The sequence below is a fragment of the Rhinoderma darwinii genome, chromosome 4, assembly GCF_050947455.1.
Source record: "Rhinoderma darwinii isolate aRhiDar2 chromosome 4, aRhiDar2.hap1, whole genome shotgun sequence".
Classification (NCBI taxonomy): domain Eukaryota; kingdom Metazoa; phylum Chordata; class Amphibia; order Anura; family Rhinodermatidae; genus Rhinoderma; species Rhinoderma darwinii.
The window spans coordinates 66,449,318-66,586,052 of NC_134690.1; the positions used below are offsets into that span (position 1 = coordinate 66,449,318).

Sequence of the window (136,735 nt, forward strand, 5' to 3'; positions counted from 1 at the left end):
TGCATGTACCCCCAAATGGTATGATTAAAAACTACAGCTTATCTAGCAAAAAATAAGCCCTCACAGAACTTAATCGACGGAAAAATAAAAAAGTTATGGCTCTCGGAATTTGACAATTTTTTTTAAATTTTTTACACTTAGGCTTTTACTTGTAAAAGCAGTAAAATATAGAAAAAACTATATATATTTGGTATCTCCGTAATCGTATTGACCCACAGAATAAAGTTAACATGTTGTTTTAATTTCACAGTGAATTCCGTAAAAATGAAGCGCAAAAAGCAATGGAGGAATGGCTTTTTTTCCATTTTCTACCCCACAAATAATGTTTTTTGCCATGAAAAACTACAATTCGTCCCACAAAAATAAAGCCCTCAGAGGACTATATCGATGGAAAAATAAAACAAAAAGTTATGGCTTTTGGAATGTAGGGAGGAAAAACGAAAATTAAAATCTGAAAAATGGCTGCAACGGGAAGGGGTTAATGTAACATTACTTTATGTTTAAACTTTAATGTACTGACATACATCCATATGCCAGTACATTAGCCTGTGTACGGATAGCACACAGGCAGTTGTTAGGACATACCTCAGTATGCACTAACAACTGGAAATATAGTAAGACAGCCCTGGGGTCTTTTAATGGACCCTGGGCTGTCTGCCAATATATGGTATGTCCCTCAATCACATCACAGGGAGGCGTCACACGGATTCCCTGTGACGCGATCCAAGGGACATCCCCCCCTCTCATTTTCCCCTTGAATGCTGCGGTCAGCTTTGATCGCAGCATTCATGGGAATAGCGGCAGAGATGAGAGGTTTCTCTGATGTCCGTCGTCAGAGCGGGGCTGCGGCTGTATAATACAGCCATTGCCGCAGCCTAACAACAGATGCGCGCGTGGTGAGCATGCGGTGATGTGGCTGCACTAATGAGTAGCGGCGCCGGCCCTAAAAACAGAAAATGGGAGTGTTTTGCAGTGCACCCGCCATGTTCTCTGTCTTCAGTGCCGGCAATCATTAGTGCAACGCAGGTCGCATCACCTCATGCTGACCGCGCACACACTAAGTCAGGACTCAGGAGCGGGGCAGTGGCTGTATCACACACCCGCAGTCCCGCTCTAACAACATTCATGTGTTACAATGCTAAGCTGTGCGGACGCACAGCTTAGTATCGGAATACATGAAATAACGGTATTGAGCCGTTTGAGGGTGCATGGTATCGAAATAGTATCGATATTTCGATGCATGGTGCATCCCTAGTTACCTCTCAGTTGCCTAAGGCCCTGTTCACAAGGCGTTTTTTGCAGGTGGAAAAATCTGCCTCTAAATTCCTTCTGGAATTTTGGAGGCAGATTTTGACCTGCCGGCAGAACATTTACTGCGTTCTTTGCGGAGTCTTCCTCCTGTAGCCATTGAGCGCCGTGGGCAAAAACCGAGATGGAAATGCCTGAAGAAAGGGCATGTTGCTTAATTTCCCTGCAAGCGTTTTTTACCGCTGACGGGAAAAAAATGCCTCCGTCCCCTCTTGAAATCAATTGGAGGCAATTTCGGGAATTTTTTGGTGCGGTTTCAGATGCGGTTTCCGCATCAAAAACAGCGCCAAATTACTCCATGTGAACATACTCTAATAAAGGCTCATTTACATATTTAGAAAAAAGTTCATAACTTAATAAACTAGCTCCGGTCCCTGCCGTTACACGCGAGTGTCAGCTGTAACATACAGCTGACACCCACCTCTGATCACGCAGGCTCAGCTTCTGAGCCAGCCCCATCTTGCCATCTGCTACAGAAGCCTTTTAGGCCCCGCCTCCGGGTGGGTCCTAGGAGGATTCCGTAGCCGACAGACCATGAGGCCAGTATTAGGCCCCCGGTTGCTATTGCAGCCATCGGCAGCCCAGCGATCGCAAAACTGGGATACCGATGGCTAAAAACTCCTCAGATGCTGCGATCTCTATTGATCGCAGCGTCTGAGCGGTTAATTGGTCGGATCGGAGACTAGCTCCGGTCCTGGCCGTTACTGCAGGGTGTCAGCTGCAACATACAGCTGAAACCCGGTGGTGATGGTGGGGGCTCAGCTCCTGAGCCCACAGGTAACTGTAATGGATTTTGCAGGAACCGCTTCCCAACAGCGCCGTATATATACGGCAAATGTTGGGAAGGGGTTCAACCTACTTTTTTTTTTTTTTAACAACTTAAAATTGAAAACCTAAAATTTTATTTTGATTGGTGTCTCCCTATGGGATTCTCGCTATCATTTTCAAGCCCTCTACCTTTATTCATTGGGTAGTTAAAGAACAGATGCCAAATGGAGGATTATTACGTTATTTGGATAATTTTTTATTTATAGGTTACGCCGATTCTGTTATGTGTTTTGAGTTGTTAGATACATTTCTAGAATTAGCTCGCTTGTTTGGTGTCCCCCTTGCTAATGAAAAAATTGCCTTGTCATACTTTTGAGTTTTTAGGTATTGTTATAGATTCGGTTAATGGAATTTAGATTAGCAGTTGATAAGTTAGAAAAAAATTAAAGCTTTATAAATAGCGATGTTAGCTAAAAAGAAAACCATTTTACAGGAAATGCAATCTTTGCTAGGTTTGTTAAATTTCGCAAAAAAAAGGTTATCCCAATGGGTCGTGTCTTCTCTAAAATACTTTATTTCGCTACTTAGGGGCTGAAGTCTCCTACGGCACATATTAGACTGACTAGGTCTATAAAAGGACGACTTAGGTGTTTGATTAGAATTCTTGTGTAAATTCAATGGTCACAGTTGCTGGCAGGAAGAAATTCAAGATTCAGATTCCCTCTGTTTGTTTACGGATGCGACAGGAAGTATTGGCAATGGAGCCTATTGAAATGGAAGCTGGTCTGCTGAGGTTTGGCTGGGCTCATTGGTTTTTGAATCAAGTTAACAAGAATATAGTGCTACTCCTGTAGTTGTGGCAATTGTTATTTGGAGTCATGAATTCAGAAATAATATAATAAAAGTTTCCATACGGACTACAAGGGAGTTGTTTTTGCTATAAATACGTTATAATCTAAATGTGATTTGACCACTAAATTATTAAGACATTTGGTACAGTGTTGTTTAACGTTTAATATCTGGTTGAAGGCTAGTTATGTTGAAGGAAGAAGTAATAATTTTGCCGACTTTCTACCTCGTCGTCAGTGGGAGAGATTTCAGGGTGCTGACTCCGGAGGCAGAGGGGGAAGGGACCTCTGGTCCAGCTCATTTATGAGACTTGATTTGGGACTGATAACATCTAATATTAAAAACTGTTTTGTACCTAGAACATGGACTGATTCTCAGCCACATGGAGGGAATGGATTTTCTTTTGTTCAAATTTGATCATTTGCATAATGTTATCAACATTTGTTTGTCAGTTAATTCAGAAGGAGCTTTCTGTTTCTTACATTACTAATTAATTTTTTTCTGAAATTAATGGGAGAACAGCCGGTAAAGAATTCTCTTTCAGTCAAGCAGTTGTTGAAAGGTTATCACAGAACGTTTTATTGTTTAGACAACAGAAGCAAGCCATGAATAAGAACGCAGGCAGCGTTCGAAACGCGTAGGCTATTCATCTTTATTCAATATTCCCAGCATTGCAGGACATCATTATCAACATGCTATCTAATCTATTTTAATGAAGAAAGATTAAAACTTGGAAATAGTTTCCTTTTAATTACCACAGCGCTGGATCCACCTACCCTTTTTTCCACAAACAGAAGGCATATTTAAGTTGAGGAGTTAAGCAAGTTATGGGTTGTTTTAGTTCAGGTTTGTGTTGATAATTTTGAGTTATGTTTGTTTCGAACAGCGTTTGTGGTTGTCTTTTTTTCAACTTTAAAGAGGCTCTGTCATCACATAATAAATGTATAAGGGAGATTTTGTTTTCATTATAATTCACTTAAAATAAATTAGAAGTAGTTGTTCGGTAGTTGTCTAGCTAGTCTACGCTAATCCGTCGCGTCAGTTTGTCAGCGTCAATCCGTTGTGTCAGTTACGGATTGAGACCTTCGCGCCACTTGTCAGTCCGTCAGTGTCAGTCACTGACAATTAATCACGTCAATCAGTCAAGTTACTTGTCAGTGTCATAAAAAAATGTGTGTTTGTCATTGTTAGTGTTTACTAGGGTTGCAATATTGATACTATTTTGATGCCATGCACCCTCAAACGGTTCAATATCGTTAATTCATGTATTTCAATACTAAGCTGTGCGGCCGCACAACTTCGTATTGTAACACATGAATGTAGTTAGAGAAGGGCTGCGGCTGTGTAATACAGCCACTGCCCCTGACAACAAGTGTGCGCGTGCATTTAGCATGAGGTGATTCGACCAGCGCTGCACTAATGAGCGCCGGCACTGAAGACCGAACATGGTAGGCGCACTGCAAAACACCCCCATGTTCTCTGTCTTCAGTGCCTGCGCCGCCGCTCATTAGTGCATCACCCAATGCGGACCGCACACGCAAACTTGTCAGGAGTGGGGAAATGGCTGTATTACACAGCCGCAGCCCCGCTCTAACAGCGGAGATCAGAGAAACCTCAGATCTCCGCCGCTATTCCCTTAAATGCTGGGATCAAAGCTGACCACAGCGTTCAAGAGGAAAATGAGAAGGGCGGACGCCCTTTGGATCGCGTCGATATATGGGCATACAGCCCCGGGTCTATTGAAGGACCCCAGGGATGTCTGACCATATTTCCTGTTAGGGGATACTTAGGTATGTCCTAACAACTGCCTGTGTACTATCAGTACGCAGGCTAACGTACTGGCATATATACTAGTATAGAAAACCTGTTACACGGGCTTGCTAGCAAAAGGAATGCAGTGGTCTGATAGATATATATATATATAAAAATAAATGCTCCCCATAGCTGCCCCCACACCATATAATGCACCCCATATCAGCTCCTCCCACAGTATAATGCCCCTCACAGCTGCCCCCACACAGCATAATGCTCCCTCTCCCACCCATACACCTTATAATGCCCCCTCCCTCTCATACACCGTACAATTCCCCCTCCCTCTCATACACAGTACAATGCCCCCTCCCTCCTATACACAGTACAATGCCCCCTCCCTCCCATACACAGTATAATGCCACCATATGTACGGACCAAATAGAAAAAAACACACACTTACCTATCCCCGTTCCCACGACGGGTGGAGGATCCTTTGCCTCCTCTGCACTGTGCTCTGTGAGCGGCTCAGAGAAGGCAGGCGTGATGTAGGGTCGTCATTGCGCCTGTCTGCACCGGACACTCACATCGCACAGACCGGTGGAGAAGTATCCCCCACCCGACGGGCGAACGAGGATAAGCAAGTATGTATGTTATTTTTCTATTAGGTCCGTATATATGGGGGCATTATACGGTGTATGGGAGGGAGGGGTCATTATAGCTACGCCACTAATCACTCACATCTCCTTCCGCAGTCCCCCGGCTGTGGGCAGAGCTAACTGGCGGTTGGGCTGTGAGCGGGGCTATTTGTGGCCGGAGCTCTATGTGAGCTTTGGATACTACGTCCTTCTCAATTATATAATAGATGCCAGTACATTAAAAGTTTAAAAATAAAATTTACGATAAACATTAAAATAAGAGTCTCAACACATTAAATATACACATATTCGGTATTGTTGACCATAACAAGTTTATAGCACCATTTATGACCTATATGCTGTTAAAAAAATAAAATCTGCTTTCAGTTATTCATGTGTGGCATATGGTATGAATTTTGAACCTCCATGTGCCTCACATTAATACTAATTAACCCAATGTTGTCCATTATGACTGAGGAACATGATGGGGTTAATTACTATTAATGTTAGGCACATGGAGGTTCAAAATTCATCACACCACGTGCCTCACATCAAGAAGACTTTTTTTTTTTTTAATTATTGTTGAAAAAGTATACATTTTGGTATAGAGTATCGCAATACTACACGAAGTATCGGTATTGAAGACAAAATTATGGTATCATGACAACCCTAGTGTTTAACGTGAACAAATTAAAAAAGCCAAAAAATAAATAAAAACTTAGCGTGTCAGTGTTAGGCCTCATGCACACGACCGTAGTGTTTTTCTGGTCCGCAAATTCCAGGACCGTGTTCCGTGAAATGTCCTCCGCAGTTCATCCGTATGTAATCCTCAAAATGCGGATAAAAAAAAAAAAAAAAGCTTGGGTAAAACAGGATGTCAAAAGCTTGTCCCAATCCCTTTAGAAGGTCACATGATCGCTCAGGAGCCATTTCCTTGTGCATTTTTGCTGATCTTTGCTTTGTGCGAGTTCTGTCAGATTGCGCTGCTGATATAGCTGTGGTTTTTGGCAGTTCCTCACTGCGAAGATGTCTTCTGTTGATGTGGATGATGTACTCCTGTACTGGCTCCTCTCCAGGCGATTTGGACAGCAACCACCAATGCTGGACGAAGAACCGAAGAGGAGGAGATATTGGGTTCACCCCATTGTCTCCCAACGGCTTAGGAAGGGGCATTTCAACATGCTGTACTCAGACCTGCGGCAGAACCCGGACAAGTTCCTCAGCTACTGCCGTATGTCCGTTCAAAGTTTTGATAGTCTGCTGGCGGACCTTCGTCCTGGACTCATCTTCCAGGACACCACCATGAGACGTTGCATTTCTCCAGAGGAACGCCTGATCGTCACTCTGAGGTAAGAAAACCTAAATCCCCTTCTACGCCATGTCTCTACCCTGCAAACAATATTAGTATATTTGTCCCCTGTGCATATTGCCGCCATGTCACTGTGCTGCAGATATTTTTCCTGTATGTGCATATTTTTATATATATTTTTTTTTTCAACAGATTTCTTGCAACCGGCAACTCCTTTGCATCGCTACATTTCCATTTTCTGCTGGGGTGCTCCACTATTTCTCAGATTGTCAAGCTTACCTGCGAAGTCATCTGGCAGCAACTTCGAGCAGCAGTGATGCCTAAGCCCAACGACTGGATTCGGATTGCCGATGGCTTCTTCCAATCAGCACAGTTTCCCAACTGTGTTGGTGCGCTGGATGGTAAGCACATCCGCGTTAAGAAGCCTGCTCACTCAGGGTCACAGTATTTCAATTACAAACAGTTTTTCTCGGTGGGGCTGTTGGCCTTGGCTGACAGTGGCTATCGGTTTGTAATTGTCGATATTGGGGCCTATGGAAGCTCTGCGGATCTTCAGGGCTTCCAGAATGGGTGAACGGCTAGCATCTAACCAGCTCGACCTTCCGGAACCTAGACAGCTTCCAGGATCTACAGGACCACCAGCACCCTTTGTCATTGTGGGTGATGAAGGCTTCGGACTGTCCCCTCACCTGATGCGTCCATTCCCTAGGCGTGGCTTAGATGAACGGAGGCGCATTTTTAACTACCGCCTTACCCGTGCGAGACGGTATGTGGAGAGCGCCTTCGGAATTCTAAGCAGCAAGTGGCATGTGTTCCAGAGCTCCATTCAGATGGATCCTGAAAATGTGACAAAGGTTATCCAAGCCTGTGTTGTCCTCCACAATTTTCTGAGGATTCATGAGTCGGCAGTGGACGCTGAGCTGAACCATTTATCAACAAATTGCATCGCTTTCGACTACACACAGCATGGAAGACCTGGAGTGTCTGGACTGGCAGTCCGTAATTTGTATACAGACTATTTTGTATCACCTGAGGGAGCAGTTCCTTGGCAAATGGATGTGCTTCGTGTGCCAAATTAAATTTCATAGGGACTGTTGTATTTCCTGTTTATGTTACAAATGCTAGTTTAGTTTAAAGTTGCAGTAGTAGAGTAGGGACTCGCAAGAGAATGAGGACCCTTGAAGCGGGTTGCGAGCTAATGTATCTGTCGTTTTTTTTTTAAAATTATTTATTAATTCAAAAAAAAAAAAAAAAAAGTGATTCTTTACATTTGGCAGAAATGCAAATCAATACCTCATTGTTTTTCAAGAAGAAAAAATACAAACAATTAACTATTAAACTTCTTTTAATCTTTACACAAAACAGTGTCATGAAACAAAATCAAAACGATATAATAGTACCAAATTATAAATCATTAAATGATTAAGAAGGTGCAGGGTCGTGATTGGGTCGTGGAACAGCCTCCCCCTGCGGCATGTGCCGATATTGCGGTGACGAAGGTCCTGGCATGCCATAGCCTGGACGATCTTGGTTGAATAATGGCATTGAGGTTTCATATGGTGGCTGCTGGCTGGCTTGAGCAGTTGCTGCAGGTGCTGGAGGGACACAGCGGAAGTTGCTACCATCACACCCCCGCCTATGATACTCTATGGCTTGATGCATGTCACGTGGGTCTGGATGTGTGGCAAAAATTTCCACTACTTCTATTAGCGCTGTTTGGCACCTCATCTGCCTCTCATTTGGCACTCTTTTTAGAAGATTTGCAAGAGAGCGACAGAAGGTGCCCTCTTCCGTTTCTGTCGCTCTTTTTTCTAGGTGTTCTAAAACACGCAAGTCGACCTCCTGCCTTGGGTCTGTACGTGTGGTACCTTGATTGGCTGTCCGTCGGCGTTTAGCTCGGGGTAGAATTTGGGCTTCCGGTTCCGTGGCATAGACAGGATTATCCACTTCTGCGTTTTCCACAGGCACAGGAGTGGAAGTGGACATAGCAATCCCCAAACCTACAGCAGCCTCTTCTATTACAGTGGCTTCTGAGTCTTCATCCGTCTCCAGATTATCCTTGGTTCTGTTGGAAAATGAAAAAATAATGTTAGGGAATTTTAGTTGTAATTTAACATCATGTCTACAGCAGGGCAAATACACTATGTAAACATATGCAGCTTATCCGATGGGCTGCCTAGAGGGAATTATGTGCTTGAATAGACCGTATATTTGGACACACCAATACATACTCTTTTAACATACTCACATGCATCACTACATGCCCTGACTACAATGATCAAAAGTATATAAACAATACTTACGGGCCAACCTGCATGACATCCAGCAGGAACGACAGCTGTTTCGTGTAGAGGTAGGGTCTTTTTTTTCAGCCGGCCGTCTCCGCTCCTCCCCTTGTCATTTAGCTCACGCTTAAATTGGTCACGGCACGTGTTCCAACGTGTTTTCACGTAGTCAACTATGAGATAAAAAAAAAAATCAGAACAACATATTTGAAGTGTAAATGTAAGGGCACGACCATACGTGGCAGAGTTTTTCCTCTGAAAATGTTGGTGCAGATTTGGGGCATTTACGCAACAAATCTGCACCAACATTTGCATATTTGACAGGTAATTCAGACGTTGCAGAAAAGACAGCGGACTTGCCACAGATTTCAGTTTTTGCATTGAATTCAACAGCAATTCCACCACGTCTGCCCGTGCCCTAATTGTGACATGTCACGTTTTGATTGGTGGTGGTCCGAACCATGAGACCCCCACTAATCGCACAAACTAAATCTCACGTGCACTTCTGCAGCTTCGTTTCAGCGATTGGTGGGCGTTTCAGGGATCCAACCCTCACCAATCAAAACTTCAGACATGTCACGATGACATGACAGGAGTACCCTTTAAAAAAATAAGAAACCGCATCAAGGTGTGAAATTTACCCATGCGTTTCTTTTGCGCTTTTGTTGCCTTCTCACACCCTGACAGATATAGTTCATCGCAGACCTCCTGCCAAGCAAGATCTTTTAGATTCCTGTCAGCATAGCCTTCCATGCGCTTATCCCATAGACAGGGCTTGTGCTGGACCAGGATGATTAACTTCTCAACGCTGATCATAGAAGCCATCCTGCTCTCTGCTGCTTTCCTGCACTCTCTCCAGCCTTCATGACGACAGAACTCATTCCCGGTCGTCGCCTAGCAACACTTCCGCAAATCCGCAAACTGCGGTTGACACACGGAGGTGTATCCGCATTTTCCACGGGCCCATTGACTTCTGTGGGCATGTCCGCATCGAATTTGCGGGCCGTAATAAGACATGTCCCGAGTTTGTGCGGCACGGATTTGCGGACATGCGGGGACCCGTGAAAACACGGATAATGTGTATGGGCCCATAGAAATTAATGGGTCCGCAATTCTCCCGTGGATTTTTGGGGGAATTGCGGATGCAAAAAACACATTCGTGTGCATGGGGCCTTAGCAAGTGTTTTATGTGAAAAAAACAACAACTTTGTTATACAACGGTTTGTTACAATTCATTGAGCTACTTGTGTGTGTGTGTGTGTGTGTGTATATCTATCTATCTATCTATCTATAGTAGCAGTGTAGCAACTCAGGTTTTAAGCAACCAGGGAACATGTACAGCAGAGAGGGTTTCCTCTGCTGTTGCTTGGGTGTAAAGCCCGGAATAGGGCCTGGTTTGCTGGAGTGTGAAGGAGAAGGGTGGGCTTCCACTCCATACAGACAATCCGTGTCTTGGGCTGTCTGATGAGCCTAGTTAGGCTTCACCTGAGATGGTTCTTTATTTCAGGTGTGTACAGTTCACACAGGGGCTCTCAGTCTGGGGAAGACAGGCATGCTAGCCTGTGAGAGTCACCAACGTGTGAGGTAAAACTGAAGGTTTTGAGGTGCTGGACACAAGGCTCAGTGTCACATAGTGAGGGACACTGAATGTGTTAGTTAGAGGCTGGATGGCCTAGGGTTTATTTTGTATGTTTATTGTTGCACCACTGATTGCTGTTGTGAAGACAATAAAGCTAGCTGCGGCTGGTTTAAACCTTTTTCTCAAGGAGTTGGAGTGAACTATGTGTGCCAACCATCTCACCTGGGAGATGGCGATCACAGGAGCCAAGTGGTCCCCAGGATGTCACTATATATATATATATACACACACACACACACACACACACACACACACACACACACACACTTATAAAAAGGCAACGAGACGCTACATCGCTGAAGGGGCGTACGCCATGATCGTGTCCGATACAGAGTTAATTCGCTCGTCCTCCTCCAGTGACACGGAGGAACCTCCTCGTAGTTGCAGGAGTGTTCTGCCTGACCCTGGTACTGCCAGCTCTGATTGGTTACCCCCAACCAATTACACCGCCCAAATCCCAGAATTTACTGTTGTGGCAGGAATTCACGTGCAGACGGAAGGGCTGCCTGTAATGTGCTTTCAAATTGTTCTTCACAGACAATTTGATCCAGCTTACGGTGGACCAAATGAACCTTTATGCAAAGCAATTTACTTCTGAACACCCCACCACCGTTCATGCCCAGCCCAATCGGTGGTAACCAACAAATTGTGCAGAAATATTGGGGGGGGGGGGGGTGTTCGTTCTCCACTTGGGGCTCACTAAAAAGCCTGAAGATCCTACTGGTCCGGGGACATTTTATTTCACGGTTCTCTGTATCGAAATTCAATGACCAAACTCCGCTTTGAGGGCCTTCATAAATGTATTCATTTTAGTGATAACTCCCAATGCCTACCCCAGGAGGACCCCAATTTCGACAGACTTTTTAAAATTAGACCTCTCAATAGTTTTTCACAAAATTTTGCAGCAATTTACACCACCGAAAAATAAATCTCCATAGAGGAATCCCTGGTGCACTTCATGGGCAGGCTGAAGTCTTGCCAATATTTGCCCAATAAGCGCGCCAGATACGGCATCAAAATGTACAAGATGTGTGAATCTGAGACTGGATACACATATGCTTGCCGTATTTATGAGGGAAGGACAGGACAATACAGCCTCCAGACTGTCTACCCTGCATTACAACCAGTGGGAAGATAGTGTGGGACCTCCTGCACCCACTGTTTGATCAGGGGTACAGCATGTACTTGGACAACTGGTACACAAGTGCAACCCTATTCAAATGTCTTCTAGACAAAAAAAAGTGGCGTGTGGGACATTGCGAAAAAACAAGAGGCACCTTCCCAAGACACTTATCAGCCAATCCCAGCAAATTGGCAAAAGCAAGGCATTGCTGCAGGACGAGATCCTGTGTCTCAAATTTAGAGACAATAAAAGAAATTGGCAGTGTACCTTGTCCAGTTGGCACTATAGAACGCCTTTTTAATAATCAGAAAAGCTGGCCACCCGGGTACATACTTTGAGTACCAATAAAAAAAATATATTAAAATTCCTTTGCTTGGAGATTAGGTGGGGGAAACTTCTGCTGCTCAAAGTAATGTTTGCCGTATAGTTCCTGGGCAGCACTTTCCAAGTGAGGTGCCTGCCGCAAGAAAAAAATACGCAGGGCACAAAATACGTGTCTACACAAAAAGGGGTATCCGAAAGGATACTATATATCAGTGCGACACTTGTCCATCCAAACCCAGACTCTGCATGAAGGAGTGCTTCCACATCTACCACACCTCCCTAGATTAAAAATTGTATACTTTTAAAACCCCCACCGCTCCCTTTATCATTCTGGTCTTTCACCCATTTTTACATTTGGACACACTTAAAAAAAAAAAATATATAATAAAACAAAAAATACTCATTATACCCCTAGATGAATACCTAATACTAGAACAAGTGCGCAGGATCTGCAGAACATTTTAGACCTATGCTTGTGGCCAAAAATCATCCAAGTAAAAATAAGGCCTCAAAATCCTTGTGGTCTATGTGTCCAGACACAGATTTAGACCACTTTGAGGGTATTTCTAAACTCAGAAGAAATAGCTGAATAAATACGGTGGTGCTTTCCTTCACTTACATACTCGGTCTGAAAAATCTGTCCTATAGATGACAAATTGTGAAAAATTTAACATTTTATTTTCCATGCCAGATTTCTAATTAATTCAGCACAAAAAATAAATAAAAATATGGGGTCATAAAACTAAATCACACCCCTAGATAAATTCTTTGAGGGTTGCAGTTTCCAAAATGGGGGTCACTTCTTGGGGTTTTCCCCTCTACTGGTACCCCAGGAGCTCTGCAAACACAACATGGCACTAGAAACCATTCCAGCAAAATCTGCGCTCTAAATGGCGCTCCTTCCCTTCTGAACCCCACTGTGGGTCCAAACAGCAGTTTATTACCACATATGGTGTATTACAGTAATCAGGAGAAATTTCTTTACAAAGGTTGTTGTGATTTTTCTCCTTTATTCCATTTAAAAAGTAAAAAATTCTAAGTTTTTACAGAAAAAAAAAATAGATTTTCATCTTTACAGACGAATTCCAATAAATTAAAAAAATCTGTGGGGTCAAAATGCTAACACACCTAGAAAAATTCCTTGAGGTGTAGAAATTAGGAATTAAAGCAAAGTAGAGGTGAAATTTACAAATTACATTTTTTTTGCCTAAATTCATTTGTAATAAAAAAATTGTGTGTAACACAGAAGCTTTTACCAAAGAAACAACTCAATATTTATTGCCGTTTTTAGAAATATCCCACGTGGCCCAAGTGTGGTAATAGACTGAAATACAGGCCTCAGAAGCACCTAGTGGATTTTCAGGCCTCCTTTTTTTAGAATATCTTTAAGGGAAGTTCAAGCAGAGTTTTCTGACACGTTTTTTGACGCGGAAACTGCGTCGGAAAACGTCCGAAAACGCCTCCCATTGATTTCAATGGGAGGCATCTTTTTCCCACGAGCAGAAAAACTGGCTCGCGAGGAAAAAGAAGGGACATGCCCTATCTTCAGGCGTTTACGCCTCTGACCACCCATTGCAATCAATGGGAGGCAGAAAAAGGATATTTCGCAGCGCTTTTTGCCCATGGCACTCAATGGCCGCGGGAGAGAAACGCCGGACAATTGGCGTGCAGACAGGGGAAATTCCAAACTGAATTTTGAGTCAGATTTTCCTCCTGCAAAAAACTCAGTGTGAACCCAGCCTTAGGCACCATGTCACGTTTGAAGAGGTCTTGTTGGGCCAAAACAGTGGAAACCCCCCAAAAGTGACCCCATTTTGGAAGCTACACCCCTCAAGATTTTCTAGAGGTATAGTTAGCATTTTGAAATCATAGGTTTTTTGCAGAATTTAGTGAAATTAGGCCGTGAAAATGAATATCAACATTTTTCCCACTAGAATGTTGACATTTTCAGTTTCACAAAGGATAAAGGAGACAAAAGCACCCCAATAGTTTGTATAGCAATGTCTTAAAATTACGGCAATACCCCACGTGGTCATAAATGTTTTTTTCATTAGAAATTAGGCCCCATGCACACAAACGTATTTTTTTCCTCCCGTGAATACGGGTCCTTTGTCACCAGTATTCCCCCCCCCCCCCCTGTATTTACGGACCCGTTTTCTCTGCACTAATCGGCAGCCCCTTGTCTCCATCAGTGCTGGATAGAGAGAAGGGGCAGCCCTTTCGGGCAGTTTCCGCAGCGATTGAAAGTGAAAATGCTCATACGTTCCCCCAGCCGTGGTCTTGGTGACGCGTCCCTCTTTTGACATCCAGTCCGACCTCACTGGATGACGCGGCAGTCCATGTGACCGTTGCAGCCTGTGATTGGCTGCAGCGGTCACATGGGATGAAACGTCATCCCAGGAGGCCGGACTGGAGAAATAAGCAGGGAGTTCTGGGTAAGTTAACTTTTAATACTATTAACTACAGCAGTAGTCGCTGTCCCGGGTGCGGAGTTACTGCCGATCAGTTAACTCTTTCAGCACCCTGGACAGCGACTATACCGACGTCGCCTAGCAACGCTCCCGTAATTACGGGTGCACATACATTGCCACCCGTAATTACGGGAGCCCATAGACTTTTATGGGCCTGCCCGTGCCGTAATTACGGCCTGAAAAATGTTCCATATTTTTCAACGGCACGGGCACCTAAGCAAACGGGAAGGTACCCATGGCCAATAGAAGTCTATGGGCCCGTAATTACTGGTGTTTTTACGTTCATGTGCATGGGGCCTAAGACTGATCCTGTCTTGCTTTTCCATTTTAGTTTTTCACTCCCTGCCTTCTAAGAGCTATACGTTTATTTTTCCCATCAGTAGAGTGGTGTGAGGGCTTATTTTTTGTGGGAAGAGTTGTAGATACTATTTACACCATTAGTATCATAATGTACAGGGAAACTGAAAATAAAATTCTTTGTGGGCTGAAACTGGAAAAACTGATTCCTCCATTGCTTTTTAGGTTTCATGTTTATGCCTTTCACCGTGAGGTAAAAACGACAACAACTTTATTCTGCGGCTAAATACGATTACGGTATCCCAAATTTATATAGGCTTTTTTTTTATATTTTACTACTTTTACAAAGAAAAAACTATTTGTTAAAAAGAACAAACCACCACATTCTGAGGGCCATAACTTTATTTTTGGGTTGATTGAGCGGTGTGAGGGCTTATTTTTGGCAGGACAAGCTGTAGTTTTTAGTGGTACCAATTTTTGGTCCATACAACTTTTTGATCACTTTTATTAATTTTTTTTAGCGCGAAGGTGACTAAAAAAAAAACAGAGATTTTGGCGTTTTAAAGGTTTTTTTTTTTTTTTACATTTTTATTTTGTTTTTAAAGCATAAAGAAAAACAGACAATACACTCAGTACACACCAAGTCGGTATGGACATCGGCCTCAGGCCAGTAACTTGCATAACAAAAGTGCATAGCATTACAATGAAAGGCAGTATACCGCTCAGATTATTGGAAGAAATGCAGATATGCACCCTGAACCCGCAGCGATGCATAATACTCCGTAGTCGAGCAGAGATACAGTAAAGAAAGAAAAAACGGGGACAGAAGGGGAAAGAGAGAGAGGAACGCACCTGACATGATTGGGCCTATAGAAGAAGTCAAGAGGCCATGATGGCCTTGCATTCCGCAGAGGATTGAAAACGGATCCATTCGCGCCAAGTTCTGAGGAAGGATGCATGGGACCCTTTCATTGATGCCGTGAGGCCCTCCATTCTCATAATCTCCTGGATCTTGCCACACCACATGCCCACGGATGGGGGACAGGTTTGTCTCCACAATGCGGGAATACATGCTCTAGCCGCATTCACCAAGTGGAGGACAAACTGAGCGCCAATACATGGAAAACGGCATCTCACACAGATGGAGAAGGAAAAGGTCTGGCGACCTCGGGAGGGGGAAATCCATGAATTTCGAGGAAATGCGCCACACCTCAGACCAGAAATCAGCCAGGTGGGGGCAGTCCCAAAAAATATGCAGGATCGTACCCACATGGTCGCCACATCTCCAGCACAGAGGCGAAACCGCCGGAATCATTGCATGCAATCTGGAAGGCACCCTATACCAACGAGACAGAATCTTGAACCCTGCCTCCTGATCTCTACTGGCCATTGAGGACATGTGTCATGGTAAACAAACACTCCCGGTGTTCGGGAGTAAATGATAGACCCAAATCCCTTTCCCAACTGAGCAGATAAGATGGGGAAGGTAGATTGGAGGGCGAGATCAGAAGAGCGTAGAGTTTAAACAGTGAATGGCGCACCGTGCCCGTGCATAAAAGTTCAAATGGGGAGCCCTCCTGCGAGTACGCCGCCGGATTAGATATGGATGCCAGGTAATGCCGTAGCTGGGTGACCTGCCATGCAGAAAAGGAGACAGGGTCCGACAGAGATTGTAACTGCGCGCCCGACATCCACCTTTCCTCCTGCAAAAAGTGTACCGCACGTCCCTTACCTGCCTTCAACCAAAGCAGGAAAGGGCCTCCCTCCCTGGCGGAAATGCAGGGTTACCCAAAATCGGGTACAGAGGGGAGGGAGACCTCTGTCCTAGGAAAGAGCCGTGTCGCAACTGCCAGGGTGGGCCCGATCGTTGGGTGTGACCGTGCGGCCAAGGGAGTATGTCTACCCAACCACGGTAAATTCTGTAGAGGGACTGCTAGAGAGGCCTGTTCCATGGACACCCACTCCTTAATCTCGCTGTGTCTACACCAGTCTAGAATTCGTGTCAGGTGGGAGGCATGGTGGTAGGAAACAAAGTCCGGAAGGCCAACACCACCCTCACGCTTCGCACGAAAAAGCATGGAACGGGCAATACGCGCAGGTTTCCACGCCCAGATAAATTTGTGTAGAAGAGATAGCAGAGATTGAAAGAACGGGCGTGGGACATGTATCGGCAGGGCCTGGAAGAGATACAGAATCTGCGGCAGAATATTCATTTTAAATATGGCACACCTTCCAAACCAGGTGAAGGTACCCGTCGTCCAAGAATCCAAGTCACTCTTTACACGTTGAAGAAGCGAAGGGAAGTTCACCGCGTAAAGACGAGTGAGATCACCGGGAAGCCGCACCCCAAAGTATTTAAGCGAGTCCCTCGCCCATTTAAAATGAAAGGACTCGGACAGGTCATCGACCAGGGTGTGTGGCAACGAGATGTTAAGTGCCTCAGGCTTCTGGTAGTTGATCTTGAAGTTGGATAATTTCGAGTATCTACTCAACTCCGCCATCAGGTTGGGCAAGGAAATCCTGGGAGCTGTGAGAAAAAAAAAGAGCAAATCATCCGCGTAGGCAGCGACCTTATGTACCCTACCGCCCAGGGCTATGCCCGCAATGTCTGGATTGGCGCGAATATGGCACAGGAAAGGCTCCAAACATAAAATGAAAATTAATGGGGACAAAGGGCAGCCCTGCCTTGTGCCATTGGGGATTGCAAATGAGGGCGAGTAGTACCCGTTGACTTTAACCTGCGCCGATGGAGAGGAGTAGAGACCCGAGATCCAATTCATAATGTGAGCCCCTAAGCCCACATGTCGCAATGTTGCCAGCATGAAATCCCAGTTGACTCTGTCGAAGGCCTGCCCTGCGTCCGTCGACAGAAAACAAGTGGGAGGGGTCGCAATAGCTGCTTGGTACATTAAGTCAATCGCTCATGTGGCATTGTCACGTGCCTCGCGCAAGGGCATAAAGCCCACCTGGACGTTGTGTATCACGTTGTTTAGGAGTGGCATCATCCTCTGTGCCAGGATCTTAGCAAATAGCTTTAAATCCACGTCCAAGTAGAGAAATGGGGCGGTAATTCTGGCACAAGGATGAATCCTTCCCCTCCTTGGGTATGACCGTAATATGGGCCCTCAAGGTGTCTCGGGGGATGGAGCCCCCCTCAGTAATGGAATTGAATGCCTGGAGGAAGTGGGACGAGAGCAAGTCCGGATAGGCCTTGTAGTATTGTAGGGGCAGACATCTGTGCCCGGTGCCTTCCCCGTGGGTGTCCTTCAGTGCCCATGACAGTTCTTACAGGGAAATGGGTGCCGCCAAGGTCGCTATAGCCTCAGGAGTGATACATTTCATACCTGATGACCGTAGATACTGCTCGATATCCAGGTGACCCCCACCTTCCGAAGAAGGGGGTGCCCGTGGAAGATTATAGAGAGCGTGGTAATAATAGGCACGGAAGGCTTCTGAGATGTCTTGTGGAAGTTGGAGGCGTCTGTTGTGTGAGCCCAGGACAAAGGTACGTGAGCGGGTCTTCCTAAGTGCTTGGGCTAAGGTCCTACCAGGTTTATTACTAAATTCATAAAAGTATCGTCTGCATTTAAGGAGGCCCTCGCCTTTGCAAGGCAGAGTGAATGCACCTGCTCTCTCAACTGTCCCAGCTCCGCCCCAAAAGGGGTCTACCCCTGGTGTGGCATTTATTGCAAAGTACTCCACCAGTTCCCTACGAATATCCGAGACCACCGTCGGATCTTGTAAGAGCGATTCATTCAATCGCCACTGCCAAGAACGAGGGTGGGCTGACGGGCGGGAAAGAGTGAGGGCATGATCAGACAGTGTAATGTTGTCAATGGAGGTCAATGTAAGGCTGGGGTGGTGTGAATGACTCAGAAAAAAATAAATAGAGCCTGGAGTAGGAGTTTTGGGGAGCCGAGTAAAACGTGTAGTCTCTGGTCGAAGGATGCAGAACCCGCCATGTGTCCACTAGTTGGTGTTCGTGCAACAGTCGTCGTATACGACGGTGTGCCGCCCTGGGTAGAGAGTAGTGCCCTCTCGAGGAATCTAACATGGGGTCCAATGTGACATTCAAGTCCCCCCTAGTACTAGAGTGCCTTCCAGAAAGCCATCCAACGCCCCAAGAACGCTTTCCAGGAAGGCTACTTGACCAGTGTTAGGGAGATAGTATGAGGCCAGTGTGTTGTCCAGTTTACCCTTCACGAAGAGGTGCCTGTCTGCTCCATCTGTGCAAGTCTCGACATGCTCCCAGTGCAAAGAGCGTGAAATCAGGATAGAGAAACCCTTAGTCTTGGAGTCAGGGGACGTACTATGATACACGTCCGGGTAGTTTGAGTCTGTGAGCCTCTGTATACAGTCAGCCCGAAAGTGGGTTTCCTGCAGGAATGCCACGTGTGCTTTTCTTTTCCACAGCAGACGGAAAATGGAGGACCTCTTCTCGGGGATGTTCAGTCCCTGTGCGTTCAGAGAAATAAGTTATTGGCGGACAGAGAAATGGACAGAGGAGGGAAGGAAGGGATAAGAAGAGAAAGAAAAAGAAGAGGTAGAAGAAAAAGTTCCTACGCAGATGCTGCTGAACAGTGGCGATAGGAAACACAATCACTCTAAGGTCGGAGTACCAAATCCCTCCAATACTCAACGAGAGCTATGTCGTCCCGGAGGAAAACCTCCCACCACGACACAGCGCTCGGAACCCTAATGGGGAACGAGGAAAGACAGCAGGGCGGTAAAACAGTGTCTCCCAAGTACAGTAGCTAACACAAAAATGTCTCCAAAAAATTACATCAAAGCCCCGAACTCACCGGGTCATCTACCAAATGAACCCACCTTCCCCTTTATAGCTAAACAGTGGAAACATCCCCAACCATTGTAAAACCTCCCCCGACCCGCAGCAAGTACAAACGTCTCTGGAGCAACCCCTTCAACGCCATCTGCTACCGCCCACAGAGAACCCTGTGGGAGAGAAAAGAGGGAGTAGAGTGCAATTAACTGTCCACATGTGGAAGCAGAAGATCAATCAGTCCCTTCGAGGAGAACGCCGTCCTGGGGGCCGAGGATCAACGGGCCCGACTCCGTGGTCTCCGTGCAGAGATCGTCACCCTGGAGGTCGTGTCACGGGTCGCTTAGCTCCGGGACAAGGCGGGAAATGAGACACGAACTCCGGAAACAGACCACCTCTGAGCGCAAACGGTGCCGGGGGTTCAGTCCAGTCCGGTAACCGCACCGGTGCGATCTCCAAAAACTGGAACGCCTCCTCCAGTTCATCTGGGGACCGGACTGCAAAGGATTGTCCCAGTCTGCGAAGAATAACGTGAAAGGGATGGCCCAATCTGTAGGTTGCACCTGCGTCGCTTCCAGTAGGGGGCGGACAATTCTGCGCAGAGAGTGTCAGTCTCGAAACATCCGCCAATCTGTGAACTCTGTCCATCTCAATGACCATATCACGCGGTCGATCCAGGAGTTTATTAAAAATGTGTCACAGCATCATAAAGTCCATCTGGGGGTACGGACTCCGGTAAACCTCTCAGCTTCAGGTTGTTACATCTCCCCGTTTTCAACATCATCCAAGTGTAGGGAGAAGTCCTGTAATTGCGTAGCTTGGGTGGCCAGGGACTGAGAGGATCGAGATATCTACTGAGGATATGGAATGCTGGCGCTCCAGGGTTTCCACCCTCATGGCCAGCGCACGCACCTCCTGTGTGACCGCGCCAATGGCTCTGTCGTGTTTCTCCTCTAGCCGGGCAAGACGGAGATCCAAGTCGGTTTTGGTGGGCAATAATTTGACCATCTCCCAGAGTTCTGCTAGGGTCCGCTCCATTGATAGCGGGGGGCCCAGTCTGTTGTTCCCCTGAGTGTATCGACGTGGCCATAGACCCCCTGAAGATGGCCGGTGTATCCTGACTCAGCACACATGACTGCGGCCGCTGAAAATGGCGCTTCTGGTGACCCATGGCCGGGTGCTATCTGGGGCAGTATAGGGGGGGGGGGGGGCTTCAGCCTGGGGCATGGGAGCCGACCCTGGAAAGCCTGCCACACACTGACCTCCCTCCTGAGACGACATCTCCCCTCCAGGGGCACGAGAATGGCAGCCGAGCAGCGCCTGACCAGCGAGAGAGGGAGGCGGCGAGGTCCCACGAGGCGACGGAGGCTGAGTGCGGCCTACGGGAGGAGAGGATGAAGAGCGCGGTGGAATGCCGTCCAAGGAGGACCAGAGATACCGGCCGATGATTGGTGTGCCCGAGGCGTCCGGAAGGTTCCTGCGGCTTCTCCCCTTAGCCATGCTGCGTCGGGGATCGGTAAGTGAGCCCTTAACGGGCGATTTCCGCGGGGTGAGTCCGGAGCTCCGAGCAAACACGTCCCCCCTAAATGTTTTATTTTGACGGCGTTCATCGTGCGCTATAAATTACAATTTTACTCTATTTTGCGGGTTGATACGATTACTGCGATACCATACACATTTTTCTTTTTGCAGCGTTTGCACAATAAAATCACTGTTTTATAAAATAATTTATTTTTGCGTCACCATATTCTGAAAGCCTTAACTTTTGAATTTTTTTTTAAGGGCTTGTTTTTTGCGGGACGGGTTGTAGTTTTTATTGGTACTATTTTAGGGGAAATGTGACTTTTTGATCTTTTTATTCTATATTTTGTGAGGGGGGGGGGTAACAAAAAAAAAAAAAATAGCGATTCTGGCATTGTTTTTTTATTTATTTTTTTGCAGTGTTCACCGTGCGGGAAAAACAACATTATAGTTTGTCTCTTTACGAACGCTGTGATATCAAAGGTGTACTTTTTGGTTTTCTTTCATTTACAACTTTTATAAAACATTTTTTAATTTTTTTTTTTTTGTCCCACTAGGGGACTTGTAGACCTGCAGCTCTGATCTCTGCTATAATACATTACACTACCTATGTAGTGTAACGTATTATAACCGTCATTGTGACGCGGACAGTCACTCTGACAGAAAGCCTCCAGCTGGTCCTCATCGGCTTCCATGCATGGCAGTCCCAGAGGCCATTATATACCATGACAACCAGCGGCAACACCCATGATCGACGGGAAAGTTTGTTGCTCCAATGTGCCACGAGAAAATCTCAGAATCGCTTGGAAAGGTAAAAGCATTTCAAAGTTATTACCACATAAAGTGACAAGTCAGATTTGAAAAAAAAAAACGCCTGTGTCCACAAGGCCAAAACAGGCTACGTCCTAAAGGGGTTAATAAACATTGCGGCCAATATTTTCCAAAGTTACGGTTGTCTTGTGTTATTGGGGTTTTGTTACCACATCAGGGCTCCCCATAGCATTTAATTTGGGGGACACATTGTAACAGCCCCATAATTTGTAATTATAAGGAAATTTATTTTTGTTTTGTTTTTGGGGTTTTGGTTCCCCAATGCAGAGCGTCGTTCCCGCATTCCCCCTCACACCTGCAGAGCGTCGTTCCCGCATTCCCCCTCACACCTGCAGAGCGTCGTTCCCGCATTCCCCCCACACCTGCAGAGCGTCGTTCCCGCATTCCCCCTCACACCTGCAGAGCGTCGTACTCGCATTCCCCCTCACACCTGCAGAGCGTCGTTCCCGCATTCCCCCTCACGCCTGCAGAGCGTCGTTCCCGCATTCCCCCTCACGCCTGCAGAGCGTCGTTCCCGCATTCCCCCTCACGCCTGCAGAGCGTCGTTCCCGCATTCCCCCTCACGCCTGCAGAGCGTCGTTCCCGCATTCCCCCTCACGCCTGCAGAGCGTCGTTCCCGCATTCCCCCTCACGCCTGCAGAGCGTCGTTCCCGCATTCCCCCTCACACCTGCAGAGCGTCGTACTCGCATTCCCCCTCACACCTGCAGAGCGTCGTACCCGCATTCCCCCTCACACCTGCAGAGCGTCGTTCCCGCATTCCCCCTCACACCTGCAGAGCGTCGTTCCCGCATTCCCCCACACCTGCAGAGCGTCGTTCCCGCATTCCCCCTCACACCTGCAGAGCGTCGTTCCCGCATTCCCCCTCACACCTGCAGAGCGTCGTTCCCGCATTCCCCCTCACACCTGCAGAGCGTCGTTCCCGCATTCCCCCTCACACCTGCAGAGCGTCGTTCCCGCATTCCCCCTCACACCTGCAGAGCGTCGTACTCGCATTCCCCCTCACACCTGCAGAGCGTCGTACTCGCATTCCCCCTCACACCTGCAGAGCGTCGTACTCGCATTCCCCCTCACACCTGCAGAGCGTCGTTCCCGCATTCCCCCTCACACCTGCAGAGCGTCGTTCCCGCATTCCCCCTCACACCTGCAGAGCGCCGTTCCCGCATTCCCCCTCACACCTGCAGAGCGCCGTTCCCGCATTCCCCCACACCTGCAGAGCGTCGTACTCGCATTCCCCCTCACACCTGCAGAGCGTCGTACTCTCATTCCCCCTCACACCTGCAGAGCGTCGTACTCTTTCCCCCTCACACCTGCAGAGCGTCGTACTCTTTCCCCCTCACACCTGCAGAGCGTCGTTCCCGCATTCCCCCTCACACCTGCAGAGCGTCGTACTCGCATTACCCCTCACACCTGCAGAGCGTCGTACTCGCATTACCCCTCACACCTGCAGAGCGTCTTTCCCGCATTTCCCCCACACACCTGCAGAGCGTCGTTCCCGCATTCCCCCCTCACACCTGCAGAGCGTCTTTCCCGCATTTCCCCCACACACCTGCAGCGTCGTTCACTCATTTCCCCCGTCACACCTGCAGTGTCGTTCCCGCATGCCGCCTCCTCCTCCTCACCACATACTCAGCGCAATGAAACCAGAAACATGTGGTAAGTATCACATGACCGCCAAACTGCCCTATCAGCTTCCAATAACAGCAGAGGCTGGAGGCGGTCTCAGACAGACGACCAATAAGCGGCAAGTGGGCGGGGCATATGGCGCCATTTCCACATGACGTGAGTTTAGCGGCGACTTCCGTCAACAAGATCTTCATCTCCCATGTAGAACGGCCGGCGACGGGTCAGGTAATGTACAGACATCAGGGACGGCCTCCAGCTGGTGTGTATACTGGGAGTAGTAGTTCTCACCAGCAGAGAGGTGTCTATGTAGGGTGATACAGGTTTAGAAGTGCGTTGTAGCTGCGACTGAGAACTGGAACCAATTTCATTCATGATATATCCTGTAGTCCTCACCTGCTGACGTCACTGCATAAGTCCCACAGTGCCGTCATTAATTAATGGTGGTTCCTTTTTCTATATGTGACTGCACAGTATACATGTCTTTTCAGGATGCATCTGCAGTGAAATTGTAGTCGACTATGCTTTTGAATAGACCTGAAAAAAGGTGTCGGTGCATAGCCCTGAATGTATGGCAGAAGGGCGCTCCTTTGGCATACGTCGGGTAAATGGGACCCTTTGAATGCATTTGGTGTAGGTCCCGGGAGCAGAAGAGGGCACGGTTATGAGTTTAATGGCATTATGTTAGGGGTGTATTGGGGGCAAGACCTATATTTTAACCACTTAATGACTGGGCCTGAAAAGGCCTTAAAGAGGCTCTGTCACCAGATTCTCAAACCCCTATCTCCTATTGCATGTGATCGGCGCTGCAATGTAGAGAACAGTAACGTGTTTTTTTTGTTTTTTTTTATAAAAAAAACTTATTTTTGGCCAAGTTATGAGCTATTTTATATATATGCAAATGAGCTTTGAAATGGACAACTGGGCGTGGTTTCTTTTCGTATGTCCAACTGGGCGTGTATTGTGTTTTTAACTGGGCGTGTTTACTTGTTTTACTAACTGGGCGTTGTGAATACAAGTGTATGATGCTGACAAATCGGTGACCAATCAGCATCATTCACTCCTCTCCATTCATTTACACAGCACATAGTGTTCTTACTAGAACGATGTGCAGCCGCATACACAAGTGTCCTGATAATGAATACACATGACCTCCAGCCTGGACGTCATGTGTATTCACAATCCTGACACTTCTGAATGTTTTCTGTGAGATTTCCAGCAAGGGAAACGAAATCTCGTTTACCTCGTAATCTCGCGAGATTACGCTTGGCTTGCTGGAAGCTCACAGAAAAGATTCAGAAGTGTCAGGATTTTTTTTTATGCAGTTTGGGGGTAGAAAGAAATTATTTTTACGCTGTGAATATAGGAAAAAGCTATTCTCTCCATCGTTTTTCATGTTTTATTTTTTTATGCCATTTTACGTTTCACGCTAAATAACCCGTCAGATGAATTCTTCAGGTTATTACGGTCGTTTAGATACCTAATATGTGTAGGTTTTTTGTTTTTATTTATTGTAGGGGCAATAAAAAAATAATGCAAAATATAACTTTTTTTTTCTTTTTTTTTTTTAATCCCATTAAGAAATAACTTTACTTACACCTACATGTTTTACTTCTAATTCATTAGCATACCCTTGTATACTAATACATTACACTGTGTCACTATGACACCGGCTTCTGTTAGGGAACACTATGTGCTGCCCTAACAGCAGTCAAACTGAACAGACAACCCTGGGGTACTTTGTAGGTCCCCAGTAATGACTGCAGAGGGATTCCCTGGTCTTTGATCACATCACCGGATTCCTGGTGACGCGATCGAAGAGGGGAGTTCCCTTTGATCATGTCACGGACTGCGGTTATCAAAGAGTTAAACAGCTGGGGTCCCAATGTTTTCCGACCCCCAGCTGTATTCAGCAGGCTGCTTGAAGATCAGGAGTTGTAAGTTACAGCTCCTGCTTAGAGGATGAGCGCTCATCAGCCTTTTCTATGGCGATGCCAAAAGACGTTGATTTAGGCGAAGCACCTGCGGTGGGCGGTCGTTAAGGGGCGGGGCAGAAGTCTGAAAATTTTTGTTTATCTCCCATAAGTAATTTCTTAAAAGTAGGCAATCATCCCTCAGGCATCATGCACACATCCTTCACCGTTTTCACGTCTGTTTTAAAACCGATCCGTGTGGTTTCCGTTGTCACTCCCACATCCGTTCCATTTTAAGCAGTCTTGTGCTTCAGTTTGTCTTCCGTTTTAAACGGTCCGTTAACTCAACGCCGAAGGACGGATATATCCGTCCTCTGCAGCTGCTAGTTCGCGCAGGAGGACGGATATATCCGTCCTGTGATGGCGCTGTTACTGCCACTGTACCCACGCGATCAGCGGCAGGAGCACGGCTGTTATACACAGCCTGGCACCTGCCGCAACTGCCAGAATCGAAGCGCGCTCCGATTTCGGCAGTTTAACCCATTAAATGCCGCTGTCAATAGTGACAGCGACATCTAATGTGTTTGACAGAGGGAGGGAGCTCCCTCTGTCACCCCATCGGCTGCCCCCGCAAACAAATCGCGGGTCGCCGTCGGGTTTCCATAGCAGCCGGGGGCCTAACAAAGACCCCCAGGTCTGTCTTCAGCAAATACCTGTTAGGCGATGCAGGAGGCAATAATACTAAGTATACCAAAGCATTATATATTCGATCAGCAGATCGCATAGTGAAGTCTCCTGGTGGGACTTAAAAAAAAAAAAATGTAAACCAGTTAAAGAGGCTCTGTCACCAGATTTTGCAGCCCCTATCTGCTATTGCAGCAGATCGGCGCTGCAATGTAGATTACAGTAACGTTTTTATTTTTAAAAAACGAGCATTTTTGGCCAAGTTATGACCATTTTTGTATTTATGCAAATGAGGCTTGCAAAAGTACAACTGGGCGTGTATTATGTGTGTACATCGGGGCGTTTTTAATACTTTTACTAGCTGGGCGCTCTGACGAGAAGTATCATCCACTTCTCTTCAGAACGCCCAGCTTCTGCCAGATCACGCTGTGACGTCACTCACAGGTCCTGCATCGTGTCAGACGAGCGAGGACACATCGGCACCAGAGGCTACAGTTGATTCTGCAGCAGCATCAGCGTTTGCAGGTAAGTAGCTACATCGATTTACCTGCAAACGCTGATGCTGCTGCAGAATCAACTGTAGCCTCTGGTGCCGATGTGTCCTCGCTCGTCTGACACGATGCAGGACCTGTGAGTGACGTCACAGCGTGATCTGGCAGAAGCTGGGCGTTCTGAAGAGAAGTGGATGATACTTCTCGTCAGAGCGCCCAGCTAGTAAAAGTATTAAAAACGCCCCGATGTACACACATAATACACGCCCAGTTGTACTTTTGCAAGCCTCATTTGCATAAATACAAAAATGGTCATAACTTGGCCAAAAATGCTCGTTTTTTAAAAATAAAAACGTTACTGTAATCTACATAGCAGCGCCGATCTGCTGCAATAGCAGATAGGGGTTGCAAAATCTGGTGACAGAGCCTCTTTAAATAAAGTTTGTGGGAAAAAAAAATGACAGTCAAAATCAAATAAAACTTCTTTTTTTTTTTGCCCAAAAAGTGGTTTTATTTAGTAAAAGTGTCAAAACAAATCACACATACACATATATGGTATGGTATTGGATCGTAACAACTTGACCTCTCTTTTCTCCCATTCCCCCCATAAAAAATAAAATAAAAGTTAATCTATAAGTCCTATGTACCCCAAAATAGTACTAATGAAAATTACACATTGTCCCGCAAAAATCAAGCCCACATACGGCCACATCGACGGAAAAATAAAAAAATTACGTCTCTTGGAACGCGGCGATGCAAAAACAAGTAATTTTTTTCTAAAAGGGTTTTTATTGTGCAAACGTAGAAAAAACATATAAAACCTTTACATATTTGGTATCCCCGTAATCGTGCCGACCCATAGAATAAAGTTAACATGTTATTTATGCTTCATAGTAAACGGCGTAAATTTATAACGTGAAAATCAATGCTGGAATAGCTGCTTATTTTCAATTCTCTCCTAAAATAAAGTTAATAAAAGTTAATCTATATATTATAAGCATCTAAAAATGGTACAATTACAAAATACAACTCGTCCCGCAAAAAAGAAGCCCTTATAGGGCTATGTAGACAGAATAAAAAAAAAACGTTACGACTCTTGGAATGCGACCGTGAAAAAGCAAAAAATAATCCTTGGTGATTAACATGCAAAATGGCCCGGTCATTAAGGGGTTAAAGTCCATCTTGTGTGTTGAGTGCAGGGAACTTTGGCACGCCCTGCTGTTGCTTGGCAATGGATCAGTAAACAACGGACGGCACACTGCTGCCTTCCGTGTGCCCTCCGTTGTGTTGACGGATCCATAGGCTTTAATTGGCGAGACGGCCACTGAACAACGGACAGAACTAGGACATGTTCTACTTTTGACGGAACGTACGCACAGAAGCGTTAAAACAACGGAAGTGTGCATGGCCTCATAGGAATGAATGTCTCAGTGTGTTATCTGTTAAAAAAAAAACGGACAGCACCCTGAAGAAAATAAATGAAGTGGGCATGAGGCCTTACACCTCCTGCACACGACCACGTTCGGGCATGGAAAAACGGTCAGAGTGTCGGCCGGTTTTCCCGTCCCAACCGCAGTACAGGTGAATGGGACTCCTGGCATCGTAGACATTTTATGATGCCAGGAGTTCCTGCCTCTGCAGAAGCTGCTGTTCCGTACTGTTTCACTATGTTCAGCTCGCAACAGCAGTTCCTTGGGGAGGCAGGGACTCCTAGCATCGTAAATGTCTATGATATGATGCCAGAAATCCCAATCATCTGCACCGCGGTCGGGCTGGGAAATTCGGCCGACACACGGACCGTTTTTCATGGTCCGATCTCTGTCGTGTGCAAGAGGTGTTCGGGCCCGTTCAGGATAAGAGTAGTGCACGGGATTTCTCTGTAGAGCGGTGAATGGCTCCACCAGTTAGATCCTGTTCATGCTGGTTAAATGGTTGACACAACCGATACTTTGATCAAATTCTCCCATGTTTTTTAAGAACTCTGCATGCTGCCCATGAATGGGAACATTGTTTACATTCAGAGGAGGAAAATCTGTGTTAATCTAGTACTGCTCGCACAAGTACAGGGCTGGTCAGGCTTCATGTCGCGTTGCGGAATTTGATGTGGAAAATCTGCATCAAAGCCGCAGCTAAAGGCCCTGCACACGCTGCAGATTTTGTTACAGAAGTTTCTGCGACTGAAAATCAGTCCCATTTATCTAAATAGTGTTGTTTCGGAAGCGTGTTCAAGGTGCCAAACGCAGGTAAGATACACATTTAATATTACGTTTTTACTTGCGTATTTAACACTTTGCGGAAACATGTGGAGATTTTATGCTGTGAATTTCGGTGCGTTTATTTTATAAAATTGTCCGATACAATTCTGAGACCGAAACACAAGATAAATTAACGTACTGCCGATTTTTAAAATCCGCACCACAGGTTCTATGTGAAATCGTGGTTACTAGGGGCCTTCAATTGCTCGCTGCGAGTTAAAAAGTTGCAAGCACTCTTGAAACTATTGCAAATCTTCCAATCGTGTCAGAAGGTGATCGCTTCATTGTTTAATTGGTAATGTGAAAGTGTAGCTAAATGTTTGAGAAACACAGTGACATGTCAGAAGTGTGGATTGGTGGGGGTCCGAGCACGGAGACCCCCACCAATCGCTAGAATGAAGTGCTCGTGTTAGCGCTCAGCTGCTTCGTGTCTGTTCGGCTTTATCCGGAAAGCCGATGTATCGGAGTACGGGATCATAGACTTTCTATTGAGTCCGCACACTGATACATTTATTTCCGGAAAAATCCCAACAGACATGAAGCGGCTGAGCGCTCACACGAGGGCTTCAGCTGCTTCATTCTAGAGATTGGTGGGGGTGTTCTAGTTTTCAACGGACCCTTCCCCATATACACCTCTATCTTTTGCTTAGTCTCAAACATCACCTGGAACAACAGCTACGCTTTAAGGCTAGATTCACACGTTTGATGCATCTTTTGGTGCGGTTTTGGCATAAAAACTTGCATCAAAACAATGAGTGGGAATCCATTTAACCCCTTAACGCTCAGTGACTTACTATTCCGTCATGGAAACCATCCTGTTCGCGCTCCATGACGGAATAGTAAGTTACGGGAGGAACGGCCATTTCGGCCGTCTTCCCAACACATACAGGATCTGTGACAGCTGCTGTCTTGTACAGCGGTTGCCGCAGCTCCTATAGCGAGGACCAATTGCTGTGTCCCCGCTGATTAACCCCTTAAAAGCCACGTTGAATAGCGATCGCAGCTTCTTAGGGGTTGAACCACCATAGACGGCCCGCTACATGATAGCTGGCGGCGATGGTGGCTATGGCAACCGGATGCCTAACTGGCGTCTGGCTATGCCATCTACGAAAGCCTAGTGGGTCCTGACAAAGTCAAGACCCACCATGCTTGCTGTCAGTGAGTAGCTGACAGCTCCAATATACTGCACTACACATGTAGTGCAGTGTATTAGAATTGCGATCAGGGCCTCCTGAACAATGAGAAGTGTATGACGCTGATTGGTCAGCGTCATACACTTCTCTTTACAATGCCCAGTTGGTAAAAAGTAAAAACACGCCCAGTTGTCTATGAAGAAACTAATTCGCATAATCTAAAATTGCTCATAACTTGCTCAAAAATGATTGTTTTTCAAAATAAAAACCACTACATTATCTACATTACAGCGCCGATCAGAATATGTAGGAGATAGGGCACTTATAATCAGGTGACAGAGCCTCTTTTAAGGCTCAGTACATTTTTCAAATCTGACATGTTACTTTATGTGGTAATAACTCTGAAATGCTTTTACCTATCCATGTGATGCTGAGATTGTTTTCTCGTGACACATTGGACTTTATGTTAGTGGTAAAATTTGGTCCATATATTCAGTGTTTATTTGTGAAAAATGGCAAAATGTAAAGACATTTTTTTTATTTTTCTGAATTTAAATGTATCTGCTTGTAAGACAGAGGGTTATACCACCCAACATAGTTACTAATTAACATTTCCCTTATCTCTACTATATGTTGGCATAATTTTTTGAACATCCTTTTATTTTTCTAGGACGCTACAAGGCTCAGAACCTAAGCAGAAATTGTTTGGTTTTTTTTCGGGGCCAGTTCAGTTTTGAAGTGGCTTTGTGGGGCTTATATATTAGAAACCCCCACTTTAAAAACTAGACCCCTCAAAGTATTCAAGACCACATTTAGAAAGCTTCTTAACCCTTTAGGCGTTTCACAGGAATTTAAAGCAAAGTAGAGGTGACATTTACAAATTTCATTTTTCTTGCAGAAAATCTTTTTTATTCAAATTATTTTTTTTTTCAGTAAAACCAATGGTTTTACCAAGGAAACACAAATCAATATTTATTGCCCATATTCGGCAGTTTATAGAAATATCCCACATGTGGCCGTAGCGTGCTACTGGACTGAAACACCGGCCTCAGAAGCAAAGGAGCACCTAGTGGATTTTGAACCCTACTTCTTATTAGATTATATTTTAGTCACCATGTCAGGTTTAAAGAGGTCTTGTGGTGCCAAAACCATAGAAACCCCCCACAAGTGACCCCATTTGGCAAACTACACCCCTCAAGGAATTGATAGAGTGGTATAGTGAACATTTAGACCCCACAGGTTTTTTCACTGCATTTTGTGGAATTGGGCTGTGAAATTGAAAATCACATTTTTCAGATCAAAGGTACAAATTCTTATTTTTACAAGAATTCAGGTAGAAAAAGCACCCCAACATTTGTAAGGCAATTTCTCCAGATTACGGCAATACCCCATATGTGGTAATAAACTGCTGGTTGGACAAACGGCAGAGCTCAGATAGGCAGGAGCACTATTTGGCATGTAGATTTTGCTGGATTGGTTTCTGGGTGCCATGTTGCATTTCCAGTACAGTGGAAACCACTTAAAAGTGACCCCATTTTGGAAACTAGTTTTCATGGGGTGCAAGCAGCTTTTTTATTTTTTTTAAGAGTCTTGGTGACTAAATAACAGCAATTCTACTATTGGTTTTTATGCCTTTTTTACAGTGTTCACTGTGCGCTATAAATACAACTTTTTTTACTTTATTTTTTACTAGGCTACCGTAGATGGCATAGCTGGAGGCCATTGCTAGGCCTCCGGTTGCCATAGCAACCACTGGCACTCGCGATCATGTCGCGGGACGTTAATGGTGCTTTAACCCCTAAGAAGCCGCGATCGCTATTGAACGCGGCTTCTAAGGGGCTAACGACGGGGACAACGCGATCGGTCCCTGGGGAAGGAGCTGCAGCAACTGCTGTACGAGACGGCAGTTGTCACAGCTCCTAAAAGTGCCTGGAGGGGGTGGCGGAATGGCGGTTATTCCCATGACCTACTATTGGGTCACGGAGCACGAACGTTATACTTGGCGTGACCGAATAGTAGGTCCTGGAGCAGGAGGGGGTTAAAGAAGCACTCCTATGATCAGTATTAAAAGCATACCTGCTAGTAATAGGCATATTGTACACATGTTCTCTGTATTTTGTCACCCAGCTACTATGTATTCAAATACATTCCCATTCGGGTCCCCTGTGCGGTCACATAATCGCCAGTCTGACTGCTTATCGAACGTTGAATGTGAGACTCGCATATGGAAACTGACTTCCGGCCCACACATAACATGCTGTGTGAACCGGTTAGTCAGACTGGTAGTCACGTGACTGCGCAGGACGAATGAGAGCTGTGCACAAACTAATGTCATCCACATCAATAAACTGAAGCAATGTCATAGCGTGGGCCAAAAAATGTTTTAAGACAATGGAAAAGACTGAAGAACTTCTACAGAAAATGTTTGCTTTTACTTATTTTTGCAAAAGGTGGTTCTACAGCTCACTGAATTATAGGGTGTACTTATTTTTTCCCTACTTACTGGTTGGTTTACTTTTTGTAAAAAAAAATACCTCCATGTTGAATTGTTGTTTTTTTTGTTGCCACCAGAGGTAATTTGTTAATCGAAGGTGAGTACCACACCATTGTTATTTACCCCCTGATACATAAAAACATAGACTAGGGTGTACTTTCTTTTTCCCAAGACTGTACATTCAATATTGTAAAATAACAGGAATACAATTACCAGCAGGGAAGTCATGCCTTTTCTGGGACAAGATTGGCGTTCTCCAGGGTGGAGCTGGATGAAGACGGAGGATGGATGGAAAAGATGCGAGTTTTCCTGTGATGGGATTGAAAGGAACAACAACATTAATCTCCAGCTGTGAGTACAGTAATCGCACTGAATCCCTGGACCGTCCACATATTGAGTCAATATATGCATGTAGACTGCTAAATACCGGGGTCCGGCTTCTCACACCCCCGCTGTCAGTTTTTCATGCTGTTGGCCACTGTAGGGGAAATGTAGTCTTACATATAACCAACCATGTAATACATAGACCGCTCAAGTCCGCCAGAGCTTGACTTTGGCTCATAGAGGGGGGGGCCAAAGCCGCTCCCCCTATATAATCCATATGGACAGAGGTTGTCCTACACTTTTTAAGGGGTTTTATACACTTTTTGATATTTTGAAAAACAATCGCCGTTTTATATAAAATGATCTACATAGCGGGTTAATCAATATTGTAAATACGTTGTGTCACTTCTCTTGTATGGATTCTGCTTTATAGCCTGTATCTTAGTAGGTAACATGGTAAACCATCTAGAAATAACACCTATAAATGTATACCACAAGGCTATGTCTTAAACAACACATAATTAGTACAATATATCTTTATATACATGTATCACAAAAAGTAAATAACAAAGACTGTCTTATAAAACCAATTAAAATTGCATAAAAAGCAAACTGAGGTGGTGGCCAGACATACAATATCCCATATATAGTTATAATGTGCAATCAATACATCACGAGAGATAGATAGGTATATATATATAATCTATTTAAAGAGGCTCTGTCACCACATTATAAGTGGCCTATATTGTACATAATGTGATCGGCGCTGTAATGTAGATAACAGCAGTGGTTTTTTATTTAGAAAAACGATCATTTTTGACGGAGTTATGACCTATATTAGCTTTATGCTAATGACTTTCTCAATGGCCAACTGGGCGTGTTTCACTTTTTGACCAAGTGGGCGTTGTGGAGAGAAGTGTATGACGCTGACCAATCAGTGACCAATCAGCGTCATACACTTCTCTCCATTCATTTACACAGCACATAGTGATCTAGCTACATCATGATGTGCTGTCCCTTACTCACATATTAACGTTACTAAAGTGTCCTGACAGCGAATAGACATCACTACCAGCCAGGACGCGATGTCTATTCAGAATCTTGACACTTCGGGAACATTTGTGTGAGATTTACAGCACATCAAGCGTAATCTCGGTTTAAATGACAGTTTACAGCGTAATCTCACGAGATTACGCTTGCTGTGCTGTAAATCTCACACAAATGTTCCCGAAGTGTCAGGATTCTGAATAGACATCACGTCCTGGCTGGTAGTGATGTCTAGTCACTGTCAGGACACTTCAGTAACGTTAATATGTGAGTAAGGGACAGCACATCATGATCTAGCTAGATCACTATGTGCTGTGTAAATGAATGGAGAGAAGTGTATGACGCTGATTGGTCACTGATTGGTCAGCGTCATACACTTCTCTCCACAACGCCCACTTGGTCAAAAAGTAAAACACGCCCAGTTGGCCATTAAGAAAGTCATTAGCATAAAGCTAATATAGGTCATAACTCCGTCAAAAATGATCGTTTTTCTAAATAAAAAAACACTGCTGTTATCTACATTACAGCGCCGATCACATAATGTACAATATAGGCCACTTATAATGTGGTAACAGAGCCTCTTTAAGAAGATCGATGGTAAAGTGCCAATACTCCCAAATGGGATAGTATATACGTTGAAAGTCATCCCCCAGACAAGGCAAGAAAAAAAAAATATATATTTATATTTTATTATACCCCGTGGCAACAAGTGCTTACTAGAAACTGTGTATTCCGCTTTCTCAAGAGGTTCTCTGTGAGCTTCGCTTCATTCACAAGTCTACTATTGGAAACAGTCAGCAAGCTTGTGGACAGACTATCAGCCTGGCTGAGTTAGTGTAGTAAGGCAGTCAGTGTTTAGTACATCAGATTACTGTATAGGGCCTGGCGTACATGTAGACTAATTCGTAGGCATGTCTGTATTACTTCTACCCTTATCTTATTGCAAATTATTAAAATAAAATAACACTTCTTGTATTATCTTCTTCGATCCTGTTCTGTCATAAGGTTAAAGGGTAAACGTCTACTATATAATTTGGAGACATTCATTGTATTTTAGGGTGAGTTCACACAGCTTTTTGCAAGAGGAAAATCTGCCTCAAAATTCAGTTTGGAATTTTGAGGTCGATTTTCCTCTGCCTGCACGCTGATTTTCGTGGCGTTTTTCGCCAGGGCGGCCATTGAGCACCGCGGGCATAAAACGCAGTGAAATACGCTTTTGCCTGTTTTTTGGTGCATTTTGCGGTCGCGGTTTCCGCGTCAAACTGTGTGAACTCGCCCTTATTCTACCTCCTTCAGTTCTGCAGGGCGTCAAAAAAGTTTTCGGGGAAATCAGTGGGGCTTAAAGAGAATCTGTCACCACATTATAAGTGCCCTGTCTCCTACATAAGCAGATGGGCGCTATAATGTAGGTGACAGTAATGCTTTTTATTTAGAAAAACGATCTATTTTTACCACTTTATGCTTTAGCTTTATGCTAATGACGTTCTTAATGCCCAAGTGGGCGTGTTTTTACTTTAGACCAAATGGGCGTTATACAGAGGCGTGTATGACGCTGACCAATCAGCGTCATACACTTCTCTCCATTCATTTACACAGCACTAGCGATATAGCTATATCGCTATGTGCTGCCACATACACAAACACTAACGTTACTGTTACTGCAGTGTCCTGACCGTGAATATACATTACTTCCAGCCAGGACGTGATGCGTATTCAGAATCCTGACACTTCTGTAGCATCTCTGTGAGATTTCCAGCAAGGCAAACCATCTTGCGAGATTACGCTGTAAACTCATTTAAAACGAGATTACGTTTGCCTTGCTGGAAATCTCACAGAAAAGATTCAGAAGTGTCAGGATTCTGAATACACATCACGTCCTGGCTGGAGGTAATGTATATTCACTGTCAGGACACTGCAGTAACGTTAGTGTTTGTGTATGTGGCAGCACATAGCGATATAGCTATATCGCTAGTGCTGTGTAAATGAATGGAGAGAAGTGTATGACGCTGATTGGTCACTGATTGGTCAGCGTCATACACTCCCCTGTACAACGTCCACTTGGTCTAAAGTAAAAACACGCCCACTTGGGCATTAAGAAACTAATTAGCATAAAGCTTAAAATCTCTCATAAAGTGGTAAAAATCGTTTTTCTACATAAAAAGCATTAGTGTCACCTACATTACAGCGCCGATCTCCTTATGTAGGAGATAGGGCACTTATGTGGTGACAGTCTCTTTAAGTGGGCAATACGCATAAGTTTAAAGGTGGGCGGAACTTGTCGCTTTCGTGGGATCGGTTGGTATCTTTTATTTTTCTGTTTGTATTGGGGTCTCCCAAATCTCTTTCCTGATGGCAAACTTCAGAGGGGGCAGGATGGGAAAGGATCAGTTGTGTTGGTTTTCAACATGTCAGATCCTTCGCCCCCAATGGAGATAAGCAGCTGCCAGAGATATTTGGCAGCTGGTTATTTCCCTCCCCCCCCCTTTGCAATAAGCACGCACGTAATTGTCAAATGATTTAATATCAGACAATGTGTACAGTTTGGGGGTTTTTTTTGGTGGTGGTTTTATTTAAAAATTGTGGGGTGGGGGGGTTCCATGGATTTTCTCACATTTTGACATTGACGTATTTTTTTTTTATTATCCTAGATTAAGTCTTGATGATGGAGAAACCTTTGAGTCTGAAAGCGACACTCTGGTGTCCTCGAAAAGTGAAAAGGAACAATTCAACAACACTACAAAGTGCCAGTGTAAGGACGGTATACATGGATTTGCCGTGTAGTAATCTAATCTTATCAGTAAACTTTGAACTTCACATTCTCCTCTGTGTTGGAGCTTTCACTAGTGCAGGCCTTTACAAATCTCATCCACATTTTCAAGACATCTGTAAAAAGTTAGGACCCCGTCCACAAATAAGACACTCCAATAACCGACAAATCTACAGCTAAGCTTCACCCTGCCATATAGGTTGTCCCATCTGTACTTAACCCTTTAATGACCAGCCTATTTTAAACCTTAATGACCAAGCAATTTTTTAAATTTTTCCATCGTCACATTCAAAGAGCTATACATTTTTTATTTTTGCATTGATTACTGTATTTTTCGCACTATAAGACGCACCTGACTATAGAACGCACCCAGGTTTTAGACAACTTTTTTTTTTTACTACTTTTACAAAGCAAAAACTATTTGTTAAAAAAAAATTTGTTCTGTTTCACCACATTCTGAGAGCCATTTTTTGGTACATACGATTTTTACTTTTTCTTTTTTTACATTGTGCTTGGGGGAAAAAATGGGAAAAAGTGTTTTTTTGTTTTGTTTTTTTTACACATTTTATTAGTTCCCCTAGAGAACTTGTCGCTGGTACAATACACTGCAATACATGGATGAGTTACAGAAACAGCGTAACTCGCTGAGCTACGCTGTTTCCGGAACACCCATAGTAGTGAATGGCAGTTACAGAAGAAACGTAGCATGCGAGATACACTGTTTCCATAACTACTATTCAGTTCTATGGGAGTTACGGAAATTGTGTAGCTCAGGGAGTTACGCTGTTTCCGTAACTCTAACATGTACTCTTCAGGTCTACAGAGTTCTGGAAACCGCGTAGCTTGTGGTGCTACTCTGTTTCCGTAACTCCCATTGACTTCTATGGGAGTTATGGAAACCGCGTAGTTCAGCGAGCACTCGCCTGTTTCCGTAACTCCCGACCACCTAACCAGGAAGTGGCTGGGAGACAGCGGTGCGAGTAAGGGTATGTTAACACGTACAGTCAAAAGCGTCTCAAAATACGGAGCTGTTTTCAAGAGAAACCGGCTCCTGATTTTCAGACGTTTTTTGTGCCACTCGCGATTTTCACAGCCGTTTTTGGAGCTTTTTTCAATAGTCTATGGAAAACGGCTCCAAAAACCTCCTGCACTTTATTGCGGCTGTTTTTTTACGTGTAAAAAAAGCCGTGAATAACGCTCCGTCGGCACGGAACACCATTTTCCCATTAAAATCAATAAGCAGATGTTTGGAGGGGTTCTGCCTCCGATTTTTCGGCAATTTACGGCCCGAAAATAGGCTGTGTGAACATACCCTAAGAGAGAACGGGGCTTAGGGGTCCCCGTTCTAGAGATATGTGCGGTTCCCAGAGGACGGACCCACATCTATCTGACATTTGACATATCCTGTGGATATGTAATAAATGTCCTTCATGGGAAAGCCCTATAAATACCGCGGTCGCTATTGACCGCGACATTTAACTAGTTAAACGGCCAGGAACAGCGCCTTCGCCATCAGAGCAGCGTGTCAGCGGCTGACACCTGCAGTGTATGTATGCGTGATCCCGCTCCAAACATCATCCCCTCCCCCGCTCCATGATGTGCTAGGGTCGGGAAGGGGTTAAGTAAGAAGCGGTCAGGGGGCCCGGCACTGCCGGGTCCCTTGACTGCTGACTATAAGACGCAGGGACCTTTTAGCCAGATTTATTTTTGCTAAAAACTGCGTCTTAGGCCTCGTTTACACGAGCGTGATATACGTCCGTGCGACGCTCGTGCTTTTCACGCGTGTCATACGGACCTATGTAAGTCTATGGGGCCGTGCAGACAGTCCGTGAGTTTTGCTCAGCGTGAGTACGCTGAAAAAAACTCGCGACATGTCCTATATTTGTGCGCTGTTCGTGCATCACGCACCCATTGAAGTCAATGGGTGCGTGAAAATCACGCAGGTCACACGGAACCACTTCCGTGCGAATAGCGTGATTGGCGCAACAGCTGTCAAACTCTGAATGTAAACAGAAAAGCACCACGTGCTTTTCTGTTTACAAACATTCTAACAGAGTATCATAATGATGGCGCCTGCGCTAAAATCTCGCTGCCGCGCATCATACGCTGATGACACACGGAGCTGTTAAGTGCCTTTTGCGCACGCAAAACGCTGCGTTTTTTGCGTGCGCAAAACGCACACGCTCGTGTAAACAAGGCCTTATAGTCCGAAAAATACGGTAACTTTTATTAACTTCTTTTTGGGGGGGTAATAGAAAAAACCCACCAATTTCGCCACACTTTTTTGCATCCTAAATTTACGCCATTTACCGTGTGGTATAAATAACACAATAACTTTATTCAGTGGGTTGTTACGATTGCAACGATACCAAATGTATATAGACTTTCTATGTTTTACTGCTTGTACACCGTAAAAACTGTCTTTTTCGAAATTATTTGTTTTTGGGTCTCCATATTTGAAGAGCCATAATTTTTTTAAATTTTTTTTTTGCGAGACGACTTGTAGTTTTTATTAGTACTATTTTGGAGTACATGGGACTTTTTGATCACTTGTTCCATATTTTTATTTTTAAGTCGGGATTCACAGAAAACAGCAATTTTCGCATGTTTTTTTTTTTTTTTATAGTAAAGCAATTTTTTTTTTGCACTTTTTTATTAACTTTATTAAACTTTTTTTTTTCTGGGCCTAGCAGGCATTAACTGGGGCAGACCTGGGGGCCTTTGTTAGGCCCCCCGGCTGCCATAGAAGACACCGATACCCTGCGATCACACGCAGGGTGCCGGTGGGGTGAGAGAGGGAGCTCCCTCCCTCTCTCCAAAACCACTCAGATGCAGCGCTCGCTATTGAGCGCCGCATCTGAAGGGTTAAACGAGCGAGATGGATACGGATATCGATCTCGCCCGTTTAGTAGGGATGCTCCCAGCCCCCAACTACCTCTGGTAGTTGAGAGCAGGGAGGTTTAATGGCTCCCTGCTCTATTTATTCCGATGCAGCTCCGTAAAAAGGCTACTGCATCAGAATAAAGCCCCTTAGTGGCTGCCGTTAAACCACTGTGGGGTGGTCACTAACAGGTTAAACGAGGACCCACTGGTGATCAACTGATTGCAACGGAAACACTGTTCTTCCTGGGGGAAGCTGTAATGGTCATTCTGGGTCCACCAGAGTGGGAGCCGCTCTTTTTTCAGGAGCTTTCCGCCGTGACTAATAGAGGGGAGGTCTTAAAGCCCCCCTCTAGACCCCCTTCTATAATATCCATTTGCCCTAATAGGGCATATGGACACTATTTGTCCTTCTAGAACAACTACCACTAGGGGGAGCTCAGTGCTTGCATAGTTCTACAGCTCCCATTAAATTTAATGGGGGCAATAATAAAACGACAGTCCGTTCGCGCCTCCTGACTGCAGATGTCGGCATCCTTTGCAGTTCACGTGCCTCTTCTGCTTGCAGAATGTCCTAGTCACCAGCTGGTCTGGGACTTGTGCCCTGCACTAGTATTTATGGGAATTTGCTTATATAGCAATAGCTTAATCTACTCCTCTCCAGTTTAGAAAGAACAGATCTCCAGTGGCCTATTATCTATCTCCAGGCTGATGTACGAGGCAGCCCGCATTACCGCTAATGAAAGGCCATTATAGAAATGCTGTAAAAGTAATCCCTATCCTCTGGTGAAAAGTTCAGCTCCAAATGAATCTCTAACTAAACACGTAGCAACTTAGAGGTTCTGCAGTGCTGACTGAGGGGGTGTAAATTGCGAATATCTTAGTAAAGCTATTAACCCCTTAAGGACGCAGCCTAGTTTGGGCCTTAAAGAGGCTCTGTCACCACATTGTGCAACCCCTATCTGCTATTGCAGCAGATAGGCGCTGCAATGTAGATTACAGTAACGTTTTTATTTTTAAAAAACGAGCATTTTTGGCCAAGTTATGACCATTTTCGTATTTATGCAAATGAGGCTTGCAAAAGTACAACTGGGCGTGTTGAAAAGTAAAAGTACAACTGGGCGTGTATTATGTGCGTACATCGGGGCGTGTTTACTACTATTACTAGCTGGGCGTTCTGATGAGAAGTATCATCCACTTCTCTTCAGAACGCCCAGCTTCTGGCAGTGCAGCACTGTGACGTCACTCACAGGTCCTGCATCGTGTCGGCACCAGAGGCTACAGTTGATTCTGCAGCAGCATCAGCGTTTGCAGGTAAGTAGCTACATCGACTTACCTGCAAACGCCGATGCTGCTGCAGAATCATCTGTAGCCTCTGGTGCCGACACGATGCAGGACCTGTGAGTGACGTCACAGTGCTGCACTGCCAGAAGCTGGGCGTTGTGAAGAGAAGTGGATGACACTTCTATACACAACGCCCAGCTAGTAAAAGTAGTAAACACGCCCCGATGTACGCACATAATACACGCCCAGTTGTACTTTTACTTTTCAACACGCCCAGTTGTACTTTTGCAAGCCTCATTTGCATAAATACGAAAATGGTCATAACTTGGCCAAAAATGCTCGTTTTTTAAAAATAAAAACGTTACTGTAATCTACATTGCAGCGCCTATCTGCTGCAATAGCAGATAGGGGTTGCACAATCTGGTGACAGAGCCTCTTTAAGGCTCAGAGCCCATTTTTCAAATCTGACATATTACACTTTATGTGGTAATAACGTCGGAATGCTTAAACCTATCCAAGCGATTCTGAGATTGTTTTCTCGTGACACTTTGGGCTTCATGTTCGTGGTAAAATTTGGTCGATATATTCAGTCTTTATTTGTGAAAAATTGCAATATTTAGAGAAAATTTACAAAAAATAGCATTTTTTAGAATTTAAATGCATCTGCTTGAAAAACAGACGGTTATACCACCCAAAATAGTTACTAGTTCACATTTCCCATATGTCTACTTTAGATTGGCATCGTTTTTTGAACATTATTTTATTTTTCTTGGACGTTACAAGGTTTAGAACATAAACAGCAATTTCTCATATTCTTAAGAAAATTTCAAAAGCCTTTTTTTGAAGGTACCAGTTCAGTTCTGAAGTGGATTTGAGGGGCCTATGTATTAGAAACCCCCATAAAACACCCCATTTTAAAAACTAGACCCCTCAAAGTATTCAAAACAGCATATAGAAAGTTTTTTAACCCTTCAGGCATTTCACAGGAATTAAAGCAAAGTGGAAATGAAATTTGCAAATTTCATTTTTTCTGCTGAATTTCAATTTTATTCAATTTTTTTTTAGTAACAGAGAAGGTTTTACCAGAGAAACACTACTAAATATGTATTGTCCAGATTCTGCAGTTTTTAGAAATGTCCCACATGTGGCCCTACTGCGCTCGTGGACTAAAACACAAGCCCTAGAAGCAAAGAAGCACCTAGTGCATTTTGACGCCTCTTTTTTATTAGAATATATTTTAGGCAGCATGCCAGGTTTGAAGAGGCGTTGAGGTATCAAAACAATGGAAACCCACCAGAAGTGACCCCATTTTGGAAATTACACCCCTCAAGGAATTCATTTATGGTTTTTGTTATCATTTTGACCGCACAGTTTTTTCACAGCACCTATTTGAATTGGGCTGTGAAATGAAAAAAATGATATTTTTTCCAATAAAATGTCATTTTTGATCAAATTTTCTTATTTTCACAAGGAACAACATACCCCATTTTGTTGCCCAATTTGTCCTTAGTGCGGCAATACCCCATTTGTGGTGATAAACTGCCGTTTGGGCCCATGGGAGGGCTCAGAAGGAAAGGAGCGCTATGTGTTTGTTGGAGTCCAGATTTTGCTGGATTGGTTTTCGGGTGCCATGTCGCATTTGCAGAGCCCCAGAGGTATCAAAGCAATGGAAACCCACCCGAAGTGACCCCATTTTGGAAACTACACCCCTCAAGGAATTCATTTATGGTTTTTGTTATCATTTTGACCGCACAGGTTTTTCACAGCACCTATTTGAATTGGGCTGTGAAATGAAAAAAATTATTTTTTTTCCAATAAGATGTCATTTTTGATCAAAATTTCTTATTTTCACAGGGAACAACATACCCCATTTTGTTGCCCAATTTGTCCTTAGTGCGGCAATACCCCATTTGTGGTGATAAACTGCCCTTTGGGCCCATGGGAGGGCTCAGAAGGAAAGGACCACCATTTGGCCTACTGGAGCTTTTCTGGTGCTAAGTCATGTATGCAGAAGCCCCTGAGGTACCAGTACAGTTGAAACCCCCGAGAAGTGACCCCATTTTAAAAACTACACCCCTTAAGACATTCATCTAGAGGTGTAGTGAGCATTTTGACCCCACAGGTACTGTGTAAAAGATAATGCGCAGCAGATGGTGCAGTGTGAGATTTGCAATTTTATATATGTATATGCCATTTCAGTGTCCAATATAGTGTGCCCAGCATGCGCCACCGGAGATATACACCCCTTAAATTGTAATGTGGGTTCTCCTGGGTACGACAATACCCTACATGTGGCTGTTATCAGCTGCCTGGGCATACGGCAGGGCTCAGAAGGGAAAGATGAGGGGGGTAAGCTGTGCGGAGTGCATCAGGGTAAATTAAAAATCAAGGGATGTATGATACATTTTAAAACAATCTTTTATACAGAGCCCTGGTTTTTCGGGACACGTGTCACATTGGTATATTGTGTTCTTCCTTATCCCCCTCTTATAGCAGACTCTGCACCTCTTTTGACTCTTTCCCTTTCCACCGGTTTGGGGACCTTCTCCTGGAAAGTGTTGCCCTGGTACGATGCGCCCCCCCTTCCTGGTCCCTAAAGATTAGATCTTGAAATTCCAGGAAAGTTCCCCTCTGGCCTGCACATCGACGTAGCACATACGCATTGTACAAAGCCATCTGTATGATGTGCCCGGCCAGCTTCTTATACCACACCGCATGGCGCTGTAGGGCTTCAGGACTTGATTTGACAAGTCCATCCCTCCCATGTACCTATTGTAGTCCAGGATGCAGTCTGGTTTGGGGGTGGCCTTTCCTTCATATATCCTAAACCTGTAGGTATACCCTGATGCACTCTCACAGCTTATACATCTTCACGCCATACCTTGCCCTCTTACCCGGCAGGTACTGGCGGAATTGAACCCTCCCTTTAAAATGTACCAGGGACTCATCAATAGAAAAACACTTCTCGGGGGTGTATGCTTGGGAAAACCGGGCACTGGAACGGTCTAATAGGGGTCTCCGTTTATACAAACGGTCAAAACTGGGGTCATCTCGGAGTGGGCACGGCTCATTATCAGTATAATGTAAGAAGCGAAGTATTGCCTCATTTATTTATTTTTTTAGGTTCCAGTTCATTTCTGAAGTTGCTTTGAGGGGCCCATATATTAGAAACCCCTATCAAACACCCCATTTTAGAAACTAGACCCCTCAAAGTATTCACAACAGCATTTAGAAAGTTTATGAACCCTTTAGGTGTTTCACAGAAATTTAGAGCAAAGTAGAGGTGAAATTTACTCTTTTTATACCATTTTTTTTATAACACAAAAGGATTTATCAGAGAAACGCAACTCAATACTTATTGCCCAGATTCTGCAGTTTAGAGAAATATCCCCCATGTGGCTCTCGGGCGGTAATGGACTGAAGCACCGGCCTCCGAAGCAAAGGAGCACCTAGCGGATTTTGAGCCCTCCTTTTTATTAGGCACCATGTCCGGTTTGAAGAGGTCTTGTGGTGCCAAAACATTGGAAACCCCCCAAAAGTGACCCCAATTTGGAAACTAGACCCCTTGAGGAATCCATTGTAGTTTTCTTGGGGTGCATGCGGCTTTTTGATTAGTTTTTATTCCATTTTTAGGTGGCGTGGTGACTAATAAACAGCAATTCTACTATTGTTTTTGTATACTTTTTTTTTTACAGCGTTCACCGTGCGCTATAAATGACATATTCACTTTATTCTGCGGGGCGATACGATCACGGCGATACCAGATGTTTATAGTTTTTTTTTATGTCTTATGGCGTTTGCACAATAAAATACGTTTTGTAAACAATCATTCACTTTTTGTGTTGCCTTATTCTAAGAGCCATAACGTTTTTATTTTTCAATCAATAAAGCCGTGCGAGGACTTATTTTTTGCGTAACGAACTGTATTTTCCATCAGTACCATTTTTAGGTACATGCGACTTTTTGATCTCTTTTTATTCCATTTTTTGGGAGGTGAAGTGACCAAACAATTGTGATTGTGGTACGGTTTATTAATATTTTTTTTTACGGCGTTCACCGTGCGGGATAAATAACAAAATAATTTTGTAGCTCAGGCCGTTACGGACGCGGCGATACCAATTATGTATAGTTTATTTGTTTGTTTATATATTTTTATTAATAATAAAGGACTGATAAGGGAAAAAGTGGGACTTTTACTTTTATTACTTTTAAAACTTTTATTTTCTTATTTTTACACATCTTTTTTTAACTTTTTTTTTACTTTATTACTTTGTCGCACTAGGGGACATGAGGGCAGGAGGCCCTGATCGCTATTCTAATACACTGCACTACATGCGTAGTGCAGTGTATTAGAACTGTCAGCTACTCACTGACAGCAAGCATAGTGGGTCCTGACGTTGTCAGGACCCACTAGGCTTCCGTCTATGGCATAGCCGGACGCCATTGTTTGGTGTCCGGTTGCCATAGTCACCATCGCCGGCCGCTATCGCGTAGCAGGCCGGCGATGGCAGCTTAACCCCTAAAAAGCCGCGATCTCTATAGAACGCGGCTTTTAAGGGGTTAATCAGCGGGGACACAGCGATCGGTCCCCGCTGTAGGAGCTGTGACAGCTGCTGAACAAGACAGCAGTGTCACAGCTCCTGTATGTGTCGGGAGGACGGCCGAAACGGCCGTTACTCCCGAGACGTACTATTACGGCATGGAGCGCGAACGATACAGCTGCCATGACGTAATAGTACGTCAAGGAGCGGGAAGGGGTTAATGCTAAATGTATTATAAATTTTTTTTTTTTTTTTTTTGCCCCCACCCCCTATAGACTTTTACCAAGAGAAATGGATTTACGTGCACAAAGAAAGTACAAGAGAAGTAAGTATGCGTTACCCCAGACAGAAGTAGCCTCAGAGATACTACCCCCCCCCCACTTATTCATGAAGTATCAATTCATCTGGTAACCTATTGACAGAGATTGACTCTAAGAGGTCGTCCTAACTAGGCGACCCCCCCCCCCCCCCCCCCTGATCGTGCAGCCCCTCGTGTGGTCACCATACAAGTATTGTAGTATTCAAGGTGCCCAGTTCGGGATACGACTATCTGCTATACTTTATAAAAAGTGGTTCTGAGTGAGTTAACCCTTTTATTTCAGCCCTGACAACCCCCTCTATACACAAATGTTTTGTCTTAGCGCATACTATACGATCATAGGAAAATCTTTCATATTATACCATAGTATCTGTTTCCTGTATAGCACATTCCTGTAATGGATCCATAATGGGACATTTTTCTGATCATTGATAATTCTGTTTTATGGCCTCTTCCCTCTCTTTGGGTCAGATGTTTTTACTCGATACTGTACAGTGAATGGTGTAACGTTTCTTGTTTTATTACAGAGACATGGGTATTGCACTTTGGGGGAAGCTTTTAATCGTTTAGATTTTTCAAGTGCCATTCAGGACATCCGAAGATTCAATTATGTTGCCAAAGTAAGTTATTGGAGACATTCATTCCTCCTTATTGCAGTTTTAGGCCGTGGTCACATGCTCACTTACGGTTTTGATGCCGTTTTTGGCTTCGGTTATGGGAGAAAAACGTCTGTCACTCTCCCCTTGTAAAATTGGAGGTACAATATAGGCTCCTAGAAATCTATGGGTGCCATATGATGCATCTATACCATAGCGATCTGTAATCTAGCCATGTGCATGAGGTCTTAATAAGAATGCAGGAAAATAATATGTTTATTACATACTTGGAGTTCGGAGATACTGGAATACATTTTTTAACCGCCTCCTCTCCATGCAGACAGCGGAGTTGCCTGTTCACATTCAGACCCTTCTCCGAAATCGTCAAAAGCTTGCCATACACATTACATTATCGTCCGGATAAGCCAACATTAACCCCTTAAGGACACGGCCAATTTTAGCCTTGAGGACAGAGCAATTTTTTTTACATTTCCCTCTTTGCATCCCGACGCTCATAACGCTTTTATTTTTTGTACGACGTAGTTGTATGAGACTTTGTTTTTTGCGGGACGAGTTGTACTTTATGTAGGTACCATTTTTTGGTACAAATACATTATCGTTTAATTTCTATACATTTTTAATTAGATTAAAATGCAGAAAAAAAGCAGTTGCGCAGCAGTTTTAATATTTTTTTTTTTACACCATACACCGATCATCATAAATAATGTTATACATTTGTTGTACAGGTTGTTACGGTCGTGGCGATACCAAATATGTCTATATTATTTCATGTTTTGGGACTTATATTTTAAAAAGTTTATTTATTATAAAAAATGTGTATTTGTGTATTTTTTTTACTTTATTTATTTACCATTATTTTTTTTTTACATTCATTTAACTTTTTTTGTTAATCCCATAAAGGGATTTATCATTTTGATTTTTATTTTGTAACTGCAATGTACTGGCATAGATCTATATGCCAGTACATTAGCCTGTTACTGATCGTACACAGGCAGTTGTTAGGACATACCTCAGTATGCCCTAACAACAGGAAATATGTTCAGACAGCCCTGGGGTCCTTCAATGGACCCTGGGCTGTCTGGCCATACGAGTTGTGGGCTTTGATCGCGTCACAGTTATATTCTGTGACGCGATCAATGTGCAGTCCCCTCTCTTTGAACGCCGCGATCAGCTGTCATCGCGGCGTTCAAAGGGTTAACAGCGGAGAGAAGATGTTTCTCTCCTCTCCGCTGTCAGAGCGGGGCCGTGGCTGTGTATTGCAGCCGTTGCCCCGCTCTCGATCGCACACACAGAGACGGCAGAGACTGCTGTCACACAGGACGAGTATGCTCGTCCTAATGCGCGAAGTGCTCGCCGCTCAGGACGAGCATACTCGTCCTGTGTCGGCAACCAGTTAATCAAATCTGCAGGGGGTGGCCCGACTGTCCCTCAACAATGCATCTAAGTTGATCAATAGATGATTGGTAATAGTTATAGAAGGCATCAGAACGACACTGTAACCGCGACAACTCAGCCGTCTGTACTGACGGATTTGGCTGCTAGCACAGAGATGCATCTTCGTTATATCGTGAATGCATAGAAGCTGCATCTTGAATAGAAACAAAGTACGGTCAATTACAAATATGTTTATTACTAAATATGTACATTTATTAAAAAATAAAATGGTTCCCAAAGGTATATATTGCCTTTAAGGCCTAAAATAGGCCGATCCTTAATGGGTTAATAGATCTGCTTACTGTATCATTGCACTAAACTGTAGAATGTTTAGTGTAGGAGAAGATAAAGGCGCCCATACATATTAGATGACATTCAGCAAGGCCGGCCGAGTATCTAATGTGTGTGGAGATGTCCAATCCCCCTCCCTGATGGCAGATGTTCGGGAAGGAGGGATCCTTTTGTTCCTGCGGGAGATCGGCTGCTTTCTAAAGGGTCCGGCAGGCGCTTATCCGCTGCTCCCCATTGAAATGAACATGCAGGCTCACCTATTGATGGTAGAGATGGGAGGAATAGCGGTCTGAAGGATATGTTTGTTTGTCTATGTAAATAAGAATTGTAATCTGTTTCTATATTGCAGTTGCTTCACCTAATTGCTAAATCTCAGCTCACATCCCTGAGTGGAGCAGCGCAGAAGAATTATTTTAACATACTGGAAATAATTGTAAGAAAAGGTAATAGTTTGTTTCTATTTTGCAATGTGACAGAAAATAATAAAGCTGCCCTCGTCTGAAGTCTGTCTATGGAAACTGGAACAGACCAGTTGGTTTTTTCCCATTTATTTCCATTTTTTTTGCTCTGTAGTTAAAGAGGCTCTGTCACCAGATTATAAGTGCCCTCTCTCCTACATAATGTGATCGGCGCTGTGATGTAGATAACAGTGGTTTTTATTTTGAAAAACAATCATTTTTTAGGAAGTTATGAGCAATTTTATATTTATGCTAATTCGTTTCTAAATAGACAACTGGGCATGTTTTTACTTTTCCAACTGGGCGTTGTAGAGAGGAGTGTATGACGCTGACCAATCAGTGACCAATCAGCGTCATACACGTCTCATTGTTAGTGTGATTGTGCAGTGAAGGAAGCTGGGCTGGAACAATGAGAAGTGTATGACGCTGATTGGTCGCTGATTGGTCGGTGTCATACACTCCTTTGTACAACGCTCAGTTGGTAAAAAGTAAAAACACGCCCAGTTGTCTATTAAGAAACTAATTAGCATAAATCTAAAATTGTTCATAACCGCCTCAAAATGGTCGTTTTTCTAAATAAAAACCACGATTATCTACATTACAGCGCCGATCACATTATGTAGGAGACAGGGCACTTATAATCTGGTGAATTTTTAAAAATTCATTAAAAAAAATTTGCCCTAAAAAAATTGTTTTATTTAGTAAAAATAAAAACCACACATATATGGTATCGCCGCAATCATAATGACCCAAAAAATAAAGTTAGCGTATTATTTAAACCACAAGGTGAATGCCGTAAAAAAACCCGCAAAAAACAATTGCTATTTTTTTCTCATTCCACCCCAAAAAAATTGGTTAATCAATAAGTCCCATGTACCCCAAAATGGTAGCAATGAAGTCCCACAAAAAACAAGCCCTCATATGGAGACATTGACGGAAAAATTAAGTTATGGCTCTTGGAAAGCGGCGATGCAAAATAAAATTATTTTAGTTCAAAAGTGTTTTTATTCTGCAAAAGTAGTAAAACAAAAAAAAAAAAAAGATACATATTTGGTATCGTCGTAATCGTACCGACTCATAGAAAAAAGCTAGCATGTTATTTACGCCGCACAGTAAACGGCGTAAATGTAAAATGGATAGAACGATGGCTAAATTGCTGTTTTTTTTTTTTATACCCCCCCCCCCCCAAAAATAATAATTCTACATGCCCCAAAACTGTGCCATTTAAAAATACAACTCCTTCCGCAAAAAACAAATCCTCATACAGCCATGTCCATGTGAAAATAAAAAAGTTATAGCTCTTTGAATGTGACGATGGAAAAACGAAAAAATTGGTCTTTAGGGCCCAGAATACATGCAGGCGGAAGGGGTTAAAACACTATTAAGGCTATGTGCACACTGAGTTTTTTTGACGCGGAAACCGCGCCGCAAAACTCGTCAAAAACGGCCCGAAAATGCCTCCCATTGATTTCAATGGGAGGTGGGGGTGGTTTTCTCCCGCGAGCGGTAAAACTGCCTCGCGGGAGAAAGAAGGGACATGCCCTATCTTCGGGCGTTTACGCTTCTGACCTCCCATTGACTTCCAAACGGAATTTTGAGGCAGAAATTCCGCCTGCAAAAAAACTAACGTATTTTGCGCTGTCGTGTGAACATACCCTTACCGTTCAGGTAAAAAAATAAACTTTGTGTGTGCTGAAAATTTTGAAAATTGCAGCATGCCATATCTGTGGCGTTTATGTGATGCTTTTTAATTTTCCTGCACCCCCCCCCCCCCCCCTCCATAATTAAAGTTCATATAAATTGACCATTTATTTCTGCGTATGGCAAAATGTCTCCTTATAAAAACAACAATCCAAGTGTCTGACATACAAGTATGTCCTTTTAAAAGTCCCATTCTGGCTGTGAGAATGATTTGCTATCACATGATCTGTCAGGGACCGCTGATTCAGCAGTACATGCATGATTGGCGCAGGATTGCGGTTTGTAATTGAGGTAAGCAGGATTTCTAATAATACTTGTTCTCTTTTCAGTTCTTGAAGATCAATACAATCCACAATTAATTCGAGACCTTCTCAATGACCTGAGCTCCACCCTGTGTATCTTGCTCAGAGAAGTTGGCAGATTCGTATTGATAGGCAATATCAACATCTGGATTTCTCGCCTCGAGACTATTCTTTCATGGCAACAGCAGCTTCTGAGCCTTCAGATCAGTCCGGTATGGCCATTTTAAGAGTCTTCTCTCCCTTTTGTTTAAAGGGGTTATCCGATGGTAGACAAAAAAAAAAGTCCAAACAAATATATCCTAAATAAAATAACAAAAATCAATATGTTCGTACTATTAGATCCGTTTTGCTGCTCAGACACAGTAAGACTTCCTGGCTGTAGGCAGGCCTTCACGCTGTTCTTTGTCTGTTTTCCTATGTCCCATGATGCTTTGCTGTCCTCTCTGCACACTTATCGTTGCCCACCACATCCGTCTGCCCATCCTCCTGTGTTTCGCACATAGTCCGCCAACATCTTCCCACATCCGTCATCAAACGCTCTTCCTCTAATGAATCTGCTACGCTTTCAGCGTTTCAACATTTACATCTGAATGGCAAGCCGTGTTTTAGATAATAAAAGAATATTCCCATTTATAGCGATTGGGGACATTCGCAGATTGGACAGGTAAAGTCACTAAGGCAATTAGACCCTGAGCAGGCGCAGTGCTAGATTGCCAGCTTAGTAAACAAATGGCATTAGCACCAGTCCCTCGCGGTCACATGTTGAATGATGCGCCGACACCAAGTGAAGTAGGAAGGAGTCAAAGGTCACATGTAACGGTGTCATCCAGAATCCGAAAACGACACAAATGGATCACGTGACTGGCGTAAACCTATGTCTATGTTCAGGATAACCCCCTTGAATAACATTTATTCTCTTTAATTCAGGAACTTGGCGATGGTCCAACGCTGTGTGATCTGCCGCAACAAATGCAGAGCAATATCCTCTTCCGATTTTCTGATGCCTGGGACATCATCAACTTGGGTGAAATGGCCCAATCATGGCATATTCTCAGCGAAGACCTCCATCTCTGGAAAGAGCTCTGCAAATATCACTTTTCAGAGAAAATGGTAACTATTGTACCAAACACTTGAACACTTCTCTATTATTTTGCCGTTTTAGGGAATTCTATTCAGGAGTAAATAATAAAATGCTCCTCTTAAACATTTACAAAAATGTCATGTAATTTGGCAATCAAATGTGGAGAAAAGCATATTTTGCATGATAACCGAGCCACCATGAGTCTTATCTGACTTCCGCCTAGTGCTAATTCAACCTTGAGCTGAAGACTTGAGTAATCTCAGACAGACTGGTTGCTATGGGCCTGTTGCCATGTAGAAAAGGCTTTCGTTGTTAGGTAATGTATCCCTAGCAACCAGGAAGGCAGCTTGCCAGTAGTCGGCCCAAGATCCGCTTATATCGCCTGGTGTGAGCAAACTCTTGCCTCAAGTTCCTCTATTTAATAGATAGTGGGATTACGTAGTCCCTGCCTTCACGTGAAGAAAATAAAACTGTATTGGGTCTCTTTCATACGGCATTATTTTTGTCTGTATTTTGCTTCATTTGGAAGCCAAAACCAGGAGTGGAACCTACTCAGAAAAAAAAGGATAATGGAAAACTTTTCACCTTTTCTGTGTCTTGGATCCATTCCTGGCATTGGCGTACAAATACTGCCCTGTGTAAGTGGCCTACAGGTGAATTCAGAAGAGTCATAAATACTCCATATTTTCGTGGCTCAGATTTTCTGGCGTGGAAATTATTTTTCCTATGGCGAAAAAGAAGAAAAATACACAATTTGTGGCGTCATTTTGCCCGCTGTGGCATTTGTTTACGCTGCATGCCCCATGTGTTGCAGATTTTAAATGTAGAATTTCTTCATAGACTTCAGTGTTTCAAATTCTGCACTGACAACTGCATTGGCCCAATCATCTTCATTATCTGCTGCAGACTTCATGGGGTTTTTGGTGTAAACCAGGCAGAAAAAGTATTTTTACCTCTAACAAAACACCATAAAATATGCCACATTCTTGTGATAGACTTTGTATCGTGGCCCATCAGCTTCATGTTAAGTTTCTGTTGGATGACCCAAGAAAATGAACGTGGTTGATGCGATTTGTTGAGAGGGAAGCACGGATTATAATACAACGCACACTCAAAGAAAGCGATTATATAGGTGTACGGGTGGATTCACACACAGTTTTTCCTAAAATGCTACATCTTTAGTGACCAAAAGCGCTGTGGTCAGATGTTCGCTTGAAGTCAATGGGGAAATTTAAAACTCCCTACCCACGATGCGTTTTCTTGATTTTTTTTTTTTTAACTTGCATTTTTTGGGTCAGTGGTGTTTTTCCAAAATTACAACAAGTCTGAGGCCTCGTGCACGCTTCCGTTGGCCGTCGTACGGCCGCTAATGACAGATCCGTGAAACACGGATGGCTTTCGTGTGCAGTCCGTTGTTTCACGGACCAAATGAATGAGAAGGCCTAGACTGTTCCGTCAAAAACAGACAGGAGTAGGACCTGTCCTATTTTTGTCGGAACGGCCACATGGTTCCGTTAAAAAAAAAAAAAGTGTGCGTGGCCCCACTGAAATGAATGTGTGTCCGTGTGCTATCCGTTTAAAAAAACTTATCGCACCATGAAGAACATAACTAAAGTGGGCATGAGGCCTGACTGTTTCTGCATCATCAGACCTCCATAGGGGTATGTGGGTTTTTAATTTTTATTTTTTTTTCTGCCTTTTTAAAAATAAAATGCAAGTGTCCATATGTGGTGCATGTTTCATAGTGGTGGTTTTTTAATTTTTCAGAAAAGCAGGGGTTGCAAAGAGGAATCGTGTTGCATGATCTTTGAATCATATCATTTGCAGTGTGAAAAAAAAAAAAAAAAGCCACCAAAAGAAAAAAGAGTAATGCACACTATTCGCAAAAAACGCCATAAAATTAAAAAACCCGCATGCACCATTTTACAGACGTAATGATCAAATTACAAAGACGTTAACCCTTTCCCGGTAATTCCTATGTAGCTGATCAGTCATTTGCCCTATAAGATTAGGTGATTGCCGCAATACAGTGCCGACCTTTGATTCGGAAGCAAACCAGGTTCAGTAATCCATGATCTCATCTGGTTTGCAAAGAAATAACCGGCTTTCTGTGCCCATTTATATGCATTATGGGAGCACGTTCAGGCGTTTAACCTTTCATTGCACCGTGGACAGGTAATAAAGTCTTCTAGCCCTCGCCTGAGTATGTAACCTGCACATTTCCACATAAAACGGCCGCGTTGGTTAATCAGACGTTTTTGGTAGGGACGGATGTTGCAGCAGTGATTTTGTGTATTCCTTTATGTATTCTTGACTTTGTTTCCTTCTTAGTTTTGTAAAGATTTGATCTTCACAGAAAATGGTCATATTGACTGGAAATTAATGTTCTTTAAACTGGAGAAGTACTACCCAAAAAGGGAGCAGTATGGGGACACCTTGCACTTCTGCCGTCATTGCAGCATTCTGTTTTGGAAGGTAAAACTTTCTTCTGTTTTTATAAACCTGAATGTTAAATGAGCTTTTCTATCCAAGTGTCGCTGAAATAGCTGCTCATTTTTGGGGAGCCTTCGCTGCGTGGGTTTGGTGGGGAGTGGGAAGGATATTTTTGTGCTTGTCTCTTCGATCAGGGACATGGAATATGTAGACTCTATAAAGTTCACATCCATGGCCACAACTCTAGTGAACCTGCATTCCCTCTTTTCATACCGCACCTGGGACTAAAGGGAAGCCGACTCTATTAGGTAGCACTTTCACTACGGTCATTTCAGCTACAATACTGCCCATTTAACTCCTTAGATGCCATGGTCAATACTGATCAAAACATCTAAACCATGTAAAAAAATAAATAAAGGGAGGTGTGTAACTTTTGGTTCACCCATGTCCGCCCCAGTTATGTGAGAGCCAGGGCTGACTTTCTTTTTTTCCTTCCGAAGTAGGGCTCCCCGGGCTGTCCTAACAGATGCCTGTGCACAGGCAATAATGTTTTGGACTATAGATAGATATTTTATTACATTACAGTTGAAACAGCTCAAAAGTTCACATCCCCCTATACGGATGTAAATTATTTTTTTTTTATTTACACAATTTTTTTGTGTTTTCATTTTTTTTTTTTTTTTTTTTAAGTCGCAAAACATTTTTAGATGGACGCTGGCCCAGCGATCAACTGATCACCACAATTGGGGAAGCCTCGTCTGGCTGTAAATCTCCACTGCAGCTGCTTCTTCAGGAGAAATGTAGCATCACATGCTGGTCATTCAAATGAATGGTTGACCATGTAATCATGGGAGCTGCTATTACATAGAGGTGGTCCTAGTCAGCTGGGGACTCTCCTCGAATAGAAAAACTGCCCAAAATACTGTTGTGCGAATGTGACCTAATTCAAAACGAGGAGATAGACCTACGCAGAAAAAACTTAAAATGGAAACCTATTTGCCTTCTGTGTTTTTAGATCCCCCCCGATGTAAAATCCTCACCAAAATACTGCTGTGTGAAAGTGGCCTTCTAGGACATATCGGCGTGGTTTCTTGAGATAGCAAAAATATTTTCTGGTTTAAAGAAGGGCTATAACTGTAGCACAGGTCACGTTTTGGTGACTTTTTAAAATAGTTTTGTAGCGATAGAAAAAAACGATCAACAATAAAACTAGTTTATTGATAAATTATTAGTTCCCACATAAAAATCCTCGTTACTCATTTACAAGTTGGTAAACAGTTAGTCAGACTTTGAACATTTATAGGTAAGTACATTGCCGCCCCAATCCAACGTGTTTTTTTTTTTTTTTAAATGGTGGCGCATGTACGATAATTGTAATGACTTAAATGTCCATCTAATGCTTGTGGCAATTTTTCTAACCACCCAGAATATGTCGGGAAAGTGGTTTGCATAATTGTGACCTGTAAAGGCCACCATGGTTTTCTGAAGGCGCCACGCCAGAATCTGTTTTGTTTAGTAAATGTCTTATAATGCTTAACAATCTGACCCCTGCGCGACCTCACCGGTAACTGATCTATGAAGGTTCTGATTACTCTACTTGTCTCTCCTCTTCATTCATCTTGTAAAGGATTATCAACTTGCTCTTTTATTTAAGGTATTGGTGCACGCTTTACTTCTAGATCATGTCCCCCGTACCTTGTCTTATAATAAATCATGTAACCTACATAGAACGGATTCCATTATATGTGTCCATCCTCTAGTGGACATTACTGTACATTGCATGCTTATGTATCATTTGTTTCGCGTGAGTGGAAATGTCGTTTCTTTGGAAGATGAAATACGTTGTAAATCTAAAATAATCCTTAAACGGCAAATATTGACCTGGTGTGTTTTACCACATTCCCTGTGTGGATGTCCAACGCCTCTAACTTGTTTTACCCTCATAGTGATCACTGTTTTCTGAATGGATTATGCATGCACTAACCATCCCCCACCACCACCACCGCCCAAACTTATGCTACGTTATTCCATAGATTTTTATGACTGCTGAAAATAAACATTCATTTTAAAATACCCTATAGAATTTGCAGTAAATGCTTGTTGTGGATCTATTATGAGGGTCTGCCCATATCGGGGGAGATTTATCAAAACGAGTGCAATGGAAAAGTAAAGTAGTTGCCCATCACAACCATGAAGACAGCAAGTTCCTTTTTGAAAAGGGATTGTCTGGTTTGGACAATCCCTACTAACACTGGTGGTCTTCCTGAGATCATCTGGTTGCAGGGGGCCCTCTATGGGGAGCCACAGCAATGACCTGTTAGGAGCTACTGTGTTATGTAGCATTACAGGGAGCCTGCTGAAATTAATAGGTGTCTGTCATTTTTAGTAGACTCCTGCAGTCCTCCAATGTTGAGTTCTGCTCTGAATGTGGATCTCCGCTCTAACTAAACTAGGACGGTCTTAAAGGACTCATCTCTATTAGCCTTCTGTCTGCGACCTCTCGCACTTTCTATAGGCTAAGTAAGTAGAGGGGCAGATTAGAGTATCTCATGACTTAAGGTTCAGACTACATACAGGGTTTGTTTTGAAGTCTGTAACCATGGAGACTTATTTTTATTTTATCTCCTCCAAGACTATTTGAAAAGTTGCAAACATTTTGTGTTCCAGTGCATCTAAAATAAAGCAAGTGTAGCTATTCTTAAAAGTGCTGCTCAAGGGTATGTTCACACTGGCTATTTTCAGCCGTTTTTTGGGCCGTAAACGCCCTGAAAAACTGCAAAAGATGCGGGGCCTGAACGCCTACAAACATCTGCCCATTGATTTCAATGGGAAAAACAATGTTCCATTCCCACGGGGCGTTTTTTACGCGACCGTTTTTGAAAATGGCCGCGTAAAAAAAAAAAAAAAATGCCATTGTAAAAAGTGCTTGTCACTTCTTGAGCCGTTTTCATTGACTCAATAGAAAAACAGCAGCTCCAAAAAAAAACGCTAGTTGCTTAAACTGCTGAAAACCAGGGGGCTGTTTTCCCTTGAAAACCGCTCCGTATTTTCAGCCGTTTTTTGTTTAGCGTGTGAACATAGCCTAAAGCTACCATAGGAGACCGCTATTTATCCCATGGGGGGGTTTTAGTTGACATTAGAGGACTTGGCTCATAAAGAGAAATTTCGAGGTATGTTTTTTTGAGTAAGCATCCATGATCCATGGAGTATGGTGCTGGATTGTTATAAATACGGAGTTAGCAGGGATTTAAAGTAATACATTACAATTTATACTGGGTCTTTTTCCACAAAACTATATATCCTTCTGCTCTGTAACAAGCTGCTTGCAGTTCGGTGACCATGTTTAATGTAACAGGCTCCATTTAAAGAGGCTCTGTCACCACATTATAAGTGGCCTATATTGTACATGTGATCGGCGCTGTAATGTAGATTACTGCAGTGGTTTTTTATTTAGAAAAACGATCATTTTTGACGGAGTTATGACCTATATTAGCTTTATGCTAATGAGTTTTTCTCAATGGACAACTGGGCGTGTTTTACTATATGACCAAGTGGGTGTTGTACAGAGGAGTGTATGACGCTGACCAATCAGTGACCAATCAGCGTCATGCACTTCTCTCCATTCATTTACACTGCAGATAGCGATATATCTATAGTCACATAAACACACTATAACGCTACTCGTGTCATGACATTGAATATACATTACCTCCAGCCAGGACATGACGTGTATTCATTCTCCTGACCACTTCTGTAGCGTCTCTGTGATTTACAACACAGCAGGTGTAGTCTCGCGAGATTACGCTGTAAACTGCCATTCACAGCGAGATCTCGCTACAGAAGTGGTCAGGAGACGCTACAGAAGTGGTCAGGAGAATGAATACACGTCACGTCGTGGCTGGAGGTAATGTATATTCATTGTCATGACACATGAGTAGCGTTATAGTGTGTTTATGTGGCTGCACATAGCAATATAGCTATATTGCTATCTGCAGTGTAAATAAATGGAGACAAGTGTATGACGCTGATTGGTCACTGATTGGTCAGCGTCATACACTCCTCTCCACAACGCCCACTTGGTCATATAGTAAAACGCCCAGTCGTCCATTGAGAAACTCATTAGCATAAAGCTAATATAGGTCATAACTCCGTCAAAAATGATCGTTTTTCTAAATTAAAAACTGCTGTAATCTACATTACAGCGCCGATCACATTATGTACAAGATAGGCCACTTATAATGTGGTGACAGAGCCTCTTTAAAGAGGCTCTGTCACCAGATTTTGCAACCCCAATCTCCTATTGCAGCAGATCGGCGCTGCAATGTAGATAAGAGTAACGTTTTGTTTTTTTTTTTAAAACGAGCATTTTTGGCCACGTTATGACCATTTTTATATTTATGCAAATGAGGCTTTCTAAAGTACAACTGGGCGTGTATTGTGTATGTACATCTGGGCGTTTTTACTTATTTTACTAGCTGGGCGTTGTGAATGGGAGTGTATAATGCTGACGAATCAGTATCATCCACTTCTCTTCAGAACACCCAGCTTCTGGCAGTGCAGACACACAGCGTGTTCTCGAGAGATCACACTGTGACGTCACTCACTTCCTGCCCCAGGTCCTGCATCGTGTCGGACACATCGGCACCAGAGGCTACAGTTGATTCTGCAGCAGCATCGGCGTTTGCAGGTAAGTAGCTACATCGACTTACCTGCAAACGCTGATGCTGCTGCAGAATCAACTGTAGCCTCTGGTGCCGATGTGGCCGACACGATGCAGGACCTGGGGCAGGAAGTGAGTGATGTCACAGCGTGATCTCTCGAGAACACGCGGTGTGTCTGCACTGCCAGAAGCTGCGTGTTAACGAAGAGAAGTGGATGATGCTGATTCGTCAGCATCATACACTCCCATTCACAACGCCCAGCTAGTAAAAGAAGTAAAAACGCCCCGATGTACACACATAATACACGCCCAGTTGTACTTGAGAGCCTCATTTGCATAAATATAAAAATGGTCATAACTTGGCCAAAAATGCTCGTTTTAAAAAAAAAAACAAAAAAACGTTACTCTTATCTACATTGCAGCGCCGATCTGCTGCAATAGGAGATAGGGGTTGCAAAATCTGGTGACAGAGCCTCTTTAAATAGTAAAATGGTCTGCCTACAGCCGCCACTAGGGGGAGCTTACTGCACGCGCCAATTCAGTTTTGTGGGTGCTGTATAAAAATGTATGCTTTGAATTCTCCCTAGTGGTGGATGCAGGCAAATAAAATGAATATTTATTTAGCTATGACTGAATGAAGGTAAGCTGCGGACATGGAGCTCTCTGTAACAATGAAGTGGCTTCTAATGTGGAATGACTAACTCCTGTGTTTGTCTTGTCAGGACTCGGGGCACCCCTGCACTGCCAATGACCCAGGAAGCTGCCTCAACACCCGTCTCCCCGCAGCACTTTATTGACCTCTTCAGATTCTGAGGGCACCAGCCACTTTCATGTCAGGGCGGGAACTTTTTGTGTTTTTAATAAGGAAAATTTATATTGTTTTAAAGGGAAAAAAATGGATGTTTATAAATCTTAAAATGGTACAAATCGGAAGGACCAACTGTTTTTTATATGTAATGTCTTTGTTTTATTGCTTGTACTGATTGATCCACACGAAGGGTGGCATGTACTTATAGTAGCTGTCAGCCGACATTTATTCCTTTGGAGTCTCCCTGCTCATTGAAATAAATATGGGGGATTTAAAAGGGACTTCTCACTCGTAGGGAAAAAGGATCGGGCATGTTGACATCTAGTTTTCTGCGAGGTGTGTTTTTGTCATTTTTTTTCTAAATGCTGTGATTCTAAAAATCACAGGAAAAAAGAATCGGCAAATAGAGCTCCTGTCAATTGTTTTTTTAATTTATTTTAATTTTTTGTATTTACGTGTGTTTGGTTTTTTTTTTCAATCATTATGATTATTATAGGGAACATTTCTTATTTGTTCATTAGAGTATTGTGTATAAATTCATCAGAAATCTAACATTGCACATTTTATATTTATTTTGCACTTTTTGAAGGCCAGCTTCAGACATCATTTTGGTGAGTTTTTTTTTTTAGTTTTCTTTTGTTTTTATTTTAGGTTTCTTAGATTTTAGTTTTTTTTAAGTCTCTCTAGTGCAATATGAGAGCCTACATACGCAGTATGCTCCATCTATATGGCATTTTTTATTTTTCTGGGGTTTTTCTTCATAGACTTCTCTCTAGGACGTATATGCAAAATGACACTAGATTAAAAAACAACAAAAAAAAAACTCCACCAAAAAAAGCATCTTTTTTTTCATGCAGTTTAAAATGCCAGACAAATATTTTGTTTGAAGGAGGTCTAATGACCTTTAAAACTGGTCTCATCCTATTGAAATTGTTTTATTTATTTTTTCTTCAAATCTAAAGTTGCTACAATGTAACTATTTGCAGCCTACGTTCCCCCTTTACAGCCTGGGTAAAACGTATTACTAGCCATCGGCTATGAAGTTCTTTATTTACGCTGTTCATTAAATGTAACGCTTTTCATAAATACATCCTTGATCCTGATAATTGCTCAGCGCCTTCTGCAAACGCCCAATTAGTACTTTATGCACATGGCAGAACCTTGTGTCTGGCGGCACATGGAGTCCTCACTCTGTGTGCCATTGTATGGGGCCTTCGTACTGCATCATATTGGAGGTTTTTGTATAGAACATAGGTTAAAACGTTGCGAATATTAGAAGCGTAGAGGTGCAGTATGGCGTCCATATTACAGCTCCGTAAACTTATTTTTGACTATAGCGGGAACAAGTTGTTTGCAAGATGAGTATAAATGTGATTGAATCAAAACTGTATTTCTGAAAGCTCTAGAAATATATGTTCAGGCTCGTGCCGGGTCTAAATATAATGTGATACAGGGTAATCGTGCTTGTGAAGTGTCTAGAAGTCTGATCTGTAATTGAGGAATGTAAGCAGCACATGTATTGATGCCAATCTTAGTCTCTCCATGAGAAAAGTAATAAAAAAAATAAACAAAGATTTTAACTGTATGTGTCATGAGGTTTGTCACGGATGAAACCATTTTTAATTTTTTTTTTTTTGCAGCTATCAATACTAGATGTGTAGCCATATGGTTGTCAGTGTAGCACCTTATTATGGGGAAATAACGCTGTAATACGGAATCTGATGGAGCCCGCCACAACTTAAATTTACCGTCATGGGGAGGTGTGGTATCAGTTAGGACACCATAAAAGTCTATGGGTGCTTTAATACATCTCTGAAAAACAAAGTACTGACATGGGCCGTGTAAACGAGTGCCGATCATGAAGACCGCTCCTTGATCGGCGCTCATTTGCTCTTTTCACACGGAGCAATGTTTGCTTACTCTGATGGCTCGTCCCCATACATTTATCATGTGGGCAGCGTATCTCCCTGATTACACAGGATGATGTGCTGCTGAAATGGAGGACTTATAATTCTGCTTGAAAGAGCAGATCAGCTGATGAACGATCGTCTGCACAGTCATTGGCTGATCATTGCCCTTTATTACACAGGGCAACGATCGGGAACGAGTTCACATGAACACTCCTTTGCCTGATCATTGGGCCTTTATTGTGCTAATTCTGTATCCACTCATGTAATGAAAGTTGTGTAATCTTAAAGATTTTCAGGTAGGCTGCCATGATTTGCAGTTGCACATACAGCACTGCCGGCTGCTGAAATTGACATTTTATTTCTATGTCACTATTCAGCCAGAGCCCGCTAATTCTTGAATAGAATGAATGCCCGGTGGAGGATTTCTTAACTGTACCGATATTGTGTCAATGTAAAATATACAACCAAAAATATGTGGACGCTTCTAATAATTTAATTTTGGTTCAGCCCTGCACGTTGCAAGTAGGGGCATAAAATCTAGCACACAGCCATGTAAACTTCATAGACAAATATCACTAGTAGTATTGGTCCTATGAAGCCACAAGTCAGTTTGTTACATTTTTGATCTGCCCTGGTCACCTGTAAGTGCTATTGTTGTGGAAGTGTTTAGGTTAGGATTAACAGCTCAGTCACACCACGTAAACCCACAGTGGGGCTGCCAAGTGCTGAAGATCGTGCTGTGTAAAAAGCTCCTATCCTCTGCATCTCTCATAACGGAGATACAAACTGCCTCTGGAAGTGACATCAGCACGAGAACGGTGTGGCGGGAGCTTCATGGTATGAGATTCCATGGTCGAGCAGTTTCACCCAAGCCTAAGATCACCGTGTGCATTGGCCGGTGTGGCGTAATGTGTGCCACCGCTGGACCCTGCAGCAGCGGGTTCTTTGGAGTGATTTTCACATCTGAGGGAGGAATCTGGGTTTGGTCGATGCAGGGAGAATGTTGCCTACTATGAGGGTATCTTCACACAATTAACAAAGTACGTCTGAAAATACAGAGCTGTTTTCAAGGGAAAACAGCGCCTGATTTTCAGAAGTTTTTTGAGCAACTCGTGTTTTTCACGGCCGTTTTTGGAGCGGTTTTCAATAGAGTCTAAAGAAAACTGCTCCAAAAAACGTCCCAAGAATGTCCCGCACTTTTGACGAGCCGTCATTTTACGTGCTGTCTTTTGACAGTGACGCGTAAAATGACAGCTCGTCTGCACAGAACATCGTAAGACCCATTGCAAGCAATGGGCAGATGTAGGCCGGCGTAATTCGAGGCATAAAACACCATTACGTCTGAAAAGAGGTCGTGTGCACATACCCCAACATTTGGTGGAGGAGGGGTAATGGTCTGGGGCTGTTTGTCTGAGTTTTGTCTTATTTCCAGTGAAGAGTAATGTTATTGCTACAGCATACAAAGATATTTTGGACAACGGAATGCTTCAAACTTTGTAGCATCAGTTTGGGTAAGGACCTTTCCTGTTCCAGCATGATTTGGACATGTCGGCTGTGAACGGCCTTGGCATTCTTCCTGCTCGACATGTCGGCCTCTCCGGAGTTATGCCGTCACCCTGACAATGGGGAGCCGCAGCTTTCCTCTGCATGTGCTGCACGGCTCCAGCTGAGGACTATTTACTGAGTCTATTTTGGGGACCTTGACCAGGGATTCTTATAGTCTAAAACACCTTGTGGGGGTTAAGGGTGGAGAGAGGTGTCTTAGGCTCCGCACCTTAGGTTAGCCTGTGCCAACACAATTACAGTTCTAGTCATTTATTGTTCCTGCTGCCTGCCAAACCGTTCCTGCTTTGGGCGCAACTTCTCCAACAAGTCTGCAGGGTCCCACTGGAGTCTGCTCCCACTACACTGTTACTCTGCTTCACCGTCTCTGGGACGTCCTGCTATGCTGTGCTGCTCTGCTTCACCATCTTCACAACGTAACCCAAGTTTAGACTACGCTAGCTGCGATCCACCATCCGGGTACGCTCTTCGTCTAATACGGATATTTACAGTATGCCTATGCACATAGTGACGGCCATAAAGACATGGTTTGATTTTATGTGGAGGAACCGGAGTGGCTGCACAGAGCCCTTATCTCACCTCCATCGAACACGTTTGGGATGAATTGGAATTCCGATCGTGAGCCAGGCCTTCTCGTTCAATATCCGTGCCTGGTCTCCATATATGCGGGTTTGCCTGAATAGGCACAAAGTGCCAGAAACGCACTGCAAAAGCTTGTGGAAAACCTTCCCGGAAGAGAAGATTTTCGGCTGCGTTCCCACAGTGCAGATTTTGCATGTGTTTTTTTTAAGCCAGGAACAGAACCTAAACAGAAGAAATATATAAAGTAAGACTTTATAGGTCTGCTCTCCTGGATTCAATTCTGGTTTTGGCTAAAGAAAACTCATGCAAAATCTGCACTGTGTGAACCCAACCTTATAGCTGCAAATGGGGTCCAACTCTATAATGGGAATTAAGAATGGGATGTCCAACGATCCCATAAAGGTGTGATGATCAGGTGTCCGCATACATTTGACCATATATTGTGTCTCTTTAAAACAGGGTGGCTATCCTGTTGGCATTGATATAAAAGCCTGCATAATTATGTCCTACTTCATCCGGTCTTAACAGTAAATATAGCAATGCTCCATAATGTAGTAAAAAGTCACAAAGAGTGGAGTGACTCCATATACATGGCAATGGTTTTGACATAAGATGTTTAACAAACGCATAGATGTGATGTTTGGGGGTTTTGTGTTTATTGCATATGTAATACTAAATATAACCAGTAGAGGGCAATCCAAATTCATAAACCAGAAGTGTATTATTACAGGCAAAAATGCACAGACTTGATCCGTTCTTAATGTCTTCATCTGCATCACCAAATGTCACGTCCATTTTACGCCAACATTAAACCTAACAGATTATTTAATATTAATTATGTATTTTTCTTCTTCGCTTATTCCTTCACAATTCTGTTGAGCAATTTTTTAGTTCTGTTACTGGGAAACCAATATGGCCGCCTGAGGGGTTGTCAACCAGCTTTTCTATACTAATGTATGACAAATCCCTGTGCTCACATAACTATGCAGATTTGACGTTAAGTAGACTGGTATAGCTGGGTGGCAGCCATAATTGTTGTATCCCAGAACCGCATTAAAATAAGAATTTTTAACAACTTGACAGAAGAAGAACGCTCAATTTATCCATAGGATATGCATAAATGTCTTATAGGTGGAGGTACAACCACTGAAACCCCCTTCAAACATGAATACGGAGGTTCTTTGTCCCATTATTACACCTGCCAGGGTAAAAGCAGCATTTCTTCTAAACTTTTTAAAGGGTAACTAAACATTCAACAAACTTCTGACACGTCATAGTGATGTCAGAAGTTTTGATCGGTTGGGGTCTGAGCACTGAGACCCCCCACCAATCGCTAAAACTAAGTGGCAGAAGTGCTTGTGTGTGCGCTCAGCCGCTTCCTTTCTGTTCGGCTTTTTCCGGAAATCAATGTAGCAGAGTACGGACTCAATTGAAAGTCCATGAACCCGTACTCCGATACATCGACTTTCCGGAAAAAGCAGAAATGAAGCGCCTGAGCTCTCGCACAAGCACTTCTGCCACTTAGTTTTAGCGATTGGTGGGGGTCTCAGTGCTCGGACCCCAACCGATCAAAACTTCTGACGTCACTATGACGTGTCAGAAGTTTGTTGAACGTTTAGTTACCCTTTAATGGAGACGGTTTCCTACTTTTTTCCACATTTGCAAGAAGCAACGGAAGACACTCGATCATTGAAGGGTCGGCAAATGACTACGGGTATGTGCACAAGTAGTGACCAAAAACGTCTGAAAATACGGAGCGTTTTCACAGCGTTTTTTACGTCCCTTTTTTGGAGCTGTTTTCATTGGAGTCTATCAGAAAACGGCTCCAAAAACGTCCAAAGAAGTGTCCTGCACTTCTTTTGACGAGGCAGTCATTTTACGCGTCGTCGTTTGACAGCTGTCAAACGACGACGCGTAAATGACAGGACGTCTGCACAGTACGTCGGCAAACCCATTCAAATGAATGGGCAGATGTTTGCCGACGTATTGGAGCCGTATTTTCAGGCGTAAATCGAGGCATAATACGCCTCGTTTACGCCTGAAAATAGGTAGTGTGAACCCAGCCTATTGTAGCCGCCTGAAAGTGGTGCTAGAGACCATTTTTTTTCCCTTTTCAATGAGGGCTATTATGTCAAAGACGAGGTCCAAGGGCAACTCTTACTATGATAGGCCCCTTAACCTTACAGTACCTGCGGACAGCTATGCTCTTCGGTGTGGCACCAACCATTGGAACAGGCATGCGTGTCTGTGTCCAGATCGTTCAGAAACACATGGATGTCAAAAAGCCGGGCATCTTTCTGATACAGAGAACTGCGCTGTCACTAGCCGGCACCATCATTCTATCTGCCCTACACTTCGCATAGATAATAGTGCAGGTCTTGGAAGATACATGTGAGTGCCCTCTGGTGGCTGCTCACATGTATTTTCCATGTCAGAGAGAAATTATGGCGCGGGAGCAGGGCACTGTCTGGCCGGGACTAATGGTAGACACTGTGTGGGGGCACTGGCTGATGCTGTTATGGTGGGGCACTGTATGAGAACAGTTTTAAGTAATGATCCCACCAGCAGAAGAGACTAATCTGGCCAATCGGAGTCTGTTAAAAAAAAAAAACTACCTAAGGCTTGCCCAAATTGGCAAATAATCTGCCGATCATGCCATACACGTGTAGTTTCAACGGACTATGGACGAAATTTTCCAATCTGGCCGATCACATCATTCGCGTTCATTTTTCAAATAATGGTTGATTGAAATGGCTAAAATTTCCCATTTCGGTCAACTTTTACCTCGGGTATAAGCAGCTTTAGATTGCCTGACAGAATAAAGGCAAGATATTAGCAGAAGCTTCTAAACCGATGTGAATTGTTGTCTTGGAGACATGCAGAGCAGAACAAAGCAACCTGCTTATTAAGTAAATGAAGTAACTTCCATCCTGGAAAAAGTCTAGCTGACACTTGCACGTATTAAATTGTGGTTTGGGGCTGGATGGTTTAGAGAGAATTATTAGAGAAGGCTCCGCGCACTGTACTGCCAGCAGTAGACACATAAATCTTTCAATAAATTCTATATCCTTTATAAACACGTCAATAAACAGCAGAAAGATAGGCAAACGCATCAGCACTAAAAGTCTTTTACTGTGACTGGAGAATGAAACTTCTAGAAATATTCCGTTTGATTGGGGATAAAAAGTTTGTCTTTTCCTAATCTGGCAATCTTCTTGGCATTAAAATGCATGATCCCATTTGATCCTCGGCTATGTCTGTCCCTATTTTCTTTATTACCTAATATTGTTTGCTATTATGTCCTGTACACAGAATGCTCCATATACATGAAGACGCTGTGATTTACCATAGTACCCGTCAGAGCTGTAGCAAATACAGTACCCACGTACTGAAAAGGTAGGACTATCTGTGCATAGTCCTTGATGACAGGATGGCACATACAGCACCTAGTTCCCAACATTATCCCTTGTGGCTTGCTGTATATACTGTGCCCAGTCTGTGGTGACCTGCTCTATATACTGTGGTTAGCTCGTTGTGCCTTCTATGTTCCATCTTTTATAATCTAACAGTTAAAATGATAGATAATTCAAGGTGCCTGATTCCTTCTAGTCAGGATCGGCAGTCGCACCAGGGCCCTGGGGGCCTAAGGGATCCTATGTTACATAAGACACTAGTATTATATATGGTAGATGGTGGGGGGGGACTGTGTTACAGATTTTGTATTGGGGCCCAGGAGCTTCAAGTTACATCTCTGCTTCTTCATTAAACTCGGAAACTGGTGAGATAATCGTACGTGTGTTGGTGCATATATGACATAAGAGATATTCTGATAATAAGCTGTTGACACATGGTCCGTATTACCTGATCTACTTAGGTTTTACAGAGAACTTCCATCCTTGACGTTTCTTTATGATGTTCTACCAACCTTACCTCAGTATTTGTTACGAGAACCTACTGCCCTTTATTTTGCCCATCCAGCATTTTATACCACTCTATGGCCGGATTTAAACGAGAGTGCGTTTTGCACGTGCAAAAAAACACGGAGTTTTGCGCGCGTAAAAGGTACTTAACAGCTTCTTGTGTCACCCTCGTATGATGCGTGGCTGCGTGATTTTCGCGCAGCCGCCATCATTATGACGCTCTGTATGTTTGTAAACAGAAAAGCACGTGGGGCTTTTCTGTTTTCATTCACACTTTTTACTGCTGTTGCTCGAATCACGTGCGTCCCACGGAAGTGCTTCCGTGTGCTGCGCGTGATTTTCATTCACCCATTGACTTCAATGGGTGCGTGATGCGCGAACAACGCACAAATGTAGGACATGTCGTGCGTTTCACGCAGCGGACATACGCTGCGTGAAACTCACGGAGAGTCTGCACGGCCCCATAGACTAACATAGGTCCGTGCGAGGCGCGTGAAAATCACGCGCGGTGCACGGACGTATATCACATTTGTCTAAATAAGCCCTAAGTTTGTAAACCGCTATTGGTGGGGCAGTGTCAAGCAAAACTGCCCAAGATGCATGTCTCCTATACATTTATAATCTTAGATGTCAGCGAGCATGCTTCCATGGTGTACAGCAGAATACCTGCTGCTGAACTAAATATCGCTGGCATCCCGGCCAGAGTGACCAAGCTACAGACCCCTGATGATGAGTATTGAAATGCGTAGGGTCGGTTGTGAATAGGAATTTTTTAGCATTGGGAACACTAGCATTGTTTGTTTACCTCAACACTAGGAGCTTCCGGTGCGGTTATCACGGACTCTAGTGTGAATTAGGGTCAAGACTATTGTTATGCCCACTTTTCAAATGCTGATTCCGTATTGATATTCTTGTTGAACACTGAGCTATAGTAGGTTCACAATTGAATTAGAACTCAGTGTTTACTATTTAATATGTTTTTATACACACGGTGGGGCTTTTTCACAGTGGTGATTGTACCCCTGTTTTTAGAGAGTTATAAATAAATGTTATATTTTACTCATATCACACCAGTGAATCCTTTAAAATTGTTATGTTGTGGGAGCACAATTGAATATATCTTTGAAATACAGTGAATTATACACCGTATGAACTAAATGCTGTTTTTCCCATTGATTTCAATGGGCAGATGTTTGAAGGCGTTCAGCTTCCGTTTTTTCAGGCGTTTCTCGAGGCGTAAACGCCCCGAAATATGCCTGAAAACACTGCGTGTGAACATACCCTCAAAGTGACTCCACAGGTTCCCCCTTACTAACCCTCTTGCATCTCCGTTTATATGTGTGACAATTATCTGATGTTCAGCTTTTTCTCACTGGTGGTTTAGTATTCTCTTATAAGGGTATGTTCACACGGCCTATTTACGGACGTAAATCGGGCGTTTTTGCCCCGAATTACGCCCGAAAATAGCGCCTCAATAGCGCTGACAAACATCTGCCCATTGAAAGCAATGGGCAGACGTTTGTCTGTTCACACGAGGCGTATATTTACGCGCCGCTGTCAAAAGACGGCGCGTAAATAGACGCCCGCTTCAAAGAAGTGACCTGTCACTTCTTTCGCCGTAATTAGAGCCGTTATTCATTGACTCCAATGAATAGCAGCGCTAATTACGCCCGTAATTGACGCGGCGTTCAAGCGCCTGCACATGCCGGTACGGCTGAAATTACGGGGATGTTTTCAGGCTGAAACATCCCCGTAATTTCAGCCGTTACGGACCCCCGCCGTGTGAACATACCCTAATTGTTCTGCTCTTGCTGTAAAATAAATCTCCTCTCCATGCACTGACTGGTGATCATGTGATGAGCTTCTGTTTCTACACAGCGGCCAATCTGGGGGGGGGGGGGTAGAGCTGCTGCAGAATAGAGGAGAGAGCATCAGCCTGAACCAATGAGACTGGAGGTGTGTCTCAGACTACCACAGGCACTGCAGCTAAGGTGTAGTCACAGATCACAGCTCTACTGAGCTAAAAAAAAAGGAGCCAATCAGCAAGCTCTGAGGAAAACAAACGGCAGGTAAGCTAATCTCAGAACATGCCATTTGCTTTGACTTGTTTCTTTGGAATGGTAAAAGTCACCACATGTGTCAAGATATATAAGCAGTGGGAGCGAATGGTATACAGATCTGTCCACCCTTACCATTGCTTAAATTTGGTTAAGGTCTCTAATTTGTCATGAAACAAATTCAATACATTATTGCGACTTACTAACAAAACTCTTGATAGGATGGAAGTCACATCACAACCACTGGGTGGCCAGACATACAGCAGACACCTATAGCAAAATCATCTCATGAAAGAGTATCGTGAAATGATGATGTTGTTTTTTCAGAGCTGATCGTCACGCGCCCCACATCTCAGGATATGTTGACATATGGGAAAAGGTAAGGAAGGACACATCTGTAGTAGTTTCATGCTCTCTATGGTTGGTGACCACCATTTCTATTCTACATTATGGTGGTGGTAACAAATGCCATGCAAGCAGCCATGTAAAAATAAGTGTCACAATTACATTAATTATTTTCAATCAGTTTTTGTTGCTTTTTGACATAAAATAAAATGGATCAGAATGGATCTGTCATATACATCATAGATCCTGGAAATACTAAAGCAATTACACCAGTGTGAACACATCCTAAATTATTCATTTATAAGTAAGAAATTTGCTATTGATAAATTTTTGTGGATTGTAGTATGCGTGTTTTCAAAGCAGGTGGCCTTTACAGGTAATCGGGCATCAACTCTGTTCCCTCCGTCTTTTTTTTTTTACAGAAACCAAAAGTCTTGTTATCTGCTGGACAAAGGAGAAGAACAATGCCCATTTTGAACAACCTCTGTTCGTATTAATGGTCCCACAAACATGTACTGATCATGGTGGGGTACACTTCGGGACCCCAGCATTCCAAGGTTACCGGCAAGTATATGAAAAGCCGAAAACAAAAACACAAATGTTAATCCAGATCAGTGCTGTAGGTATAGGAACAGCATTCAGTCCAGAACCTACGGGAAAATGTCATATGCCATATGACGTTTTCATGACCTCTCTGAATATGACTTGGGGTGCTTTAGCACAACATTTTATGCAGGATATAACAAACTGCCCATATAATAGTCACTACTATAAATGTCATACGCGCATAGGAAATGAATGCCAAGAGATGAACAAGTAAGCCAACATGGAAACTGGGAATTATACTAATACTATTGTTAATTTAAAAGCGTCTCATGAAGTCAACCCCTTTCCATGTGTCATATTAGGTGCAAAGAGGTATGTGCCCCCCCCCAACTCATGAACTTGCTCTATGTGCCAAGACGGAGAGATACAGAGACTATAAACGTAGCACTGTCAGGATGTCGCCTTTTCCTCAAGTCAGTGTGTTAAATTTATTTTCTGCTAGATCTGCCCTTGTCATCTGCAAGTGCTATTATTGTGAAGTGTCTAGCCTCAGCCACGAAGCAGTAGACCATACGAGAGATTATATAGGTGTGATGGTCAGGTGTCCATATACTTTTGTCTATATAGTGTATATATATATATATATATATATATATATATATATGCACGCACTGAATTCCATCACATCTGGATTGGGTAGGCATCTAGGGGAGGAAACCGTGAACTACGTGGCCACTATTCAGCAGTACATTTTTGTCAGTACCATAACTAGCACTGTAGCAGCCGTAGCGGCTGTTACGGAGCCCGCGGCGGGTCGCCCCATGCACGGTGGTGCCGTTAGCAAGCACTATGGCTGCCTCAGCAGTAGCGACGCCACATTCAATAGTATCTGCATCCTTAGGACGCAGGTACTATTGAACACTATGGAAGAGCAGGGAGGTTTTTAAAAGCAGTTGTGAAATGCCAGCGGGTAATACCAGCTGCGGTTTATAGTCTTCTACCAGTCATCTCCTCACAAACAATGAATAGAGTCAAGTTTTCCAGTTTACCAAAGGCAAGAACGAAATACCTGTAACCACAGAACAAGGTGTGGAATGATGAGGTGGTAAACCTGTACGTAAAAGTAATCCTACTGTCTATGTATCCGTGTAGTAATGAAAAACAAACCTAATGTCTTCTGAAATCTTTAACAAAAACAAATGTGTATTGGAGAGAAATGTCCTGAGTACTGTAGTATAAGGGGCACCTATAAGTGGACACATACAAATGTATTATGCAGGATGAACCACGAGACATCATGTCTATTCTACGCCATTATCCTGTATGCTCCCTGTACTTAGTGCTGTGGTTGTACTGAACACTTGTTTCTACAGACTGGGGCATATGGACATCATAGGGGGAGTGTCCGCTCAAGACACCCCCATAAGTCAGATCAGAAAGACTTTGAAAACAGTGGCGTCCGCTCTGGTGGACTAGCATGACAATGTATTACATGGTCCCCCATTGGGTTGAATAGGCAGCATGTAACGCTACATGTGCTGCCTGTCACGGCTACGGGGTATGTGGGCCCCATAGCGGAGTAGCAGCTCGCCAAACAGTCAATGATAGTCTTTAGGACAAGAGTACCGGGGTAGAATATTTGGCAGACACTTGGCGTGGCAATGTAAAAATGAGAGATCCAAGCAGCACATCCGAAGGAACAAAGATTTATTCACCCGTGCGACGTTTCACCTACACAGAGCCTTTCTCAAGCATTTGGTGTGGCAGACACGTGGCGTGGAAGACATCTGTCACAGAGGACACTTGGCACAGTTGATGAACTCTACTCCGATACTATACTTCACACTGGAACAAACACAATTACGGGATACAGGATACAAAGAAGGGACCATTTGCAATAATGAACATGGGCAGACACAACAACGCTCAGGCAAGCAGGAAGCGGGCAGAGTCCTTTTTATAATCCAGGGTGCGTTTGGAATAGGATAGGGAGCTTTTTACAGGTGTGCGTGCTGGCCCTTTAAGACCGGGAGTCCCAGTCCTAGGGTGCGCGTGCACCCTAGAAAGGACAAGGGATCAGAGCGGCCGTGCATTGTTGGCGTCTCCGAGGAGGGAGACGCCGGCTGGAGTTCGTCGGTCAGCGGTCATCTAGTTCATACAATGTCTTAAAAGTTATTGTCTGATTTAGCGTTAAGGTGGTCCCTTGTTTAGGACCCTCTGCTATTACCCAGAAAGGAGAGCAGGGGTGTGCATTACACAAACCGCGCCATTGATTTTAATGAGCTCTGTGCAATACTTATTTTCTCCTGGGGTAGCGCTGAAGAGGAAGTGAACATTTGCTGCTGGGTTGAAGTTTATTGTTGGAGTGTCTTTTAAACATAAAAGTGATTCTGTAAACCGGACAACCCCTTTAGGGTAAGAACACACTAGGTGCAAACACTGCAGATTTTCCGCAACAGATTTTATTGCGGTAAATCCGCAGAGTAATACAGTAGGGGCAGTTTGGGTGAGATTTGAACAAATCTCAGCCACACACAATGGAAAAAATCAGCCAAAAAAAAACATTCATAAATTGACCTGTGGTGCGGTTTTTGAAGCCGCAGCATGTTACCAGGGCGGATACACTGTGTAGTTTTACGCAGCGTATCCATCCAGTGTGCTTCTACCCTAAATGTATTGTCACCATCTTTGCTCCATCCCATTTTCTTGTCAAACAGGCATTTGCTGATCAAGAAACACTGCCGCTCAGGTCATTGCTCTCTTTGCAGAGAAGATTTCTGGTACACTTCTGTAAATGACTGATGTATAATAATACAATAGAAATATGTAAAAACAAACATGAAGTCTCCAATTCTGCCAAAGACAACAGTGGTTTGACATACTAAAACTGGAGAAGGATGTCCTTATTATTGTTCTTGTTGAATCTTACATCCTAAGCAAAGAGAAAAAAATTCTCACACCACGACATTATATTAGAATAAACTACAAATGGTTGAATGCACACAACTACTGCAATTTCAGAGGTTGTCCTACAATTAAATATTACATTTCTCTGTTGGATCACACTTCTTCAATTGGAATCATAAAAAAAATTTAAATTAAAATGCTCCTGTGTCTAGATATTGCAGTACATACTCGTTATAGCGCCCCCCTGGTGTTCTTTTGATTTTCTCCTCCGAATGTTCACCTAATTTGTCCTGTGCTGGTGATAAGCTGCCTGCACAATATCAATAATCACTGCGCTGCCCATATACAAGAAAAACCGGATGGAGGAACTGAGATACTGGGAATACAGTGTATTCGGAAATTTTGTTATAGTGAGGCCTAGTTCTAGAATAAAAAAAATCACGTTTTTCCCCATCATTCTGCTTTCAATACCCCATGTTGACAGAGTGAAAACCAAATTTTAGAACTTTTTGCAAATTTATTGAAAATAAAAAGCTCAAGTTTTGCATGGACATAAGTATTTAGATTTTTTGCTATGACACTTGAAATTTAGCTCTGGGGGCCTCCCATTTCTCTAGATCATCTTTCTACACCTTGATTGGAGTCCACCTGTGGTAAATTTATTTGATTGGACATGATTTGGAAAGACACACCCCTGTCTATATAAGGTCTCACAGCTGACAATGAATATCAGAGCAAAAACCAAGCCAGGAGGGGGAAAGAGAGTAGGGCTCAGAGACCGGACTGTGTGGAGGCACAGATCTGGAGAAGGGTACAAAAATTTTTTCTGCTGCACTGAAAGTTCCCAAAGAGCACAGTGGCCTCTAATTCCTAAATGGAAGAAGTTTGGAACAACCAGGACTCTTCCCAGAGCTGGCCGCCCCACGAAACTAAGAAATCGGGGGAGAGAGGCTCTTGTAAGAGAGGTGACCAAGACCCCAATGGTCACTCTGGCTGAGCTCCAAAGATCCTGTGTGTAGATGGGAGAAACTTCCAGAAGGTCAACTATCACTACAGCACTCCACCAATCTGGGCTTTATGGAAGAGTGGCCAGAAAGAAAACTCTCCTCAGGAAAAGACACATGAAGGCCTGCCTTGCAAAAAAGCACCTAAAGGACTCTCAGACTGTTAGAAACAAGATTCTGTGGTCTGATGAAACCAAGATTGAACTTCTTGGCCTCAATTCAAAGCGTCATGTCTGGAGGAAACCAGGCACTGCTCATCACCTGCCCTATACCATCCCTACAGTGAAGCCTGGTGGTGGCAGCAGCATCATGCTGTGGGTTTTTTTTTCAGCGGCTGGGATAGGGAGGCTGGTCGGGGTTCAGGGAAAGATGAATGGAGCAAAGTACAGAAATATTCTTAATGAAAACCTGATCCAGAATACTCAGGACATCGGACTGGGCTGAAGGTTCACCCTCCAACAAGACAATGACCCTAAGAACACAGCCAAGACAATACAGGAGTGGCTTAGGGACAAGTCTGTGAATGTCCTTTAGTGGCCCAACCAGAGCCCTGACTTAAACCCAATCGAACATCTCTGGAAAGACCTAAAAATGTCTGTCCACCAACGGTCCCCATCTAACCTGACAGAGCTTGAGAGGATCTGCAGAGAAGAATGGAAGAAAATCTCCAGATCCAGGTGTGCAAACCTTGTGGCATCATACCCAAGAAGACTGGAGGCTGTTATCATTGCGAAAGGGGCTTCAACTAAGTCCTAAGTAAAGGGTCTGAATATTTGTCAATGCAATTTTTTAGTTTTTCCTTTTCAATAAATCAGCAAAGATTACTAACATTCTGATTTCACTTTGTCATTATGGCGTATTGAGTGCAGAATGATGGGGAAAAACTTGATTTTTTTATTTTATTTTAGCACAAGGCCTTAACATAATGAAATGTGAAAGGGTCTGAAGACTTTCTGAATGCATTGTATGTGTCTACTGAACACATTGGGCATACATTTTTATTAGAAAAGGCGCAAACGACACAAAAGTCAAAACATTTTTCCCAAAAATGTTTTCGATGATCACCGCACTTTTTTTTAATAAAAAAAATGTGGCGGAGTTTAGTGGTAGGGGGCGTAGCCACACACTGCCTGACAAATTTGCTACAATTCACAACAGATACTGGCATAAATTATAGCACAAATTTGTGTTAGCTATGATGATTTAACTTTTGTGGCTGATGGACGGGCAGAGATACGCCTAATTTATCAAGAGGCAAACGCCTCTTGATAAATTAGGCGCATCTTACTCCAGCATGTTTTAGATTAAGAATGGCGTATGCCACGCCAGTCTTAACAAATTTCGTCCATTATGTGGACATTCTGAGAGGGAATAAAAAGAACAGCAGGGGTTGCCAAAAAAAGTATGTAACGGCATTATCTATGCACTGGATCATTTTATTACATTATATCAATTGAAAAACGTTTTTGTTTAGTTCAATATAATATGTAATACTTAACCCTTAATGACCGGGCCTGAAAAGGCCTTAATGACCATCTAAATTTTTCTGTTTTTGCCTCACCCTTTCAGCAGCCATAACTTTTTTATTTATTCATTGATGTGGCTGTATGAGGCCTTGTTTTATGCGGGAGAAATAGTTTTTTTTTCGCAGTTTGGGGGTAGATACATTTTATTTTTACGGCGTGAATATAGGAAAAACAGATTATCTGCATTGTTTTTCTTGTTTATTTTTTATTCCGTTCATGTTTCTTGCTAAATAACCTGTTCAATTAATTTTTCAGGTTATTACGGTCGTGTAGATACCTAATATGTGTAGGTTTTTTGTTTTTATGTAATGTAGGGGCAATAAAATATATTTAATGCAAAATAATAAGTTTTTGGGACTTTTTTATTTATTTATTTTTTTGTTACTTTTTTTAACTCTATTAAGGTATAACTTTATTTACAACTTTATTTTTTTTACTTGTATTGTATTAGCATACTCTTGTATGCTAATACATTATACTATGTCACTTTGATACAGGCTGCTGTTATGGCAGCACATAGCAGGAAACTGAACAGACAGCCCTGGGGTCCTTTCTAGGTCCCCAGGGCTGACTGCAGAAGAATTCCCCGGTCTTTGATCACGTCACCGGGTTTCTAATGACGTGATTGAAGAGGGGAGTTCCCTTTGATCATGCCGCGGCCACATACCACAGCGATCAAAGGGTTAAACAGCTGGGCCTGGAATGTTTTTCGACCCCAGCTGTATTTAGCAGGCTGCTCTAAGATCAGGAGTTGTAAGTTAGAGCTCCTGCTTAGAGGATAAGCGCTCATCAGCCTCTTCTACAGCGATGCCAAAAAATGTCGCTGTAGACTAAGCACCTGTACCACCTGCCGTCAAAAGACTGTGGGTGGTCATTAAGGAGTTAAAGGTGTTTTCCAATGGGAAGAAATTGATGTCCTATCCTCAGGAGGGGTCCAACCTTCGGCACCTCTGCCAATCAGCTGCTTTGAGGGGGCGAGCGCTGCTTTCCCTCCATTCCTGTCACTGCTCGTGCTGTGAATCGCCGACACTCTTGTAGCGGCGGTCCACAGTATTACATCCATCTCCTATTCACTTGAATAGGAGAAGGCTGTAATACTGTGAACCGCCACTACAAGTGTGTTGGCAATTCACAGTCCGGAGCAGTGACAGGAATGAAGGGAATCCGCACTTGCTCGTGAGCTGCCCCTTAAAAACAGCTGACCGACGGGGATGCCGAGTCAGACCCCCATCGATCAGATGTTGATGGCCTATTCTGAGGATTAAAGACGCTTAAAAAAAATAAATATAAAGAATGACAAATTGCTTTATGGTAACATTTAGACACCCAAGACTCGTGATAAAACGATCATTCGTCCCCATACATTACCGATCATAGCTCCTTGTGAAAGGAAAAAATAAGCGCCGATTGTTGAGCTGTCCCGTCTATCTGCGCTCATTTTCATGGCCCATAACGAGCTGTGTAAAAAGACCCTAAGGACTGGTTTATCAATCTCCTGTCTTTGAGATCTATTCACAGCCTGACCAGAGATTTTACATGAGTTCTCTTGTCTCACTGGACTTTCCTATAACTTCTCTGTAACAGGTTGAATGCAGGAGCTTTTACATTTGTTCATATTAAAAGTAAGATAATAAGAAGTAAAAATGTTTTAAACACATTTAGGACATTGAATCAAATGCATCCCTGGAGCTTCCATGGCGGAAATGGAAATAATTGCAAAGTCACAAACTCAATATGACAGCTCCATGACTATGAAAAGTCAAAACAAGAGTCTGCGGGCACATTCCTCCGCCAGATCTGTGCACTTGTGTGCGTCCAATCTGATATAGAGTTAATGAGTTCCAGTGGAGAAAACATATCAAAGCTGATTTACTGAAATGTCCTTCATCTGGTGGAGGTTAAAAGCAAAATCTGGGGCCTCACAGTCTATAGAGCTCTATGGACTGAACTGTGAGTGTTACATATTTTTACTGTTTCCTTTATGCATACCCAACTTTCTGAACTAAAAAAAATATTGGTCCCCCCATGTCACATGCTCCATTTTGATTGCCACCATAGAGCCCAATAAAACTAGAAGACACAATATCCCCGTAATAGAGACAGCCAGAGCCCCCATTCTACCAGTGCCCAAGATGTAGAGTACCTATATGCGCCAGCCTAAGAGTTCATAAGTTTCAGCTACCATTACCATACATGCCAAGCATGGTTCTTCCACAATGCCCTTACAAATGCCAACCACATTCTCCATAATGGTGACCCAGATGCCATAACTGTGCTACAGTACCAAAATCCCCTTAACAGAGCCGGACAAATGTTTTACTAATTGTTTTCATGCCTTGTGACATGCTAATGTATGAAGTTCAGATCATTGATTAAAGGGGTTGTCCCAGAATCGACAATTATCACCTATCAACAATATAGGTGATAATTGTCTGAACACCTGCCGGTTGCTAGAACAGGGGTCCCTAACCCCCAGATCCTCTTCCCTGCACCCGCTCCCCCGCAATAAGGAGGAGCTTGAGCTTGAATGAAGCAGCGTTTAAGCGAACACCGTCTGCTCCATTCAATGTCTAAGGGACTGACGGAAACAATGTGGTCGAGCAGTGAGGAGGAACTGGGGGTTTGGGACACCCGTTCCCAGCAGTCACGGTAGGTACGCTATCTTTTGAATAGGTACACTTGGCGGGTCTGTATATGTATAGTGTCCATATGGGATACCTTTTTACGCCTGAAATGCATCATATAACAGTATTATAATAGATGAGTAAAATATTCTGTTGGTAGGTAGACTTTTTGAGACCAAGAATAAATAATTTTAAAATGGTGACATCATGCCAATGGGGTCTCATCTAAGATAAGACTGGTAGGTTGTCACCGTCCCATTGACTGTAATTTAGGGTAAAGCTTTCCAGGAACTAGATATAACCAAGGAATTACTAGATGGATTTTTCAACAACTTGGTAGAAGGGGACGAGTCAAGAATTTATATTTACTGGGGATTTTTTGTGTTCATGAAAAAATTCTCTTTGTAAATACAATATCTGCTTTGGAAATGTAATGCAGTATATAGTAACTAAGCTGTTATATCTTTCAGTCACTGCAGGGCCAGCTAGCATAATACAATATCATATGAGGAAATGTCATGTATTACAATGACACATATCTTTCTGAAATGTTGCGGGTACAGACAACACACAAAGTGAGTTGTCATCTTCAGATCACTAAACATGCCGGTCAGGTATGAGACAAGTCTGAATGTGCTCATGGGTCTTCACTGTGGTGGGTGCTCCTAATACAAGACTGACAGATGACAATGACACCGGTACGCCCTGTATGTTCATGCGGAAAATGAAGTCCTTTTAAGACCTCATTCACAATAGCGTTTATGCTACAAACACATAGTAGCAGCTGTCTACTAGGTGTTTGTAATATAAACCCTATTGAGGGATCTAATGTGTTCATTCATATAAGTACGATGGTGGCTCAGTGGTTAACAGGGTTGCCAACCTCCACTTCTGAAATTTCTGGACAACTGAGCTAAAAATCACGGATAGACCAAAATTTTTACAGACACAGTGTTCGTGTGCAGTGACTCACCAATCACAGCCTCGCCTGTAGCTTTCCCCCACTAACTTAGGTGATGTTTTCTCTGATTAGTCGTTCACTTTCCCTTTTTTCTCCATCCGGCCCAGACCGCTGTGATGACTTATTCCAGCCACAACTCGTCTCTGCAGAATTTGACACACAGACATGTTGGCTTCTCGCTATTCTAGCACCCTCCAGACCTATACCCCATCCTCTAAACAAACTCATAATCCACAGTGTCCCAGACTTTAATAATGATCCCTTAGTGCTCGACACCAATAAAAGTGCCCCATCCGTAACCGTGCCCCCTTTGTGCCCTCTTTACATAGTGCCACTCACAGCACCGCCTTTTAGATAGCGCCACACAAATCCCCCTTGTAGATAGCGCCACACAGCCCCCCCCTTATAAATAGCTCCACACAGCCCCCCTTGTAAATAGCGCTGCACAGCTCCTCCTTGTAAATAGCTCCACACTGCCCTCCCTTGTAAATAGCTCCACACTGTCCCCACTTGTAAATAGCTCCACACTGTTCCCCTTGTAAACAGCTCCACACTGCCCACCTTGTAGATAGATCCACACAGCCCCTCCCCTTGTAAATAGCTCCACACTGCCCCCCTTGTAAACAGCTACCCACTGCCCCTTGTAAATAGCTCCACACAGCCTCCCCTTGTAAATAGCACCACACTGCCCCCTCGTAAACCGCTCCACACTGCCCCATTTGTAAACAGCACCACACTGCCCCCTTGTAAATAGCTCCACATAGCCCCCCCTTGTAAACAGCTCCACACTGCCCCATTTGTAAACAGCTCCACACTGCCCCCCTTGTAGATAGCTCCACACTGCCCACCTTGTAAATAGCTCCCCACTGCCCCCTTGTAAACAGCTCCACGCTGCCCCAGTTGTAAATAGCTCCACACAGCCCCCCCTTGTAAACAGCTGCACAATGCCCCTTTGTAAATAGCTCCACACTGCCCCCCCCTTGTAAACAGCTCCACACTGCCCAACTTGTAAATAGCTCCACACTGCTCCCTTGTAAATAGCTCCACACTGCACCCCTTGTAAACAGCTCCACACTGCCCCCCTTGTAAACAGCTCCACATTGCTCCCCCCCTTGTAGATAGCTCCACACAGGCCCCCCCCCCTTGTAAATAGCTCCACACAGCAAACAGAGTGGAGAGCGGTAGTGGTAGCCTACCGCTACCACTCTCTGTTGTGCCTAACGTGACACACCGAGGAAGTCATGCGACGGAGGTCCCCTTTTGGCTGGGGTCGGTGACGGCCCGGGAGTGGACCAGTCCAGTCACCTGACCTGAGTCACCTGACCTCATGTCGCTAATGTGGGGTCAGGTGACTGGATTGGTCCACTCCAGGCACCGATCTCACTTGGCAGCATATTTTCAGATTCCACTGTCAAGCATGCGCAGTGCAAAGTTCCGGGGGAATAAAGAAAAATCCCGGACTGTGCTTTTTTCTGCCGGACGCCACGGACGGCAGAAAAGAACACCCACGTTTTGCGGACTGTCCTTAAATTTACGGACGGTTGGCAACCCTGGTGGTTAAGAATACTGTAGCCTAGCAGCACTAGGGTCCTGAGTTCCAATCGAATTAGTGCAACATCTACATACAGTGAAGGAAATAAGTATTTGATCCCTTGCTGATTTTGTAAGTTTGCCCACTGTCAAAGTCATGAACAGTCTAGAATTTTTAGTCTAGGTTAATTTTACCAGTGAGAGATAGATTATATATAAAAAAAAAAAAGAAAATCACATTGTCAAAATTATATACAGTATATTTATTTGCATTGTGCACAGAGAAATAAGTATTTGATCCCTTTGGCAAACAAGACTTAATACTTGGTGGCAAAACCCTTGTTGGCAAGCACAGCAGTCAGACGTTCTTTGTAGTTGATGATGAGGTTTGCACACATGTTAGATGGAATTTTGGCCCACTCCTCTTTGCAGATCATCTGTAAATCATTAGGATTTCGAGGCTGTCGCTTGGCAACTCGGATCTTCAACTCCCTCCATAAGTTTTCGATGGGATTAAAGGGAATGTGTTGCCAGCAAAACATGTTTTTTTTTTTTAGTTAAACAGTTAGTGTGTAGGTGATTAAACATTGTTCAAATTTTTTTTATTTTTTCACGAGTCAGGAAATATTATAAATTAGATTCTAATTTATAATATTTCCCAGCGCTGGTCACTAGATGGAGCTATTCCCAAAATTGCAGCATTGCATGTGGTAAAGCAACCACATTGCTTTTTGCTGCAAAATTGGGATAAAATCACTCGCTCTAGTGAGCTCTGAGAATCCCCCCCTCCTTTATCCTGGCTAGTGCCGGGAGAAACGAGGGTATTGAACTGTCTAACCTCCTACACTGTGTGTCGCCATTTTTTGAGCTAACACACAGTGTAGTAGGTTTACATACAGTAGTAAACACACACAAACACGAACATACATAGAAATCTCTTACCTGCTCCTGCCGCCGCGGCTCCCTCCGGCCCGTCCGCTCCGTCTGCTGCCGCTGCTTCATGTGCACAAGTCCGGAAGCCGCGACCGGAAGTAGTAATCTTACTGTCCGGGCGCGACTTCCGGTCCACAAGAAAATGGCGCCGGACGGCGCGCATTTCAAATTGGACTGTGTGGGAGCGGCGCATGTGCCGTTCCCACACAGACGGCGTACACAGAAGTGGATGGGACGGGGCCCGTTCGCAGTCCCTATGGGACTGTGGCTGCCGTATTCCATGTCTGTATGTGTCGTTAATCGGCACATACAGAAATGGAAAAAAAAAATGGCAGCCCCCATAGGGAAGAAAAAGTGTAAAAATAGAAAAAAGTAACACACAAACACACAAATAAATAAAAACGTTTTTAATAAAACACTAACATAAAACTGACATGAAAAAAAAAATTTTGGTGACACTGTTCCTTTAAGGTCTGGAGACTGGCTAGGCCACTCCATGACCTTAATGTGCTTCTTTTTGAGTCACTCCTTTGTTGCCTTGGCTGTATGTTTCGGGTCATTGTCGTGCTGGAAGATCCAGCCACGAGCCATTTTTAATGTCCTGGTGGAGGGAAGGAGGTTGTCACTCAGGATTTGACGGTACATGGCTCCATCCATTCTCCCATTGATGCGGTGAAGTAGTCCTTTGCCCTTAGGAGAGAAACACCCCACAAAACATAATGTTTCCACCTCCATGCTTGACAGTGGGGACGGTGTTCTTTGGGTCATAGGCAGCATTTCTCTTCCTCCAAACACGGCGAGTTGAGTTAATGCCAAAGAGCTCAATTTTAGTCTCATCTGACCACAGCACCTTCTCCCAATCACTCTCAGAATCATCCAGATGTTCATTTGCAAACATCAGACGGGCCTGTACATGTGCCTTCTTGAGCAGGGGACCTTGCGGGCACTGCAGGATTTTAATCCATTACAGCGTAATGTGTTACCAATGGTTTTCTTGGTGACTGTGGTCCCAGCTGCCTTGAGATCATTAACAAGTTCCCCCCCGTGTAGTTTTCGGCTTCCTCAGGATCAAGGATACCCCACGAGGTGAGATTTTGCATGGAGCCCCAGATCGATGTCGATTGACAGTCATTTTGTATGTCTTCCATTTTCTTACTATTGCACCAACAGTTTTCTCCTTCTCACCCAGCGTCTTACTTATGGTTTTGTAGCCCATTCCAGCCTTGTGCAGGTCTATGATCTTGTCCCTGACATCCTTAGAAAGCTCTTTGGTCTTGCCCATGTTGTAGAGGTTAGAGTCAGACTGATTAATTGAGTCTGTGGACAGGAGTCTTTTATACAGGTGACCATGTAAGACAGCTGTCTTTAATGCAGGCACCAAGTTGATTTGGAGCGTGTAACTGGTCTGGAGGAGGCTGAACTCTTAATGGTTGGTAGGGGATCAAATACTTATTTCTCTGTGAACAATGCAAATAAATATATATCATTTTGACAATGTGATTTTCTGTTTTTTTTTAAATATAATCTATCTCTCACTGGTAAAATTAACCTAGCCTAAAAATTCTAGACTGTTCATGTCTTTGACAGTGGGCAAACCTACAAAATAAGCAAGGGATCAAATACTTATTTTCTTCACTGTAAAGTTCTCATGGATTTTTCCCAGAGTATCTTGATTTCCTTTAAAAAAAATAGATAAATTAAAAGCTACGTAACATTTGCAACCATTATTGTTCCACTGCATCTAGAATTTAAAAAAAAAAATGAAACAACTTTGCAAATAATCTCCATTAACCGGTTATGGACCAGGCTGTTTTACATCTAAATGACCAGAGAAAATGTCACAATTTTGCTATGCGCTTCTTTAGATGATTATAACTCTGCAGGTGAATAAAGTTCATCCTTGAATTTTACACTCTTTTTAAAGGACAGATAGGGCTTTGTTTTAATGGCATTTGTCCGTATAAATCATTTTAAATTTTTTCTCTAAAGTGGGCAAAATTGGAAAAAAATTCAAGAATTTAGCAAATGCGTCAGTTTATGCTAGCATTTTTCACACGCAGTACGGACCACGGACAAAGTTCATCTCCTTTCACATTCTGACACTTCTCCTGTGCATGGGGATACCAAATATGTGTGCTTTATTCACTGTGCGGGCATGTGCCAGGGCTTGGCATAAAAGGAGGCTTTTTGGCCTTTTCGTTCCAGGAATTCTGCACTTGGTTTTATAGCCGCATACTGTTTTCTGGGAGGCCTAATGCTGCTGAAACATTAGAAACACCCCATAAATGACTTCATTCACACAAGTAGACCCCACAAGGATTTATTCAAGGGGTTTATCATCTTTTTAGAAAGTCCAGTTTTCTTCTGAAAGTTTCTTGAATAAGATGGAACAAAATAAAATTTGCATTTATTGGCAAATGCGTCAGTTTATGCTACCATTTTTCACACATAGAATGGACCACGGACAAAATGCATCTCCTTTCACATTCTTCCACTTCTCCCGTGCATGGGGATACCAAATACGTGGGCCTTATTTATCACATAGAGATGTAGGAGGGCGGACGATAGAAGAAGCTTATTTCACAAATCACCTTTTTTCAAAGCTGATTTTACAAAACTCAGCAGAGTTTCTATAACACTTCCAAAATATCTGCTCTTGAAGCAGAAATCCCAAAATATTCATCTAGGGGTATAATGGGAATTTATTTTTTGGGGTTTCCTAAATTAAGAAATTTCAGGTTTATGCAAATGGAGCTCTCCAGCAGATGAACTTTAGAAAATATCAAAACATGACATCCACCCCCCCCCCCCCCACCCATTCCCTCCCTCACCCTTGGAGTAAAATCATTGCAAAAATAAAAATGTAATGTAGGGCAAATATATTTTGAACTAATTAACTAAAATCTAATAATTCAGAACAGTGTGGTATTTTTTAAAACATGGCTCAATGCACAGGCCTGGTTGCGAGGGACATGATGGACAGAAATATCGGGAATCTTTGCGGTGCCCGTCTTTTCTGCAGACGCGGCACTTTTTCTGGGGGTTGCTTCTGGTTGCTGTTGAGGGAATCCGACTGATGAAGTGTCTTTCAGCCAGTCGCGTGACATCCTCAGACTGGGGGCATTCTCTGGTGTCCTGAACGTCAAATATGAGGCCTTCAATAATTTTCTCCTGGAAATCCAGGTATGTGTCTCTGCCTCTGTTTTTTTTTATAGAGCACAAATGAATTGTGGATTTCCACCTGTAACAGATAAAATGCCACTTTTTTTGTACCAGGTTTTTGTTTTGCATTTCGCTAAATAGGGCTGTAAAACCTGGTCGCCTAAATCCACCCCCCCCCCCATGTACTTGTTATATTCGGACACGCTCACTGGTTTGTGCTTGTCCGATGTTGCCCCTCTTTCCCTCACTGCCACTGTTCCTGCGGTATGAATCGTGCTTAGCACATACACATCTTTGCGATCCCTGTACTTGACCGCCAGCAATTCTTCAGATGCATAAGCACAGGAGTCCCCGTTTACCATGCGCTACCCCACTAATTACTGCGGAAAACCAATTCTGTTTTTGCGCATTGGTACCACATGCCCCAGTCCTTGCAGCATGCAAATGCGTAAACATGGGCACACTCAAATAAAAATTTTCGCAGTACAGGTGGTACCCCTGGTGAAGCAGAGGCTGCATTATCTCCCGCACAATTTTGCTGCTGGTGGAAAGATCAGGGGGGCATCCAGGAACATTTATTGAGCGGTCCCGCCCTTCATAAATCCTGAAGGCGGCGGTATATCCTGACCCGATTTTACACAATTTATAAAGCTTAACGCCATATCTTGCCCTTTTGAAAGGTTGATATTGGCCAAAGCTAAGCCTTCCATGGAAGTTGAGGAGGGATTCGTCCACGCTTACATTCTGCTCAGGGGTGTAGAGTTGCAGAAATAAATGATTGAGGGAATTTATTTATTTTGAACAACCGGTCACAGTTTGCATCGGTACTTGGGGGGGGCCTGTGCTTTGTCATTTGAAGTGGAGGAACCTCATTATTGTCTCCTAATGAGACCCGGGCATTACTGCAAAATACACTGGGGTGGCTTGGGCATGTCTTGTTGACCAGTAAGGGTATGTGCACACACACTAATTACGTCCGTAATTGACAGACGTATTTCGGCCGCAAGTCCCGGACCGAACACAGTGCAAGGAGCCGGGCTCCTAGCATCATACTTATGTACGATGCTAGAAGTCCCTGCCTCGCTGCAGGACAACTGTCCCGTACTGTAATCATGTTTTCAGTACGGGACAGTAGTTCCACGGAGAGGCAGGGACTCCTAGCATCGTACATATGTATGATGCTAGGAGCCCGGCTCCCTGCACTGAGTTCGGTCCACTACTTGCGGCCGAAATACGTCCGTCTATTACGGACGTAATTAGTGTGTGTGCACATACCCTAAGACCTAATGGAGGCCTTTTTTTTTACCATACCCATATTTAGGGTGAGGCCCAAAATGTTTTTTAATTCCTGCAAATTGGTGGGCGTCCAATCTCTGGCATGGGTGGATGAAGGTTTCTGCCTTATATACTGAGCGGCATATAAAATTGTTTAGTGGACAATGATATGTAGGAGGTCATCTGTAATAAATAAATGGAAGTAATCCATTTGGACAAAATTTGTATTGTCCACAGTTATGCCAGGAGTGGCAGTAAATTCGTGGATTCTAGGCCCAAAAGATAGAGCAGGTGCCCATACAAGAGCCTGAACTGGAGGGACCAGGCTGTCCCATGTTACAGCGCTACTAGGCCCTGCGCTTCCATGTTCTGCAGTTTCAACTGCGTCAGGGATATCGTCCCCTGAAGATGAACCTGAAGTGACGCTGTCATCGTCACTACCTAAAACAGGTTCCATCTCTGACGCCATCTCTGATGTGGTCTCAGACTCTGACCACAGCATGGCGTATGCCTCCTCAGCGCTAAACAACTTCGCTATAATGTCAAGAACACTAACTAAAAATTATTTTTCTTTATATAAAGTTTTTTTTTATATAACAGATTATATATATATATATATATATAGATGTATCTCAATATACAGTATATATATATATATACACACACACACACACACACACACACACACACACACACACACACACACACACACACAAAGTAACTGGTGTATATATATATATATATATGTGTGTGTATCTCTTCACTACCGCTAACAAAAAAATAAACCGCTATTAATATATATATATATATATATATATATATATATATATATACACACATTTCCTACCTGCCTATTCTAATATTCTAGTAAAGATAGAAAGGTGGATACATAGAACGAAAGATAGATGGATTGATTGTATAGATAGATAGAAATCTATCTATACAGAGAATGTATAAGGCTGGGTTCACACGACCATGTTACGTCCGTAATGTACGGAACGTATTTCGGCCGGAAGACCCGGACCGAACACAGTGCAGGGAGCCGGGCTCCTAGCATCATAGTGATGTACGACTCTAGGAGTCCCTGCCTCTGCGTGGAACTACTGTCCCGTACTGTAATCATGATTACAGTACGGGACAGCTGTACTGCAGCGAGGCAGGGACTCCTAGCATCGTACATCACTATGATGCTAGGAGCCCGGCTCCCTGCACTCTGTTCGGTCCGGGTCTTCCGGCCGAAATACGTTCCGTACATTACGGACGTAACATGGTCGTGTGAACCCAGCCTTATAGTGTAACACTGTATTTCTTTTGACACAGTATTATTCCGGCAGCAATTCTCTCTAAGGGTTTGTGCACATACGGTTGAAAAATCGGAAGCAGAACGCCTACAAACATCTGCCCATTGATTTCAATGGGAAATACGGCGTTCTGTTCCGATGGGGCGTTTTTTACACGGCCGTTTTCCAAAAACAGCACGTAAAAAGACGCCCGCGAAAAAGAAGTGCATGTCACTTCTTGGGACATTTTTGGAGCCGTTTTTCGTTGACTATAGAAAAACAGCTCCAAAAACGGCCGTAAAAATGCAGTGAAAAACGCGAGTTCTTCAAAAAACGTCTGAAAATCAGGAGCTGTTTTCCCTTCAAAACAGCTCTGTATTTTCAGAAGTTTTTGAGTTTGTGTGTGCACATTCCCTTAGCCTCTTCTTCTCCTCCTCCTCACACTGAAACAATGTGTGAGAAGAAGAACAGAGGCAGGAGATTTGCTGGCAGAAATGTCAAAATAAAAACAAATGTGATCGCTGTGATGTTTTCACAGCGATCACATGTTCAGGGACCAACAGATTGGCCCCTGACACTCTTCCCAGTGCCCAGGGCTGTTAGCAACAGCCAGGGCACAGGGCTGTGTGCACACGATCGCCGTAAAAACACAGCCAGTGGTCGGGAACCTGTTAAAACCTCACCGTTTTGTGTATACAGCTCCTATTCAAACACGTGTCTCCACTAATACAAACAGACTGAACCTGCAGTCATGTATTACTCCAGTTCCACTGTCTCCTCTTCTTGGTAACCTTTAGACAGTATTAGGCCCTGTTCACATCACATTTTGGCCCTGAGTTTAGCGTGTACGTCGGGAATGCTCTCGATGTCCAGGCTCCATTAACCCTGATGAAAACCAAAAGAGTGTCCTTTTGGTTTCTGTCAAACTGGTGTCCCTCAGTAAACCTTGATTATTTAAAAATATGGAAGCCTATGGGTATGTTCACACGCTAGCTGTCATTTACGGCTGAAATGACAGCCTGTTTTCAGAAGAAAACAGCTGCGTCGTTTCAGCCGTAAAAGCAGCTCCTCGTAATATACGAGGCGTCTGTGACGCTCGTATATCTTGAGCTGCTCTTCATTGAGTTCAATGAAGAACAGCTCAAATTACGTTGCAAAGAAGTGCCCTGCACTTCTTTGCCGAGGCAGACAATTTACGCGTCGTCGTTTGACAGCTGTCAAACGACGACGCGTAAATTACAGGTCGTCTGCACAATACGTCGGCAAACCCATTAAAATGAATGGGCAGATGTTTGCCGACGTATTGTAGCCCTATTTTCAGGCGTAAAACGAGGCATAATACGCCTCGTTTACGCCTGAAAATAGGTCGTGTGAACCCAGCCTATGGGTGACAGATGCCACTGTATGGCATTCATCACAGGTATATGAAAAACGTATACATCAAGAAGCTCCCGACATTACTGTCCATATATGTACAGTGATGTTAGAAACTTCCTAATACCAGAGTTTTCGCGCAGAGCATCGAAAGCGCTCGGGCTGCTGACTTTGGCCCAGGGGAAGCTCCTGACATCACTGTACATATATGGACAAGGAAGTTCAGGACTTCTCCAGGGGAGGAATCCCCAGTAAGAGCATTGCCAATGCTCTGGCTGGGGATTCTGGAATCTTAAAGCTCCAAACGCCACTGTCCATACGAAGCTCTGGCAGCGACTCCAGCATTGTAGCTCCTGATATCACTGTCCATATATAGCATACAGTGGAGGTGTATGTTGGGAGGCAATAATGTGATGTAAAAAGGGCCTTAGATGAGAAGATTCTACATGAATGCAGAATCAGACTACATACAGGTTTTGTTTGTAGTCGATCCTAATAAAAACACATAGGGGGTGTATCTATTAAATATTCTGCACCAGTCATTTGTGGAATTTGCGCCGCTCATCACACTTTAGAAAAACAGTGGACGAGGCTTAGAGAATGGGTCGGGGTGACCAGTGGCCCCACACATTTACTATAACTTATGCCAGAATCTGGCGCAAATTACAGGGGAAATTTCCACCAGCTCGTATGTTTCTTTCTGGTGCACAAACAGCAGAAGATGCAAGAAATTTATGAAGCGGCGTGCGCCTCTTAATAAATGACCTGCATCTTACTCCATCAGGCTTCATACTGTACTAAGAATGGCGTATGAAAAGACAGTTTTAGTAAATCTTCCCCATAGGTCTGAATAGGATCTGTATATGAAAAACAGTAGATATTTGTTTTAATGAAGACTATTTGTAAAGTTGGTTATTTTTTTTATCTTATCTTAGATGCTTTGGACAGATGAAAATATTTGTTACACAAGTGTACATATCTTTTAGGCCTCATGCACACGACTGCATTAGTTTTGCGGTCCGCAAAACCAGGGGTCTGTTGCGGTCCATCAGACCACAAAAAAAGCCTTGTCGTGCATCCGTGTATCATCAGGACTCACAGTTCCACAACAATTCACGAGTATTGGTGTATCCGCAAATCTGGACCGTAAAATTACATGTCCTGAGCTTTTGAGGTCCGAATTTGCAGCCCCCGCACCAATCCGTGTAAACCACAGTCGTGTGCATAGGGCCATAGAAAAGATTGGATCCGCAATTTATCCGCAAAAAATCTGCGGATAAATTGCGACCGCAAAAGCACGGTTGTGTGCATGAGGCCTTAATGTCACTAACCAGGGGGCAGGGACCAGTACTAGTGCTTTCCCAGTACGGTTCTTGGCCAATACATTGGGATCCATTGTGATGGCAGGAAGGAGGTGAAGGGAAAGTGAGCCCTAATCTACCCACCGCCCTGTCCCTGCCTACTTGCAACGACCCGCCCTAGGCGACGAGGTACAACTGGGCGGCGGTCCCTACGCTGTCTAAGTGCACAGGAAAACAAACAGGGAACACGCAAGGGAAGGGGCAGTAGCCACGGAACGCCACGAGGAAACGGAGCGGCGAACGAACAGTCAGGACCAGGACGAAGTGAGTAACCCGAGCGGGCACGGAGACAGAAGCAAGCCAGGGGCAAAGCAAAGCAAAGCAAGTCAAGTCAAGGAGAACTGCAGCAAGGCAGAAGCACGGCAGAAGCAGGCTGGAGCAAGCAGCAGTGGGGCCAGGAATCCAAAAGAATAACAAGCAATGAGGAAGAGAAAACTGCAGGTATAAATGGACAGGGGGCGGAGCTAACTCTGACTGACCAGGCCGCGATAGGCTCTCCCACTCCTGAGCCTGCCACCCTGATTGGTGGGAGCCGGTGTCAGTCTAAGAGGTCTGGCCTCAGGTGTCGACTGATTAACCCTGGGAGTCTCCACAGACGTAGTGCCTGGCAGATCCTTTACAGTACTCCCCCTTTTATGAGGGGCCACCGGACCCTTACTAAGAGGACCCGGTTTAGTGGGGAAGAGAAGGTGGAACCTCCTGACCAATACCCCAGCGTGAACATCTCGAGCAGGTACCCAAGTCCTCTCCTCCGGCCCGTATCCTCTCCAATGGACCAGGTACTGGAGGGAGCCCTGGATCATCCTACTGTCCACAATCTTGGCCACCTCGAATTCCACCCCCTCAGGGGTGAGAACGGGAACAGGAGGTTTCCTAGAGGGGGACCAGGACGGGGAGCAGCGTTTAAGGAGGGAAGCATGAAAGACGTCGTGTATGCGGAAGGATGGGGGCAGCTCCAGACGGAAGGATACAGGGTTGAGGACTTCAATGACCTTATAAGGCCCAATAAATCGGGGAGCAAACTTCCTGGACGGGACCTTAAGGCGCAAGTTCCTGGACGACAACCAGACCAAATCCCCGACGACAAACCGGGGGTTAGCAGAACGTCTACTATCCGCCTGAATCTTTTGTGCGCTCTGGGACGCCTCTAGGTTCTTCTGAACCTGGGCCCAGACAGTGCACAGTTCCCGATGAACATCCTCTACCTCAGGATTATTGGAACAACCAGGGGAGACGGAGGAGAACCTTGGGTTAAACCCGAAATTACAGAAAAACGGGGAGACCCCTGACGAGTTACTGACCCGGTTATTCAGGGAAAATTCAGCAAGGGGAAGGAATGAGACCCAATCGAATTGACAGTCAGAGATGAAACACCTTAAATATTGTTCCAGGGATTGGTTGGTCCTTTCCGTTTGGCCGTTAGTTTCGGGATGGAAGGCGGAGGAGAAGGACAGATCAATCTCCAACTTTTTACAAAAGGCTCTCCAAAATAAGGAAACAAATTGTACCCCTCTGTCCGAAACGATATTGACTGGGGCCCCATGGAGACGCAGGATGTGTTTCACAAACAAAGAAGCTAACGTCTTGGCGTTAGGTAGCTTCTTAAGGGGCACAAAGTGGCACATCTTGCTGAAGCGGTCGACTACCACCCACACCACCGACTTGCCCTGAGATGGAGGCAAATCGGTGATAAAATCCATGGAGATATGGGTCCAAGGTCTCTGGGGAATGGGCAAGGGATGTAGTAGGCCCGCAGGTCGGGACCTAGGGGTTTTGGACCTAGCGCAAACCTCACAAGCGGCGACGTAAGCCCTAACATCTTTAGGCAACCCAGGCCACCAATAGTTTCTGGTAATGAGGTGTTTGGTGCCCAAGATGCCAGGATGACCAGATAGAGCGGAGTCATGGTTTTCCCTGAGTACCCTCAGCCGGTATTGCAGGGGAACAAACAGTTTGTCCCCAGGGACGTTCCCGGGAGCTGCACCCTGATCAGCCGCGATATCAGAAGCTAAATCAGAATCCGTGGCAGAGACGATTATACCAGGGGGTAAAATACAAGCGGGATCCTTCTCGGAAGGAGGATTGGCCATGAAACTATGTGACAGAGCATCAGCCTTAATATTCTTGGACCCAGCCCTATAGGTAACCAAGAAATTAAATCTGGTAAAGAATAGTGCCCACCGAGCTTGTCTAGGATTAAGCCTCCGGGCCGATTCTAGGAAAACCAGATTCTTGTGATCCGTAAGGACCGTTACCTGGTGTCTGGCCCCCTCCAGGAAGTGCCGCCACTCCTCAAAAGCCCATTTAATGGCTAGAAGTTCGCGGTTGCCAATATCATAGTTACTCTCCGTGGGCGAAAACTTCCTAGAGAAGTAAGCACAGGGGCGGAGATGGGTGAGGGAGCTGGTACCCTGGGACAAGACGGCCCCCACTCCCACCTCGGAAGCGTCAACCTCCACAATAAATGGCTCCTCTTGGTTGGGCTGAATCAGCACGGGGGCCGAGATAAAGCACTTCTTGAGAGTCTCAAAGGCCTGGACGGCCTCAGGGGGCCAATGGAGGACATCAGCACCCTTGCGGGTAAGGTCCGTAAGAGGCTTAGCGACGACCGAGAAGTTGGCAATAAATCTCCTGTAATAGTTGGCGAACCCTAAAAAACACTGTAACGCCTTAAGGGAGGCAGGTTGGACCCATTCCGCCACAGCTTGAACCTTGGCAGGGTCCATGCGGAATTCATGAGGAGTGAGGATTTGCCCTAAAAATGGTATCTCCTGTACCCCAAAGACACATTTTTCAGTCTTAGCAAACAGATTATTCTCCCGAAGGACCTGGAGCACCTTCCTGACATGCTCCACGTGAGAGGACCAGTCCTTGGAAAACACCAGTATGTCATCAAGGTACACAACAAGAAAATTACCCAGGTACTCTCTCAGGATTTCATTAATAAAATTCTGGAAGACAGCAGGGGCGTTACACAACCCAAAGGGCATGACCAGGTATTCGAAATGACCCTCGGGTGTGTTGAACGCAGTTTTCCACTCATCCCCCTCTTTGATGCGGATAAGGTTATATGCCCCCCGTAGATCGAACTTAGAAAACCATTGGGCTCCCTGAACCTGATTAAAAAGATCCGGAATCAAAGGAAGTGGGTACTGGTTCCTTACAGTGACCTTATTCAGGTTACGATAATCAATGCACGGCCTAAGACCACCATCCTTCTTCCCCACGAAGAAGAAGCCAGCACCTACAGGAGAAGTCGAGGGGCGAATGAAACCCTTGGCCAGGCATTCCTGGATATACACCCTCATGGCTTCACGTTCAGGACATGAAAGATTAAATATCCTACCTTTAGGAAGCTTGGCACCAGGCACCAAATCGATAGCGCAATCGTAATCTCTATGGGGGGGCAACACCTCGGAGGCCTCCTTAGAAAACACATCGGCGAAGTCCTGAACGAACTCAGGAAGCGTGTTTACCTCCTCCCGGGGAGAAATAGAGTTAACAGAAAGACATGACATAAGACATTCATTACCCCATTTGGTGAGATCCCCAGTATTCCAATCAAACGTGGGATTATGCAACTGCAACCAGGGAAGGCCTAAAACCAGATCAGACGATAATCCCTGCATTACCAGTACAGAGCACTGCTCCAAATGCATGGAGCCAACCAGGAGTTCAAAAACAGGAGTATGCTGAGTAAAATAACCATTAGCAAGGGGAGTAGAGTCGATTCCTACTACAGGGATAGGATAAGGTAAATCAATACAAGGCATCTTTAGAGACATAGCAAATTCCACAGACATGATATTAGCAGATGAGCCAGAATCCACGAAAGCACTGCCCGTGGCAGCCCGGCCAGCAAACGAGACCTGAAAGGGAAGCAAAATTTTATTGCGTTTCACATTAACGGGAAATACCTGTGCGCCCAAGTGACCTCCCCGATGATCACTTAGGCGCGGAAGTTTTCCGGCTTCTTATTCTTGCGCCTGGGACAGGTGTTCAGTAGATGCTTGTCGTCCCCACAGTAGAAGCAGAGACCGTTCATTCTGCGATACTCCCTACGTTGTCGAGGGGACATGGAGGCCCCGAGTTGCATAGGTACCTCCGAGTCCTCCGTGGAGGGGCGAGGAGGCGGGACCTCGGGGGGGATCGCAGAAAAGTCAGAGGGGAGCACACTGAAGCGTTCTAGCTGACGTTCCCTGAGACGTCGGTCAAGTCGTACTGCTAGGGCCATAACCTGGTCAAGAGAGTCAGACGAGGGGTAGCTAACCAGCAGATCCTTCAGGGCGTCAGATAATCCTAACCTAAACTGGCACCTTAGGGCCGGATCGTTCCACTGAGAAGCTACGCACCACTTCCTAAAATCAGAACAGTATTCCTCAACCGGTCTCCTACCCTGACGTAAGGTCACCAACTGACTCTCGGCTAAAGCAGTCCTGTCAGTCTCGTCGTAAATGAGTCCGAGGGCAGAGAAAAAACGATCAACAGAGGAAAGTTCAGGGGCGTCAGGAGCCAAGGAGAAGGCCCACTCTTGGGGCCCTTCCTGGAGTCGGGATATGATGATACCCACCCGCTGGTTCTCGGAACCTGAGGAGTGGGGCTTAAGGCGGAAATATAGTCTGCAACTCTCCCGGAAGGAGAGAAACGTCTTACGGTCCCCTGAAAACCGGTCAGGTAACTTGAGGTCGGGTTCTAGAGGTGAGGTGGTGCGCCCAACCCTTTGGGCCAGGGCCTGGACCTGTAGGGAGAGGCCCTGCATCTGCTGGGTCAGGGTCTCAAGGGGGTCCATGATAGCGACAGCGTAGGAGAAATGGTAGACTAGGTAAGGGCTTGTTATTCTATGATGGCAGGAAGGAGGTGAAGGGAAAGTGAGCCCTAATCTACCCACCGCCCTGTCCCTGCCTACTTGCAACGACCCGCCCTAGGCGACGAGGTACAACTGGGCGGCGGTCCCTACGCTGTCTAAGTGCACAGGAAAACAAACAGGGAACACGCAAGGGAAGGGGCAGTAGCCACGGAACGCCACGAGGAAACGGAGCGGCGAACGAACAGTCAGGACCAGGACGAAGTGAGTAACCCGAGCGGGCACGGAGACAGAAGCAAGCCAGGGGCAAAGCAAAGCAAAGCAAGTCAAGTCAAGGAGAACTGCAGCAAGGCAGAAGCACGGCAGAAGCAGGCTGGAGCAAGCAGCAGTGGGGCCAGGAATCCAAAAGAATAACAAGCAATGAGGAAGAGAAAACTGCAGGTATAAATGGACAGGGGGCGGAGCTAACTCTGACTGACCAGGCCGCGATAGGCTCTCCCACTCCTGAGCCTGCCACCCTGATTGGTGGGAGCCGGTGTCAGTCTAAGAGGTCTGGCCTCAGGTGTCGACTGATTAACCCTGGGAGTCTCCACAGACGTAGTGCCTGGCAGATCCTTTACATCCATTGTTTTGAACGGAGAATATAATTGTAATGTTCTATGTATCTCTGATATCATCAGATCACAATCAGGGCCGGCCTTAGTGGTGTGCGACCTGTGCCATTGCACAGGTGCATCACTCCAGCAAGTGGAAGGGGGCGCTGCGCTGGCTCCCTTCCCCTGCTTCCTTCAGAAACTCCATTGCATCACTATGGCTGTAGCAGCCATAGCGGCTGCTAGTAGCGATACCGGGCATGAGGGCGCCCGTCGGGACGCCATGGCCGGCGGCGCTGCTTGCAGCCGCTACAGCAGTAGCGACGCCACTATAGCAGAGCAGGGAGGTATCTATTTTACTGTGAGTGGGGGGCTGATGGTCATTTTACTGTGAGTGCGGGGGCTGATAGTCTTCAAGTTGTTTCCACCACTGAGCTCCAATTTAAATTTATAGGAGTCAAAAAATACCTGCGGCTTTCGTTTGGTGCTTTTTTTGCCTGCATCTTTGCATTCGCTTCAACGGCTTAAAAAAAAGCAAAAAAAAAAAAGGTCAAACAACGCTGTCAATACAAAATCTGCATCAAAATTCCTGAAGGAATTATGAGGCAGATTTTTTTTGCCTTACAAAAAACGGTGTGTGAACATAGCCTAAGCTTGTTTCTAGCCATTTTCTGTTTTTCTCAAAACTATTTTTGGTAGGGATGCCCTGAGGACATTTTATTTTTCCAGTGGTGCCTCGAATCCAGAAAAGGTTTTTGCTTTTTGTTTGGGGGCACTGTCTACAAGGGAGAGGTCGGGGCTGTATGGCACTGTCTACATGAGGGAGGTGCGGGATTATGGCACTGTCTACAGCAGGGGTCTCAAACTCGGCCGGGTAAGTGGGCCACATATAGAAAAAATGGGATGTTGACGGGCCGCATTACTTTCAAATTTGATACAATACAAAATTATTGCTAATAATAATGCTCTATTACTATAATACTACATTACTATAATAATACCGCTAGGTTTAAACTTAACGGAAATTTGCGAGATTTCTCCACGTGCTTATTTCAACAATCCAGTTTTCCAGCTTAAGTGTTGCTAAATGCAGTCTGGCGGCTCAGTTGGCAGCGTTTGGCAGACACACAAATGTCAAGATTGGGCAGCCCCTTTTTAGATAGTGCCACAGAGCCCTCTGTAAATACTGCCACAGTGCCCTCTGTAGCTACTGCCACAGTGCCCTCTGTAGAAACTGCCACAGTGCCCTCTGTAGAAACTGCCACAGTGCCCTCTGTAGATACTGCCACAGTGCCCTCTGTAGATACTGCCACAGTGCCCTCTGTAGATACTGCCACAGTGCCCTCTGTAGATACTGCCACACACCCCTAGATAATGCCAGTGTCCTCTGTAGATATTGCCACACACCCACAGTGCCCTCTGTAGATACTGCCACAGTGCCCTCTGTAGATACTGCCACAGTGCCCTCTGTAGATGCTGCCACAGTGCCCTCTGTAGATGCTGCCACAGTGCCCTCTGTAGATGCTGCCAGTGCCCTCGGTAGATGCTGCCACAGTGCCCCCTGTATATACTGCCACAGTTTCCTCTGTAGATGGTGCCACAGTGCCCTCTGTAGATACTGCCACACGCACCCCTTGTAGATAGTGCCACAGTGCCCTCTGTAGATGCTGCCACAGTGCCCTCTGTAGATAATGTGACAGCGATGTCAGGGAAGTCCACAGAGTCCCAAAGCAGAGCCGATACTAGCGCTCTGCCCGGGACTCCGCTCTGGGGAAGACCCTGACAACACTGTCCATATATGGACAGCGATGTCAGGGAATTCCGCAGAGTCCTGGAGCAGATTAGATACTAGCGCTCTGCCCGGGACTCCGCTCTGGTGAAGACCTGGACAACACTATCCATATATGGACAGCGATGTCAGGGAATTCCACAGAGTCCCCCGGAGCAGAGCCGATATTAGTGCTAGGCATTATACTGCGTGGAGGCCACTAAGTGTACACTATGCTGTGTAAGGGCACTACAGGGGGTATAATACTGTGTGGGCACAATTAGAGGACAAAATGCTCTGTCCTTGAAGGGGTTATAATATATTATATTATTAAATATTAATATTATACTGTATGGGGGGCACTAAAGGGGCATTATACTGTGTGGGGGCACTATATACGGCATTATACTGTGGGGGGCATAATACTTCTTTATGGGGCATTTTTTTTATAATGGGGATGGGGCACCGAAAGATCATTTCACATGAGGCGCCATCTATCCTAAGGCCGGACATGATCACAATTACCACAGAATAACCCAGTTTTCTGTGAGGAAAGGGGGACGCTACAGATGGGATATGTGTATACGACAGTCACTCGTGTTTTCCTATTTAGTTTCCTGACAGCAGAATCTGATTACAATAGATGTTCTTGTACTAATTCAGATAAAGGAATGCAAGGGATGAAACTAATGAGATTTCCTTAATTACAAAGTCCCCCGGGGTTGTGAGTATTTTCTATTTCATTTTTTTTTTCTGGCCTGGAGTAGTTGAAGATTTTTTAGGAAATGCAATCATTGGCAATCAATGTAGATTTTGTTCTTGCATGAAATATTTGCAAATTATTGTTGAATATGGCTACACCTGATAAATTTGCTTCCGCTCACTGCTTACCTCACATCTCATTGAAATATGTAAATGAATAAATCTCTAGTGGGAGTAGTTAACCCCATGTGTTACTTTTACGTTCTTAGTCTTAATGAAAAGTGTTTTAAACATAACAGCAGTAATGTTTACCTATTGTTTGTTGTATTTGATCTAAATAGTTCCAGCCGCCTCAAGGGGAGCTTGATAACTAAAGGTCCTTTTACACTGGCTAATTATCGGGCACAGAACGTTCCGGATAATTGCCCTGTGTAAGCAGGGTAACAATCAGCCGATGAACAATCAAATGCTCGTTCATCTGCTGATCGTATCGTTTTAAATACTGAAACTATTACTTGTCGGCAGCACGTCTCCCTGTGTAAACAGGGTGACGCGCTGCCGACATGATAGAAATGTATAGGGACTAGCGATCTGAGTAACGAAAGCTCGTCCCCATACTAGCTCCTTGTGAAAGGAGAAAACGAGTGCCGATCAACGAGCTTTCTCCTTGATCGGCGCTCATTTACACAGCCCACATCGGGCCGTGTAATAGCAAGCTTTACTGAAGATGGGTTTATCATTATACTGCTCATTAATGGGAACAATATAAATCTATCTTCAGCTAGCTCCCCTTAGTGGTGGCTGCAAGCAGCTAGAATTTTAACCCTATGGCTAAGTGAAGGAATTTGGAGCTCCGTAACAAAAATAGAGCTCTATAAAGATATAGGGGAATTTATTAAGGCCTATGACCCAGAGTTGTGGTGGAAAATAATTCTAATTTTGTGCAAAAATGTTTGGACTTTTTCCACTGCTCTTAAAAAAAGGGGCTTAATGGGAGGGAACGGAGCCTTCCACGGCCCAAAGTATTTACTATAATTTACGCCAGAAATTGGCGGAAATTAAAGTGCAAATCTACACCAGATCATAGGCATAATATACGCCAGCTCATTTTTGGAGCACAGACGGTCAGAGATGCACCTAATTTATTAAGAGGCATGTGTCTCTTTATAAATTAGGGGCATTTTACTCCAGCGGACATCATACTAAAACTGGCGTTTCATGTTGCTGCAAAGGTGTGATTCTTAAAGGGGTTGTTAAGGATTAGAAAAACATGGCTGCTTTCTTCCAAAAAACAGCACCACACTTGTCCACAGGTTGTGTTTGATATTGAGCTCAGCTCCATTGAAGTCAATGAGAATGAGTTGCAATACCAGATGCAACCTGTGGACATGTGCGGCGCTGTTTTTGGAAATAAGCAGCCATGTTTTTCTAATCCTTAACAACCCCTTTAACCCTGATAAAAGGTTGACAACTCTTTCTTCTGCCTTATATGACCTGTTTACTAACCTGACCTCAGCCTGCATGAACTGCCTGCTCCGTCTACTGCTGACCGACTACAACTGGTCCTTTGTTGCTCCTGACTTCTGCTTGCCCATGTGTTGTCAACAATGAAGGGCTGCTGTAGAGGCAGTTTATGCTCCGTGTAAGGCTGGATTCACACGAGCATATTACGTCCGTAATGGACGGAACGTATTTCGGCCGCAAGTCCCAGACCGACCACACTGCAGGGAGCCGGGCTCCTAGCATCATAGTTATGCACGATGCTAGGAGTCCCTGCCTCTCTGCAGGACAACTGTCCCGTGCTGTAATCATGTTCAGTACGGGACAGTAATTCCACGGAGAGGCAGGGACTCCTAGCGTCGTACATAACTATGATGCTAGGAGCCCGGCTCCCTGCAGTGTGTTCGGTCCGGGACTTGCGGCCGAAATACGTTCCGTCCATTACGGACGTAATGTGCTCGTGTGAATCCAGGCACCACGGGTCCACTTCTTGTTACATTACTTTTATTCTGTCCAAAACTGAGATTCCAGTTTGAGTCAAGGTTACTTTTACACGTTACTGACTCACCTGGTTGAGTAAGCCAGCACTAGAATCTGTATACCTGACATACAGGTATTTTCTAATGTCAAAAATATATTGTGATAAATAATATTACAAGTAACGTCAAGCATTGAATTATATAAGGCAGATTTTGTGAGGACATGGACATTGGATTATGGGATGTCAGTGGAAACTTAATATTTTGATTTCGTTAAAACATTTGATACTTTGCTTCACAAACTTCTGCCATATAAATTAGGATTGGCTGCTCTTGAAATTACAACTTGTGCTTATTTAGAAAATTGGCCGAAACATTGTATCAAGAGACATGATCAATGGTTCATTCTCTAAATGAACAATGTTTATAAGAGATGGAGCCCAAGATTCTGCCTTGGAGTATTTTTTTTAAATATAATTTGTAATTACAAATACATAGAACTTAACCCCTTCCCGCTGCAGCCAGTTTTCGTTTTTTATTTTCGATTTTTTTTTTTCCCCCCTGCCGTCCAAGAGCAATAACTTTATTTTTGCATCAGCAACACCGTATGAGGATTTTTTTTGCAGGATGAGTTGTTGATTTCAATGGTTCCATTTAAAGTACCATTTAATGTAGTGAGAAGCTTGGGATGGAAAAAACAGCAGTTCCTACATTGTTTTTTGTGGGGGGTTTATGGTGTTCAAAGTGCAGTAAAAAATGAACATGTTAAGTTTATTCTGTGGGTCAATACAATTACGGCAATACCACATTTATATAGTTTTTTCTAGATTCTGCTACTTTTGTAAAATAAAAACAATTGTTAAAAAAAATTAGTTTTGTGCGGTTATAACTTTTTTATTTTGTCATAGATGGAGATGTGTGACAGCTTTTATTTGCGGGGTGAGATGTAATATTTATTGGTACCATAAGCAGTGCACATGTTAAACCCCCACTCATCTAACACAAATAACCACACAGCAACAATATTATGGCAAATAAATTTGTGGCACTAGCCCCTCTTTATTTAAAACACATTATGTAGCTCAGTTGGGTGAACCCGACCAATTGCGGCACCTAGGTGATGGGCCGGGGCCTGCCTGCCCCGGCCCTCCCAAGGACTAGGATCCAGCGGTGCACGCGCCCCTCCACTGGCTCCCCCTGAGCAACCGCTGGCTACCATAACCAACCTTCGTAGTTGCCAAAGTCCGTCCGAACCGGGGACCAGCAGTCTAGCTTGTTTTCCGAACCGGGGACCAGCCGTGTAGCTTGTGTCCCCCCACAGATGAGAAACCCTGCCGTGTAGTTCGTGGTTATCTCGCCGTGGCCCATAGCTACCAACTCCATGTGTGTGAAGTGCCGCAATCCCGCCTTACAACACAGAACATTACAACAAAACTTATAATAAGGGCTGGGTGGGTGGGTCTTGCTTTTCCCTGTAAACAGAACAAAATTAGCCTGCTCTCCTTCACATTGCCTGCCTTAAATCCCTCTACACTAATCCCCTTACCCAATTAACTTTACTTCCTCCCTAATTTCCTTACCCAATTGCCTTACACCTACCTTCAGGTCCAATTGTTCCTTTACCTCCCCCTTAGACTACCTGACACCACAAGCCATGTGGCCAGCTCCATTTTGGACAAAGCAAAAAAACAAAACCCTTAAAGGGAATGTGTTGCCAGCAAAACATGTTTTTTTTTTTTTAGTTAAACATTTAGTGTGTAGGTGATTAAACATTGTTCTAATTTTTTATTTTTTTTTCACGAGTCAGGAAATATTATAAATTGCATTCAATTTATAATATTTCCCAGCACTGGTCACTAGATGGAGCAATTCCCAAAATTGCAGCATTGCATGTGGTAAAGCAACCACATTGCTTTATGCTGCAAAATTGGGAAAAAATCCCTCGCTCTAGTGAGCTCTCAGATTCCCCCCCTCCTTTATCCTGGCTAGTGCCGGGAGAAACGAGGGGTTTGAACGGTCTAACCTCCTACACTGTGTGTCACCATTTTTTGAGCTAACACACAGTGTAGAAAGTTTACATACACTAGTAAAACACACTGAAACACGAACATACATAGAAATCACTTACCTGCTCCAGTCGCCGCCGCTCCCTCTGGTCCGTCCGCTCCGTCTGCTGCCGCTGCTCCATGTGCACAAGTCCGGAAGCCGCAACCGGAAGTAGTAATCTTACTGCCCGGCCGCGACTTCCGGTCCACAGGAAAATGTCGCCGGACGGCGCGCATTTCAAATCGGACTGTGTGGGAGCGGCGCATGCGCCGTTCCCACACACACGGCGTACACCATAGTGGATGGAACGGGCCCCGTTCGCAGTCCCTATGGGACTGGAGCTGCCGTATTCCATGTCTGTATGTGTCGTTAATCGACACATACAGAAATGGAAAAAAAAATGGCAGCCCCAAAGGGAAGAAAAAGTGTAAAAATAGAAAAAAGTAACACACAAACACACAAATAAATATAAACGTTTTTAATAAAACCCTAACATAAAACTGATATAAAAAAAAAAAATTTGGTGACACTGTTCCTTTAAAGAGGCTCTCATCCACTTCTCTTCAGAACGCCCAGCTTCTGGCAGTGCAGACACACAGGTCCTGCATCGTGTCGGCCACATCGGCACCAGAGGCTACAGTTGATTCTGCAGCAGCATCAGCGTTTGCAGGTAAGTAGCTACATCGACTTACCTGCAAACGCCGATGCTGCTGCAGAATCAACTGTAGCCTCTGGTGCCGGTGTCCTCGCTCGTCCGACACGATGCAGGACCTGTGAGTGACGACACAGCGTGATCTCTCGAGAACATGCTGTCTGCACTGCCAGAAGCTGGGCGTTCTGAAGAGAAGTGGATGATACTTCTCGTCAGAACGCCCAGCTAGTAAAAGTAGTAAAAACGCCCGATGTACGCACATAATACACGCCCAGTTGGACTTTTACTTTAAACACGCCCAGTTGTACTTTTGCAAGCCTCATTTGCATAAATACAAAAATGGTCATAACTTGGCCAAAAATGCTCGTTTTTTTAAAATAAAAACGTTACTGTAATCTACATTGCAGCGCCGATCTGCTGCAAAAGCAGATAGGGGTTGCAAAATCTGGTGACAGAGCCTCTTTAAGCTGCATTATCCCTATTCCTACCAAACTATCTAAGGTTCCCCACTACAGCCCCTTTATTCCTGGGGGCCACATGGCCCTCCTTATGGTTCCTTATGGGCATTTTGCCCATTCGTCACTCTTTATGGGGTAATATGACTTTTTGATCACTTTTTATTCCATTTGTTTTGGAAGGTGAGGTGACCAAAAAACAGCAAAAGTGCTCTCTTGTGCAGTACTTTTGCTACGATAGTTCAGGGGGTAAGACCAACGTGTGTGGCAATCTCACGCTATGGATAATCTAGTAACACTTTTTAGTATATGTCCTCTGGTGCTGGCTCTAATGTCTCCTGTAGAGGAAAATTAGTGGGACCCTGGAACGGAAGGGACTGCTATTCCATCCATCTGTGAAGGAATGAGGCAGAAAGGTGCATCATATTCCTACTACCTTAGGAGCGCCTTTCTGCCTTATTTCTCCACAAATTTATATACATATGTGGAAATAAGCTGGAAGCGAAGCTTCAGGGGGATTTATATATCCCAGCAGTTGTTCTGTAAGCCCATTAGTAGACACTGGTTGTCTGTAGTCTGGCGTTCACTGATAAACTACACACAGTCACAAATACTCCGAGGACTAAAGGTACTGCTTCTGATAAAAACATTTCCAGACTTTCAAGCGTATTTGAGATTTGCATTTTTGCATTTCCCTAATATTTCTGTGAAAGTAGTTGCAAGGTAGAGTATCAATTTAACGGTAAGTAGTATAGTTAGATAGCAATTAAATGGGTTTTCTGGTAAAACACATTGATGGCCTATCCTTAGTATAGTCCATGAATGCGTGATCCGTGGGGGTGCGACCCCTGGGGGTACTCATCATAAAAATGAAGCCATGCAGGCACAGTGACTTGTTTATACAATGCTGTAAAAAAGTACTTGCCGATTTCTACTATTTTTGCTAATGTGTCACATTTAAAGGCTATGAACACTTTGAGGGGAATTTTTTTTTTTTTTTTTTTTTTTTTTTTTTTTATATAAACAGGTCAGTCAGTGTGATTGGTGTAACTTTTTAATTAGTCTTTATTAAAAATTTATTTTACTTTTTTAGATACAGCTGCTCTGTATTCTCTATGCAGAGCAGCTGTATCTTTCGTTTTGACAACATAAACACGAACCACAAGGGAACATAGCCCCCTCTACTTGTATAGAAGGGACCCCTGTTTACGCCATTGGTTTGGTTGGAGGTTGTTGTAGGTTGTTCATTTGTTCGTATCTTTCGTTTTGACCTGAATCCGTCAGTCCCGCGGACCTGACGGGTTCAGTGCCAGTGGGTCCTTCATGTCTCTGACATGCAGGATCCACCTGTAATCTATCACATCTAAGTTATGAACACCGGACCCACTTTCCATAAACCCGTCAGTTCTGCAGACCTGACGGGAGTAGGATTTAGTGCTATGTACAGATGCTCTGTATGCAGAATACAGAGCAGCTGTATCTAAAAAAGTCAAATGTATTTTTAATAAAGAGTAATTAAAATGTTACACCAATCACAATGACTGACCTGTTTATTATAAAAAAATAACGGCCATCAAAAGTTTACATAGCCTTTAAATATTTCAGATCATCGAACTCATTTTAATATAAGATAACATGAGTAAACACAAAATGCGGCTTTTAAATGATCATTCCAGTTATTAACCAGTTAACGCACCAGGACGCACCGGTACGTCCTAGTGCAGGGGGAGATGTATGGAGCATGCTCACGTGCTGAGCGCGCTCCATATGCTGCGGATGTCAGCTGTGTTTTACAGAAGACACCCAGTACTAACAGCCAGGAGTAGCGATCACGCTGTTCCTGGCTGTTTAACCCCTCAAATGCTGCGGTCAATCGCGACCGCAGCATCTGAAGCATTGAAAAGAGGTGGGCGGCCCCCTCCGACAGCTCATCGCCCCTCCGCAATGAGATCGGGGGGTGATGATGGTTGTTATGGCAGCCCAGGGGCCTAAAGAAGGCCCCCAGGACAGCCTTCACTCTGCCGCTGTTAAGCCCTGCCTCTGCCTCTGTAAAAATGACGATATACCACAATACATTAGTATTGCGGTATATTGTACCAGCGATCTAACGATCGCTGGTTCAAGTCCCCTAGGGGGATTAAAAAATGTGTAAAAAGAAGTGAAATAAAGTTTTTAGTAGTTCAAAAAAAAAAAAAAAATATGTAAAAGTTCAAAAAAAAAAAATTAAACTAAATTTGTATTGCTGCATCCGTAAAAGTCTGAACTATTACAATATAGTGTTATATAATGCGCATGGTGAACGAAATTAAAAAAAAAATTAATAAAAGTGATCAAAAGGTCATATGTACCAACAAATGGTGCCAATATAATCTACAGCTCGTCCTGCAAAAAATAAGCCCTCACATCGCTCAATGCACGAAAAAATAAAAAGTTATGGCTCGCAGAATGTGGTGAAACAAAACGATTTTTTTTTTAACAAAAAGTTTTTGTTTTTTTAAAGTATTAAAATATAAAAAAATCTATATAAAATTTGATATCACCATAGTCGTATTGAGCCACAGAATAAAATTACGTTTTTATTTTCACCACATAGTGAAAGACGTAAAAACGGAACCCAAAAAATTATGAGGATTCACCGTTTTTTTCAATTTCAGCCTGCAAATAATTTTTTTTCAGCTTCCCAGTACAGTATATGGTACTTTAAATGCTACCAATAGAAACTACAACTCCTCCCGCAGAATATAAGCCCTCACACCACTCTATTAATGTAAAAATAAAAACGTTATGGCTCTTGGAAGGCGGGAAGTGAAAATAAACGAAAATAAAAAAATGGCTGTGTCCTTAAGGGGTTAAGGATAAAGATTTAATCCAAATCAATTTCACCCATGTAAAAAAGTAATTGCCCCGATAAACTTAATACCTGGTTGTGTCTCCCTTGGCATTAACAACTGTAATCAAATGTATGCGATAACTTGCCATGAGTCTTTTACATCGCTGTGGAGCAATTTTGGCGCCCTCTACTTTGTAGAATTGTAATTTGGCTATATTGGGGGTTTTCAAGCCTGAACTGCTCATTTAAGGTCTTCTCTCCGCATCTCAATGGGATTCAAGTCAGGACTTTGGCTCGGCCACTACAAATCTTAATTCTGTTTCTTTAGAACCAGAGGTGGACTTGCTTGTGTGATTTGGATCATTCTCCGGCTGCATAACCCAACTGCGCTTGAGCTTTTGGTCACAAACTGCCTGTTAGAAATTCTTCTTCAAGATTTTCTGATAGAGAGAAGAACTCATGGTTCCATAAATTATGACATCCAGGTCCTGCTGTAGCAAATCAGCCCCAGACCAACACACTATCACCACCATGTTTGACTGTTGGTATGATGTTCTTATGGTGGAATATGTTGTTAGATTTACACTAGATGTAACAAGAACCATGTCTTTCAAAAAGTTCCACCTTTGACTTATCAGTCCATAGAATATTATCCCAAAAGTTTTTGGGGTCATGTCTTTTTTTTGGGGCAAATGCAGGATAAGCCTTTGTGGGTTTTTTTCTGGTCAGCAGTGGTTTTTGCCTTGCAACCCTCCCATGGATGCCATTTTTGCCCAGTGTCTTTGTTATTGTGGAATCGTGTACATTGACCTTAACTGAGATAAGTGAGGCCAGCAGAAAAACAGTCTTAAAGGAACAGTGTCACCACAATTATTTTTTTAATATGTTAAAGATGTTAGTGCTTTATTAAAAACGTTTGGATTAATTTGTGTGTTTGTGTGTTACTTTTTCTTATTTTTACACTTTTTCGTCCCTATGGGGGCTGCCATTTTTTTTTCCATTTCTGTATGTGTCGATTAACGACACATACAGACATGGAATACGGCAGCTCCAGTCCCATAGGGACTGCGAACGGGGCCCGTTCCATCCACTAGCATGCGCCGCTCCCACACAGTTCAATTTGAAATGCGCGCCGTCCGGCGCCATTTTCCTGTGGACCGGAAGTCCCGGCCGGACAGTAAGATTACTACTTCCGGTCGCGGCTTCCGGACTTGTGCACATGGAGCAGCGGCAGCAGACGGAGCGGACGGGCCGGAGGGAGCCGCGGCGACTGGAGCAGGTAAGGGATTTATATGTATGTTTGTGTTTCAGTGTGTGTTTACTACTGTATGTAAACCTTCTACACTGTGTGTTAGCTCAAAAAATGGCGACACACAGTGTAGGAGGTTAGACCGTTCAAACCCCTCGTTTCTCCCGGCACTAGCCAGGATAAAGGAGGGGGGGATGCTGAGAGCTCACTAGAGCGAGGGCTTTTTACCCAATTTTGCAGCATAAAGCAATGTGGTTGCTTTACCACATGCAATGCTGCAATTTTGGGAATGGCTCCATCTAGTGACCAGCAATGGGAAATATTATAAATTAGAATCCAATTGAATCCAATTTATAATATTTCCTGACTCGTGAAAAAAAAAAAAAAATTAGAACAATGTTTAATCACCTATACACTAATTGTTTAACTAAAAAAAAAAAAACATGTTTTGCTGGTAACACATTCCCTTTAAGATGTTCGTCTGGGCTCTTTTTTGACCTCCTGGAGGTGTTTTCTATGCGCTCTTGGTAAAATTTTGGTAGGCCGGACACCACTGTCCCAAGTTTTCTCTATTTGTGGATGACTCCCACTGTGGTTCGCTGGAGTTTACAGAGCCTTAGCAATGACTTTGTAACCCTTTCCAGACTGGTAGATTTCAATGACTTTGGCATCTGTATTTGAACCTCTTTAGACCGTGTCATCATGTACTGTTTTTTGAGACCTTCTAGCCTGATTTGCATTACCAGACAGGTTCTATTTTCTTGTTTTTATACTAACATGTTTTTATTGCAAGTATTTTATAGCTTTTTACAACCAGCCATGGAAATCCACGGCAAACAGGAACAGAACAGGAGGGGACAGGTTCTATTTAAGTGATTTTTAGATTCAACAGGTCTGGCAGTAATCGTGCCTGGGTGTGGCAAAAGAAATTGAATTCAATTGTCAATTGAATTTGGTTAAATGGTTGATTTAGTAGCTAAGGGGGAAATTACTTTTTCACATAGGGCCAGGTAAATGGAATCATCATTTCAAAACAGCATTTGTGGTTTACCTGGGTTATCCTTGTCTAATATTAAAGTAGTTTAAAGGGGTTGTCCACTACCGGACAACTGATGACCTATCCACCGGATAGGTCATCAGTATATGATCGGTGGGGGTCCGACATCTGGACCCCTCACCGATCAGCTGCTCCGGCTGCCTCCAGGCACGGGACGTCCATGCCAGAAGCAGATGGCTCCGGCCACGAAATAGTGGCCGAGCTGAAGTACTGCAGCTATTAAAGTGAATAGGAGCAGAGCTGCAGTTCTGGAGAACGGCCGGCTTTGCAATGTACAGAGCCAGCTGCTTCCGGCTCCGTACATTGCATGCTGTGCAATGACATCCAGTGCACGCAGGCAACCATAGCAGCTGATCGATGTGGTATCCGGGTCTCAGACTTGCACCTGCACCGATGATATACTGATGACCTATCTGGTGGATAGGTCATCCATTGTCTGGTAGTGGGCAACCGCTTTAATGATCTGAAAGATTCAATTGCGACAAATACTATTTTCAAAAATACCTTTTCACAGCACTTGTACCTGGTACTGAAGCTGAGCCCTATTAAACCAGCCACTGTGCCTGCATTAAGGCTGATCAGTCCCCCCAAGTGGTCAGACCTCCTCTAACAGACCATAAATGTGTTTTTTCCCAGAAAACACCTTTACCAAGAGGCAATGCTTTATTTAGTAGCTCAGATATAATCTTTCTTGCAGGAGTACATATATACATGATGTCACTGGGTTCCCCAGCTGTGTCACATCCACCCAAGTCCCAGATCCAATAGGAACCACAGCTTTATTTTTTTCTGTTGCTTATATAGTGCAAACATATTTCACAGCGCTCTACAGATATTGTCAACTCACATCAGTCCCCAATGGGGTTCGCAGTATGAATTCCCTAAACCTACACAAACACTAGTAGTACTTACAGACTCCATGGAAATATTGTCCTTGGTCAGATTCAAACCCAGGACCCCAATGCTGGAAGGCCGCAGTACTAACCACTGATCCACCGCACTGCCCATACTTATGAAGCCATTGCCTCTGTATAAACAAGTCAGCTAGACATATTTCCTGTTTTTATACAAGCGAATATTAATACAATTGAATACAATTCCCAGCAGTTCTAGGATAATCTCCCTAGCAGCAAGTGGGTTCCTGATGTTGACTTTTTTTAAGGATATCCGCTGCTATTAATATTGAGTGCTCCTATTGAGAATATCATTACAAATCCGCCACCTGTTCTGCTTATTTTTAGAGCGATTTGTTTTATTGTTTACAAATTACAAGCTCCCCTAAAGATATGGGGGCCACTAAAAAACATAGCCATGGGTAACCTGTCTGCGCTGTGTGACTACTATTAAAACAGAATCACCAGCATTGCAAAGAAATAGGAATTGAAATTAAAAAAAAAACTATTTAAAAAAATAATATTAAGATATTAAAGTAAAAAATTATTCTAGAACCCACAGTCCCACCTTCAATCTGTTACCATGTACTGTAGAGTAATTATTGATGTGTAAATTAACCATATAGGACAATATTGTAGATCATTCCAATAATGGCATCAAAAAGAGTCTCAATATTGAGTGGCTTTGTATAAGGCCTCATTCACATGGCCATGAATGGGCTCTAATTCTAATGCATAGGGCCTTGACTATACCTCTGTATGCCTCCAATTTCATACGGATTTATAAGGAGGATTCGTCTGTTCCATTGAATGGCGTGTGTACGGTGGGATTCTCCCCTAGAAGCGTTTCTCCTGATGAAGCCTGAACGGCTGCGCTCTGAGGCTGTACATCTCCGTACTAGGTTTAGCATTTTCTCACTATATACACAGGTTATTATGCTACATCATTTATTTTCTCTGAATCTAAACTTAATATAGCTGAATAGTAATAATATTGAATGTAACATATTTTTACAAGTTCCCTAGACTCTTAGGCTGGGTTCACACAGAGTTTTTTGACCAGTTTTTTGACGCGGGAACCGCGCCGCAAAACTCGTCAAAAACGGCTCGAAAATGCCTCCCATTGATTTCAATGGGAGGCGGAGGCGTCTTTTTCCCGTGAGTGGTAAAACCGTCTCGCGGGAGAAAGAAGGGACATGCCCTATCTTTGGGCGTTTACGCCTCTGACCTCCCATTGACATCGTATGATGGCCGCGGGCAAAAAACGCAGCGGAAAACGCAGTGAAAATCGGCGTGCACGGAGAGGAATTTCCGCCTGCAAAAAACTCAGTGTGAACCCAACCTTAGGCTATGTTCACACAGAGTATTTTGGGGGAGGAATATCTGCCTCAAAGTTCCGTTTGGAACTTTGAGGCAGATTTTCCTCTCCCTGCACGCCGATTTTCGCGGCGATTTTCGCGCCGTTTTTCGCCCGCAGCCATTGAGCGGCGCGGGCATAAAACAGTGCGAAATACGCTTTCTCTGCCTCCCATTGAAGTCAATGGGAGGTCAGAGGCGGAAGCGCCCGAAGATAGGGCATGTCGCTTCTTTTTCCCGCGAGGCGTTCTCGGGCCGTTTTTGCGGTTTCCGCGTCAAAAAACTCGGCAAAATACTCCGTGTGAACATAGCCTTAGAGGTTCCACATTTCCTCATCCCTCTTCAACTTGTGACACAAATATAATACAACTATCCTGACATTTGTCAAATCTAAAAAATTGTCATGACATTAAGGGCAGATACAGACGGACGTTGCGTTTTTGCGCTCGCAAACAACGCAGCGTTTTGCGCGCGCAAAAACCATTTGACAGCTGCGTGTGTCATCCGTGTATGATGCGCGGCTGCGTGATTTTCGCGCAGCCGCCATCATAGAGATGAGGCTAGTCGACGCCCGTCACTGTCCAAGGTGCTGAAAGAGCTAACTCTTTCAGCACCCTCGACAGTGAATGCCGAACACAATATCGAAAAACCTGTTGAAAAAAAAGAAAAACTTCGTACTTACCGAGAACTTCCCGGCCGTTGCCTTGGTGACGCTTCCTTGGTGACGCGTCCTTGGTGACGCGCCTCTCGACATCGGGCCCCACCTCCCTGGATGACGCGCAGTCCATGTGACCGCTGCAGCCTGTGCTTGGCCTGTGATTGGCTGGAGCTGTCACTTGGACTGAATTGTCATCCCGGGAGGTCAGACTGGAGGAAAAAGCCGGGAGTTATCGGTAAGTCAGAACTTCGTTTTTTTTTTTACAGGTTCATGTTTATTGGGATCGGTAGTCACTGTCCATGGTGCTGAAACAGTTTAACTCTTTCAGCACCATGGACAGTGACTATCTCCTGACGTCGCGTACCGATAATTTTTTTGCCGGGTTCGGCCAAAACGAGTTCGGCCGAACCCGGTGAAGTTCGGTTCGCTTGTCCGGCTTCGCTCATCGCAAAGACACTCCGTTTGGATGTTCGGAAACAGAAAAGCACGTGGTGCTTTTCTGTTTACATTCATCCTTTCGACAGCTGGTGCGCTGTTTCAGTCGGTTCGCACGGAAGTGCTTCCGTGCAACCTGCGTGGTTTTCACGCACCCATTGACTTCAATGGGTGCGTGATGCGCGAAATACGCAGAGTTATTGAACCTGTCGCGCTTTTTGCGCAGCAGACAAACGCTGCGCAAAAAGCACGGACTGTCTGTACTGCCCCATAGACTTGTATTGGTCCATGCGTGCCGCGTGAAAACCACGCGGCCCGCACGGACCGAATACACGCTCGTGTGAAACCCCCCTAACAGTCCATTAATGCAATTTTATTGTGGTTGTGGGACTAAATGCTGTAATTTGTCATAAACCCTGCCCTTTGCCCCTCCATAGGCCTCTGGAAATACCATTAACCCCTTCCCGCCATTTTTCAGATTTTCACATTTCTTTGTTCCTCTCCACCTTCCAAAAGCTATAATTTTTTTATTTTCCATCTATATACAGCCATATAAGAGCTTGTTTTTTGTGGGACAAGTTGTAGTTTTTCATGGCACCATTTATTCTACCACATAATCTACTGGTAAGCTGAAACAAAATTATTTGTGGGGTGAAATGGGCAAAAAACATTGATTATGCGATTTTTTTGGGGGGGTTTTGTTTTTACGCCATCCAGGCGGTAAAACCTACATATTCACCTTATTCTACAGGTTGATACGATTACGGCAATACCAAATTTATATGTTTTTTGTTTCATGTTTTACCACTTTAAAAAAAAAAAAACTATTTGCTAAATTAAAAAAATCTTTTGTGTCGCCATATTCTGAGAGCCATAACTTTTTCATTTTTCTATCAATTTAGCTATGTGAGGGCTTACATTTTGCAGGGTGAACTGTAGTTTTTAGTGATACCATGTTGGGGTATATGTAACATTTTGATCACTTGTTATTTAATTTTTTTTAAGGATAAGGTGACCAAAAACCAGCAATTTGCGTGTTTTATATATATATATTTTTACGGCATTCACTGAGCGGGTTAAGCAATGATATATTGTGATAGTTCGGACTTTTACGGATACAGTGATACCAGTTATGTCAAGTTTTCTTTTTTTTAACATTGATTTAAGGAAAAAATGTGAAAAGGTTTTGTTTTTTTTGAACTTTTAATAATTATTTTTTTTTTGAACATACAAAAAAACTTTATTTAACTGTTTTTTACTGTTTTTTTTAGTCCCCCTAGGAGAATTGAAGCAGCAATCGTTGGATTGCTTGCATGATATACTGCGATACTAAAGTATTGCAGTATATCGTGATTCTGACAGTCTCCTTTGAAGCCCTGCCAGATGCAGAGCTTCAAAGGAGTAAAAAGATGGCAGACCTGTGTGCCTTTGTTATCAACCATTGTTAATGACCGATCGTGCCGCGGTCGCGATTGACAGCGGCATTGAAGGTGATAAACGGGCGGAATCAAAGTGATCTTTGATTCCGCCCGATGTAGTGAGGTGTCGGCTGCGTAACACAGCCGTCACCCGCTGTGTATGGAGTGAGCTCAGCCAATGAGCTCGCTCCATACTTCCCCTTAACCCTTATCACGTACAGTTACGAGATATCGCGTGAAGGGGTTAAAGCTGGCCATACAGATTACATGGAAATCGCCCAAACATGCATTAAATCTACTGGATCAGTTGTAGGTATAATGTATATGGGGGCACGAAAGTCCGCTGATGATATGCATTGATGAAAAGACGAATTGGGCTTGTTTGATTTTAATATCCACACGTCTCTTCATAATTAAGTAGCAGGTATGTTGAAATCCAATCCCCCAGGAGTTAAATGGAATTTGTCAGCAGATTAAAAACCCATAAACATCCACACAAGTTTAAACATCCCCATGTTTGCTTTAATAAACCAAGTGTACTGGAGAACATTTCTTTTTACTCACTTACGTGCCGTATGCTAATGAATCACTAGGTGTCTGCTGGGCGGTCTTTCATCTGTGAGGTGTACTATCTTATTGACTGCAATCCCTCCCTAATCCCTCCTTAGTGTAAACCGAAATAGTGACTGTCAGGGATGTAACTCAAAAATGCTGCATGGGGTGGATAAGGAGAACTGGCCTGGAAAGGGAGAATGGTGAAGGCACCAAAGGTCCTCAATGTGGTGGAGGCCTGGGGAATACAAACCCCCCCCTATAATGTGGCCCTGGTTTGGATAAATAGTCGTTAGTCAAACTAGTGTATGGACGATTTACCAGGCCCATTTGGAGCTCTTTGGAGCCAATCACTTGCCACTAGAGTCTATTTCTTATGGGTTGATTCACAAATAACCTATTGGACATTATTGATGATGTGTCCTGTGTGCATTGATAACATCAAAGTATAAAATGCAATTAAAGGTGGATGTACACATGTTCTGTATAGATGGAGGGTCGGCCCTCACAATCATTTCCTCTAGAGGACTCCAGTCTGACACTGTCCACTGTCATATCTAATTCCTTATAAATTGAGATGGTTGTATTTTTGTTCTCCTCTAGCATCCATACAGTGGCTGACACAGACAGCAGTGGGCGCCCGTGCGGAATCCGCACATGGGCACCTTTCTCTCAAATAACTCTGCATTGAGCACCCCCTTAAGTCTCTCTGTTCAATCCACCAGTAATTGTGAGCCATAAAATTCATTAACTCACATGCAATCTAATAGTATGGAGTTGCTATTAAGGTGATAGTCGGCCCCCTTGAGTACTGGGCCCCTGTGCAACTGCACATTTGCTTGTGTGGTATGTCCGTATAAGCGTTACACAATATTGTGTCCCTATTAAATGGGTCTGACATATTGCTTGGCGTATAGCAAAGAATTAAAAGATAGTGGTACCATTGATATGCCATATAATGGATAAGTGGTATGTGCCAACTCCAAAACACTTTCAAGAATGAAATAACAAGAAAACAATTCTTAATGATGGCGATCTAAAGACGTCTATTCTAGAACAGGCAGTGGTGAAATAATGGGGCCTTTAACTTGTACAGTAGGAGGGAAGTGGTGGACGACCAATTATACTTATTTATGTTCTACGGAGGAATGCTGTTTCCCTTACACGACATAAGCCGCACATTAATATTGGTGGAGAATATCCAAATCTAGCTACTTCAGACATTCCACGAAACACACATCAGAGGGGGGGGGGGGGATTCTAGTACGAAGGGAAGAAAGGGAAAAGCCAGAAACAAACAGATCAAAAGTTCTTTTATTTTTGTGTTTGGGAATAATAGTAACTAAACATCTGTTGTGTGCGCTCCATCTGTTGCTGTATGGATGCCTTATTTTCACATGCGCTGGAAGCTATTAGAAAATGCCAGGATGAAGGCTGATTAAAGCTACGGAGAACAAGGACTGTGTGTCTTAAAGCCCCATTGAACTGGCAGCCCACTAATAAAAGGCAGTTTGTGGTTATAAGCAGTTATGCAACGAACGTTAAGTGTATTATATTCTGATGGAAAGTTTCCTGTAAGAACATTGTTCATAAATAGAAACATGAAGGATCTGAGGTAGTGATCTTATCGCTAGATTACGTTATCACTTCCCAACACGAAACGTCTTGAAACCGTTACAAATGTCAGAAGATCATCATTCACCACAATTAGAGCTCTTTTTGCTTCATCATTGGCTGTTCCCGACGCCAAGACTTTGCTTGTGTTTTTTTTTTCATGTATTGAAAACGATCCTACCATGGGTCTATGTACTGTTCAGAAAAAGGCCAATTAGTGTGGTAAGGTCCCCACACCATAAGTGAGTAGATTTTTAAATAAGGACCACACACAGCTCTGTAGCCAATAGGGTCTAAAAATGACTTTAACCCCTTCAATTAATGTGTTGAGAGGGCTAAATGGTGGTTCTGTCAATCACAATCACAACTGTCCTCCCACTGGTGGTCGTTCGGGCACAGCTGCTGCGCACACCCCATTACCATCATGCATATGTCTTTCATGTTGTGGCGATTTTCCTCTGCTGATGGCATACATGTGCGTCAACTAGAAGGAAGGGGTTAAATTGCTGCATGTGTTGACAGCTTTAACAACCTGAATTATTGTGGCCATAAAAAAAATTCTTTAAATAGTTTAATGTAAAACCCTGAATTAAAAAAAAAGGAATCTATTTCCTCTACCATATTACTTCCCATGCTTCATTCCCATGCTCAGCTGCCTCTGAATCATGACTTTAGGGTGGCAATGTTATTTTAAAGGGTCTCTGTAATTTTAGGAAACTTCTGATATGTCTTAAGTTTTGATTGATGGGCATCTGGGTGATGTGATAGCTTGAACACTGTGCCACTTTGGCTTCTGTTGTCTTTTGTCAGATCTTTTCGGACATCCTTCTGTTTACTGTAGTAAGTGCATTAAAAGTAGACCTGTAACCAACTCCCGGAGAAGAGATCTGGCACATACTTCAGAGTGCATGCATGCCTTAGTACTATCGAGTTGTAAAGTCTTAGGCCTCATGCACACGACCGTAGCCATGTGCATGGCCGTGATTTTCGGGTTGGCCAGGGGCGGAGTGTCACCCGCAAGCCGCCCGGAAATCGCCGGCCGTGCACATGGCCACGGCCATTATTTGCTATGAGCCTGGACCGTAGAACACGGCCGTTATAAGACTTACCCGTTCTTTCTGTGGTCCGGGCTCCTGGGCCATGCACGGACCGTGGAAACCACGGTCGTGTGAATGGCCCCATAGGAATGAATGGGGCCACAATTCTCCCGTGGATTTTTGGGGGAATTTGCGGTCACAAAAGCACGTTCGTGTGCATGGGGCCTTAGCACCCGGACACCCGCCAATCAAAACATGTCCTGACATGTTTTCTGAAATGACAGTCACCTTTTAACTTAAATGCAACCAGTAGAGCTCTATGCTGTTGCTAGAAATTCCAGTTTAGGGGACAGTTAAAGGGGTTTTTCATTCTAGGCAATTAATTTTGTAAAAGGTTATGAGCTGGTTATAAATCGGTTGTCAGACCACATATAGAATATTATGTACAGGTTTGGGCAGCAGTTTATTAGAAAGACATAGAGCTAGAGCGGCTTAAAAGGCGGACAACCAAAGTAATAAATGGAATGGGTGGACTACAGTACCCAGAAAGATGATCAAAATGAGGGTTATTTCGTTTAGAGAAAAGACGGCTGATGGGTGACCCAATAACTATGTATAAATATATCAATGGTCAATACAGAGACCTGTCTAATGATCTATTCATACCCAGGACTATAACACGGGGGCTCCGGTCTGGGGGAAAGAAGGTATCAGCATAGACATTACTGTTAGAGTAGCGAGACTTATAGAACTTTCTGCCGGTGGGAGTTGTTATGACGAATTCACTAAAAGAGTTCAAAAGGGGCCTGGATGCCTTTCTTGAGTGTAATCAGTGGCGTAACTACCACGGTAGCAGCCGTAGCGGCTGCTACGGGGCCTGGGTCTTGAGGGGGCCCGTGCCGCCAGCCAACACGCCCACCCAAATGCCCGTTATGGCTGCTACAGCGGTAGCGCCGCTACTGTGGGGCCCGTGCCGCCGAGCCTTACACAGGCCCTCTCATGCCTGTAGGTGTCGCTAGCACCGGAGGGGGCCCCAGTGCTAGCGGCAGCCAAATACATGTTCCGTGCCTGACCATCCAGTGCCTTACAATGACACTGATTGGCTAGCGGCGCAATGACATCATCGCGCCGCTTCCATGCTTGGAAGGTGCTGATTGGCGGGGCAAGTCATTCTGCCCTGCCAATCAGCGTCATTGGAGGATGCTCGTTCAGCTCCTGCAGACATGCTCAGAAGAGAGCATGTCTGCATCGCCAGTGAACAGCGTGGGAACGGGATCATGTGAGTATGTCAAGTTTATATATTTTTTTCCTCATACAAATGTGAATGGCATTATCTATAGTGGGGGGGGGTCTATCTACAGGGGGGGGTCCTCTTTACGTGGGCTATTATATATAGGGGGGTCTATATGTGGGGCAGTAGCTACAGGGGGGTCTATATGTGGGGCAGTAGCTACAGGGGGGTCTATATGTGGGGGTGTGGGCCACTATATACAGGGGGCTCTATATGTGTGGCATTATATACAGGGGGGTCTATATGTGGGGCAGTAGCTACAGGGGGGTCTATATGTGGGGCAGTAGCTACAGGGGGGTCTATATGTGGGGCAGTAGCTACAGGGGGTCTATATGTGGGGGTGTGGGCCACTATATACAGGGGGCTCTATATGTGGGCCATTATATACAGGGGGGGTCTATATGTGGGGCAGTAGCTACAGGGGGGTCTATATGTGGGGGTGTGGGCCACTATATACAGGGGGCTCTATATGTGGGCCATTATATACAGGGGGGGTCTATATGTGGGCCACTAGCTACAGGGGAGGTCTGTATGTGGGGATGTGGGCCACTATCTACAGGGGGTCTATATGTAGTGCACAGTCTACAGGGGGGTCTATATGTAGTGCACAGTCTACAGAGGTGGGCTATATGTGGGACACTATATACAGAGGTGGGCTATACGTGGAGCACTAACTATAGGGGAAGCTATATGTAGGGCAGCACGGTGGCTCAGTGGTTAGCACTATTGCCTTGCAGCTCTGGAGTCCATATGTTGGCACTATCTACAGGGGCTTCTATGTAGGTCACTATCTACAGGGGGCACGGTGTGTGTGTGTGTGTGTGTGTGTGTGTGTGTGTGTGTGTGTGACAGTTATATTTAGATGTGTTGAGAATTTTAACTTTGTTTATAGGTGCAGAAATGTTTTAAAAGTGAGAAGCTGAAGACATCTAAATGGAAAACTGCAGAAATGGGTCATGGCCGGGAGAAATCCATCATAGATGTCTGAACCGGAGGGAGAAGAAAAGAACTAGAATCTGAGACGTCACCGGTGAGTCACTTAATGTAAATGTTTATTCTGCCTCTAATCAGTATTGTAGTCACTGTATGATCTGCAGCGAGATGATGGTGGTATGATTTTTTTTGTGAAACCTCATCTCCCAGCATATCCTTATCATTGTTCGGGCCATGCTGGGAGCTGTAGTTTAACGCCGAACAAACCTATACGCAGTGGCGTAACTACAGCTATAGCAGCCGTAGTGACTTCTACGGGGCCTGCAGCATGAGGGGGCCGTGCCACCCGCCGGCACGGCCCCATCCCATGGCCGCAGGCTCTGCTAGCAGCCGCTATGGCTGCTACAGCGCGAAGCCACTGAAGGGGTTGTTCCTACAAAAGACATGCATCCCCTATCCACAGGATAGGGGATACATGTGGGATCGCTGGGACACCCAGCGATGAGAAGAACGGGGGACTGAAAGTCCCCCTAAGTTCTCCATGACAAACCTCGGACTTCCGGGGTCTGTAGGCAGCTCCGTAGAAATGAATGGAGCGCCGGTCGTGCTTGTGCGCATGCGTGACCAGCGCTCCTTTCATTTTTATTGAACTGCGTAGACGCCGGAAGTCTGAGGTTCGTCATGGAGAACTTCGGGGGACTTTCGGTCCCCCGTTCTCCTTATCGCTGCCAGTGATCACACATGTATCCCCTATCCTGTGGATATCCTGTGGAGAGGGGATACATGTATTTTGTAGGACACACTATAGGCCGTTTTTTTTTTGGGGGGGGGGGCTATATGGCGTTATCTACAGAGGGGGTCTGTATGGTGTTATCTACAGAGAGGCCTGTATGGCGTTATCTACAGGGGGAACTGTATGGCGTTATCTACAGGGGGGACTGTATGGCGTTATCTACAGGGGGGACTGTATGGCGTTATCTACAGGGGGGACTGTATGGCGTTATCTACAGAGGGGGTCTGTATGGCATTATCTACAGGGGGGACTGTATGGCGTTATCTACAGTGGGGGTCTGTATGGCGTTATCTACAGGGGGGACTGTATGGCGTTATCTACAGGGGGGACTGTATGGCGTTATCTACAGTGGGGGTCTGTATGGCGTTATCTACAGGGGGGACTGTATGGCGTTATCTACAGGGGGGACTGTATGGCGTTATCTACAGGGGGGCTGTGTATGGTGCTATCTATAGGGGGGCGCTGTGTGGTGGAATCTATAGGGAGGCACTATCTACAAGGGGGGGGTTGTGTGATACCCAGCAGAGGGGGGGCCCCAGTCAAAAGTTTGCTATGGGGCCCAGTCTTTCCTAGTTACGCCCCTGAGTGTAATGATATTATATGTACGAGATTACTGAGATGTTTTTTTTTCTGATTGCAATATTTAGATTCAGAAGTGGTTTTTTTACCTAAAGTAAGAAAATTGGCTTCTGCCTCATAGGTTTTTTTTTTTTAACTTCCTCTGGATCAACATTGCAGTAGAATAGGCTGTACTGGATGAACTTTTTTCAGCTTTACAAACTATGTTACTATGTATCAGCTCATGATCAGAACAGAGGATTGCGGAGTGTAATATTCAGCTGTTATTGCAAATTACTAGGTACATGGTGCAGCGTTTTCACACATCTTCTGGCTGATGCTTTTCTGGTACATCATTTTCCAGGCAGACAGATTTCCGATGTTCTCTACATCTTATATTTCTACTGAGTGTTTTCTAGCAGATGCCTACACAGTGATAGAATCATTTTAACTCCTTTATAAAATTGACATTTATTACAATTTCACAGGACACAGGCTCCTCGGCTCACATTTTCCAGGATTGTGGTAATTTTGTTCTGTTTTTTGAGATTTTCATTGTTGAGAAACTCTTGTGTGCAATCCTTGGTTGCACATACATAAAAAAATGTTGAGAAATATTTCAATTGTCAGACAACTAACCATATGTATGTAGAGCAGGCACTACGCCTTCATATCAGACAATTAGTCCTATAACATAATAGGTAAACTACCTTATTTTTCGGACTATAAGACGCACCTGACTATAAGACGCACCAAGGTTTTAGACAACAGAAAATAGGAAACAATTTAAGATTTTACTTCTTTACAAAGAAAAAATTATTGGTTAAAAAAAATTATTTGTTCAGTTTCACCACTTTCTGAGAGCCATAACTTATATTTTTCCATCGTTTGAGCGGTGTGAGGGCTTATTTTTTGCGGCCCGAGCTGTAGTTTTTATTAGCAACATTTTTTTTGGTACATACGATTTTTTTATCACTTTTTAGTTCATTCTTTTTAGCGCTATGGTGAGCAAAAGACAATGATTCTGGGGTTTTACTTTTTTTTTTTTTTACGCCGTTCACTGTGTTTTTATTCATATTTTTTTTTATATTGTATTGTATTTTACAGTATTACACAATATTGCCATTTGCTCACACATAAAGGGAGATCCAAAGCCCAATCTTAAAATGCTGAGATCGCAGATGCATTAAGTCTTGTCATGGCTACCATTAAAGATGGATCCGTTTTGAAATGGACTCAAACAAATCCTGAAGGATCCCATTGATATTTATTACATGCATTTATTTTAAAGGTAAGAATATAGATGCAGACTTCGCTATTCTTGCCATGAAAAAATAACAAACCCCTGACAGAAACCCAACAGAACAGAGACTAGCGGCACTGTAACAGAGCCTAATGCATACACTGTTCAGCCATAACATTAAAACCACTGACAAGTGAAGTGAATAACATTGATTATCTGGTTACAATGGCGCCTGTCAAGGGGTGGGATATATTAGGCAGCAAGTGAACAGTCAGTTCTTGAAGTTGATGTGTTGGAAGCAGAAAAACAGTCGGTTAAGGATCTGAGCGACTTTGACAAGGGCCAAATTGTGATGGCTAGACAACTGAGTCAGAGCATCTCCTAAACGGCAGGTCCTGTGGGGTATTTCCGGTATACAGTGGTTAGTGCTGTACCTATCAAAAGTGGCCCAACGAAGGACAACTAACTCCCAAGACTCATTAAAGCCTGGGAAGCGAAGGCTAGCTTGTCTGGTCTCATAAAAGAGCGACAGTAGCAAAAATGACTGAAAAAGTTAATGTTGGCTATGATAGAAAGGTGTCAGAACACAAAGTGCATTGCAGCTTGCTGTGTTTGGAGCTGCGTAGCCACAGACCGGTCAGAGTGCCCATGCTAAACCTTATCCACTGCCCAAAGCACCTACAATGTGCACGTGAGCATCAGAACTGGACCATGGAAAAAAAAGTGGGCTGGTCTAACGAAATTAATTTTCTTTTACATCATGTGGAAGGCCGGGTCTGTGTGTTGCTTAGACGGGGAATGGCACCAGGATGCGCTATGGGAAGAAGGCAAGCCGGCGGTGGCAGTGTGATGCTCTGGACACTATTCTGCTAGGAAACCTTGGGTCCTGGCATTTATGTGGATGTTACTGTTGTGCCCGAGGTCGTTGACCGCAGGACACTGAGAGCTTGCTGGCATCTCCCTCCTCGGAGCCGAAAGAACACGCGGCTGCACTGTTCCTCTGTCTCTACTAGGGTGCCCACGCGCACTCGTCCCTGGCCTTCACATGTGAAATGTTTCCTACCCAATCCCGTTTCATCCTGGACTATAAAAAGGGCTCTGCCCTTCCACTCCTTGCCTGAGCGTTGTTGTGTCTACCCATGTTCGTTAGCAAATGGTCCCTTATGGTATCCTGTTCCCAGTGTTCCCATATCCTGTTTCCTGTATCCAGTAATTGTGTTTGTTCTTGAGCAAAGGCTAGTGTGGAAGTCGAGTTCATCCTCTGTGCCACGTGTCATCTGCCACGCCAAGCATCTTCTGTCACGTTAAGTGTCATCTGTCACGCCAAGTGTCATCTGTGCCGAAGTGTCTACTACGACATTTGTCTGTCAGGACTGCTGTACAGGTACTTTACTTCTAAAGACTTACATTGTCTGTGTTTTGACCAGCTGCTACTCCGCTACAGCGGAGTGGCCTAGTGGGTCCACATACCCCCAGAGTCATGACAGTTACTTGGACACGTACCACCCACATAAACATTGTTATAGACCAAGTACACCCCTTCATGGCAATGGTATTCCCTCATGGCAGTGACCTCTTTCAGCGGGAAAGATGCTCCCTGCCACACTGCAAAACATTGTTCAGAAATGGTTTGACAAACGTGACAAAGGTGTTGACTTGGCTTTTGAATTCCCCAGATCTTAATCTGATCGATCATCTGTGGGATGTGCTGGAAAAACAAGTCTGATCCATGGCGACCTCACCTCACAACTTACAGGACCTAAAAGATCTGCTGCTAATGTATTGATGCCAGATCCCACAGGACACCTTCAGAGGTCTTGTGGAGTCCATGCCTCCATGGGTCAGAGCTGTTTTGGTGGCACGAGGGGAACTTACACAATACTAGGCATGTGGCTTTAATGTTATGGCTGAAGGGTGTATGTCTACCTTTAAACACTGTTTTACAGTTTATACAAAGTATTACAAGTACGTTACTTAAAAAGTTGAGTAACATTGTAAATACAATGTATTACTAATCTTGTACTAATTAAAAATTACCATCTTGATTATATTGCTATACATGTGAATACGTCTGCCATTGATTCCTTTTGCGTTATCCCCTTGTATTGTACTGTTCTGCACAGCTTTTTGCATCTCTCCCATAGAGTTTTAAAGTAGAAGCAGGGGGGATGCTCGACCGCTGCTACAGTCAAACTCCTATTTACCGCGGTTGTGCGGCTGATGTCCCCCGCTCTAGTAATCAGTGGAGGACCAAGCAATCGGACCCTGCAAAGATATAATGTTTGTCACCTATCCAGTGGAAATGATTTGTAGCGCCCACCCTCCATCTATACAGAACTTGTGCACATCCACGTTCAGCATGGTGCATTTTACATTCATGCCGTTTACTGTGTGGCGTAAATATCATGTTACCTTTATTCTATGGGTCGGTACAATTACGACGATACCAAATACGTATAGTTTTTTTTATTTTTTACTACTTTTCTAGAATAAAAATACTTTTGCACTAAAATTATTTTATTTTGCATCGCTGCTTTCCAAGAGCCATAACTATTTTTCCGTCAAAGTCGCCGTCAAAGATTTTATTTTTATGTGTACCTTTTTTATTAATTTTTATTTCACATGAATAATTTTTTTAGTCTCACTAGGAGACTTCACTATACAATATTTATATTGCAGATATATGCTTTGGTATACTTCGTATATTAGTGCATTATTACCTGTCACTGCAAAACTGACAGGCATCAAATAGGACGTGCCTCTGGCACGTCCTAATAGGTATAAAGACAGGGAAGACCTGGGGGCCTTTATTAGGCCCCCGGCTGCGATTACACCCCATTGGAGGCCCGCAAATGCATTTGCAGGCCGCCGATGGGTGAGAGAGGGAGCGCCCTCCCTCTGTAAACAACTCAAATGCAGCGGTCGCTAATGACTGCGACATTTGAGGAGTTAAACGGTCAAGATCAAAGTAAACCTTGTTCGCTACCGTTGGAGCAGGAGCCCGGCTGTCGTGCAAGTAGTTGATTAGGCTGCCGTGAAAAGGCGACAACCTACAATAAAGCCCATTAATGACCGCGTGAAAAGGCGTATCGGCGGTCATTAAGGGGTTAATAAGGTTATTTATAAATCATTCTATAAACCCAAGTGGCAAGTAATTGGCTCCAAAGACCGCTCCAAACGGGGGTTGTCATCTGTTGGATTTTAAATGCCTATCATTGTGTCTGAGCTTTGGCCCACCGAAGGATCCTCTGGTACTCTGATGGGCCAATCCGAACCTGGTCAACTTTATATTTAAGATCACACCTGCTGGTTTGCGTGGGTTTTCTCTGGGTTCTCAGTTTTTCTCCGTAACTCCAAAACCATCCTAATAGATCAACTGGCTTTCTATGAATTTGGACCTCGTGTCTCTACAGTATAGGAGATAGAGAAATTAGAGTGGGAAGGCCCTTTTACATGGGCAAATGAGCATTCATATGAACGCTCGTTCCCGATCATTGCCCTGTGCAAATGCTTGTTCAATGGCTGATCGTAGCGTTTATGCAGCAGAAAATGTTATCGTTGTCGGCAGCACATCTCCCAGTCATGCCGAGATGATGGTAATGCATGGGGACTTGTGATCGTACTAACAATCGCTTGTCCCCATACATTACTGATCATAGGTCCTCGTCAAAGGAGCAAATAAGTGCCGATCGAGTTGTCTCGTTGATAGGCGCTCGTTATTACAGCTAAAATTGGCTGGTGTAAAAGAACCCTTAGTCCCACTGGGGACAGGGTCTGATGTGAGTTATTATTTGTGTACAGAGCTGTGGAATATGTTGGTGCTATGTAACCAACCAGCAATAAATAACTAAAAATAAATAACAATAATTTAGAAAAACTTCTGAACTAAGAAACTACAAACTGTAACAAAATAATTTTTTGTGCAAAACTTTAAAAGCCTTGTGTATTGATGCCAGATTCTGTCTGATGCCAGCACTCATGGAAACATGAAAACAAAATGCAGGCGGTGACGGGGAGATGTACGCGCAAGATTTCTTTTGATTCTTTTTTTGAACTCTGCGGAACTCATCTGATAAACCGCTGCTAACACAGTACAGAGATAAGAGAGAAATCTGTTAGAAGATAAAATTCAATCTCTCAGCATCTTGGCTTAATCTTGTTAGATTCCTAATCTTTGACAGAATTTTAACGTGCTTTTATGATGATTCATTGAAATATCTCTCTTATATTTACATCAGTTATACGACACATGACCTGGGACTATAACGGTTATTGTTGCAGCAGTTTAGTTAGATAAATCAATATTTAAGTAAAATGACCTTTGTAAACTGATCACACTTGTATATGGTGTATAGAAACCTGACCAGGGTTTTCAGGGTCGGCCTTACGTTGGACGTTGCCCTATGCAGTGCCTCCTATTGGTGCCCCCCTTTCCCATATGGGCCTTGTCATATAATGTACAAAAAACCCTTCCTAATAGTGGCTAAATATAAGTACCATACAGTGCCATACTCTGACCAAATAACACTATACAGATGCCTAAACAAACAATGCTATACAGTGCAGTCACTACCATACACTGCAAATATAAAATACTGTACACTGTCTAAGCAGCAGGACCAGGCCGCCATCAGGGGGGCATTAGGGGTACTTCTGTAAGGGGCCCGGACAGTGGCGTAACTACCGCCGGGGGCCCGCGGCATGAGGGGGCCTGTGTCACCCGCCGGAGGCTCCGCTAGCAGCCGCTATGGCTGCTACAGCACGACGCCACTGAACACTACGGCAGAGCAGGGAGGTATCTCCCCGCTCTGCCATTAAACAAAAGACATGTATCCCCTATCCACAGGATAGGGGATACATGTGTGATCGCTGGCATTGATAGGGAGAATGGGGGACTGAAAGTCCCCTGAAGTTCTCCATCACAAACCTCGGACTTCCGGGGTCTGTGTCGGCAGCTCCGTAGAAATGAATGGAGCACCGGTCGCGCTTCTGCGTATGCGTGACCAGTGCTCCTTTCATTTTTATTGAGCTGCGCAGACGCCGGAAGTCAGAGGTTATTCATGGAGAACTTCGGGGGACTTTCGTTCCCCCGTTCTCCCTATCGCTGCCAGCGATCACACATGTATCCCCTATCCTGTGGATAGGGGATACATGTCTTCTGTAGGACACACTGTAGGTCAGATTTTTTGGGGGGGGTTGGGGCTGTATGGCGTTACCTACAGGGGGGGCTGTATAGCGTTACCTACAGGGGGGGCTGCATAGCGTTACCTACAGGGGGCTGTGTAGCGTTACCTACAGGGGGGGCTGTATAACGTTACCTACAGGGGGGGCTGTATAGCATTACCTACAGGGGGGGCTGTTTGGCGTTAGCGCCACACAGCCCCCTCTGTAGATAACGCCATACAGCCCCCACTGTAGAGAACGCCATACAGAGTCCCCCTGTAGATAACGCCATACAGCCCCCTTTGTAGATAACGCTATACAGCTCCCCCCTGTAGGTAACGCTATGCAGCCCTCCCTGTGGGTAACGCTATTCAGCCCCCCTGTAGATAACGCCATACACCCCACCCCACCGTAGAGAACGCCATACAGCCCCCCCTGTAGAGAACTCCATACAGCCCCCCTGTAGAGAATGCCATACAGCCCCCCCTGTAGAGAACTCCATACGGCCCCCCCTGTAGAGAACTCCATACAGCCCCCTCTGTAGATAACGCCATACAGCCCCCACTGTAGGGAACGCCATACAGACCCCCTTGTAGAGAACGCCATACAGACCCCCTGTAGATAACGCCATACAGTCCCCTTTGTAGATATCTACAGAGGGGGCTGTATGGCGTTATCAACAAAGGGGGCTATATGGCGTTTTCTACAGGGGGGGCTATATGGCGTTCTCTACAGTGGGGGCTGTATGGCGTTATCTGCAGAGGGGGCTGTATGGAGTTCTCTACAGGGGGGCTGTATGGAGTTCTCTACAGAGGGGGCTGTATGGAGATCTCTACAGGGGGCGCTGTATGGAGTTCTCTACAGTGGGGGCTGTATGGCGTTAAAGTTGTATATAAGAAAGTTTGTTACAATGTATCAGTCAATCATCTGTGAGCTAAACGCAGCAACAGCACAAACCCCTCTCCTGTGCTGGACTCCAGGCAGATGGCTCTTATCTACACTGATACATTGTAACAAGACCATCAGCTGTGAAAGTAATAAGCCAGGACTGGTTTTAATGTTCTCATTCAAAAACAGCAGGCAGAGATCTTGAAAATCATGAGGAACTGAAACAGGAAGACAGAAAGCTGCAGAATGTCATTATACAGTAGGCTGGGGTGCTGCACCACTCGCAGGGAATTTATACGTGTAAGGCTATGTTCACACGGAGTATTTTGATGAGTTTTTGACGCGGAAACCGCGTCGCAAAACTCGTCAAAAATGGCCCGAAAATGCCTCCCATTGATTTCAATGGGAGGCGTCGGCGTCTTTTTCCTGCGAGCAGTAAATGGGGGCCCAGAAAATTTAGCTGTATGGGGCCCTGAAATTCCTGATGGCGGCCCTGCCCACCGCCACCAGGGGTACTGGGAAGAGCGAAGTACGAACCAGTACCCGACCATCTGTAGTGACGGGCAGGCACCGGGGTGGCCGCAGGCTGGTAGTATTAGGCTCGGGAAGGCCAAAAACAGTGGCCCTTCCCACCCTGGTAATGCTGCCCGCTTCTGCTGTGTTGTATCTGGCTGGTTATGAAAATTGGGGGGGGACCCGACATCGTTCTTTCCAATTATTTTTTATTTTATTTTTTTAAATTGACGTGGGGTCCCCCCCCATTTTTCATAACCAGCCAGATACAATAAAGCAGCAGCAGTAGCAGCCTAGCATCACCAGGGTGGGAAGGGCCACTGTTTTTGGCCTTTCCCCTCCTGATAATACCAGCCTGCGGCCACCCCAGTGCCCGACCATCCCTACAGATGGTCAGGTACTGGATGGTACCCGGCTCTTCCCAGCACCCCTGGTGGCGGTGAGTACCGGGGTAATAAAGGGGGTTAGTATTAGCCTCTGCACCGGCTAACACTAAGCCCCGCGGCCGGCGGCCATTACTAAGGCAGTAGTAATATAGTTTTTAAAAAAAACAAAGACATAGAAAAAATATTTTATTGAAATAAAAAAACCCACACAACCCTCATTAACCATTTTATTGATAATAAAAAAAAAGACGTCATCGAAGTAGTCCTGGAATCCGACGTAGTCCAACGACCGAACCTGTAAGAAAACACACAAAAAAACTATTAGTAACACATGTGTTAGGCATAGATATAGGACCCATGTGTGATACGGTCTGTGGGATCCTGTATCTAAGCCTACCACAAGGTAGGCTTAGATACAGAGTCCAGCAGACAGTAATCTTATACAGTATAAGATTACTGTGTGCTGGGGCCCTGTATCTAAACCTACAGTGTGGTAGGCTTATATACAGGGCCCATCAGACAGGATCACACATGGGCCATGTATCTAAGCCTACAGCGTGGTAGGCTTAAATACAGGGCCCATCAGACAGGATCACACATGGGCCATGTATCTAAGCCTACAGTGTGGTAGGCTTATATACAGGGCCCATCAGACAGGATCACACATGGGCCATGTATCTAAGCCTACAGTGTGGTAGGCTTAAATACAGGGCCCATCAGACAGGATCACACATGGGCCATGTATCTGATCCTGTCTCATGGGCCCCCTAAGCCTGCTACATCGTAGACTTAAAGGGGTTGTGCAGTCCCTAAACATTGATGGCTTATCCTCAGGATAGGCCACCAATAGCTGATGTGTTGGGGTCCGTCTCCCGGGACCCGCCAATCAGCTGTTTTGAAGGGGCCGCATCACTCGTACGAGAGCTGCTTCCCCTTCATTTCACTACTCGCTCATACTGTGAATCGCCGACACCGATTCACAGTGTGACCGGAATGAAGTGACCGGAATGAAGGGAAGCAGCTCTCGTACGAGTGCTGCGGCCCCTTCAAAACAGCTGATTGGCGGCTCCCGGGAGTCGGACCCCGCCAGTCAGGGCTAATCTTACCTTCCTCTTCAGCCGCGGCGGAAGTTCTGTCCACTCCATGCTGTGTGCGGCGCATAGCGCTGTGACGTCATGCGCTGCGCACAGCGCTTGATGTCAGGACCTCCGCTGCGATCCGGAACCAGGAAGGTAAGTACAGTCTGTTACTATAGTAACAGGGGCCCGCGGCCCGAGTTACTATAGTAACTTTTTATTGATGTGGTGCGGGGGGCTGTGGGCCCCCTGGCTTCGGGGCCCGGTCGCAACTGCGACTGCTGCGACCCCTATAGCTACGCCAGTGCCCCCAGCTGTAGATAGCATTGAACCCCCCTTCCCTCTGTAGATAGCGCCACCTAAACTCCCACTAGAAGTGGAATCCCCGGTGTCAGATCGCTCTATACTGGGGATTCCGCTTCTAGACAGAGGCCCTGACGTCACTGTCCACCGCCAGGGCTCTTTCTAGGAGTGGAATCCCCAGCCGACACTGATTGGGGATTCCGCTACTGGAGAAGCCCCTGGCGTCACTATCCATATATGGACAGTGACGTCAGGGCTCTCTCGAGGAGTGGAATCCCCGGCCGACATACTGACCAGGGATTTTGCTACTGGAGAAGCCCCTGGCATCACTATCCATATATGGACAGTGACTTTAGGGTCTACTCCTGGAGCAGAATCCCCGGCAACAGCGCTGCCGACGCTCAGGCAGGGGATTTCGCTTTTAAGAGTTAGCCTCTGACGTTACTGTCCACATATGGACGTAGACATCAGGGGCTGCCTCTAGGAGCGGAATCCCCGACCAGAGGGATTCCGCTCCTACAGAGGGAGCTACAGTGGTGCTATCTACAGAAAGGTCCTGTCATTTACGGGGGATGCTGCTATCTACAGTGGGAGTGGAGCTCTCTGCAGGGGGGTGATGCGATCTGCAGGGGGTGGCACTATCTACAGGGGGTGTGGTGCTGTCAACAGGGGGGTGCGGCACTATCTACATGGGCACTGTGGGTACTACCTACAGGGGACACTGTGGTGCTATCTACATGGGCACCATGTGTGGCACAATGTGGGCACTATCTACAGTGGGAACTGTGGCCCTATGATGGCACTGTGGCACTATTTACAGTGGGCACTGGCACTACAGTGGGCAATGTGGCACAATCTACATTGGTATTGCACCACTATCTACATGGGCACTATGGGGTTTTCAGGTGGCTAGGTCAAAAAAAAAACTAACAAATAACATGCATTTTTTTAACGTCAATGAAAAACGGGTGGCAAATGGCGGTGAAAATGGTCAGCCGTCTGGGAAATGGATTCAAACTTTGAGACACATTGATGCAAAACAGCCAGGAAAAACTGACACTTGATCCGTTGTTAACTGCCCTTTTTTACATGTCATGTGAATATAGCCTTATAGCCCTCATATCCGCTCACAGCGATCCAGGGTGTCGGGGAGAGAAGACAACATACTGTTACAGCGCTGTACAGGATAGATAGATAGATAGATAGATAGATAGATAGATAGATAGATAGATAGATAGATAGATAGATAGAAAAAAAAAATTCTAATTTTTTGTGATTTGTCTGCTCATAATAAAAATTAAAAACATGGAATTAATTAAACTAATCTAGAAAATGAAAGCCTCATAAGTCTTATAAAAAAACCAAAGTGAAAATAGTTGTGATATTCAAATCAGTTCCAAAGATATTATCGGTTAAAGAAGTGCATATCAGAAATAGAAAATTAGAAAATTTGACCTGGACACAGGAGCATCAATGACCCTTGGTCATGAAAGGGTTAATGAAGTGGGTTGAACCCAATCATGAATTGCTTGAACCTTAACGGAGTCCATACGAAAATCATCAGGAGACAGCACATACCCCAAGAAATTTATTTCCTGAACTCCGAAAAGACATGTTTCATATATCTTGAATATACTCAAGCGATTTTAGTAGTGGACAAAGACATGCAAGAATCATAACATTTAGAACTCCACTTAACTAAATCTGAAATTATCCAATCAATACCTGGATTATGTGTCTGCAACCATGGGATACCCACAGTGGCACATTAGCATATGGGTGGTTCAGGCAGCTGCCCGGGGCCCAAGGCTCCCAGGGGGCCCATGGCCGCCCGAACCGCACATCATTTTAAAAATAATTTTAAATGATCATGTAGCTATGGCTAATGGCTGCTGCTGATAAGGAGGAGGGGCAGGGAGGGGCGGAATGGGACGGTATAGAGCCACTGGCGCTGCGGAAGGGGAGGGGTGGGACAGCAATAGCAGGGGCGGGATATGGTTATCAGACATGCGTCATGATAGGCACGTCTGCTAGTCGTGGTAGAACACGCCCCTCTTTGACGCTGCACGTACCGCCAGTGAGGAACAGAAGAGCAGGGCGGTGGTCATGCAGTGAGTACGGTTAGTCTGGTAATCGCCTCCTGCCCCAGGCAACAATTGACTGTTCATTCGACGCTAGGGGGGGATTAATTATACAGCAATGTGGGGGGGGGTTCCATCTAACTCACTGCAGAGGGCTCCATGGGGGTATAATTTCCCCCATAGAGCACTCAGCAGTCAGTTAGATGCTCAACCCCCCCTGTTGTATAATAAGTACTGAGGGCTCTATGGGGGATGGGGGTATTATTTCCCCTGCAATCACTTATATGGTTAGACCCCCCTTTCAGTAAACCCCCCCCCCCCCTTTCCAAAGAGCTCTCACTAGTTACTATATTGCAAGGGGAGTTCTGATTATCTGACTGACTGCTGGGGGCTCTATAGGGGGGTCTGAGCGACTAAGTGCTGAGGGCCCTATGGGAGGGATATCTCCCCCCATATGGATGTCAGAGTCAGACACTCAGACCCCCCCTATAGAGCCCCCAGCAGTCAGTCAGACAATCTAGCCCTCGGTAGTTATTTTACTACAAGGGGAGGGGTGTCTGACTGTCAGATAGATGCGGGTCCTCCCATTTTTCATAATCAGCCAAATACAACACAGCAGCCGCAGCCTAGCATTACCAGGGTGGGAAAGGCCATGGTTTTTATCCCTTTCCGACCTGATAATATGAGCTTGCGGCCGACCCAGTGTCCAGCCGTCGCTTCAGAAGGTTAGGTACTGGATCGTACCCGGCTCTTTCCAGTACCCCTGGTGGCGGTGGGTAACGGGGTAATAATGTGGGGTTGGTGATAGCCTTTTTACTGGCTAAGGGTATGTTCACACGTAGTCAACAAAAACGTCTGAAAATCCAGAGCTGTTTTCAAGGGAAAACAGACCCTGCTTTTCAGACTTTTTTTACCAACTCGCATTTTTCGCAGCGTTTTTCGCGCCGTTTTCGCAGCGTTTTTTACGTCCGTTTTTGGAGCTGTTTTCATTGGAGTCTATGAGAAAACAGCTCCAAAAACGTCCAAAGAAGTGTCCTGCACTTCTTTTGACGAGGCTGTATTTTTACGCGTCGTCGTTTGACAGCTGTCAAACGACGATGCGTAAATAACAGGTCGTCTGCACAGTACGTCGGCAAAATCATTCAAATGAATGGGCAGATGTTTGCCGACGTATTGGAGCCGTATTTTCAGACGTAAAACGAGGCATAATACGCCTCGTATACGTCTGAAATTTGGCCGTGTGAACATACCCTAACACTAAGCCCCGCCTTAGTAATGGACGTCGTCATTCAGACAACAGCCATTACTGAGGTAATAAAATATAAAAAATACACAGAGACATAGGAAAACACTTTTTATTGAAATAAAAACTCCCCCACACAACCCTCTTTCACCATTTTATTTAAGAGAAAAAAACAGTAAATCATCAAAATAGTCCAACGAATCTACGCCGTAGTTCAAACGGTCCAGCGGAACCTACCTAAAAAAAAAAAGCAGTATGAAAAATAAAAAAAACTTACCTAGAGCAGTCTTTTGTCTTTTTATCTCCTCTGTGCTGCAACAGAAACTTGAGGTCAATGAAAAATAATTCCCCATCATGAGTACAAGAAAGTCTAATTCCTACGTGGTGCTTTCTTTTACTCCGCCATCGAGAAATATTTTTCCCTCTGTTGGATGATTTTTCGATTGACAGTTAGCAGAGTTCTACAGGGGCGGTGTTGGGGGGCATACTCGGCAATTGCTCAGTACCCCCAGAATGGGCCACTACTTGCCCACCCAAGCTAAAATTTGACAGCCAGCCTTGGGCCATTGGCTCTTATAGGCCACAGCCTGCGGCCTATGAGGGTCTGGGAGCACGCTGATGACGTTACTGCATCACGACATCCGCGCTAGACTGCTGAAGCAGGGTTGCCAACTGTCCGTTAATTCACGGACAGTCCGTGAAATTAGTGGACTTTTGGCAACTGTCCGTTGTGTCCGGAATAAAAAGAATGTCCGTGATTTCTATATTTTTTTGTTGTCCAAGGAGCTGCGCAGGGCCGCCATCAGGAATTTCAGGGCCCCCTACAGCTAAATTTTCTGGGCCCCCCTACCGTGGCACCGCCTGTTAACGGTACTCCGTCCAGCACTATATTATGGTACCCAGGGCCGCCATCAGGGGGGGTATTATGGGTACTGATGTGAGAGGCCCGGCCAAACCTAATTGAAAGGGGGGCCCGGCAACTGCCGCGACTTGCCTTTGGTAGAAAAAAAACAGGCCCCTGCAATGTCGTGAGCTGCGGGCCCCCCTTTCAATTAGGTTTGGCCGGGCCTCTCACATCAGTACCCATAATACCCCCCCTGATGGCGGCCCTGGGTAGCATGGGGGTCGTCAAACACTGCCGCCCGTGCGACCGATCGCGCACACCCGCAAACTCCCGCGCATGCGCACCCGCCTGGAACTGCGCACCGAATTTTGAGGCAGATTTTGACCTGCCCACACTATCTTGCCGCGTTTTTTGCCCGCGGCGATTGATGATAGACAAAAAACGCAGCGAAAAATGCATTTTCTGCCTCCCATTGATTTCGATGGGAGGTCAGAGGCAGAACCGCGGCAAGAAAGGACGTGCTGATTTTTCTTTTTTCCGCGACTGGCTCCCATTGATTTCAGATTAAATCAATGGGAGGCGGTTTTGGAAGTTTTTTTGGTGCTGATTCTGACGCAGTGTCCGAGTCAATATCAAGGCCCAAAAACTCTGTGAACTGGGCCTTATTGTTAGGGCTTATTCAGACGAACGTGTAATACATCCGTGCAACGTGCGTTATTTTCACGCGCCTCGCACGGACCTATGTTACTCTATGGGGCCGTGCAGACTGTCAGTGATTTTCATGCAGCGTGTGTCCGTGTGTCCGCTGCGTAAAACTCACGACATGTCCTATATTTGTGCATTGTTCGCGCATCACGCACCCATTGAAGTCAATGCGTGCGTGAAAATCACGCCCAGCAATTCCGCAGCCGTATAAACTATGAATGAAAACAGAAAAGCACCACGAGCTACAAACATACAAACAGAGTGTCATAATGATGGCGGCTGCGCGAAAATCACGCAGCCGCGCATCATACGCTGCTGCCACACGGAGCTGTTATGGACCTTTTGCATGCGCAGAACGCCACGTTTTTGCGCACGCAAAAAGCACACGCTTGTGTAAATCCGGCCTTAGGGTAGGAACACACTAGGCATGAACGCTGCGGATTTTATGCAACACATTTTATTGTGGATAATCCGCAGCGTATTACAGTCGCAGCCGAGTGGATGAGATTAGAACAAATCTCATTCACACGCTGCAAAAATAATGGACCTGCAGTGTGGCTTTTGGCTTTTTAAGCCGCAACATGTCAATGTATTCTGTGGAATCGGCGCTCCTCTGTTGCGGAAATGCTGCGGTTCTGCCGCAAAAATCAAACATGAGAAGAAAAAAAAGGCACTTTTTTAAATTTATAAAAAAGTTTAGACTTGCCCCGGCCGTAGTCCTGGTGACGCGATCCTCTATTCCGGGCTGCGCTAATAATAGAGGATCGCGTCACCAGGACTACGGCCGGAGCAAGTCTAAACTTTTTTATAAATGTAAAAAAGTACCTTTTTTTTCTCATTTGTGATTTTTGCGGCAGAACCGCAGCATTTCCGCAACAGAGGAGCGGCGATCCCACAGAATACATTGACATGCTGCGGCTTAAAAAGCCAAAAGCCACACTGCAGGTCCATTATTTTTGCAGCGTGTGAATGAGATTTGTTCAAATCTCATCCTCTCTGCTGCGACTGTGATACGCTGCGGATTATCCACAATAAAATGTGTTGCATAAAATCCGCAGTGTTCATGCCTAGTGTGTTCCTACCCTAAGGCCGGATTTACACGAGCGTGTGCTTTTTGCGTGCGCAAAAACGTGGCGTTCTGCGCATGCAAAAGGTCCATAACAGCTCCGTGTGGCAGCAGCGTATGATGCGTGCCTGCGTGATTTTCGCGCAGCCGCCGCCATTACGACACTCTGTTTGTATGTTTGTAGCACGTGGTGCTTTTCTGTTTTCATTCATAGTTTATACTGCTGCGGAAGTGCTGGGCGTGATTTTTACGCACCCATTGACTTCAATGGGTGCGTGATGCGCGAACAATGCACAAATATAGGACATGTCGTGAGTTTTACGCAGCGGACACACGGACACACGCTGCGTGAAAATCACTGACAGTCTGCACGGCCCCATAGAGTAACATAGGTCCGTGCGAGTCGTGTGAAAATCACGCACGTTGCACGGACGTATTACACGTTCGTCTGAATAAGCCCTAACAATAAGGCCCAGTTCACAGAGTTTTTGGGCCTTGATATTGACTCGGACACTGCGTCAGAATCAGCACCAAACAACTTCCAAAACCGCCTCCCATTGATTTAATCTGAAATCAATGGGAGCCAGTCGCAGAAAAAAAGAAAAAGCAGCACGTCCTTTCTTGCCGCGGTTCCGCCTCTGACCTCCCATCTAAATAAATGGGAGGCAGAAAATGCATTTTTCCCTGCGTTTTTTTGTCTGCTGTCCTCAATCGCAGCGGGCAAAAAACGCAGCAAAAAACGCAGCAAGATAGTGTGGGCAGGTCAAAATCTGCCTCAAAATCTGCCTCAAAATTCTTTAAGGAATATTGAGGCAGATTTTTTCAGCCTGCAAAATACTCTGTGTGAACAGGGCCATACTTAAACAGCACTTTGACACACTTTACTCACCATGTCAGAAGAGCTGCTCCCACTCCAGTCCTCTTCAGGCGATGTCTTCGGTCCAGACGTCGTCCTTCACCTCCAGGCTCCAGAAAATGGCGGGGATCGTAGAACTACCGCCGCGCAAGAACTAGACTCCTCCCCCTCTCCTTACGCAGCTACGCTCTGGAGAAGGAGGAGGAGGCGGAGTCGGACGAGGAGGCGGAGTCGGAGGAGGACAAGGAGGACGAGGAGGCGGAGGAGGCGGAGTCGGAGGCGGGCCAGCAGGTAAGTAACCGTGCGCCGCTGTCCCTGTGTGGCTGTCCTTCCCCGTCGATGTACTTAATTTGCTCCCTCTCGGCGGCGCGCCTGGTCTTTCGCACGTGTGCGCGCGCTTGCGAT

The 136,735-nt window shown here is 44.5% G+C and overlaps 1 protein-coding gene and 1 long non-coding RNA gene across 5 annotated transcripts; one reads left to right on the forward strand and one right to left on the reverse strand.

Moving 5' to 3' along the window:
• Positions 1-7,948: 7,948 nt before the first annotated feature.
• On the reverse strand, positions 7,949-23,529 carry LOC142760717 (uncharacterized). Its single transcript, XR_012883373.1, has 3 exons — positions 23,440-23,529; positions 8,925-9,079; positions 7,949-8,686 (listed from the first exon to the last, which is right to left on the reverse strand). It is a non-coding gene; the product is annotated as an uncharacterized LOC142760717 (long non-coding RNA).
• Positions 23,530-23,643: 114 nt separating this feature from the next.
• Positions 23,644-61,010, forward strand: FBXO25 (F-box protein 25). 4 transcript variants are annotated; one of them, XM_075861159.1, is made up of 12 exons: positions 23,653-23,741; positions 32,561-32,580; positions 32,700-32,834; positions 36,503-36,603; positions 45,602-45,651; positions 46,173-46,265; positions 48,337-48,430; positions 50,476-50,660; positions 51,376-51,558; positions 53,861-54,004; positions 55,590-55,616; positions 59,345-61,010. In XM_075861159.1, exons 3-12 carry the CDS (start codon positions 32,710-32,712, stop codon positions 59,417-59,419), a joined length of 1,077 nt encoding a protein of 358 aa, XP_075717274.1. In that variant the 5' UTR covers positions 23,653-23,741; positions 32,561-32,580; positions 32,700-32,709; the 3' UTR covers positions 59,420-61,010. The 4 variants fall into 4 exon arrangements, with proteins under 4 accessions (XP_075717273.1, XP_075717275.1, XP_075717274.1 ...); XM_075861161.1 differs by having other exon boundaries at positions 23,659-23,741; positions 32,703-32,834; XM_075861158.1 differs by lacking the exon at positions 32,561-32,580 and having other exon boundaries at positions 23,644-23,741.
• The last annotated feature ends 75,725 nt before the right edge of the window (positions 61,011-136,735 follow it).

Excerpts from the sequence above, each read along its gene's own strand:
- FBXO25 (XM_075861158.1), top strand. The coding sequence starts at position 32,710 with ATGCCTTTTCTGGGACAAGATTGGCGTTCTCCAGGGTGGAGCTGGATG. Across the intron at positions 36,604-45,601 it reads CAACACTACAAAGTGCCAGT|ACTTTTACCAAGAGAAATGG; the intron begins GTAAGGACGGTA and ends CACCCCCTATAG. Across the intron at positions 50,661-51,375 it reads TGAGCCTTCAGATCAGTCCG|GAACTTGGCGATGGTCCAAC; the intron begins GTATGGCCATTT and ends TCTTTAATTCAG.